The sequence below is a fragment of the Rhipicephalus sanguineus genome, chromosome 2, assembly GCF_013339695.2.
Source record: "Rhipicephalus sanguineus isolate Rsan-2018 chromosome 2, BIME_Rsan_1.4, whole genome shotgun sequence".
In the NCBI taxonomy this organism is placed as follows: Eukaryota; Metazoa; Arthropoda; class Arachnida; order Ixodida; family Ixodidae; genus Rhipicephalus; species Rhipicephalus sanguineus.
Window position 1 is genome coordinate 196,264,799 of NC_051177.1, and position 144,179 is coordinate 196,408,977.

At 45.9% G+C, this 144,179-nt stretch overlaps 6 protein-coding genes across 8 annotated transcripts in view; 2 read left to right on the forward strand and 4 right to left on the reverse strand.

Moving 5' to 3' along the window:
* The window catches only part of LOC119383956 (KRR1 small subunit processome component homolog), a 368,573-nt gene extending 361,591 nt beyond the window's left edge, over positions 1–6,982 (reverse strand). The window contains exons 1-3 of one of the 2 annotated variants that reach the window (XM_049412725.1): positions 6,869–6,899; positions 4,028–4,209; positions 2,274–2,408 (exon numbers count right to left, since the gene is read on the reverse strand). In XM_049412725.1, the coding sequence (XP_049268682.1) occupies positions 2,274–2,408; positions 4,028–4,209; positions 6,869–6,884 (333 nt within the window). In that variant the 5' untranslated portion in view covers positions 6,885–6,899. Of the gene's footprint in view, positions 1–2,273; positions 2,409–4,027; positions 4,210–6,868 lie in introns of both variants that reach the window. The other variant, XM_037652234.2, reaches the window with a different exon arrangement.
* A 208-nt stretch (positions 6,983–7,190) lies between these two features.
* LOC119383957 (putative transferase CAF17 homolog, mitochondrial) lies at positions 7,191–10,547 on the forward strand. The gene has a single exon (XM_037652235.2). It carries the CDS (start codon positions 7,354–7,356, stop codon positions 8,446–8,448), a length of 1,095 nt encoding a protein of 364 aa, XP_037508163.1. The 5' UTR covers positions 7,191–7,353; the 3' UTR covers positions 8,449–10,547.
* A 4,794-nt stretch (positions 10,548–15,341) lies between these two features.
* On the reverse strand, positions 15,342–43,276 carry LOC119383958 (N(4)-(Beta-N-acetylglucosaminyl)-L-asparaginase). Its single transcript, XM_037652237.2, has 8 exons — positions 42,773–43,276; positions 41,295–41,451; positions 26,976–27,088; positions 26,162–26,274; positions 21,591–21,781; positions 19,486–19,593; positions 18,361–18,494; positions 15,342–15,782 (listed from the first exon to the last, which is right to left on the reverse strand). Exons 1-8 carry the CDS (start codon positions 42,933–42,935, stop codon positions 15,688–15,690), a joined length of 1,074 nt encoding a protein of 357 aa, XP_037508165.1. The 5' UTR covers positions 42,936–43,276; the 3' UTR covers positions 15,342–15,687.
* A 2,686-nt stretch (positions 43,277–45,962) lies between these two features.
* On the reverse strand, positions 45,963–54,880 carry LOC119383959 (succinate dehydrogenase assembly factor 2-A, mitochondrial-like). Its single transcript, XM_037652238.2, is given in 5 exon segments — positions 45,963–46,226; positions 46,228–46,298; positions 53,470–53,579; positions 54,039–54,175; positions 54,752–54,880. Coding segments are annotated over 5 exon segments (402 nt in total). The 5' UTR covers positions 54,797–54,880; the 3' UTR covers positions 45,963–46,187.
* Positions 54,881–55,284: 404 nt separating this feature from the next.
* On the forward strand, positions 55,285–112,560 carry LOC119383960 (ethanolamine kinase 1). Of its 2 annotated transcripts, XR_007415213.1 has the most exons (10): positions 55,285–55,419; positions 64,930–65,205; positions 67,891–68,156; positions 73,750–73,890; positions 83,669–83,811; positions 84,271–84,354; positions 85,790–85,950; positions 97,189–97,262; positions 101,770–110,731; positions 111,396–112,560. XR_007415213.1 is itself a non-coding variant. In XM_037652239.2 (9 exons), the coding sequence occupies exons 2-9, from the start codon at positions 64,987–64,989 to the stop codon at positions 101,843–101,845; spliced, it is 1,164 nt and encodes a 387-aa protein (XP_037508167.1). In that variant the 5' UTR covers positions 55,285–55,419; positions 64,930–64,986; the 3' UTR covers positions 101,846–112,560. The 2 variants fall into 2 exon arrangements, 1 of the variants encoding a protein (XP_037508167.1); XM_037652239.2 differs by having other exon boundaries at positions 101,770–112,560.
* A 14,681-nt stretch (positions 112,561–127,241) lies between these two features.
* The window catches only part of LOC119383961 (protein SPT2 homolog), a gene marked incomplete at its 5' end in the record, with an annotated part of 25,921 nt that continues 8,983 nt past the window's right edge, over positions 127,242–144,179 (reverse strand). Inside the window, 6 exon segments of the mRNA XM_037652241.2 lie at positions 127,242–128,743; positions 132,748–132,819; positions 134,144–134,282; positions 135,248–135,398; positions 137,080–137,460; positions 142,045–142,320. Coding sequence (XP_037508169.1) covers positions 128,629–128,743; positions 132,748–132,819; positions 134,144–134,282; positions 135,248–135,398; positions 137,080–137,460; positions 142,045–142,320 — 1,134 coding nt within the window.

Genomic DNA, 144,179 nt, shown 5'->3' on the forward strand with positions numbered 1-144,179 from the left:
GGAAACGCAAGCATATGCTGCCCACGGGCAGGGTTTCATGGTTTGGCTACTTTGCACCAAATTGGCTACACTTTCAGGCTGTGGGCAGGATAAATTTTTTCTTGGCTCCTTTTGAAATACCTGGCCTATCGCAAGAATTTTATAGAAATATGTGTAGCTGATATTATGCAGCAACTTTGGCAAATATTTAGGGCACCGAACAACCACAGCATTCCATATCTGTTGAAGCATGTTCATCATTATCACCAATCCAACATGGGCACATTCATTTCATCTAAAGAATCCAAAAGCTTTATGTGGGCAGCTCCAGCTGGAATGCAAACTGTGGCGCATACAAGTGGAAGGGATCAGTGTGCATAAACCAGTCGTAGAATTCTGGACAAAGGTACACAACTACAAAGGTTCGTACAGCTGAAACACCATCTTGCAGAGAAAGCAATAACGCTGCTTGCCCTGCCGAAATCAAATGCGGAGGCTAAGCGAGTTTCCTCAGTGACAACCTTCACAATTACTGACTTTAGACACAGAATGTTTAACATTCTCCCAATCTCATTTGTAAGGATAAAGTGCAGACAGCAACTGAGGAACGTCAACAGCTTCGACCTTGGCATCCCTCCTGAAATGATTGCCAAATGAACTCCAGAATTTAGACTTGAACTACAGCTGTAATTCCAATTGTGTGATCATTATTGTGTAAGGTAAATATTTTAGATGCGAAGTATCTTAAGGTCGAGCTCAATCCGGCGGTGGTGGTGGTGGTGGTGTGCGGCGTGACCACCCTTACTGCGCATGTGCATACCCTCTCCACACACCTCCTCTCCACTCACCCTCTCCCCTTTCCCTCTCCACTATCTCTCTCCCCTTCCCCTCTCCACATTCCCTCTCCCCTTCCCCTCTCCACATTCCCTCCCACTTTCCCTCTCCCCTCCACCTCTCCCATACCCCTCTCCCCTCCACCTTTCCACTCTTCCTCTGAAACGCGGGCTAGACATGCCGAAATTCTCTCCTGCGCAACGCCGCGATGAGCTCGAGCGCATGCGCGCCCCCTCCCCTTCTCTCTCCTCTCCTACGCTGCCCCCCTCTCGCCCGCCTGTTGACCGCGTTCCCCGCTCGCCCTGTGAGAATTAACGGCCAGGCTAGATGGAAGATACGACGCGCGTAGCGTCCCTCTTCGCGTTCCACGACGCGAGGTCGCTAGCATGCCCAACGAACGCCAACGGAACGCGGTCGTGCAAGTGCTCCGGCTTCGCATCGCCTCATGGTCCCCTTTAGCGGGAGATGGTGTAATTTTAGTTATATAACGTGTTATTTAATGTGCTGTTTGCTTCAGTTATTATATATGCATTTCACAATTAATTTTTTGTGTTCTTAAAGCTTTGGCTGAGATAGCACACTTACAGTAACTCACTAAAGCAAATCCAAGTTTCTCCTTAATTTTTTATCCTGTTTTGGCTACATTTCTGCCCCTGGCCAAGGTTGGCTACGTTTCTGACTACCTTTCGAGATTTTTTTTACTATCTATCACATTACTGACTTGGCAACCCTGCCTGCAGGTCACGTCTCACTAATGGAGGCGCATTTGGGAGAACGGGAAGAGGCCTGCAGGGACGATCCGCAATATTGCCTTCACAAAGCTCTTATCACACGCGGAAGAGTTGACAACACGTGACCAGTTGCAAAGAAAAAGAGTAAAAGGGCCGTTCCTCATGGTCCCCCGCCACCTTGCCTCCAGGTGGCACCACCGTAGGAACTGGGCACCACCCTCTGCACTATAGTGACTACACCAACTTCGACTTGGCTTATGACCTGCGGGGAAGCCATCCTACAGGACACGCGGGCGCCATGCAGTGCAAACGACTTATCAAGGGATGCCAGCATCCCCACAACTATAAAATGATGTAAAAAAGTGTGCAAAGTAGCGCAATATGATTGACATGCCAGTGAATGAGAACACATTCCCGGCTCAGTTTTGCCCTTGACAGTAGGAACTTGAGCCTGGGCTTGTGCGCTGTCAACTGTACCTACCAGATAACTCATTGTAAGCTGAAACATCATGTTTAGGCTGTAGCTCAGATAAAAAAGAACTAAAATGCATGAAAGTATCATTCCTCATGCCCACAAATGTAGCATCATGTAAGTGTGACACCCTTGTCACCTTTAACCATTCAGTCAGTGAGGTAAAACACGAAAGTTTTCTGTGAATAGGCTACATGTGCACATAAAGAGAGCACTCTCTACAATTGTGTTTGGCTGCCCATCTTACTTATTCTCACCTGCTCGTATGGTACACTGCGTGACAGGAGCTTAATCATGTCGCGTGCCTTGAGAATTATGTACGGGTCCCACATCTTGCGCGTTGTCGTCACCGTCATGCTGCCCTCGATAACGTCCAGCTCAGCGTTGACACCCTGAAACGTGACGAGATGAAAACTTGTTTTGAATAAAGAAATTAAAGAGAGCACTTGGGACAAATACCGCACTATACCAATTGTTGCTCACGTCACAATGCACTCAACAGCTTCAGTGTTCAGTTGCAATGTTAACCCTCACGGTAGCTTAGTAGGTAATGTTTTGCGCTGTAAGCTCGAGGGTGCGGGTTTCATTCCTGGCCATGGCGGCTGCATTGTAAAACAAGGAAACGAGCCCTCGAAAATTCCCTTCCTTCATTCATTCATTCATGGCAAAGGTCTCGTTCCGGCAGACTCGATGCCTTCAGGTAGTATGCAAGGGCTTATTGGTCAGTTGTCCGCTCGTTAAAGGTTCACGTGCTATGTGACATCATCTAGCAAAAGCAAAGAGTGTTCCACACTCACCATCATGGCTATGAGCGGCACCGACTAACACTCCCAGGATTCGCAGGCACATAAACATCCCACTAAGTGGACGACCGTTGCCGTAGCTCAATTGGTAAAAGCATCGGGCGCGTAATCCAAAGGTCGCAGGTTCGGTCCCTGCCGACGGCAAGTTGTCTTTTTGTCCACTTTACTTTCTTCACATCAATATCACAATTACTACAATACACTCAAAACAGTAGAATTAGCGTCCTCTATAACCTTCCTTGGCTGCATTATCTGCTGGTTTTCATTAAGACTGTGCCAAACAGATTAACGACCCCTCAAAAATTCCCTTCCTTCATTCTATTTCCTGTGTGTATATCAGGCGTCTGCAGCTCTTTATTTTAGATAGTTCTGATCAGTATAGAAAGACATACCATAAGGAAGACATACCATTTATGCTCTATTTTGAAAACAATAATAATATCTGGGGTTTTACGTGCCAAAGCCACGATTTGACTATGAGGCACATCATAGTGGAAAGCTCCAGAAATTTTGACCAGCTAGTGTTCTTTAACATGCACTGACATCACACAGTACACAGGCATCTAGCATTTAACCTCCATTGAAATGCAACCGCCGCGGCCGGGATTGAACCCACGACCTTCGGGTCAGCAGCCGAGCACCGTAACTACTACACCACTGCGGCAAGCGGTATCCTAAAAACAATCGTGCATTAACAGTGAAAACCAGACTTCATTCTACATATCAGAGCCAGCTTGTGCATCACGTAACCACTTCAGTAAGGCACGATTCCAGCTTTCCTTTTTCATTTTCAAGGAGGGTATGGGGGATCTGACACCGAGTTGGTCACTGACGACACTTGTATGAATGCTTACAATCAATGATATTATCACTACTGTCATTAAAAATTAATTCACATCCCAGCAAGCACTAAACGACACATTAATAGGGAAGATTAACTCCCCAAGTTTATCAAGTATCGTACATTGCATGGCACTGCGCTCACAAATTTCAAGAGAGGAGCTGGGACTTCCAAACATGCCCTCTGGATCTGCGCATGACTTCAGCATTGTCAGACTGCCTTGAAGTGATCAGTCAAAGTTGGCATAATAACCAGTATCAGCACAAAAGAAAACGTGGTGACCCAATAAAACATGCCGAGAAAGAGCACACATGGCAAGGTTTGTCTTCTGTTACTGGTGCTTTGTCCGTCATACTAGAATACCCACATGTTCGGAGAGCGTCTTCTTGACGAGAGGCCAGCACTCACGCAGGTACTTCTCACGGTACTTGGGAAACAGGGTGGCAAAAGCACTCTCGCACAGCACTCCATGCGGGTTGTCCTCCTTGGTGAACGCCGGCAGAGGCATGGACCAGGCACTATCGCCCGAAGGGCCAGCAGGCGTGTCATCTGGTTGCAGATAAGGTATGCACCACTTTAAGCGCTGCATTACAGACAAATCCATGGCCATAGCTGAGTAGCCATGGTGTTGCGTTTATGAGCACAAGAAACCTGTACAGGCTCTTTTGTAGCTTCACACGAAAAAACAGGTGGACAATCCCTTTCACAAACGTTCCTCGAAATTACGGGATCCCACATTATGGGCTTGCCATTATCAGTGTTCCCGGTGCTTCAAACTGTCTATAAAGTCACCCTCACGCTGCAACCTGCCAGACGCTTCGTTTGCCCAGATGGCACAGCAACTGCGGATAGCATTCAGAACCTTCTAGAATGTCATCAAACACTCCAATCAGATAGCTTTCACAGTGCAAATAGTGGAGTGCAATCTTGAATGCCTTCACTGTGATTAAGCAGGAATCTACCATTACGCATGCACAGATAGCCAATGCATTCGATCCTCGGATGAGATTTTTATAACCAACTGCGCTCACCACTACCATTGTAATGCGAGCGTTACCTGCCCTGTTAGGCACAAGTTCATCCAATAAAGAGTTGAATTCCCAATAGATGCCTTGACAATATTTCATGTTAAATTGTTTCACTTTACACCACAACTGTATCTCTTCAAGTGTGCAGCCCTGACTACAAAAATTGGGATAAAGGGCATGCAGTTGACAGCCAAGTGAGTTGTGGAAATGGACTGTGCTTTTTAGGTACACCTGTGTAATGTCACAGTACGAACATGTTTTGTACCCTTGTATGTTTTGGAACAAGGCGGTGCATGCCTTAAACTTGAGGCTGTGTGGAAGCAGGAGAATACTAACTTTTCATTGCTGCCATGATCTTCGAGCTCCTGTTCATATTAACACACACAATCATGCCTTTTTTCTTGTTCAGTTTCATCCCTGCTTGTCATGCATCACAGCTCCATGCCTCTAAAATCACAACGGCCATCGCTAGTCACGTTTTTACATATTTATATACAACAAACAACTTATTCAAAATCTTCTGAGTGCTTCATATCTTTTTGCACAAACTGAAATTTCAGAATAACTAAGTGGTGCGAACTTTCACAACATTGGAAGATCCAAAGTGCCAGGAAATGAAATCTTATGCATGCTGTGCATTCATTTTGCGCACTTTAACCAACCACAAAAAATTTTATGTCTAAAAATTACACTGCCTGTGGTAACCAGGGTGTGAAACGAAAAAATGTCACATCATGATGCCCGTTTTTTTTTTTCCTCCAAATATTTTGAGAGATTTCTTTCTTTTTTAGGAAGACCTTATTTTTTGGTAGTGCACCTTACAAGGCAAACAAGCAATCTCATTTGTGTAACTTCGTTTCTCAGCCACTGGACAAACTTTATAATTCCTTTCTTTACCCTGTGACAGGTGCGACCTCTCTGATGTGATGGAGGGCACTGTGATCACCACTAGTCAGCCTGACGCAGCATGTGCTTTTTGGTTGCTGTCACAACCCGTATGCACAAACAATGAATATCATGTCGTGTGCAACACATCATTATCTTCAAACAAGCATAGAGCTATATGCTGAGTATATGCTGAACACGTTCAAATAGCATCCCAAGAATGACTTTGTGTAGGCGCATTTTTGTACAACTCATCAAACATAATTTGCATCTTGTTTAAAGTAGGTCAAAAGTAATATAACAATGAACATTCTCACATCAACTATTTGATCATAAATACGGCCTGTGCGCTTACACTCACTTGCAATCAAATGGTGTACGACGTAATAAATTGGCGGTGCACCCTTTCTGTGGAAATGATCGGTAATGCTAATGCGGTTAGCAGTTTGCGGTTGGAGTTGAACGTCCCAAAGCAACTGAGACTCCAGAGAGACACCGTAGTGGAGGGCTGATCCGGGTAATTTCGACCACCTGGGTTCTTCAACTTGCACCGACATCGCACAGGTTCGCCAATTTGTGTTGTGATTGATTGGTGATCTGTTTCATATGTTTATGAAGATCAGATGCATGTATGTATACCCAGCCATACGAGTCGGTGTGAGCAGAAAGAGGTTGGATTAGGATAAGACACAGATACCGGAAAGCGCATCAGGTGCCTAAGAATGTTAATCAGATGAATAGAATGCCCCAACTTAAACTGCCGACCGTAGCAAAAATGAACTGCAAACGGTACGCGTAACACCTTGCAACGATGAAGCTGTCATGACAGATGCGGTGCTCGTTCGATCGCGATTGGCTAATTTGCAAAAGCTGTGAAAAGGAGCCAGTCAGGGTTGAGGAATCCTGACCAAGCTTGACCGAGATCTAAAGTGTACTATGTGACTAAAGTGTACTGTGTGATACCCGCATTACATTCGTGCCCATGTTTCTAACTGTTCGTGGTCGCTCCCCAATTACCACAGTGGGGCTGTTTCTTTCCGGACTTTCGCATTAACTTCGTATTAGACAGGCCTTTTCTCTATTAATCGCAAGCCTCTATATTCTACAGCATCAAGTGATACATATTCAGTTGTCCCAAAGCATGGCCAAACCAACTTATCGTTAGCCCGTCCTTTTTTCGCACCTTCTTCTCCTTGGCCCAGATCGTCTAGCCACGTGCAAAAACTGCGCAAATCTCTGGACACTAACTTCGCACCGCATAAAGCATCAAAGTTTGCGGCGAACAGTCAACTTACTAGGTTCGTCGGACATTTCGGCGCTTGCTAAAAAATGGCCTGAGAAAACGCAACAGCTGTAAACACACGGCACATGGACGCTGACATATTGTTTCCCATTGTTGCTCCCACGCGACCCTTTTTGTTTCTCTGCTAAACGCTTACAGGTGTTTCTTCTGTGTTCTCCAGCTATAAATGCATAAAAGTTATATATCCTTATATAAAAGTGTTTTTGTTCATATCAGTATAAATGAAGAAGAAGAATTAGTGTAGAACGTATAGAGTACTCAGTTTGTGAACAATCGAGTCAGCAATAGCAGAAACCGTAGCCAAGCACGACTGTCTGCTCGTCTGCTACATTTGCCGTGGTACATGGTCGTTCTGGTGTTCTGTGACATGATTCGCTTATTAATGGTCCGATAACGTCGGATCTGCACCTGGACGTTGTTTCAGAATGGTGTTGCCGTAGTCCCTCGCGTCAAGTGTTCTCTGCTTGCGTGGTTAAAATGCAGGGCTTCGTCGCGCTTGCTGCTGCAAGGTGCCCGCGTCCTCTGGCCCTCGTTGCGACTTTGGCGCGGCGTCACCTGTGCAGCAAGAGTGACCACCAGAGACTGATCGTGTGCGAGTCGCTGGCAAGCTCGCGCAAGCTAGTGCGACTTCGCGGTGCCGAGAGCCTATCCTTCTTGCAAGGCATGGTCACCAACGACACGCGGCATCTGAGTGCGGCTAGTGAAGAGGCGGCCGGCGGCAAACCCCGCCGTTGCATGTACGCGCTCATGCTAAACAGCCTCGGACGCGTGCTCTACGACCTGCTCGTTTATCGACCAGGTACCAGCGAGGACGAAGTGCTCGTCGAGTGCGACGCGGACGCCCGGCAGGGCTTGCTGCGACTGCTGAAGCTATACCGGTTGCGCAAAGCCATCGAGATCGAACCGTGCGACGACCTGGACGTCTGGGCCGTCTTCCGTCCTTTCTGCGGTGCCGTGGACGAGCCGCCGCCGCCCGCGGACGACCACTGGCCGGTCGTGACGAAAGGCCGCTGCGTCGTGCGCGACCCGAGGCTCAGCCTCCTGGGGCTTCGAGTGCTAGCGGACGCCGGAGAAGACGTGGCGAACGCCGACCCGACCCTGGTGCGCGCCGACGGCGAGGAACCGAGCTACCCGCTGCTTCGCATGCAGCTGGGCGTGGGCGAAGGGCTTCGCGAGCTCCCGCCGGCGGCCTGCTTTCCGCTGGAGTGCAACGCGGACTACTTGGGCGGCGTGAGCTTCCACAAGGGCTGCTACGTGGGCCAGGAGCTGACCGCGCGAACGCACCACACGGGCGTGGTGCGCAAGCGCCTCATGCCGGTCATCATGCTACGCGAAACGAGCGCGCCGCTGCCGCCCGACGCGGTGGTGCGGAACGCGGCCGGAGCAGCGCTGGGCAAGCTCCGTGCGCACCGCGGTACGCTGGGACTGGCGTTGCTGCGCGTCCAGGAGGCCCTAGCTGCCGACACGCTGCAAGTGGAGGGCGTGCCGCTGAGCGTCGCTAAGCCCGGATGGTGGCCGCGCCAGGTCGCGAGGCCGGCCGCTGCAGTCTCTGAGGGACAGGCGACCACGTAGGCCTACCCGATGTCCAAAGCTTCGCGGAAATCCTGTGGCCCACACTTAATACGATCTAACACGTTGCGTTTATGCTTGCACTTTGTGGAGTCTTGCAGTTCTTTCGTATCTCGAGGGCTCCCTTATATTAGCGAGTGACGAGAGGTCGCCCCATTGATCACAAGCACAAATAAGGAGCGACTCCAGTTAACACCACTTAGCACAGCCCGCCTGTCTACACTCCTGTATGCCTCACAATTGGTTGTCTGCTCATGCCGTTGTTGCCTCATAAGAGATAATAATAATTGATGGGGGGTTTTACGTCCAAAAACCATGATATCATTATAAGGGACGCGGTAGTGTAGGGCTCTGGAAATTTCAATATACGGCTCTGATTTCAACCATCTGGAGTTTTTTAACGTGCACCTAAATCTAAGGGTTTCGTGGGTAGCATGACATGAGGGCCAAAGGAGTGGGCTAGGGAAGATCCAGGCTGCGACAGGGCAAAAGGTAGCCAAAGAAAAAAAAATATGTTTAATTCATAACAAGGACAAAGTATGAAGCATGTGGATGAAGAAGCTCTCAACGCTAGATGCACCGGCCTTTTATAACCAGCGAGACGCTAGGAGAAGAATGCAGCTCCACAGTTCAGAGAGTGTCCAGTGTCTCTGATCTGAGAGGGATGCCAATAAGGGAGAGAGCACAGCACATGGGCTGCACATTCTGAACAACTCGGCGCTGGGGCACATTCTTCGGAAGCCACGCTCAGAGTCCAGCCTAGGGAAGCCTTTAGGGTCGCAGCACGTTCATAACAGCCTCCACTGAAATGTGGCTGCATCGGCCAAGATTCGATCCCGCAACCTTTGGGTCAGCAGTCAAGCACCATATTCACTAGACCAACACGATGGCTGCCTTGTAAGAGAGGCAGATGTTTTGTTCTTGGGCCTATGACTGGCTTTGTTTGTTTTGTTATCTCTTAGGTCTCATTACCGTTTGCAACTGCAGTTACACGTCTGAAAAGTTGAGTAGCAAGTGACTAACCAAAACAGTCTCTTTTTGGCAAACTTTTAGAGCTGTAGTTAGTTCAGTGAGCTGTTCTCAATTAGCTACAGTTTGTGTGAACACTGCAAACCACACATAGATGAGCAGTGTGGATGCTGAGGTATTGAATACGACCCAATATGTGCATGTACGGTACAGTGCACTATTAGAGGGAATATGGGAACGTGTGGTGGGTGCGCTGTGCAGATGATGCTAGGTGAAGAGGACATGCCAAATCATGCACATGCTCTCCAAGTGTGCAGGGTTTCGTTTCTGTCACTTCGATATATGGTGCCAGAAGGCAAGAGATGCAAGATTGTGTGGCTCTGCACGAAGGGGTATGCACAGCATATTATTTAGAAGCTGTCAGGCACGCCTCTGAAGGCTGCAAAGTGAGGCAACAGGTCACCAAGTGCATTAATAAACCCGTAGCGTTGATGGAGGCATTGTACCGCTCACTGCCCACATGCATGAGTGCAGTCAATGGCGACATAATGCGCACTTAGAAAACGGCCGGTCTGCTAGTCAAACGACATTTCTTGAAGTAAATGAAGCCACCCACGATACAAATGGTGAGTTGTTTCTTGCGACGTCATAACTTCAGACCAGAAGGCTTCTTTCACCAAGAGTAAAAGCAAATGTGGGGTGCAAATGTCAACACTTGTCCCGTGCTGAAAATCTGCTTAGAACGAATATTTTGTGCAAAGGTTTCAAGCAAGTGCGTTCATCAAGCAGTGATAGCACAATGAGTGGCAGCAGTGCTTTGTTGCAGGCAATGCGAAATGTCTCGGCATTTGATGCTTGCAGAGCATGCCTGTGATGGGGCATATTCTTCATTGCCTCGCATCTTTAGCACAGCACAGTTGCCATGTGCTACGATGTTCCCTCTAACAGTGGACTGCACTGTACATGCTTTACAAAGACTCACTGTCACAATGCATGGCTGTGCTGTCTTAAATGTTGGCTGTACTATAACATGCAAATAGCGATGTTAATATAGAACTCCGGCGCAACTGACGCAACTCGGTATATGCACAGAAACTTGCATGGCGCATATCCTGCTGTAACGATCATCCTATATATCAAGGGCGTAGCCAGTGGGGAGGGGGGGTTCCAACCTCCCCCCCCCCTCCGAAAATTTTCAGTTTTGCTTGCGTGTATATACACACGCACAAAAATGCACGCACGGGCATTCATAAAGTATTGCTGAACCCCCCCCCCCCCCCCAAAAAAAAAAAAAAAAATTCTGGCTACGCCCCTGCTATATATACATATAGTTTTTTTGTTTTTTACATAACTGCAATAGCTTTGTATCAGGCCATCAAAGTTGCTCACGACGACAATATCAAAGTGCATGCACACGTGGGTACCTGTCCAGTTTTGAAGTGCAGTTCACCTTCAGTACATGCGAAAGAAAAAAGAATGTTTGTCTTGGGGCTGTACACATTGCACATGACAGGAGCACTTTGAGAGTGCATTGCATGCCCAGTTCTAGTCTCGGTGAACAAAGTTCCTTGTTGTAATGTGTTTTCTAGCATTGCTTTCTCTTGCAACAAAGAATTTTCAAAGAATGCACGTCCCACTGAAAAACCAAAAGAAATTGGAAATACAAAGTCTGAACGTTCCACAATCAGGGCACTGCAATAAACATCCAGGAATAAAAGTCGTCATCAAACGTTTCGAAACCACTCTGTGCAATCTTGTCTTCCATTTTTTTTATAATGATGTTGACTTAAAATGACAGATATTTAAAGAATGCTTACAATTTATTTATTGACACCAATAATTATGTTTGAGCAAATGTTACTGTTTTGATGCTGAATAAAGTGGTAATTAGTATTTGATAATTTTGAAGCAAAACTGAGTATTAGTAAAGTACACGTAATAAGCGATAAAATATGTGATGTCTTAGAATTTGCGGTACCTGGTCCATAGGAGACCATATAACGTACTTTTAAAAAGAAGTAATCGGGGTGCAGGCAGTGTGCACACTAAACCTTGAAGTGTGGCTTCGCAGCAGTGCGGACCTACCCTGAATTGGCACTTTCACAGCATAGTGCCAGAACCTGCAGTGAAACTACCTTTTCAGGCAAAACGAGATCTAACGAAACCCAATTTTCCGAAGTTCCCAATCTAACAAAGAAATTACCATTCCTCAAGAGGTACTCATAAGGTGCAGTGTTGCCATAAACTCGAATTAACGAAGCTATTTGTAACGGCTCCATGCCCAGGCCACCCTCGGGCAGCCCTCATGAGCTTTCCACACACAAAGGTGTGCATTGGCAGCAAGTACAATGCCGCAGTAGATAGTGGGTGCCACTTATTCATAACTTTAGATTTCAAAGGACTGACAGATTCTTTTCTCGATATTACGAACTTGTTGATTTACAAAATAATTTGAACGTGGTCATCACTTTGTTAAATCAAGTTTCAAATGTACTTTGAGATTTTGCAAATTTTTGCATTCCTGTCAAGGTGAATTTGAATAGAGTAATGTTTGTTAAAATATTCGAAGCACTCTGATATCCGTGAAGGACTACTGATAATATCACTGTTATTTATACTGCTGTTTTATTCAAAATGAAAGTGTAGAGTTTCTGTCCAACTTCTTCAAAAGCACGTTGTACGTCCACACCCACACAGCAGCGGCAACAACTCATAGGATGAATGTAAAATTGATACTTTAGGCACCATTAGATAAACATTTAATGAATAACCTTTATGCACATTTCTGTTCGCAGTGCAGATCATTCACTACAACTACAGAGCAGATATGACAGTTAACAACAACCCTGCAGAATAAAGGACTCAAATACTTAATATGATGTTCAATGTCACTGAGTAACATATTTTTAAAGTATATTTAACCCAAACTTAATATTCTCTAACTTTTCAAGTTCTATAATACAAGTCTATTGCTTTCCTAACAAACCGAAGTGTGTCACTGGCTAATTAACTTTGCCAATTGTGGCTCAAACTATTGCGCTGAGACATGCTGAGGATGGGAAGAGGTCTTAAAACAAATGCTACGGTCCAAAATGTGTCATGAAGCGACAACTGTGCACTCGTACGATGTGAACATGCTGTGGCAAGAATTTTTACAAATAAGTGCTGTAATAAGAAAGTTACAGCGTATAGAACAACCCGCTTCAGCTGGTTTCAGTTTCCCGCTAGGCCTACCCACCCTACTCAGCAGCAAAAAGGGGTAGGCGTAGCCCACTGTTGTGACTACGCCCACTTCGCCAACGTAACACGACATCACGCAGCCAACGACCGAGCAAGGCTTCCTTCACGTGCCACTTGTGTCAGAATGACGCTAGGGTCACCCTAGTGGTGAAAGCGCGGTAAATCCGTGGCCAGAACCACATCATCACAGGGCCAAGGCACCATTTCGTAGTGCAGAGGAACAATCGACGAAGTTGGTGCTACGTAAAGTTGCTCACAGGCAGGATTACATCACTTTGCGGATGAGGAGGACTGGACAGGCGCTGGAGAGGGGTGCGGGAATTATTGTTCGAAATGGAACATCTTCGCAGTGCGCAGCGCTGTGATATCCGTAAGAACAGAACCTTGGGCGAGTTGGTAATCCATCGTGAGAGGCATTTTGCGCAAAAGAACCAGGGACAGGAAAAGAAGAAAAAACACGAGACAAGCACAATGGATTACCAACTCACCCAACGCTCTGTTCTCTGCGCTTGTCTCGTGTTTTTTCTTCCTTTCTTGTTCCTGGTTTTTTGCGCAAAATGCCCTTTACGATATTCATAAAATGTTATCGCAGTTGCTTTTGGCACAAGTTGGCGAGCTTGTTTGGGAGATGTAAAAAAAAAGTCGGAGCCTGTTTACTGGCCCTTTAATTATCACAGGTATAGTGCTGGAGTGTGAAGGCTACAAGGCACACCATGATCTCTGGGTGCATTTCTGACAGACAAAGCAGTGGATTCCTGTAACACTTAACAGTAGGGGTGTGCGAATATTCGAAATTTCGAATATTTTTCGAATAGTGTTTGCTATTCGATTCGATTCGCACTGAAATTTTACTATTCGAACTATTCGAACTTCCCAAAGACAAATGCAGTCAACGTCCGATTGAAAGTGACCCCTTCAGATTTTTAACATGCTTCACCTCATTACACTCTCGTATTGCGGCAAAGCTGCCTTTCAAGCTCCGTTACGGCCGAACTTGGGCAAAAGACAACGTCTGATTAAATGTGGTCCCTAGATTTTCAATATGCTTCACCTCCTCACACCCCCGTATTGCAGCAAAGCTGCCTTTCAAAGTCCGTTACGGTCGAACTTAGCCAAGAGACAGTCAACGTCCGTTTGGAAGTGGTCCCTAGATTTTCAATATGCTTCACCTCATTATATTCTCGTATTGCGGCAAAGCTGCCTTTCAAGCTCCGTTATGGTCGAACTTAGCCAAGAGACAAAGTTCGATTGGAAGTGGTCCCTAGACTTTCAATATGCTTCACCTCATCACACCCCCGTATTGCGGCAAAGCTGCCTTTCAAGCTCCGTTACGGTCGAACTTGGGCAAGAGACGGTCAACGTCCGATTGAAAGTGGTCCTTAGATTTTCAATATGCTTCACCTCATCACACCCCCATATTGCGGCAAAGCTGCCTTTCAAGCTCCGTTACGGTCGAACTTAGCCAAGAGACAGTCAACGTCCGTTTGGAAGTGATCCGTAGATTTTCAATATGCTTCACCTCATCACACCCCCGTAATGCAGCAAAGCTGCCTTTCAAGCTCCGCTACGGTCGCAAATGTATTAACTCAAGAAAACGCTGGTTCCAATATGGAGATGAAAGATGTGGCAGAGTTGGGGGCTCAATTAATGCTGTTTTGGACCTGAAATTTGGGCAGGAAGTCTGAAAAATCGAACGCCGAAGCTTTTTAGCATCCAAAATTTCAGATGTTCTTATATATCGACGTCTACGAGGCAGATTTGGAACTCCGGACTTGAAGGGAGCCCACCCTTGCCTGCCACATCAGTTGTGCTTCCACAGAACTTGAAAGAGGAGGAGAGGCTGAGGAAATGGCATATCTGTCTATCACGTGTAAAGTGTTGTCGGCAACACTTTGGTTGCACCAAATCATGTACATAAATACAATTCGGCCTCTACATTGCCTCACTCTTGATAAGAAAGACAACTATGAAATATGACCCCACCAGCGCTTCATCAACCTAGCGAAAAGAAACACTTTCATGTTGCGATCTCACAAGAACATACTTAGGGATTCTCTGCAACTTTTTCTGTAAGTTCACTTCGAATTACTCGAAAAATGTTTGAGAAATATTCGAAAATTATTCGAAATTATTCGATTCGATTCGCACTCAATCTTTATTATTCGAATTTGCTTCGCACCCAAAATTTTGCTATTCGCACAGCTCTACTTAACAGATTGACCATGAAGTGCAAATCATTTACTGAAGCATTCATTGTTCAAAGAGCACAGGTAATCCTAAGTGATTCAAGCCAAAGCAGCAATGTCTTCGTAAGTCCAAAACACTGTTGAATAGCCGAGGCAAAAAAACAACTTTAGTAGAAACCACAAATAATGGTTGTCAAAAACAGTATTATCTTCTTTTAAATCTGCTGAAATAGGGCAGTGATGTGCTATTTTGACATAATTCACAGAATTCACTGTATAGCATACTTTTCTAAAATCATCTAAACTATTTGAAGTTTTTTAACATGCATTTAAATATAAGTATGAAAGTGTTTTTACACTATGCCCCAATGGAATGCAGCCACCATGGCTTGCCACTGCAATGGGTCACAGAGAAATCATTCTCCGCCAAGAATGCTTTGCCAAGAGAAGGCCTGCAACATGTATGTACAGAAGAGGTTTGCGATGTGGGAGTACTATTTATATATAATACACACTTGTTCTTTTATTTAAGCAAACAGAGAACTGCTTGGCATTTATAAATCTTGTGAGTCTGCAGCAATGTCTCTGTGCACACAAACACACACACATCGAATGTTCATGACAAGTAATGTGTGAATCTTGCTGCATTGTCTTGAAAGCTGCTGGCCACATCAGCTTGTCAAGTCTGTTAGATGTGACTTAGTCGTGCGAGCAGGTTTGTCTGAATCGCCATACCACGTCGAAATAAGGTGTCCTCTTACTGCAGAAATGAGATGTCAGTGCTTTGAAGCTTTTGCTTGCGGTGGTTCAGTTGGGATGAAAATTTTCTTGCTGGTTCTGAACAAACTTAGTTGGTGCACTTGACATGTTCCACCACAGCAGTGCCGTATTCTGGCTTTGCCACTGAGTAAGGAAATGATGGGATGCCATGGCAAGCTGCACCTGCAATGAAAGAAAGCACAAACCCCATTCAGTGCACTGTGACCATTCCGCTTTGTGCCTCACATCTACCGTAAAAACTGGAATATAGGTCGAACCCCCCACTTCTAACTACTGAAAATAAAAAAAAAAAAGTACGTGGAATAGCCAAGGTATCAGAAGGCACGTGCCTTTACCGTGTAACAAACGCAATTTAAAATGGTGAACGGTGAAAATGCCATTTATTTACACGTAAGTTCCACATGGCAGAAAGCCAGAAGATGGGCTCAAGCATTATCTTCGTAAAGCATCACAACCGTCTTCACAGCATTAATTTGGATGCACTTTGAAGTCACCGGTAGCAAACACGACGCGAGCGCGGCTCCCGGCTAAACTGTGCAGCCTTCGTTTCCACCTCTAGATACGCTGTAGTTTGGCACCGAAACAGTTTTCTTCTGATCGCTGCGTGACGTCGTGTGATCCTTCAGCGTCCACCAGTAGCGAATGCTTCGGTGGTGACTTCGATCTGCCCGCTGATCATAGCCATACGTGCCGCTCTAACCAGAGCCACCGGCATCGCAGGAAGCAACAAAGAAATTGTATCCGGCGAGATTAGAAGAGCGAGAACACCCGTGCAAAGATAAACTTTCAGTTATTGTTTGTGACTCACTGCTCCCGCTCGCGTTCACGTGCGCAAACATCCCAACACACCTCTCAAGCACTTCAGACCAGATTTCTTCATGCCTTCGTGAACTCGATCTCTGTTTTCTTGAACGCTACGGTGAACTGTCGTCGGCCACCCGTCGAAAACAAGAACAAAAGCACCTCGGAGCCCAAAGAGATTCACAAGACAACAAAAACTCAAAATGAGATCGCCCACGGCACAAGGCTGGTTGTAAACATAGCAATGCTGATGATTGCGATGGTGATGGAGGCAGTTGACTTCAGTTGCCCATAGTGGCCAGACTTGCGAAGCTTTTCTGCCAATGACCGGTATATAAGACGGGGGTGGACTTTTTAGGGCTGTTTTTTTTTTTTAAATTCGACCTATATTCCGGTTTTTACGGTAAGCAGGAAATTGTTTGCACTAGTCAGCACCAAGTGGAATGTTAGATGGCAATAGCATCGTGTTCACTCTACCCTGCTCAGGCCACTGCACACACACAGCAGCTCAGTAGGAACACTGATGTGCTATCGTCATCGTAATCGACCTGACTACGTCCACTGCATGGCAAAGGCCTATCCAATTACCCTGGTCCTGTGCTTGCTGCAGCCACATTACCCCCGTGCACTTCTTGACCTCGTCTGCCCACTTACTGTCTGCCTCCTACTGGCACACTTCTCTTCTCGTGGAATCCAATCAGTCTCTCCTAATCACCAGCGGTTATCTTGACTTATCACTACATTCCCTGCCCATGCTTCTTGATTTAGGCTAAGATGTCTTCAACACACATTCGTTCCCCGACTCACTCTGCTCTGTTCTTGCTCCTTAACATTACACTTATCACACTGCCATCCATGACTCGCTCTGTCGTCCCCAATTTAAGTTTAGGCTTGAGGTATGCCTGCAAACAACACTCATTACTAACAGCACAAGGCAGAATGCTGTTTCCATTCCACCAAAGATATGAGTGTTCATGGAACATCCACTTGACTGTGTTGTCTGTGCAGCCAAATGCAATTTGCGTCTTACCACTATGCATACTGTTTGCAAACTGTTTTCTAGGAAACGTTAGAGAAAGGAAAGGTCAGGAGAGGCCAGCCCTGCTGCACTGTAGACAGTGTGGTGAAAGTGATGTCATTTTTTCAGAAAGAAGTACTCGGACTGTTGACCCAAACATACATGTTTTCCATAGCAGCTGGACCAGCGAAGCTATTGCAGCTCGCGGCTTCTGGAAAATAGTAAAATAGTTTTCACCCCAGGCTTTTCTCACCGCACGATTCGTTCATGGCACAAGCCACCTTTGCACAGCAGTGTGCAAGCTTGAAAATTGTATTTTGGGTTTGTGACCTGCAAGTGCGTCAGTGAGAAACACATGCAGGCTGTCACAGTGGTGGTCTTCACTGCCTTCTTCAACAAGCCATGGAAAGACGTGTCTGATCTGCTTTATTAAAACGTTTACAGAGATTTCAGAGATCTTGTCGCACGTCAGCAGCTAATCACAGTGAAAACTCTGAAGCTTGCATCCATCTGCTCCAGAAAGCTGATTAGAGAAGCAAAGGAAGACAACCGACTAAGACTGCAGCACTTGTGTCTCCAGAAAACGCGACCTCAGAGCCTCTCGCATGTTGTTTCTTTCCTCCATGGAGAAAACAAGTACTACCTGTCACTGTCCCATTTGCACAAAGCAACAGCCACTGCAATAAAAACTACACTACTTTACAGCTTCCATCTTGCCAATGCTCTTGAGCCAGTCTGCCGATAGTATGCACAGAAATAACCTCTAGAAAGTTCTTTCTAGCTCTATTGCTTGCTTGCCTCATCTGTCACGTAGGTGCTCTTTGCAGCCATGCTGAACTGCTTACTGTCCTCAGAGTAACAATCCACAAAGCTGTTTGTCACGTGGACACACATCTGTATAAACATGCTCAGGATACCAACCGTAAGTCCCATCGATGCTGACAGCCACCAGTGCACCAACAAACTTTGGATGGTGCCGCACTATGAGATGGAGGGCGGCCACACTCGCAGTCTGGGGGTCAATGCCACGCCTCATGCTCTCCACTGCATGAAAGCTGCAGGAGGACAGAATGCAACTCTCCTTCAGGTCTCCTTTGCATGGCACCAGCATCATGCAGGCACAATTCCGACACTAACTCACTATTCGGCACATTCTCCTAAATTTACCTTAAACAATTACTCCTTGTTGGTCTCGCCATTTCAAGGACGGTTTGTTCATCTGTACGTAGTCGGTACAATGCAGAATGTCCATAAAAAGAACCATATGGATTAATCACAAAATAAAAAAAAAGCAAAAGGGTTTTTGCTTTTTCCAATTTATACACCACACCCACAGTGCTGCTCCTTGTGTTTTTATGACACCTGACATACATTTCGTTAATGCCTTGCTAACCATGGCACCCTGAATATAGCATATGTAACACATATAATGGCACACATATTAAATTGCTTGTATTACACGATGATGACTATTTATTATTACGCTGCAGCAACTAACGCTGCATACTACTGTAACTGCTTTTAAGAAACATCTGCTACATAGAAAAATCAAACTAAAGTCCTGAGTAACAAATCGTTTAAAACAATGCCAAACAATAAAGCAAAGCAAGATTATTGTGTTGCATATCTGAGGAAGACAAAAGTTTCCAGGGCACAACATTTCTGAAAGAGCTAGCCTGGAAACATAGCCTCTAGTTAAATGTTTTAGAATTAGTTCATGGAAACTACGAGGTTATCCATTGAATTACAAGCGTCATGCGTTAACAGTGTGGAAATTCACATTTGCCACGAAGCCCAAATTCCACAAATTTTTGCTGGAAGGTGTGAAGTGAGAGTATGCACCTGTTGCCAAATGAAGAGGCTTGGCGCGCAACAAAGCTCTTACAGACACTGAAGCCACATCACTGAAGCAGCCCTCGTCTTATTCTTTTAGTCAAGCACAGATAGAGCTTGACAAGAGATATTTAACCAGTCTAGTTGCATTCAATGTTTGCCTCAAGTGGCCCTTACAAACAAGGAAATGACACAGAGGTGGCCACAGCTCACCTCGGCAAGTAGCGCATGAGGATATCACCATCGCCAGTGGCTGCAGCCCCGCCCACTTCCTGGTCAGCGTAGGCACCTGCACCAGGGATGGGCGAGTCTCCGATACGGCTGCAATGCACCAATCGGGACACTACAATGTTTCACATGGCACAGCCAGTGCACAGGTGGTTAAACTGAGGCTTCCTCCTACAAAGCAAAGCTGCATTTAAATTGGGAAAAAGACATACAGAATATATTTTGTTATCTAGCTGACTGAACTGCTCGTGCTTGTTTACATGCGCGCCATTTAAAAAACAAACAAAACTACAAATTTTGTATCAGCACCTATTTCAACAGCTGTAGTTGTTTTCTTTTAATTTTGTGAAATCGCAGACATGACATTGAGAGGCAAAAGTGGGATAGTTTCTACAATTTTAAAGCATACACACAAGCTTTATTATTGGTGATTTACACTCGGACACAGAGCACAAACAACAGAACACTCTAAACAGCAGTGGCCAAGAAGCAACACATAGTTTTTAGATCACAGTGGTTTTGCTGCTGCCAATGCAGCCTTTCCTCAGAAAACTTGTCTACAAGAACTTGCAAGGAGTAAGCATCCCCTCTCTCACCACCGGGATATTTACAAGTTTTCCACAAATTGAAGTTATTATTAAATATTGATGCAACATAAGTACAAGTTTAAGATAAATCCAAATTCATAAGCTTTACAAAAAAAGTTCGGCCGGCATGCTTTTGGCTTGCGCTGTGTCGGCTGACTTATGTCAAACAGGTTTTTGCAAGCAAGATGTCTAAAGCAGCCTGGCATGCTTCTGTGCTCCTCTAGTTTGAATTTACCAAGACAAAAATTCATACAGATTTCTGCGCTAAATGCGCAGAAATCAGTATGACTCCCATCAACATGCTTTTTTTATGATTGCCACATTGGCGGAAAGAAACCATATCTATGAAATGCATGCACAACTGCAAATCATCAGGCATCACAAAGGCCCATCTGCTTGAATTATGCAAAGGGGAGAGTGCTCGCCATGTATCTGGTCACTAGTTTTACCTGTGACACCGTATAACCTTGGTCTTCAATATTTGAGAAACGGAGAGAAACATAAAATGGCCAAACACTTGGTGACCATACCAAAAAGAAGAAGCAGAGGTACATAAGAGATTTCTTGTGCCAAAAATGAATGGCTTTTCTGAGTGGTTTTCGCTTCTCTAAATAAGAAGCTTGTCACTGTGATTTTTGTTCACTTGGCATACCGGATTTTAATGTTTTCTGGTGATACGAAATTCAGCTGATATGAATATTTTTTGCAACCCTGTGAGTTTCTAATAATAGTGATAACAACAATAATATCTGGGGTTTCGCGTGCCAAGACCACAATACAATTATGAGGCATGCTGTAGTGCAGGGCTCCGGAGATTTTAACGGCCTGGGATTTTTCAATATGTAATGACATTGCACAGTGCACGGGCCTCTCGCATTTCACGTCCATCGAAATTTGACCACTGTAGCTGGGATCAAATGCGCAACTTTCGGGTCAGCAGCCGAGCACCATAACCACTGTACCACCACAGCAGCACCCTTGGAGATTTGTATTACCAAGATTCTACCGTAGTTGATTCAGTCTAATGACTTACTGACAAATAACAAACCTGAAAACTGCACATTGTATGGGAAGAGATATACAGAAATATCAAGCACACACTATTAAGTGGCCTTTGGTGAAACATATTATAGTATACAGTGAAAACTAAATAAGCGAACACATACAAATCAGCCAACAAAGCCTTGTTATTCTTGTACAGCGGGTTTTGTGCACAGGCTGTTGTGACATTCAGATGTGCAAGTTGTTAATTTGAATTAATCATATTGCATACTGAAGCAGGCACGTAGGCAAGGGGGGGGGCCCGGGCCCCCCCCCCCCCGAAATTCGTCTAACCTTCTATATTTCCGGGCCACTTTTTCTTCTTTTTGCCATGGAAAGACTTTCTTTCGAACAATTAGGCCTCGGGCCCCCCCCCCCCCCCGAAAAAAATCCTGGCTACGTGCCTGTACTGAAGAACACTATTTCCGAGGCTGTTTTCCAAGGCAACAGTGAATAACTTGCCCAGGGATCTTGTGGTTCATGCCATTTGTGGAGGTGCCTGCTGCTAGCCTCTTGTTGGCATCGATGACCACCATGCCAATGGTGTCGTGGTTATGCTCACTGGCTGCAGATGGGCAGGCATCCCTGTCTACAGACAGCTGCTCTGCTGGCTGGTACGGACCACAACTCGTCCGTGGATCTGGAACCACATTCTGTAAAGCATACCAACCCAATCGCTAATTCTATTGCACTCAACTCTTTTATGTAACGAATGTGTGAGGCAATGCTGATATGTATTGTCTAATCTAAGCACACAGATGTGGCATACCTCTTCCAACAGTTCCTCCAACTTGCATTTTCCTGAATGACTACTACGTGTGGTACCAGTTTTCAGGAGTGTAGATAGGCGAGCTAGTTGATAGAGATTCATTGTAACTATTTCAAAGCGCAAACAAAGAACACAGCCTGCGCCTTTAAATAGTTGTAATGTACCTGTTTTCATTTGTGCCCCTAAACGACACTGAGCTTGAAAATTCGTCACACAGTGGTAGCTATACTCAACACTCAACATAGAGCCGCAAGAACTTTTTTTGCAGATGTGTTGTACAAGCAATGTTACAAGCGTCTAATGCCACGGCCACAATTTCCAAACCACAATTCGCTGTTCAATGAGGTACAGCAGCAGCTGTGTGATGCTCCTCGCCGCTTACTCTCCCAGACTCCACGTAAAGTGTGCAACCACATCAACCCACAAGAGAGGATCCTCCGTTGTGTCTACCACTCACCACCCTTCATGTGATGCCAATGAAACGAAACCTAGTGGAAGAGGTTGAGTGGTGCACAATGAGTGAGCATCCCTTTATTCTTAATGGTGAACACAACAGCTCTTTTCATGTTGGCATTATCGCCTCTCTTCAGCAGACCAACAGACAGCTGTTACGCTAGGAACGTCGCACACAGAACCCCGCTGGCATCAAGATGTATAAAGGAGGAGGAAATAACTTTACTGGGTGGTTTATTGGGACGCTGTCAGGCCCTTGGGTCCTGGCATCGTCCTCAGCCAGCTGGACTGCCCTGCATAGGCCTCGTGGGGCTAGGATGAGAACAACCGTCTCCCACTGCTCATTGCTGGCTGCTGCGCAACCTTGGTGCGGCATCTGGAGGCATGCTAACAGAATGTGTAATAGGTCCGCTCTGTCCTTACGTAGCCTACACCAATCAGTATGATGTCCTGGGTAGAAGTGGCTGTATGCCACTGGGTTGAGGAGGAAACTGCCCACTGCTTGTTGCCTGTTTAAAATGGGTGGCTGGAGGGATACTGAGCCCTTTCCGATCTGTAATGTGTTGCAATTTCTTTGTAACTAACCATGCAGTCTCTCCTTGACCCCAGTATAGACGGCTCCATGGTTTGACGTGCGAGTCCTCAAACCACGGTGTGAGCTGCCTCATTGCCAAGGAAAGTGGAAAAGCACCAAGAGGAGCACTGGACTGCCTCAAGAGCATAGTGTCAAGCGGCCCTCATGCATTAAAAAAAAGGCAGCAGGCGAAGATCGAAGCTTGAAGAGATGAAAAATTCATGAATGCAGCGTGTTGCTGGAGCCTTTTCTTTTCTAATGTTTCGACAAGCGTCTTCTTCAAGGCTGCAACTGCCTACCTTAGCGCATGTATGTGAATGTTTTGTACCCTCTCCTCCAACCCAAAGAAAAGAGAAGGGAACAGGGGTGGGGGAGAAGGATGGGCTGGCATGTCGATTTGGGTGACTCAAAAGCAAAGAGGAAACAGTAAAAAATAGAAATAAAGAAAGTGGAGGGGGTGGGGGGAGGATTCGCGACAAAAGTGCACAAGAAGAAATAGCTTTGCTGAATTACGGTTGTCATAAGTGAGTACCACCCGATAGTGACAATTTCACATTGATAACGATGGTTACAAATTCATAGAAGAAAGGCTTCCTTCTCACTGGTTTTTGTTGTGTGTATACTATATCGAATGGATTCAAGAGCTCCCTTTGAAACATTTATACCTACTGGCTGGTGTGTATTAAACTTGTAAATAAGATATGGTTCTGTTGCGCTTCATACACAACTTTTCTACCATAGCGGGTCCCCTAAATAAGCTCTTAGTCGCTGGTGCTTCATTCGCATGGTCGAACGACTGCGAGTATGCATTTGAAACCCTCAAAGGACGCCTGACTTCCGGACCAGTGCTTCGCCACTTTGACGAGAGAGCGCCCACTATTCTCCACACCGATGCAAGCGCACAAGGCATCGGTGCAGTGCTTCTGCAGCGTGATGCCGCCTCTAAAGAGCAGGTTGTGGCATACGCTAGCCGGACCCTGTCAACAGCTGAGAGGAACTACACGATCACGGAGCAGGAGTGCTTGGCTATCGTCTGGTCGATACAGAAATTTCGCCCGTACCTCTACGGTTGGCACTTCACCATCGTCACCGACCATCATGCACTGTGTTGGCTGTCATCAATGAAGAATATGTCAGGACGTCTAGGGCGCTGGATATTACGCTTGCAAGAGTACAATTTTACTATCACGTACAAGTCTGGCAAATGTCATCACGATGCCGACGCGCTGTCCCGATGCCCACTTTCGTTCTCTCTTGACAAGGCGTCCTCCGCATCTCCCTCGACTGGCTCCGACGTCCTGCCTGCCTCACACCATCTCTCAATCACCTTGCTGGATCAGATGAAACTTTCTTCGCGCTCCGATTTCCGTTCACTTCAGTGGGCAGACTCCTACTGTCGAACTTTCATTGATCACCTTCGCGGCATCACTAAACCACCCAACAGCCGCTTGCGACGCCAGCTTCGACAATTTCGCCTGCAAGATGGGGTGCTTCATCGCCATATTTATCATTCCACGGGTAACAGGTGGGTGCCAGTCCTGCCCCGCTGCCTTTGTCTTCAAGTTTTGGAAGCATTTCACGATGACATTGCTGCCGGCCACCTAGGATTCCACAAGACCTACGACCGCATCAAGACCCGCTGTTTCTGGCCTGGCTTATCCACAACGGTAGCCAAATACGTGGGCTCGTGCACGTCGTGTCAGCACCGTAAGCGGTCCACATCCCCTACCGCCGGTTTCCTTTAGCCTCTTCCCTGTCCGACCACACCTTTCGAATTTGTCGGAATTGACTTGTATGGTCCCTTGCCGTTGACGCCGTCCAGTCACCGTTGGATCGTCACTGCAATCGACCACTTAACAAGATACGCCGAGACTGCGCCTCTTCGTTCTGGTACCGCTACAGAAATCGCTGCCTTTTTCTTGCAGTCCATCGTATTGCGCCACGGAGCTCCTCGCGTTCTTTTGAGTGACCGTGGCAAAGCCTTCATTTCTGAGGTTCTCAACGAAATTCTGCGGGCGAGTAATACGAAGCATAAAACCACGTCTACATACCACCCGCAGTCAAATGGCCTTACTGAGCGCTTCCACCGAACGCTCTCTGACATGATTTCTATGTACTTACGTCCTGACCACAAAAACTGGGACAACATTTTGCCATTCGTCACTTTCGCCTACAATACTGCGATACAACGATCTACTGGCTACAGTCCTTTCTTCCTCGTGTATGGACGATCTGCCTCCTCCGTCTTCGACGCAGCATTCTTTTTGCCCCTGCTCCGTGCAATGCGTCCCTACCAGAAGAGTCTGCAGCTCGAGTCGCGCACTGCTGTGAAATTGCTCGTCGAAACACGGAAGCTACTCGGGAGGAACGAAAACATCGCTGCGATAGTAAACGACGCGACGTGGCCTTCCATCCCGGAGATGAAGTCTTGCTATGGACCCCGGTTCGGACGTCTGGGCTTTGCGAGAAATTTCTTCACCGGTACATTGGCCCCTACACCGTTCTACAACAAACTTCTCTAGTGAACTATCTTGTCACCCCGCTTCAGGCCGTCACTGACCATCGTCGTCGTACCACAGAAATTGTTCATGTCTCTCACATGAAGCCTTTCACTGCTCGTTCTAACGATCTTTGAGTTGCGGCCAGGCTGGCCGCTTCGAAGAGGGGGGGGAAGTTAGTGTAAGCACATTTAACGTACTTCATCGTTCTCACTTGTACATAGCCATCATCATCGCTATTCTTCTTCTTGGTGTTGTGTGCCGAGGCAGACACTGCGGATTAAACGGTTCTGCTGGAGTCACCTGGTCCGGTCGTTCTGCGTCTTTCACTGTATATTTTATGTCTCTCGGGGACTGAAAGTATCATTGAAGTATGTAAAGTTTGCAATCATTGAAGTTGTGACCTGCCACATTATAACAGTGTGCCACTGCTTTCGGTAATTTCTTCTCCGTGTCCGCGCAATGCCTGCTTAATCTAACATGAACAGGCTGTCCTGTTTCACGAGTGTACTGTTTGTGAAAATATGAACATTCGATCATGCAGATAACGTTTGAACTAGTGCTCTGGGAAAACTAGGTGATATATGATGGACGTAATCACTTCTGGTGCTTTTAACTACAACATCACACGCTAGCTCTCTGCATCACAGGCAGGCAAATTGCAATTTTGGCAAGAGCCATGACCTCCAGACAATCTGCTCACAATCTCATGGCATCTAAGGAACTTGTAGCCACTGACCTGGCGGTAGTTTGGCTGACAGTTGTTGGCCTTCCATTCAGTCCACATCTGCTTGGAGTGGTTTGTCGCGAGCGACTCTTCCTGGAAGCCCATCTCAACCGCAAACTGGGTGGCTGCACTGGCACAGTTTGGGAAGATAGTGTACTCACGCTGCTCTGCCACTCTGGCAGCAGCAAAGACAACAAGCAGTTCAAGAATACAAAGCAGGAAATGGACTAAAAATTTAAGAAAATGGCAAACACGAATATCGAGTATAAGACAAAACGTCTTGTGTTTGCAATCATGGAATGCAAAGAAGAAAACACTTTAGAAACACAAAAAACTGCATCTTTCTCAATTTTGTATCTCACATTCGTGTAAAATAATTTTTTGGGTTATAGGTGCCAAAACCATGATATCATAATGAGGCACACTCTAGTGGAGGGCTCCAGATAAGTTCAACTACCTGGGGTTTTTTTAGCTTGCACTGACATTGCACAGAACACGGGCTTTCAACATTTAGCCTCCATCAAAGTACGACCACCACTGCCAGGAGCGAAATTGCATCTTCCGTGTCAGCCGCCGATCACTGGGCCACTGCGGTGGCTTTTCATGTTCACATAAGCACGTTCTTAATCACCAGGTCGCCAGATAGCAAGAACAGAAGGGCAAGTAGAACCCTGGCTTCATTAAGCAAATTAATAGTCGAGTCAGTAGCAACCAGTTGGCACTAGAGAAATGACAAGAGCTCATCAGTGAACGAAGAAATTGTGGCCACCACGGTGTTGCAGATCGCAATGAGCACATCTCCTCGCCAAACAAAGAAAAGCCGTACCTTTCTCGCCAACGAGGAACGTATGAGTCGAGCGCTCCATGACTGCTCGTGCCACGGAGATGGCATGCTTCACCCGGCGCAAGTCACCCACAGCCCCCATCGAGTAGCTGGGGCTGCAAAGTGCAAGCCAGGACATGAAGGACAGTATCTGGGAGCAGGCACAGCAGACAAGAGTCATCAGAATGGCTCGAAGCTTTTATTTTACCTGGTGCACTCATTACCAGAATGCATACAATGTACAGGGTGTGATCAAACAGTTTAGAAAATGAGCATCTGTGCAACAAAGTACGGTACCTCCAGCACAAATGTCTAGCGAATCTCTCTTTCAAGGCAACACAGTAAGCTCTCTTCAGTGCCTTGGCAGAACGGGAAAGTGTGGCAGATGACTGCTTATCAGACACCGCGTAGCACATGGACCTCAACCTTTTGTGTTTAGCATTGCAAGCCATTCAGACTACCATGTCTCGACTAATATACTAATAATAAAAATGATATTGTAGCGGGGTCGCAGCTATGACTGTGGTGAGGTGTGCGAAGAAGAGGCAGACGACGTGTCGGTGTTCTGAAAATACGCAACCGCCATCTTGATTGCTGGACTACTCCATACTGTAAATAAGTTAAATATTGTTGTAATCGCGTCAAACGTGGCTGTGACTATTATCTGCCCTCTGCTGTTCAGTGCGCAGAGCCTGCGCGCGCATCCTTTGTTGGCGCTGTTATCCTGTTAAAAGCGCGGCGACCAAGCTGTGTCGTGTCATATGTGTTCATTCTAAAAAGAGACAGGGCGTGCAAACACGGACACAAGAAAGAGATCAGGACACCACAAACGCCGACTAACAACTGAAGAGACGCACAACGGCTGAAAAGAAAGAAGGCACGAAAACTTATCTGCGCATGCCCATGCAACCAGCGAACCTATCAATCCGGCACGCGTGGCGGTCTACGTGGAAGATAACTGTTAAGGCATTTGATTTCATCTTTATGCAAGTTAATCGACGGTTGGCTCACGCATGCGCTACCACTATTCTCAATATGCCATGCTTCAATCATCAGGCGCGTTTCTTCATTTCTATGCCGGTACAACACTGCGCATTCATCGAATTTTGGCGTGCACTTACAATCTCGACAATGTAATGATAGATTAGAAGGTGAGCCTCCTGTTAGCGATCTCTTATGTTCCAACAATCTCTGGTTAATGCATCGGCCCGTCTGCCCTACGTAGAAGCGGCCGCAGCTGAAATGGACCTTATACACCACACTCGTACGGCAATCAGTGAATTTGTTGGTGTGTTTTACGAAACAATTATCGGTCCGCTTCTTGTCTTTTACTCGCTCATTCTTCCTCTGCACAGCGGCACAAATCTTACCTAGCTTATTGGCAGCCGTGAAAACAACATTAACGCCGTATCTACTTCCTACTTTCTTTAGCCTGTGAGATATGCAATGAATGTACGGAATACATTGTCGAGATTGTAAGTGCACGCCAAAATTCGATGAATGCGCAGTGTTGTACCGGCATAGAAATGAAGAAACGCGCCTGATGATTGAAGCATGGCATATTGAGAATAGTGGTAGCGCATGCGTGAGCCAACCGTCGATTAACTTGCATAAAGATGAAATCAAATGCCTTAACAGTTATCTTCCACGTAGACCGCCACGCGTGCCGGATTGATAGGTTCGCTGGTTGCATGGGCATGCGCAGATAAGTTTTCGTGCCTTCTTTCTTTTCAGCCGTTGTGCGTCACTTCAGTTGTTAGTCGGCGTTTGTGGTGTCCTGATCTCTTTCTTGTGTCCGTGTTTGCACGCCCTGTCTCTTTTTAGAATGAATACGTACCAACTAGCTCAGCTCTCTGTTATTCTAAGCTTCATTTCTAGTACTCTGAGCCCTTTTCCGTGTTCTCCTACTTATCTGAACAATCCTGCCTCTTTGGCTTCTTTAATTGCTATTTGCTTGGTCCGTGCTAGAACTTTTTCATGGTTTTCTAAAAATAGAGTTTGCCCAGTTGAAGTTCAGCTTTTGTGCGGCTTTCTGCAACCATCTACCGGACATGCCAGGAGGATATGTGCCATATTGACCGCGGAATCATGGCGTCAAGTGAGATTTTACCAGGAATGCCTCAAGGTCCGTTGCTCGACTTCGCGTGACGATCGCCGCCAGAAGCAGATGTACGCCGACTGGATGAGGGTAGCTAACCAGCATGCGGAATTCATATGGAGGGTAAAACTTCGAGAACTTCAACCATGTAAGAGGAAGATTATTTCTACTGTTTCACCGCAAAATAACTTGCTAGTCCTTGGAGGAGCTGCCTTAGATGATAGTCACTGCAAAACCCTAGCCTTAGGTCCTAAATACTGTTTTAAGCCGAACCTGAAACCAATAGACGTTTTAACTTTGCCGCGTACAATCACTAGACTTGTTCCTGAAGAAGAGCGTTCCCACTGCATTTCAGACTGCATTGCTAGCATCAAGGGTTCTAATATGCATCTCAAGTGTTCTGATCCTATCCGGCCTTTGGTTAATTACTTTGTCGAGAAGAAACTCAGGCCAGTAATTTCAGATAAGGAAGGGTATTTTGTAATTATGCCGGACAGTTTGTTCTCAGAAAAAGCATTAACAGCCATAGAAAAGAATTTTAGGACGGTGAAACTTAAGCCATCGGTAGTTAGGCAACGTGCTGTCGACCTTTTGTTAAGACATAATCTTGAGAGAATAGCTTGTAATGTCAAGAAGGCTAAATCACTTACTTTAGAATTGTTTTTTTCAGCCAAAACACATAAGAACGAGATTCCGTTTCGAGCAATCGTTTCAGAGCAAGGCACCTGGCAAGCCGCTGTATCTAGTTATTTGCAGAACTGCTTAACCTCTTTGAGTTTTTCAGACCCTTTTCGTATGCGTAATTCTCAGGCGCTAGTTCAGTTCCTCTCAGAGGAGAACCCCGGCTGTTGTAAAGCTTTTAGTATGGATATTGAAGACCTATATTATTCTTTGCCGCATAAGGACTTGTTAAAATGTGTTAATGAATGTATTAACGAACAAGGCGACCAGACGGTTTTCACCGATAAATGTGGTGTTTCTACCGGGGCATTTCTAGAAATCCTTTCCATATATTTAAAGTCGACGCTGGTAGGTTGGAAGGAAGGCGTTTATGTGCAGAAATCAGGGATATGTATTGGTTCTAAGGTTGCTCCGGTTCTTAGTGATTTATACCTTAGCAAGATTGACAATCTTTTGGAAGGCGCCTTAGGTAATTCGGTTATTAAGGTTTTTCGTTATGTGGACGACTACTTGATTTTTTGTAGTGATGAGGACTTTGAAAAGGTGGTAACTTCCGTGAGCGAAAAATTTGAATTAAATGGAGGAGGGCTGAGCTTTACTAAAGAGGTGCCTCAGAATAATGGAATACAATTTCTAGACATTTCCTTAACGTTCCAGAAGAACCACGTGTGCTGGCAGTATTCTCCTAGATCTTCCAAACCGCTGTTAAATTTTTCGTCGAAGCACTCGAAGGTTGTAAAAAACGGCATCGCCATGTCTTGCCTTAAGTCAGCCCTCACCAAGTCGTGTGAGCACAAAATGAGTGATAGCTTTAGCGCACAGGTTACGCGTCTTTTAGATGTAGGGTATCCTCGTGATGCAGTGGCCACGGTCGCTGAGCGTTTAAAGAAGTCTATTGTGTTAAGTCCGAGCATGGTTGCAGAAAGCGATAGGAAGAAACGTGTCGTAGGTATTCCGTACATTCATTGCATATCTCACAGGCTAAAGAAAGTAGGAAGTAGATACGGCGTTAATGTTGTTTTCACGGCTGCCAATAAGCTAGGTAAGATTTGTGCCGCTGTGCAGAGGAAGAATGAGCGAGTAAAAGACAAGAAGCGGACCGATAATTGTTTCCTAAAACACACCAACAAATTCACTGATTGCCGTACGAGTGTGGTGTATAAGGTCCATTTCAGCTGCGGCCGCTTCTACGTAGGACAGACGGGCCGATGCATTAACCAGAGATTGTTGGAACATAAGAGATCGCTAACAGGAGGCTCACCTTCTAATCTATCATTACATTGTCGAGATTGTAAGTGCACGCCAAAATTCGATGAATGCGCAGTGTTGTACCGGCATAGAAATGAAGAAACGCGCCTGATGATTGAAGCATGGCATATTGAGAATAGTGGTAGCGCATGCGTGAGCCAACCGTCGATTAACTTGCATAAAGATGAAATCAAATGCCTTAACAGTTATCTTCCACGTAGACCGCCACGCGTGCCGGATTGATAGGTTCGCTGGTTGCATGGGCATGCGCAGATAAGTTTTCGTGCCTTCTTTCTTTTCAGCCGTTGTGCGTCTCTTCAGTTGTTAGTCGGCGTTTGTGGTGTCCTGATCTCTTTCTTGTGTCCGTGTTTGCACGCCCTGTCTCTTTTTAGAATGAATACGTACCAACTAGCTCAGCTCTCTGTTATTCTAAGTGTCATATGTGTTTCTGCCATGAGCTGCAATAAACGGCTTTCGCATATCGGCGTCTTCATTGCAACATTGGCGACGAGGATGGGATGAAGCGGCACTGAAGCTATGGCCACCACTTACGGCAAGCTGCCGGAGTTCTGCCCGGACTCGGGAAACATCGACGTCTACCTAGAAAGGTTCGAACTATTTGCGAAAGCAAATGGAATAGACGACGGAAAGAAGCTTGAAGTCTTCCTGACCATAATAGGAGAGAAGGCCTACGTGACACTGCGTAGCTTACTGCTGCCGAAAACGCCCACCGAAGTAAAGTACGAAGACGCCAAGAAGGTGCTGCAACAGCACTACGCCCTGAAGCGGTCTGTGGTCACCGAGCGATACCACTTCTACCGGCGGAACCAGGAGTCAAATGAAACCATCGCACAGTTTCTTGTGGAATTGAAGAGGCTCGCAGCGACATGTTCTTTCGGAAATTTCCTCCAAGAAGCGCTACGGGACCGCCTAATTGCCGGACTACGGAGCGACACCATCCGATGCCGTCTTCTCGCCTTGCCCGACGACGAGGTCACCTGGGAACGGGTGTGCAAGGTATCCACCGCCATGGAGGCTGCACAGAAGGACACCCAGGACATGCTGTGCGACAGCGCCGGGGCCAGCAACGCTCAACTGTACTGGCAAGGAAGCCAAGGGAAGCCTAACGCAACAAGCAAGGTACTGGAAAAAAACTATACGCAAAAAACTGCAGTAGAGTGTCATAGGTGCGGTGGTCAGCACGCTCCTACAAGGTGTCCATTTTTAAAAAGTGCTTGTTTTAAGTGTTCTAAACGTGGTCATGTCGCAAAAATGTGCAAAACGCGAGTTGTTCATGCTGTAGAAGTACCGGCAACAGAGCAGGATTTGCAGGATTTGCTGACTCTATGTCAAACAAACAGAGCAGGCAGTCCGCCTCCCATAGTAGTAAAAGTAATCATAAACGGTCACGAAGTACCGATGGAATTGGACACGGGGGCTGCCGTTACAATCATGTCTGAGAAAGACTTCGCAGAGAACTTCCCTGACCTATCGTACAACTGTGAGGACGTAAAACTCGGAGTGTACAACGGCACCGCAATCAATGTAAGGGGCGTTGCCCAAGTCGATGTGAAGTGCGGGAAGCAAAGCCACCGCCTACCACTTGTCATTGCCAAGTATGAAGAAGGGGTGCGCATGCCGGTGCTCCTCGGTCGTGACTGGCTCGCAAAGATAAAAGTGAACTTGCCTGATGCCTTGCAGAAACTGCATGAGGTTGCGCTTAAAGTACAAGCAGTCGCGCCTCTAAAAACTCAAGGAGCTGTAGAATCATTAAAACAACAGCACGCTGATGTTTTTCAAGCAGGCTATGGTGCTATAAAAGGATACAAGGGTAGCATTCGCACGAAAGAGAATGCAGTTCCAGTTTTCTGTAAGGCGAGGCCTGTACCGTATGCCTTGCGAGAACAAGTGGAAAAAGAACTGGCGGAACTAGAGAAGGCTGAAGTAATTTACCGGGTGCGGCACAGCACCTGGGCAACGCCACTAGTAATTGTGCCCAAGAAAAATGGACCAGAAATAAGGATATGTGGTGACTATAGAGTCAGTGTGAACAAGTGCATCGAGGTAGATCACTATCCCTTGCCACTTCCTGAGGATATCTTTGCATCCCTGGTGGGAGGAACTGTATTCACTGTGTTAGACTTGGCAAAAGCTTATTTACAGCTGGAGTTGGACAAGCATGCCGAAGAACTTCTAACGGTTAACACGCACATGGGTCTCTTTAGATACCGGCGGTTGCCGTACGGCGTTGCGAGTGCGCCTGCTATGTTTCAGGCAGTCATGGATCAGGTTTTGCAGGGCATACCTGGCACAGCCTGTTACTTAGACGACGTGCTGATTGCTGGGAAAGACCTACCAGAGTGCTACAAACGAACGAAGGAAGTGCTAAATGCTCTGAGCAAGCACGGGATCCGAGTAAATGTGGCGAAATGCGTTTTCTTTCAAGAAAGGGTACAATACCTAGGGCACGAAATAGACCAACACGGTCTGCATCCCACGGCGAATAAAGTAAAAGCAATCCTTGAAGCACCGAAACCGAGCAATGTGACCCAGTTGAGGGCATTTTTGGGCCTAGTGAACTTCTATGCAAAATTTTTGCCCAATTTGGCCGGACAACTAGAACCGCTTCACCAGCTTCTACGCAAGGGAAGCATATGGCAGTGGTCGCGTCAGTGCGATGACTGTTTCAGGCGATGTAAGCAGTTGCTAACTAAAGAAACAGTCTTGGAGCTGTATGACGTAAAAAAGGAAATCCAGCTGACATGTGATGCATCTGCTTACGGGCTGGGCGCGGTGTTATCGCACGTAGTGAATGGCGTTGAGCGTCCGGTCGCATTCGCTTCCAGATCAATGTCACAGGCGGAAAGAAACTATGCCCACATTGAGAAAGAGGCACTCGCCATCATTTTCGGCGTAAAGAAATTTCATAAGTATCTTTATGGCCGCAGCTTCGTTATTATCACTGACCATCAACCACTCACGATAATTTTTGAAGCTAGACATCACAGCAGTGCTGTGGCAGCGGCGCGAGTCCACCGCTGGGCCATTTTTCTGTCGAACTACCGTTTCCGCATTGTGCACAAAGCAGGGGCAAAGATTAGCAATGCTGACGGCTTGTCGCGTCTACCATTGTCTGAAAACACGGATGATGTAGATAAGATTTTTTACTTTTCTCCTGCCAGAGAATTGCCCTTAACTGCAAAGGACATCGCACATGAAACATCTAAGGACTCTGTCTTGAGTGCTGTGCGTGAAATGACATGGCATGGCTGGCCGCGGTCGGTAGATGCGCAGTATCAACCGTTCTTTGTAAGACGGTTTGAACTTTCGGTAGATGATGCCTGCTTAATTTGGGAGAACCGAGTGGTTATACCCCGCGCTCTTCAACAGGAAGTACTGTTGCTGTTACATGAACAACACATGGGAATCAGTAAAATGAAGGCCCTGGCGAGGTCAATGGTATGGTGGCCCGGAATCGACAGCAGCCTCGAACAAACTGTAAAACAATGTCACATCTGCCAGAGTGTAAGGCCAGTGGGCCAGCCAGCGCCACTGACCCCATGGAGGTGGTGCACTAACAGTTGGGAGCGAGTGCACCTCGACTTTGCAGAAAAAGAAAACAAGATGTTTCTGGTCGCAGTCGATTCACACTCCAAGAGGGTAGATGTCAAAATAATGAATTCAACAACGGCGCAAAAGACCATTGAAACAGTAAGGTCATTGTTTGCAAGCTATGGGTTGCCTCAGGAGATATACGGACAACGGGCCACAGTTTCGAGCGAAAGAGTTTGATGATTTCTTGCAGGCAAACGGGGTCAAACATACTTTGACTCCGCCTTATCATCCTCAATCTAACGGCGCAGCAGAACGAGCCGTGCAGACTGTTAAGCAGTCATTGCTAAAGCAACTGCTAGAGGATGAACGGAGCCACAGTTCCAGATCCTTGCAACACAGAGTTGACAACTTCCTTTTCGCGTACAGAACTACGCCGCACACATTCACTGGTAAAACACCAGCAGAGTTATTTTTAAAGAGAAAGCTGCGGACAAGACTTTCTCTGCTCAAACCAGACATGGAAGGTACGATCAATTCGAAGTCCGAGAGAGAAGTGCGCAGTGCAAATAAACGTAGGGGAAAGCCTAGAGCATTTTCTGTGGGCGATCGTGTGCTCGTGCGTACTGTTCGTGGTGAACTTGTAAAGTGGCGACCTGGAAACATTGTGAGCGTGAAATCTCCGGTAACGTACCTGGTGAATGTTGATAAACAAACGCGCTTTGTGCATGCCGATCACCTACGTTGCACTTCTTTGAAACATGACGAGTATGTGGAAGACTGTGGTGATGAAATGTCTTTGCCGCATGCCAGTGATATTTTGGAAAAGGGAAATTGCTCAGCACAACCGCCAGTGTCGTCACCACAACCGCCGCACACCCCTCCTGTACTTAGACGTAGCACACGGGTGACACGGCCACCAGATCGACTGATGTACCATTGAATGTGATTTTGTTTGTGGGGGAGTGTTGTAATCGCGTCACACGTGGCTGTGACTATTATCTGCCCTCTGCTGTTCAGTGCGCAGAGCCTGCGCGCGCATCCTTTGTTGGCGCTGTTATCCTGTTAAAAGCGCGGCGACCAAGCTGTGTCGTGTCATATGTGTTTCTGCCATGAGCTGCAATAAACGGCTTTCGCATATCGGCGTCTTCATTGCAACAAATATATTCGTAACATTTTGGTGGTGGTGCTGGGTACTACGCAAGACGGAACTCCGCAGCGGACGTGTCCTGGACAGCCTCAATATGTCAACAGAAAGCAACTCTGCTGCTGCCGCTTCGACCGCGACTCCGGTACAACCGGTACAGCCGGTCGTATTGACTCAACCGCGCGATCCCGGTAACTTCTGCGGCACCGACCACATTGACGTCGATGACTGGATTGCGAAGTACGAGCGGTTTGCAGCGGTCTACAGGTGGGACCCTACAATGATGCTCGCCAACGTTGACTTCTATCTCTGCGGAACAGCAGGCGCGTGGTTTCAGGCTCATGAAGCTGACTTAACAAGTTGGGATGCCTGTAAACAGAAGCTTCGCAACCTATTTGGTAGAGCCGTCGGACGCCAGTGGGCCGCTTCTAAAGAACTCTCCTGTCGGGCACAAACTTCCACCGAATCATACGTCTCCTATATCCTTGACGTCCTGGCCCTTTGCCGTCGTGTCGACACCAACATGTCAGAGGCTGACAAAGTAAGCCATTTGCTCAAGGGAATTGCGGATGACGCTTTTAATTTACTTGTGTCTAAAGACTGCTCAACCGTGGACGACATCATCAAAGAGTGCCGCCGGTTCGAAGAGCTGAAGAGTCGCCGCATTGCCCAGCATTTCATGCGACTTCCGAACACGGCCGCTACATCATCCTGCGAGGACCTTCAGCCGCCATGCGGTCAACCGCCTACCAACGAGAGCGTAGTTTGCATCGTGCGCCGAGAAATCGAGGCGGCGTCGCCATCATCTTTGCTGACGCGACCATCTGATGATCTTCGACCAACGGTCTCGTTGATCCAGCAGGTTGTGAGGGAGGAGCTTGCAAATGTCGGACTGCAGCCGGTATGTTCGTTGACGGAACCTCGTGTCAGTTCCATAACGCCTCCTCGTGCACCGGAAATGTTTCGCCGCTATCGTGACCCTGCCCAGTGGAGAACGCAGGACGACAAGCCGATCTGCTTTCGTTGCCACGGTGTAGGACATATTTCCCGCTACTGTCGTTCTCGCACCTTTTCATCTCGCTCGTTTGCTGGCTATCGACGTGGCGACAACCACCGGCCCCTGCAGTTTCCCGCTCGTGACGGTGCACCATACGATGAGGCTCTTACGACATCGGTCCGACGCTCCAGCCGTTCGCCGTCCCCACACGATCGTCGCTCCCGGTCACCTCAGCCCCGTCGCCATTCGTCGCCTCGCCCTACTGGACGCCCATACTCGGAAAACTGAGCAATGCAGCTCCCGGAGGTGATGCTGCATTCGACCCCCGACCTGAAAACCCTCTGCTGACCCTCACTACGGACCAGAACCTGCTTGCTGTGGAAGTGGATGGCCTGCCTGTTACTGCCCTCATTGATACCGGCGCACATATTTCTATTATGAGCTCTTATCTCCGTGCACGATTAAATAAGGTCCTTACGCCGCCCGAGTCCCTATTTGTACGTGTCGCTAGTGGGGGAACTCCGGCTGTACTCGGAATGTGCACGGCACGTGTGAGGTTCTCCGACCGCCAGACGTCCGTTCTGTTTCATGTTCTCGCTCATTGTCCTCATGATGTCATCCTCGGACTCGATTTCTTGTCTGACCACTCAGCTGTCATTGACTGCTCGGCCGGTGTTGTACAACTTGACATGCCTGCGTCCGCCGACGTGTCGGAGGTGGTTCAGACGAAACTTTCGTGTGCTGAGGCTATTCGTCTGCCACCACAAGCCCTAACTTGCGTCGCTGTTGAACCCTATCCCAATGTACTGGATGGTGATTACGTGGTTTCTCCTTCTCCCAGTGTTCTACTGGCCCGCAACGTCTCATCTCCGTACACAGTTGTAACTATTACAGCGAACAAGACGTGCCTTCCTCTTCTGAACTTCGGACTGAGCCCTCAAGTCCTACCACAAGGGATTGCTCTCGCTACTCTGTCACCGTCGTACGAGTGCCAGATCTCATCGGTGTCACCCGAACTGCCCGCTGTCGTTTCTCCAAACCCGCATAGAGTCGACGCAGTCACCTCTTCTACACTGCACAACAACATAACCAAGATGATTGCCTCAGACCTTTTGCCATCTCAAGTTAAAGACCTCAGTGACCTCCTTATGACCTACTCTGACATATTTGACTTTGACGGTAGGCCCGTAGGTCAAACCTCGCAAGTCAAGCACCGCATAGATACCGGTGATGCAGCTCCAATTCACAGGCGTCCTTACCGAGTTTCACCATCAGAGTGCCAAGTAATTCAACAGGAGGTCGACAAGATGCTCACAAAAGGCATTATTGAGCCTTCTTCGAGTCCGTGGGCTTCCCCTGTAGTCTTAGTTAAAAAGAAAGACAACACCTGGCGTTTCTGCGTGGATTATCGGCATTTAAACAAGATCACCAAAAAGGATGTCTACCCGCTTCCTCGTATCGATGACGCCTTGGACTGCCTTCATGGTGCTACCTATTTTTCTTCGATAGACCTACGCTCTGGTTACTGGCAAATCGCCGTAGACGACCTCAACCGTGAGAAGACCGCCTTTGTAACGCCTGACGGTCTCTACCAATTCAGAGTCATGCCGTTCGGTTTGTGCAATGCGCCGGCCACGTTCGAGCGGATGATGGACACGCTTTTGCACAGCTTTAAATGGTCTATCTGCCTTTGTTACCTGGACGACGTCATTGTGTTTGCTCCCACCTTTGAGTCTCACCTCGACCGACTGTCGTCTATTCTTTCAGTCTTTCGTGCGGCTGGGCTACAACTTAATTCATCGAAGTGCCACTTTGGCCATCGCCAAGTTGCTATTCTAGGGCATCTCGTCGACTCATCCGGCATCTGACCCGATCCCGACAAAGTACGCGCTGTCCTCGATTTTCCCGTGCCAACTTGTGCCAAAGACGTTCGAAGTTTTGTGGGCCTATGCTCATATTTCCGACGATTCGTCAGAAACTTCGCAGATATTGCCCACCCCCTCACTGACCTTCTCAAGAAAGATGTGCCATTTTCGTGGGGTCCTGACCAAGCCAGTGCTTTTTCCCGCCTCATTACGCTGCTCACCACACCGCCGATCCTCGCCCACTTCGACGCGTCCGCTCCAACCGAGGTCCGCACCGACGCTAGTGGTTACGGCATTGGCGCTGTGTTAGCCCAGCGTCAATCCGGTCATGATAGAGTTCTTGCGTATGTCAGCCGGCTCCTTTCTCCTGCCGAACGCAATTACTCTATTACTGAGCGCGAGTGCCTGGCGCTTGTATGGGCAGTTGGTAAATTCCGCCCCTATTTATATGGTCGCCCTTTCACCGTTACTACAGACCACCACGCTCTATGCTGGCTTTCAGCACTCAAAGATCCAACAGGGCGCCTAGCTCGTTGGGCTCTGTGCCTCCAGGAATTCACGTACACAGTGGTCTACAAGTCCGGCCGTCTACACCAAGATGCCGACTGCCTTTCTCGGTACCCCGTCGACGATCCAGACCTCGTAACGGATGACACGTCCATCTGTATTTCCTCGCTCTCCGCTTTCGGCAACATCGATGACGAGCAACAGCGTGACGCGTCCCTACGAGATCTAATCACCCGCCTGAATACTGACTCGACGGACAGTTCGCTTCGCATGTTCGTCGTCATCGACGGCATTTTATACCGCCGGAACATGCGCCCAGTGGGACAGGAACTACTAGTTGTAGTACCCACTCATCTCCGCTCGACCGTACTTCAGCAACTACATGATGTACCAACAGCCGGCCATCTTGGTGTTGCCAGAACGTACGACCGTGTCCGCCGACGCTTTTTCTGGCCCGGCCTCTACCGTTCCGTACATCGTTATGTCGCTTCTTGCGAGTCGTGCCAACGCCGGAAAAAGCCAGCTGTGCACCCCGCCGGGCTCCTTCAACCTATCGACGTACCTGCTGAGCCTTTTTTTCGTGTCGGCCTCGACCTTTTGGGACCTTTCCCACTTTCTCACAACGGTAACAGATGGGTCGCCGTTGCTACGGATTATTCGACCCGTATTGCCATTACGAGACCTCTCCCGAGCAGCTGCGCTACAGACGTCGCCGAGCTTTTGATCCAAGACGTCATCTTACATCACGGCGCTCCTCGTCAACTTATCACGGACCGAGGTCGTTACTTTTTATCCAAGGTAATCGAGGACCTACTTCGCTCTTGTGCAACCAAGCACAAGCTTACGACGGCCTATCATCCCCAAACGAACGGACTCACAGAACGTTTGAATCGCACGCTCACTGACATGCTCGCCATGTATGTCTCGAGTGATCATCGCGACTGGGACATTGCGCTACCCTTTGTCACTTTTGCTTACAACAGCTCGCGCCACGACACTGCTGGATATTCTCCCTTTTACCTTTTGTATGGAAGAGAACCGACCTTGCCGTTCGACACGCTCGTACCCACCCCTGCCCACCTGTCCACCGAATATGCTCGCCACGCTATTAGCACAGCCGAAAAGGCCCGTCAGATCGCCCATCGACGCCTTTCGGACTCGCAACTCCGCCAGAAACATACATACGACAGTTGCCACCGGAACGTTCGCTTCAATCCGGGTGACCTCGTTCTCCTGTGGTCTCCATCTCGGCATGTTGGCCTCGCCGAAAAACTTCTGCCCAAGTACTCCGGCCCTTACCGTGTGCTACGCCAGGTGACTGAGGTTACCTATGACATCGCCCCTCTGGACCATATGGCGCCCTCTACGTCTTCCAATGTCGTCCACGTCGCTCGCCTGAAGCCGTACCTTTCGCCCACCACCTGCTGACAGGCGCTGAGTCGGCGCTTTCGCCGCCGGAGGTCGATGTAGCGGGGTCGCAGCTATGACTGTGGTGAGGTGTGCGAAGAAGAGGCAGACGACGTGTCGGTGTTCTGAAAATACGCAACCGCCATCTTGATTGCTGGACTACTCCATACTGTAAATAAGTTAAATATATTCGTAACAATATTATTGCTATTATGAACTCAGAAAGTTCAACATGTTGTGGATCTGAAATGTAGCAGGGTAATTATGCACTGCAGGAAGACACATTGCTTCCTTGAGTTCTGAAAGTACATGTAGAGCCCAAAAAGTGTATTTCAACAGTGGCTGTAAAAGTAGAGATTTGTACCACGTATGCATTTTTTTTTGTCACTTTGCAAGCAATGCTTTATGTACTCTTTCAGATGAGGTCAACCTTTGGCTGGGGAGACAATAGAACCTGTTGAGGCATCCACTCGATAAGATTATTACTGGACCTAAGGGGTGACATGTGATGGCTCAGGACATGGCTATCACCAGTAATGCAATTCAGACTTGTAGACAAATAGTGTACATTTCTTTACCTGGCATATATACTGCTATCAACCTGAGGTAATGGAACTGGGACCCATCTACGCAATGCGGACATATAAGCAATTAAACGACAGTGCACGTGTAACTTCTAAGCTAACAGAATGTAGTGTGTGCATGCCGCCATCGTAACCTATCAGCGTCGTTTAAGCACTATGGGGACAGTATCGGTGTTCGAACGAACCAGCCCAAATCCCTTTGCCCCTGGTAATCCAGAGGGCAAGTCTACACCGACCCATCAATGATGAGCGCATCCAAGGTTGTCTCGCCGTCTTCATCCGGGCTGCCACCATAGCCCACTGTGCCATCGCACTGGTCCCTCTCGCACTGCGAGCAGCCCTGCTCCACGGCATCCAGCGCTGTCCCGTTCTCTACGGTCAGCACTTCCCACGCTGCATGCAAAAATAAATAAATGAAAATTGTTGTTACAGTCTATTACTGATTACGAGATTATTACTATTATGAGCTAGTCATATGCATAGGTCGGCAAACTCACTCATGAGTCAACTCACTCGGACTCACTCCGACTCAGATCGGGCCACGAGTCTGACTCTCAGTGAGTCCGGGTGAGTAATATTTTGGTGAGTATCAGCCCAAGTGTGTCGGGCTGAGAAAATTTTAATGAGTCTGAGTCCGAGTGAGTCCAGTTGAGGAAAATATTGGTGAGTCCGAGTCCGAGTGAGCTCTAAACGCAAAATATATTTCTTAAGCGAGTCTGAGTGAGCTCCACTTGTTGTTGCCGACCTATGGTCCTATCGACTCATGTTCAGCATTACTGCCAGCCTTATATAGGTTTAAGATTATCCTCAAGTCTACCCACATATATCGCAGCGCACTAGCATTCATACGCCATCTCAATATTTATTCATCAGAGGTGTGAGTTGGGGGAGAGGGGGGTTGCCATGACCTCACCCGCAAACTCTTCTACGGGAAGTTCATGATATAAATATCTCGTGTGAGTCGTGTATTTCATAAAAATGTCCTTACTAGATACCGCTGATAACTAGTATAACACGGTACAAGATCAAATGGAACACCGTAGAGCACCGATTATGGGAGATATTGGCGTTAAAAAGCATTGACACCGTGATCGCAACAGCAAATTTTACCCTAACGGACTCATGAGTCGACTCACTCAGATTCAGGTCAAGCCGTCTGAGTCTGAGTGAGTCCGGCTGAGTAATGTGCTATTTAGATTGAGTCCGAGTGAGTCCAGCTGAGGAAAATTTTGGTGAGTCTGAGCACGAGAGAGCCCCCAGAGCAAAACATATTTCTTGAGTGAGTCCGAGTGAGCTACAATTTTTTTGCCGACCTATGGTCATATGTGATGTACCCACCCCTTACGTAATACCGCTTCAATAGGGTCTTTAAGGAATAAAAATGAAATGAAATGAAATGCCTCGCTCCGCAGAGACGCGCTTTTTCGTGAACCATAACATCGATCGCAGTCGAATTACACCCTATATATTGCATATGTGAAATTACTACATGCGTACGTTGCAACCAGCATACAATAATTGCATTTTCACCAACTTTCGGCGTTTCAGCATGCTGGTAGTTCATTCATTGTTGGTGCACATGCACAAATTTATAATCTGTAGAAATGTGTATGCATTGTCGCGCGGCGCTCATGTACGTGTACCTCCGTTCGTAAGTAATCGCACAGCTTTGTTGACACGAATTCAACACACAAGGAGCACATCATCCGCATACCTCGCAGTGTAGCGTTGGAGAATCCCCAGGTATTCACGACAAGAGGGAACGCACTACAGTAACGTTCCGACAGGTGAATTGCGAACAGCAGAGGGCAATTCATCAAAAGGAGCGCCGTTGCTACAAGGCACTGTTGTTGCACGCGGTCGGTCCCCATGGCCATGTCTTTGGTGGCGATCGATTACCCCTACGCACCATGTAACAAACCTACACGTCTTGATGGTGTATGCCCGTCACTACAGTTTACACACCGTACGTGGCGCCACGTTCTACATTCTTATCGCAGGCAGCACGTGAGCTGGATGATATAACCACTCAACACAGCAGCTGATACGCGTGATAGGCATTGAAAACCTTCCGACAGAGCAACAAGCTTCCGATTGCTCATGGACTGGAAGGAAAACTAGACGCCTAGAAGGACGCGGCCAATGAGTGGAAAGCGAAACCATCCTAATTACTGCCGATACCGCGTAACCAGAGGAGATACCGCACACACGCCGCATTCATCCGAACCGGCATTGCCGGCATAACGACATAAACACGCACACAACGATGTCGACATCACAAAAACCGCTTACGTCTTCGAAAAACGAAACCGAAACCAGTATTTCAAAACGCTTGAGAGGGCGGCTGGGGCGCAACTGGAAATCTATTTTTGGAAGGGTGTGGGGCAGCCTGGCTATCTTCTCATGTATGTTCGAGCGTTTGTTTGTACGTGTGCGTATTTATAATTTCAAAAATGGGGCGGGAAAGAGTTGGTTTAAGCACCTGAGTCACCCCTCTGGAACTTGTCCCTTTTATGCTGCAAAATAGTTGTGCGAATAGCAAAATTTTGGGTGCGAAGCGAATTCGAATAATAGAGATTGAGTGCGAATCGAATCGAATATTTCTCAAACATTTTTCGAATAATTCGAAGTGAAATTACGTAAAAAGTTGCAGAGAATCCCTAAGTATGTTCTTGTGAGATGGCAACATCAAATTTAAGTGTTTCTTTTCGCGAGGTTGATGGAGCGCTGGTGGGGTCATATTTCATAGTTGTCTTTCTTATCAAGAATGAGGCAATGTAGAGGCCGAATTGTATTTATGTACATGATTTGGTGCAACCAAAGTGTTGCCGACAACACTTTACACGTGATAGGCAAAGACGCCATTTCCTCAGCCTCTCTTCTCTCATCTTCTGTAGAAGCCCAACTGATGTGGCGGACAAGGGTGTACTCCCTTCAAGTCCGGAGTTCCAAATCTGCTTCTTAGATGTCAATACATAAGAACATCTGAAATTTTGGAAGCTAAAAAGCTTCGGCTTGCGATTTTTCGGACTTCCTGCCCAAATTTCAAGTCCGAAACAGCATTAATTGAGCCCCCACCTCTGCCACATCTTTCATCTCCATGTTGGAACTAGCGTTTTCTTGAGTTAATACATTTGCGACTCTAGCGGTGTTTGAAAGGTAGCTTTGCCGCAATACCAGGGTGTGATGAGGTGAAGCATATTGAAAATCTGAAGGGGTCCCTTTCAACCGGACGTTGACTGCATTTATGTTTGGGAAGTTCGAATAGTTGGAATAGTAAAATTTCAGTGTGAATCGAATCGAATAGCAAACACTATTCAAAAAATATTCGAAATTTCGAATATTGGCACACCCCTATATTTACATTATCATTCAAAATCTTTCCTTCTGCAATTAAGACCTCGTGTTGCTTCAGTGAACCTCATAAGATGGCTCTTCACCTTCAAAAGCTTTACAAGCTTTCATGTGTGCACACTGGGAAGCAAATTGTAGCAAAACAGCAGAGCATATGCGATCACATTAATCCGTCAAATGTGCGACTGATTACATTTACAAACTACTGCCTAGGGGATGTAATCAGGCAATTACTAAAGTGTAGCAAATTTCATTCGCATTTCCTCCCAACATTCAAAATTGTAGCACAAATAATGCCAAGAGAATGCAAAGGCACAGACCTTCCGCTGCATTCTCAGCAGCCTTATTTTCTTCACGTAAATGTTCCATAAGGTTCTTTTCACTTTAGGTTTCATTTCTTGTAATTTCAGTGTCAGTGAAACTATAGCACGAACACTGTAAACCATCTCAGTGCTGGATGTTAGGGCAGAGTTGTAATGTACTAACACCATGTGCACAAGGTTGTGGTTTCTTAATTATCATTAATGCTCATGTCTCTGCCTTCTGTGATTTTCAGCACCACAAGTAACAGGGGCTCAAAGAAAGTGAGAAGTAGGAAAAAAACCTTCCATACCTGACCTCCCAACATATCCATGTCCGGTGGCGTAGCCAGGGGGTGCACACCGGGCCTGTGCCCCCCCCCCCCTACAATTTTTTTTCTTTTTTTGCCATGGCACACAGCGCACAAAATGACACTCGACTGCATCGGCCTGCCCAGACCTCACTTCAGATCAAGGTGGTGCCCCACCCCCCCACCCCCCGGAAAAAAATTTCTGCCTACGCCCCTGCCATGTTCAATATGACCATTGCCAGTTCATATCATCAGCCATCTGGTGGAGCATTCAGATGACAAAACAAGTCCCAATGCACACGGATTTATGGCTATACATTTGCATCCACGAGGCTATTGTACGGCACGACTGCAGGTGCTCTGCTGTCCAGTTCCCAGCAAATTCAAGTGCTCGAAGCTGCATCACCTGTCACCCTTTGCGTCATCAATAAAGTAACCGATTACATGTAACTGGTTACTGAAGAAATTGAATTACACAAGCCATTATCATGTACAGTGCTCACGGTTTGAAACACAGCAATTTGGGGCTCAGTAATGCACGTACTTTCGCTTCCACCATCTTCATTTCATGCCGGCCTGATGCCAACTCGATCACTTGCATCAGAGCCAACTTTACCTCTCACGACCAGATTCGAATTGCGGCTTGACATGCTTATCACGAGCAATTGCACATACCAGTTGTTATGTTACTAAAAGTTTTGGTGTCGAGTTTCAATCCGTAAGCACCTATAAAAATTATGAAATCATAAAGCATAAAACTGCTAAATAGTGTGACTGATTACAAGTAATTCATTATGCACTAATCTGCCCGCACTAAATGGGACATCCGACTGCCATTCTAGGAAAGACATTTACAGTAGTATTTAGCTTATTCAGTGATGCTGCAAATGCACAAAAATATGTTCATTTGCATGCATAAGGAAACAGAATGGCAAAAGAGATGTGCCAGGAAAATTTAATCTGCGGTTCTACAGAATGTGGGATTCACACTGTTTCACCTAGTTGTTGTCAGTCAGGTGAAGCACTGTTGTTTAGGACAAAGGCCGAAAGTCAAAGTGAAGCAACGTAGACTAGACAAGCTAAGTGCACCGGGCCCTTTTTTTAAAGCCTCAACTGTTGGACAACCTCAAAGCACACTGGGATGTTGTAGTCACTTCTTATTTGGCTACGAGATGTCAGGCTGCTTGAATCGCTGCTCACGCTCAGTCATTGCGCACGTGCTGTCGCAGCAGTGACATGACTTCGTTCTCAAATTCTGTCGGAGTATCCTTGGCTCCTACAGAAAAAAAAAAAAGAGAGCAAAGCATTGTGAAGAACTACAATGTCCAGACGGTGCAAAAGACGACGTATGATGATGAAATGGACACCACATGAGCACTGTGGCTTTCAATGACAGAAAGTTGACAGACTAGTCGGCAGGAATTCATAGTAGAAAAAGTTAGACATGCAAACAGAGGCACAAGGCAAGAGAACAGAACAACACAAACAACGATTGACTAGCAACTTAAAGGCCATACTGTGGTGAAAAAGGACGCAGGCAACAAACTTATCCACGCATGCTGAAGAATGGCAGGGCCACCCGTGAAATGGGGCACATTTAAATGAAAGATAACGGCTTTAGCAAAATGTCACCTTTATGCGAGGCAACCGAAAGCTCGGTCATGCATGCAGTTCTGCTAATGTCAACAATTAAGTGAGTGTGAAAGTTCACAAACAGTCTAATCGTTCATTTCACAGCTGCAATTGTACATGCACACCAAAATTTGATGAATGAAATATTTTATTTTTTATAAAATGTTTGTACAAAAAAGTTCAACAGGTGTTACACGTTTGTAACACAAGAAGGCGAAAGCTGGGCTGCACATTAATAATGCTTCAAGTTAAGACTTGTGCAAGACATAGGGGAGCTAATCTAAATAGATGCTTTGCTGGGCGAGATGGATCATGGACTTAAAATCAAAGCAGAGCACTAATAATGACGGGACAAGAGAGACAGGAAGATGGGACGAGCAGTCACTACCAACTGGTTTATTACGAAAAAGTGAGGAAAATATACACTCAGTACGCCACAAGCACGCCTGCGCACACATCAAAAAGCGAATCCAATCAAAAGATCTGCTACAGATTACGGCGAAGCAGCTCAAGCTCAATCCCCCGCAAACAGAGTGCGTTTAGAGCTGCTTTACCGTAATCTAGCAGATCTTTCCACTGGGTAACTAAGGCATTACTATGAACACTGACAACAGTGCCACCGTGATGACTAGAGCTTGTAAGCTGCCGCGACAAAAAAAAAACGCCAGGCCTGCGCTGAAACCGCAGCACAGTCACAGCGAAAGCTGGAAGAGCGGCGTTTCTAGAGCTCGTTAAGCTCTCTTGGGGCTACAATACAAGTACACTAGAAAGGTACCCACTACGTCATAAATCACAATTTTTGTGAAGTTGGGAAGCACCTACTAAGCCATTATTCGTCATTCTGCGGAGAAGCGAAGCACCAGCTACACGTCTGTAAGGCATTATGTGCACTTTGTTGACGCGACGACTGATGATGATGAAGACTTATGGCTCAGCCCTTTGTAATGGGTTGGAATCTTTAAACGGCCCACCAGTTATGTAATTTGCATTGGGTGACGCCCGGTCGCTATTTTCCTCTCCCGTCATGCTGTATAACATATGTTGCCATGGGAGAGAGACCAGGAGGGGGGACGAAGAACTTTACTGAGACCCCGAGGAAATGGATCATGCGCTTACGGGCTTCCTTGGCAACCAATACTAGTGCACTTGCGAGGAACCCACTACGCTATAAATCATTGTAATTTTACTGAGACCCCGAGGAAGTGGATCATGCGCTTATGGGCTTCCTTGGCAACCAATACAAGTGCACTTGCGAGGAACCCACTACGCTATAAATCATTGTAATTTTTGAGAAGTAGGGCAGCAGGCACTGTGCAATTTTTCGTCATTCTACGGAGAGCGTTGGTACCTGCTAAACCCATGTAAGGCATTATGCGCACTTTGTTGATGCTGTGCCTGATGACGATGAAGAATTATGGCAGAGTCCTTTGTAATGGGTTGGAAGCATTCAACAACCTACTCGTTGCGCAATTCGCATTGTGCGACGCCTTGTTACAGAATTCTCGTTGTGCGACGCTTGGCGCTTATTTTACTCTTCTACCACGCTATATTGCATATGCTAATGTGGTTCCTTCCCGACATGAAGCCTGTATAGGACCTTTTGCAAAGCAGTTTAAAGCACCGGCATGGCTCAGAGGTTGAATACTGGGCTCCCACGCAGAGGGCCCAGGTTCGAACCTTGTTCCATCCTGGAATTTTTTTCTTATTTCGTTTTTTTTCTTATTTCGAGCGATACTGGTTACGGACACCGGCGGCGGCGGCAGACAACTACGGCGCCAAAAACGGCCGATGAAATGATCTCATAACAGCTTTCGCTGTAAAACGCGGCCAGCTCCACTTCGTGAACAGTGGAGCTGATGCCCCCTTCATTAGGATCACCCTCCCTCATATTTGTGTGCCTCTCATTGGCTCACCCTTTCCACCAAGCCTCGCCCTCACCCACATTGGAGCAGCACAGCCATTCCTCTCCTACCGAGTCCCACTCTCGCCACGGCGCAAGACCCCACGACCAGCGCTACGCCAACAGACAGGAATGCCTCGACTAAGAACAGCTTCAGTGTTTAACGCTCAGGCTATCTTAATGCACAATTTTACTAGAAAGTGAGCTACAAAGGATGAATTTTTTTTCAAAAGTGGAACTTGCTTGGTGCTCCACAAAAACAATGCCAATTACATTAATTTGAGAGAAAGCGCTTGAAGCGTGCGATAAATCCCTGTAACCGAAATAAAGAATTGGACGAAATTTCGTCTGGTCAGGATGTAATGGCATTGTAGAAAAGAAAAGACAGGACGCTGACGAAGAAGGTGTCACCTTGACATCTTCTTAATCAGTGTCCTGTCTTTTCTTTCTAAAAATCCCTGTAACTCCACTCGTACTTGACGGATTCTAAAAATTTTTGTGCCATATAATTCATGCCGTTGCCTAGCTTTCTGGTTAGCTCACTTATTATTTATTACAGGGACTAGAGTGATGTTGAGCTTGGGTTACATTAAGAGACCAGAAAGCTTTTCTTTTCTATCTGTTCCAAAGCTTTCCAAAGAAGCTAAGTTACTTTAAAGGGGCCCTGCAACACTTTTCTGAGTTATAAAGGAATAGTCTCACTATTAGCGCATGACGCTTTATGAATTACACGCTGCAAAATTTTTAGAATCCGTCAAGTACAAGTGGAGTTACAGGGATTTATCGCACGCTTCAAGCACTTTCTCTCTCCTTTCTTCTGTCTTTTTTGTCTTCATTTATTTATTTATTTATTTCCTATGCTTGTCTCACTCTCTCTATTTCTCGCCTGCTTCCTCTTTCTTTCCATATTTTTTTTCTCTCTTTCTCATTGCTTCTGTGCTATGCTTTACTCTCTCCTGTCCTCCTCATCCTCACACCTTTCATCCTCGCCATCTCTTCCCTTTTCTACCCCCTTGCTATATGATACTATGTTATGTTCTGTCAGCGTGCCTGGATAGCCGAGTGGTTAATACGCTCGCCTTCTGATCGTGGGTACACATGTCCAAACCCCGCCACCTCATGAGGAATTTTCTTCGCCAACGTTTTTTTCTTTATATCCTTCTTTCTGTCTCTCTGTTTATTTCTCTTTTTTCCCTCGTCCTCCTCACCCTCACATCTCTCCTTTGCTTTGTGCTTCGCCGGAAAAATCGGCGCACGTGCTCTGGGAGCGAAGCAGAAAATGAAGAAGAGGACGAAGAGGAAGAGAGCACGTGTCAGTTCATAATGATGATGATTTTGGGTCACGACAATTTACACCGAGCTAGAACAGCTTGGCTGTTAAAAATGTTACTTTCATAAACCACTTCTAGCGGCTCGCCCTGCAGATGATGCGCTGCAGTGTAGGATAGCAGAGCAACACGAATGATGAGATAAACTGCTCACAGTGTGTCAGTGAATCGAAACGGTGCATCAAAAATAAAACATTGAAGAACACGACGGCGCCTAGTCTAATCATTCGCACCATATCCTAACGGTGTGAGGCCGCACCTCATGGTGAAGTAGTGCACTTTTGAAAGGGACAAGAAAGACACGACACTCGCAACTAAATTTATTTCACAAGATACTTCACATATATATACTACATGCGCCCACGCACCCCCGAGCGACACAGAAATGAATTAACAGTGAATGCATTCAATATCAAAGCACAAATTTTGTGCACACTCAAGCGATAGCACAAGGCTTGTGTAGCTTAGAGACTTTAAAAAATGAAAGAAATAAACAGTTAAGGGTAACAGCAAGATAAGATATACTGGTATAGAAGCTTACATGCGTTTCAAACGGAAGTGGAAATAGGTAACATGAAGGACAGTGTGACAGATGCCAACACTACAGCTTCAATTTAATATTTAAGACTACAGTCCTTTCAGAAAAGTGACTTCCCGATGACACAATGAAACCGATGATTGACTAATGCAGTCGTCTTTCCTTTGTTAATGTGAAATGCTTGTACTATTTCCCCGGTTAATTGGTTCCCATGATGGAAAACCACGGTGGTGTCTTCGAATATTGGCCAGCATCCACAGTGAGAACAGTGTCGCTTTACATGGAAATAATTGTTTGCCCCTAATGACCTCTTATGCTCCAACAGCCTGGTGTTCAGACAACGACCCGTCTGGCCGATGTATACTTTTCCACACGATAAGGGCAAACAATATACAACGGATAATTTACAGTTAACAAACTGTGTTGTATGATTTATCCTTCAACATTGGCATTAGCTTTTGCTGCTGTGGAAACTTTACAGTCTAATCCTGCACATATTTTACCAAGCTTGTTGGGTGCCGAAAAAACTACTTCTAGACAATACCTGTTGCCTACGCTTTTTAAGTTATGTGCAATCTTGGGTGTATGATATTGACACTATCTTTCTTTCTGTTGTTTTTTCATTATGAAAGTTACCGCGTACGTAACTAATTAGCTTGTAGGCTGATCTACACAGCATGTGTTTTCCGTATCCCGCATTTTTTAGCTTGATAATTTGTTGGCCAAAGCTTTCGTTGATCTTCTCTGGGCATGTCTTGGTCAGGGCTGCTCTCGGACATGAAAATGATATGCCACTCTTTACGACCTTAGAATGTGCCGAACTAAAGCTAAGTAATGGTTTTTCCGTTCGTTGATTGTATGACCACCAGACATGTCCAGCTGTGGCAGCTATTTCAACACCCAAAAACTGCAGTTTGTCATTATTTGGTAGTTCAACAGTGAAATCCAGCCCCCTGACTATTGTTCCTTGAAGAAAGCCAGCAAAAGAACGGGACACGAGAAAGAGGCAGACGCAAACACCGCAGCAGTGTTTGCGTCTGCCTCTTTCTCGTGTCCCGTTCTTTTGCTGGCTTTTTTCAACTACTGGCCCAGATCCCAACTCTTTGACTATTGTTCCTAAAGACTTTCAAAACTTCTGCTGCTCTTTTTTTTCTCAAACCACCCGGTTCAACAAATGCCAAAAAATCATCAACAAAACGAAACACCTTGATTGCAAGTCCTTTAAGGTTCAAATCTATTGCCTTGTCCATTCTAGCTAAAAAAAATTGTGCTCAAAACTTCCCAGCCTATACACCACAGCACGCCTGTCTCGCACCCAGGCTGCTGGCGAGCCGAGCGGATACTCTCGCACCAAGATGCCGGGCTGACCGGGGCTGCCAAGGCGCGCGCGGGCTGCACCAAGTAAACAGGGCAAGCTGCAGTTCTGAGGCTTTAAAGTGCCAAAAGGTACCCGTTCACGCCGCTTCAGCGTATAAGAGCGCGTCTGGGCACTACTGCGTCGTCTTTGGATGCCAAAACAAGCAGCGCAACAAGAGGATATTAGCGTTGTCTGCGACGATTACGACGCGCCACGGAAATAGTGCCAGTGCGGTGTTTTCAGCTTCGCCGCGAGTGGATAACCGTGATTCAAGCAAAAAAAAAAAAAAAAAAAACTAGGAGCCGAGTGAAAATGCGCGAGTAAGTACACTAACAGCGTGTATTCTGCAGTGTGATGCCCACATATTTTATTTTGCGAACCTAATTTGCGTGACACGCAGCTGGGTTGAAGGCAGGCGCGGGCTTTGTGTGAGCGTGCGCTTCATACCTTTGAGCGTTTCCTTTGACGAAAATCTAGTGCAAGGTAGTGCTTTTAAGCACAAGCAATCAGCATGCTTTGCCACTTTCAACGTAGTATTAAGCTTTAGGGCTTTTGATGACATTCACGCCTTCGAGATTTTGTCTTCAAAAGGCAATAAATGGCACGGTGCTCCTCAACAGCTGGCCAGAATTTCGTGCTTTCATTTCAGTGTTTGATGTCCCCAAATTTATTTGTACACGAGGCATCCAGCTGCACATAATACATATATTGGCACATAAGTAAACAGTACTCGCGCCAGTGTCCTTTACGTCGCAGGCGTAGCTAACCGGCTTAACTAAGAGTAGCACAGTTTCGCTTGTAAAGCACCATTGTTACAAGAATAAAATAGCGCAGGTCGCTTCCAAAAGGGATCGCTGAACGGTAATTCAGGTTATACTCTCTGATAGCACGCTTTTGTGAGCAAGACGCATTTTTGTAAGAGCGCCCGTGAAACAAAAATTACGTTCCGCGAAACTACCCGTAAAGCGTACTCTAATTATTACGCGATGCATGCTGAAATGGTGAGCTTTCACAAAACTTTGTGCACAACTTGTAATATGGGGCAACAAAACATCGTTTCACTCTTTCGCGAGCTGCACTGTAATTACGATTCACGCGTACTACAGCGAGAACGTTTTTTTTACAAATGTAACAGCGTACGTATCTGACGAGGTTGCTTCCGCAGCCCACTCAGCACGTACTGTATACATTGTGGACTTGCATGAGGAAGATGTTCTTGATGTTCCAATAAAATAAGCGAAAATTTCCAGGCTAGAAAAGACGCGAAACACGCTCTCCCACGGGCTGAGTTTCGGAAGTTTCACGTTTGCTCTTTGTAGCATCTGCTGGCGTGGCAGCCCGCGCATGCTGTTTCGTCGCGTGTGCGATAGATGGCGCGACGCGCGATGCAAATATGGCGATGCACATGGAAATCGCTGTGTTCTGGTTTGCCGAAATGCCGGATTTCTGTCGGCACGTACCATTGTTCCACATCACAAATGTCGACCTAGGGTAAAAGGTTAACAATTCAAGAAAAGCATAAACCGACACACCGCACTTATTCACAAACTCTAACTCATCGTTTTCTTCTGTTATACAGTGTCGCGTCTTTCTTGTCCCCTTTGTCCTCGTCAAAAGTGCGCTACTTCACCATACAATATAATGATCTGCAGTCACCAACTAGCCCAGCTCTGAACCTTACTGAGGCCTCACCTGTTGCCCAGTAGTAGATGTCCCAGTCGTTTGAAGGCAGATTGATGAGCCTGTCATACTGCTGAAGCTGCTCGGCGCTGAACGAGGCCAGGTGCTTGGCTGCAAATGTGCTAGAAGAGATGAAAGACATTCAAGCCACACTTAAGTATTCGATACTCAAAGCAACACATGTGATGCGAGATGCATTTAGACGTGAATTCTGTTAGGTGATTAAGAGACTTAGCTTGTATCTCCTGCAGTTTCAAGCAATCTTCCGAATCTCCTTTCCTCAGTTTGAAAAAAAGAGCTGTTGACACTTGGCTGATTATGAAAGATCATGCCGACTTATACTTTGGCTAAGCAAGCCTTAGCATGCACTGGCTTAACATATTCCTAAACATACACATGGGCCAAGCACAGCTTATGTGGCTTGAAAATGATGGTTTCTCTCTTCTTTAGGGGCAGCATAGACCAGAAAGAGTTGCGCATGACAATGCAGATGGACGACGATGGATAAATTCCCCGACGGTCACTGCATGAAATTTTTCATGGCATGGGGTGTATGAAAGCAATGAGCGTAATATACAGACCTGAGGATCAGGTCATTCTCGAGCATGCCACGCTTGCGACTCTGGTAGAGCAATCGTGCCCGTTGAGTCTCGATGTCTTCGTTCGCCCTCCGGATGCACCCGTCCGAGTGTGTGCTCATCGGTTGCCATAGGCGCCGCTGCAGATGCACACGTACTCATCTCAGTTAAAGCAATACTAGGCACGTGCTGCTTCTCCTGCCAGGCACCTAGCTACAGTGCGACGCTTTTCATTCCTCGAAACAACTTGCCCAAGAGTCATCCGTCATACACTCATCGATATACATTTGCAATAATTCGATATAAGACGTAATTCGATGTAATGTACCCAAGTTTGTTACAACCGGATACGTCATCCGCACGCATAACAACAAAACTTTGAGGTACGAACGAATGCCCCTAGCTCCCCCGAGTTCCGTCTACAAGCTGCGTTTTTTGGGACATTACACAATACAGAATGGGAGAAATCAGTGATCAAACAATGAGACCCGCTCATATGTAGGAAAGTACGGTAAAATAATGTGCAGCACTCGTTATTAAAATACTAAGCAGGGATTTCGTAGATTGCACCGCCTCGCGCATGGAGATCTGGGCAGCACGATCGCGGAGAAGCGATAGGCGCTAGAAAATTGCAACAAAGCGAGTGTTCTCAGTGGCTGATCAGACGTACGAAGTCGAAATGAGGCGACAAATGGAACAAGCAGTGGAAAACGTACGATTGTCGAGGGCCGCAAGCGAAAGTAAACAGTACGCAGTAACATGTTGCCGCTTGCAGGACCGTGCGCACGACGGCAGACGACAGGAAGTCGGCCAGAGCTCGCTCGAGTAGTCGCTTTCGAACGCCGGATGTGGCGTTCGAAAGCGAGGTAATGCGCGTTTTTGCAAAATCTCGAAGCGGCTCGTGTTATAAGACTAATGGATATATGTTACTACAAATGTTATTAATGTATTGGATAAATAAGACCAACTGGGCGTACGTATAAGTCGAAGTAAATAGTAAAGCAGTGCCGCAGCGTGCCTAAACTTAAAGGTACGCAAACGTATTGTCCGCAATCGAACAAAGGTGCCGCCAGTGGCGAGCTTCCGTTGCTCTCGTCACTCTCGTTTCGCCGCTCTTTACAGTTTCTCGGTTTCGCTGGTTTCGCACGCATGTGTTGGGCAATTTCGCGGCGCTTTTGCAGCTTGTGATGACGACTGGGGAGCGGACTCGCTGCGCGCTCATGTGTCACGCCGACGGAAGCCGACAGCAGCTGCGGCTAGTTTGAAGAGACGACATCGTCGCCTCGGACAGTTCGCACGGCGGCCGTGCGAGTCGGTAGAGCCACGGCGCGAGTCTGACTGGCCCCTGTGCGATCTCAAGCCCGGCGCTGGAAAAAGAGCCTAGGTAAAAGCGTGCGGTTCTTGGCCCGTTTCACGTGGAGTCCACGAATCGGGCTCCTCCGGAGTGGCCCTCAAATCGCGGCTCGCTCGTCGATATGGTGGTCATTCATTTGTCGTTGCGGCGCTGTGTCGGTCACCGACGCGTGTTCACCGTACGCGGTGCGCTCCTGGCTAATTTGTCGATTCGTCCTATTAGCGTGCGAATCGATCTGTGGCTCGGCCTTGCGTGGAAAGATACGAAACGCTGCTCGGTTAGCCCGCGTGGACATTTCCAGTGCTTGCCTTTATTTATTTTTATCATTCGAGTCGAGTGTGTTTTGCTTCCGTAACCGCGCCGGTCGCGCCCATTCATTCAAGCTTCGGCGCGTAAGTGTGCGCGGTCTACTCATTCATTTAGCGTAGTGTGCCAGAATATCTGTACATTCAGTGCCAGGTTGATATCGGTCTTGTGTGCGTCGCGAAGAACTGAAAATTAGAGACACGAGACACATCGCACACGAAACTTTATCATCATAAGGTCTAAAAAGCGTGCTGCCTGTAAGACTTTGTAGAGAAAGAGCGTAATTGAAAATGTAAGCCGACGTGTATCAAGGCTTGCTGCTTCAGAAGCTAGCTGCGATTTAAATAACAGGGGGAAATGTTTTTTCCCGTTTTCAATTTATATTATGGTGTAGAACGTTACGTACCCGCCACATCTTTGTTTGAATAACTGTGTTTTTCGTTAATGTTGTACGCTTAAAAAGCCTGTTTTTGCCAAATAAGACATTGTTTGACATTTTAATAGCTCTGTCACAGTCGGATATTTCCCGCAGTAAATTAGTGTGCATGTGCAGGCATATGTATTCCTTAAATATTTGCTTGATGTATAGTTAAATGCAGCCTTAATGAAGACTGCGGCACGTGTCATGCATCAAATTATCTCAAACAGCTGATATTGCTGAACATAAATATTGCACCAGGATTTTGCATTTAAGGCTGTTTTGTTCAGCTGCGTTGAAAGCTGGCTTTAGATTTCTTTTTGTGCCCATGGTGGCTCCTTTTTATCAGCACTTGCGTGCTTGCACTGCAGGTTCTGTAGAATGTACGTCAACCAACTCACCCACATCACCATTCTCATTTAGTGCAACGGCCGTATTCATTATTCCTTTTGATGGTAACAGCCTGCAGTGTTTCCAGTGTGTTTCACAGTCTCGGTACCAAGCACTCACTCTCACCGTCGTTTACCAAACGTTTACCAAGTGTAAACAAATAAGAAAGCAAGTTAGTTTCATGAAATCGTGGCTGAGCATGAATGCCAGCTGAATGATCGTGTTACTCCAGCCGCCTGATGTTGCCTGTGCGTGATTGTCCGAACATATTGCTCTAAAAAAGACAGAGTAAACTCTTTAGCATCATCTCTTTTTTAGCACTTATTGATCTAACTTTGTACCTATTGCTTCTGTGGTACATGTTTCATATGACAGCACCTGCTTTTATCAGCTGTGAAAAATTTATTGTTTTGATATCTTTCTTGAAAAAAAAGTGTTACTGCCATTTCTTGTGCAGCATTCAATGCCACGTTGCCGTGAAACTGAAATGCATTCCATATTGTTTGTCAGAGGCATTCCTTTTTCACCTGTGTGATGCAAGTGCGCCTGCGATGTCTGCACAGAATTTATCTCTTGTTGTTTCTGGCATTCCTTCTTTCATTGTGGTGTTAACACTGTGGCGGACCTTTTGCGGCGAGGCACTTTTCACCACTTGCGCGTTTGTTCCGTGCTTTGCTGCTGCCCTCGCATGCCTGTCTAAAACCATGCAATCTAACCTAGATTCCGTTTACCTTGCTCATATGCAACTGCATTTATCATGCATGGATTCGTGTGCTGTCTGGGAAGACGGAAAGCATGCAACGAGATAAGAGTACAGAGTCAGATAACAGCATCGCCTGACATCAGCACTTGTGTCACATAAGGGCATTGGGAGCTTCAGGAGGAGGTGAAGATTACAAATCTGGCTGCGTGCAAACAATTCCTTATCTGTACTCTTGGGCCATGTCTTTTTATCTTTGTCTAGCACACTTGTTTTTGAAGCTGTCTGTTTGTCCGTGGCCATCATTTCCATCTTTCCACCCTCTCCATTTGAATTGCACCCTGGCACAAGTGGACTACCCTTGTTTTTTCTATAACAGAGTGCGCACCTTACAGTGTCGTGTAATGCTGACAAGTGTGTAGATAACATGACATTTGCACTGACGGTGTAGCAACCTCGTTTGTTCATGGTGCACGGTGAAATTTGCTAGTTCCTGGCAGTATTGGCAGAATATTGCCTTTGAACATAAACTTAGGATCTTTTGCCAATTGTTTGTTCATGCATTATCATTGGCCCATAAGTCGAGCATAATAAACATGTGCCATTCAACAAAAGCATGGGAAAGCCATGAAAGGTCATTTTAGTTATGGCTGTGCATTAAAATACCTTTGGGAATTCCGGGATAGTAAACATGGGGCATAGCTGGTTCACTTGTCTGGATCAGCTATTTCGTTTTGAGGATTCTTGCAGCGCCCTTTATTGCAACATTCCCTATATCCTACAGTAGCTTTCTTTTCACTTGCCATGGGACAGCTCAAGTGTCTACTGGAGAGTGAACTAGAAGGGGAACTCAGGGGCCTTGGTTTTTTTACTCACTACCATATAATGTGAAGAGCTAATGAGGTGCATGTGTCTCGTTATATGTTTCCCTCATATACTTTTGTGCTGTTGTTTAGATAAGATTCAGCTGCACAGAGATTGGCCTTTTGAAGGTCAACACCTGTTCATCGTCTGCCGTAAACTTTTGTCACTTCTCTGTACATTACTTTGCCTCCTATAACCACCGTTTCTTTTAACCTTCAGATTTCTAGTCACCTCTGTGACATCCTTTCAATCCTGGGAGTGTGATAGACAACCTGTGCAGGTTTTGCGTGTGATGGGTTTCTGTCTCGACAATTTTTGCACTTGCCTTCAGATGAGTAAAGATTTTGACACTTTTGCTCACTAGAATGGTCGTCTAGTTCTCCGCATGCATGTAACTCAACATCATTGCTTTTGAGGCAGATTTGTCTCACTCGTTGGGGAGGTATTAATTGCAAACCTACACTGGCAGCAAAAGTGCTTTTCACAGTTTTTACAAACGCACACTGACAGGTAGTTTTAACACTGAACACTGCACACTTAGTCTCTTACATCTGCACGACATTGAATAGGTTTCACGGAAGGCACATGATTAGCAAAGAGGTAGGATGCAAAACGTATTTGCTGTGGATGTCATGAGTACTGTGATATAAACTGCATAAGCCAACTCCTTAACATAGGCATTGAAGATTAGAATGCTCTGTTAGGCTAGCGTGTCAATATGGTTTATGTGGTCAACGAATTGAATGTTCATGGTCAAGGAAATGGGCTTACATGTTATAGACAGCATCAGGAGGCCCAAAGTTAGAAACTGTCCGAACTGAACTCATTCAGCATGTTGCATCCAAAAGCTGGCAAGGATTGAATATGCATGGTAACAGGTTCTTTTAGCTTATGCCTCAACCAACCACTGCTACATGAACACGTGAGATATTTTTGTTGATCCTGAGGTACTTACATGTACTCGGTGCACAACTCCTATCATAACCTTGGCAAGTGCCTAGTGATATCTGCCTGCAGGTAAAATGACAGTCGGGCAAGTTTGGCATAGTGCACGTTGAGTGGAACACTTGGACAAACTTGTTCACAGTTTAGGCACTGAATGCTCAACTGAAAACATACCTTCTGTGAAGAGGTATGATTTTTTTTGTATATTATGGCAACACTACCATTCTACCTACCATGTCTCAATGTCTATAGCATTTCACTGCTAATCATGTGGCCACTGATTCAATGCCCGATTGCACTCTGAAACAAATGCCGGAGTGCTTGAAGTCTTGAACTTAACTGCAGTTAGAAGAGCCAAAGGCCCTTCTAACTGCTTTGGGGTGTTTAAAGAATCGATATTCGCCTCTGTTAGAGAGTATCAGTTCCAAGTTTGAGTTTTGCATTTTTTTTTGTCTACGACGACACAAAGATCGAGCGATGCGCTGGGTCATGCTTATGAGTCGGCTGTCATTCAAGACTGTGATAATGATTGGAGGCTCCAGCGTGAAAAGTGTTTACTATAAGCACCTTGACATTATGGTCTTCTTGCCATGTACTTTTTGAGTGCATGTTTCCTTGTTGAATATATCAACCAAAGGTTGAAGTGACCATCATTCTATCAGCGTTTTTCTTTGATATTATTTTTGCTCTTTCATCAGGATGCGATACATTTTTGTTCTCAGCTGTTAAGGTCATTTCTCAGACTGAAATGTGGATCTAGGATGCTTACACATTGCTTTGCCGAACTCGGTCGTGGGTAAGCATTTGCTTTGCTTTTTAAAATAAAGCAAATGCAATAAATGTAATGCAATAAATGTTCCTACAGTCAAGGCCCTAAGGTTTTCCTGTACATAAAACAAACGCTTCTTTTATTTCGGGTGTCTACAAACCACTAAAATATATAGAAGAAGCTTTTGTACCGAAGACAAAAGCTGGACATCTTGCAGACAACTGATGCATCATTATGTTGACTGTTGTATCTTGCAAGTGACTATCAAAAAAGCATCTGGTGTACAGCGAGTCTGAGAAGCCGTGAAATAATGCGATATTGAATCACATTCAAAATTAATCTAATTAAGGATATATTACAGTAGCTCTCATGAACGTTTATTGCACAGAATGTTTATTGGTTCGGCTTCTCAACCATCGTAAGAGTTCATGTTTAAAGAACTTGTCAAACTTGGATACAAAGCTTCCCATTACTGCAAATTTCATGGAGCACAGATTAGGCTTCGGGCACAAAGGACCAGTCATTAAACCGTGTATTTTATTAACTGCCCCTTAACCAGGATCCTAACAACTCTGTCCATAAAGCGCAACAACTACCACTTCACCACACAACGAAAGTCCTGGTTGTATTGAAAGCACAAACATTATGTGAATAGTTCTTTTGTATAGTAAACAGAATGCAAAGAAAATGTACACAGATTGTGCTTCCAGTGCTGTAACTAAGGGATCGGATAAAGCCAGATTCACTTTCAAGTATGAAGTGAATTCTGGAGAAATGTGAGGTGGCCTAAGGTCACGGGACTAAAGAAACTTAGAGCTATCTGCAGACAAACAAAGAGCAGTAACTTCATTTCATCCTTTGTTGTATTCTAAACTCACGCATACAGTTCTGCTTAAATCACTTTCTTTGAACATGGTACAATTGCTCCAGCTTATAGACTTAAATATTATAACGGCTCGATAAAATTGTTATGCTGCTGCAGAAGGTATGCTGAATTGGCTTCGGTCAATAGCACCACTGTTTTCTCCATTAGTAATTGATTTTTTTCAGTACCAAATGTGAATAGGAGTTTGGAGGAAACACTCTATTGACAGAAGATGATTTACCACTTCTTGTTCGTGTCCCCTCAAAATTATTGCTGCAGAAGGGTGTTTCCTTTTTCTTGATTCTGTAAAGTCCTGGTGCTGAAGCACTTCTGAAAATGTTTACACAGACTTGTGAAGTGAAAAAAAGTTTTCCTTAAACACATGGTCATTGCTCGAGACATTGCATGATGCGTGTTAAGTTTAAAACCTACGTTTTATAAAACACCTACGTTGTACTTTGCCGCATTATGGCATCCTTTATCGTTGACAGCCTTGTACAAATTGTGCTCGGTTGTTTCTGCCAGTGCGTACGACATCGGGCATTGACGCAAATGGCCTCCAAGCCAGCTGCCCTTCACATATGTTCTGGGGGCTGGGTAATTGCCCGAGCCAAGGCCGCTCGAGCCATTGGGGGCGGGGCCACTGCACGCATGTGGATGGCCACTCCGGGACAAGTCTGCCATGTGTGACAGCCGTTTCCCATTACGCAGCTTGTGACAGCTCTGCACCTGGTCGGTCATTTGAAGCTTGGCCCTGTTCCGTAGAAACTTCTGCAACGTGCTATGACTAATATTGTATATTGTCATTACGAATTATTTTTCTGTGCAGCCTTACAAGATTCACAATGTTTCTATATCTGCCACTCTGGTCGAAACGTTTTCTTTAATTATTAATGGTCAAGAGAATCGACAACTGGGCTAGTTGGTTGAAATGCATGGTTTGACTGATCTAAGCGCATGCAGATGTCCCTTTTTCGTCTTCGTCTGCGTGCGCTTAGATCGGTCAAACCATGCATTATTAATGTCACCTCATTGCAAAGTTCTAATTAATGGCTTCTTTTTCATCTCGTTGTTTAGTTTAACTTGAATATGGGCAGGTAGAAGCCGTTTTGGTGCTGTAAAGTTGTATTAAGCTACAATGAGTTGGTGCGTGCAAATGGTGGTTTCATATCTTCTTTCTTTCTTTTTCGTGATATCATTTATTTGTCAGTTATGCCCAAATATGTATTTTTTAAAAATTGTTGGCCCTCTTGGCTGGTGAAGGCCCATAATCATTATGTGTATAGTCGCAGCTACAAGAGATAAATGCTAATCTAGTGTTTAATAGAATATCTCTTTGAAAGCAATTATGCAAAATAGGTCGATATACTATAAAGGAAACTGATTGCACAGAACTTAAAAGGGAGCCCCTCAAGATGTAGTGATCAGATATACATACGTATACAGATTTATATTTTCCAGTAGGTTGCCATATGTCCAAGTGTAAGTAGAACAAACTTTGCAACAACCAGCCCTAAAGTCAACTGATGAAAAAAAAACAAAAAAACATCTAGCTTTAGGTAATTAGAGCTTTTAAATTGAAAACACTAATCGTTTTTTGCCGTTCTTGCCTCAAGAGACATATAACTTCATATTTTGATACCAGGGAGCTCCATCAGCCATTGATCACATGTTAAAGGACCCCTGACAGCAAACTTTTTGTTCGTGACTTTTTTACTGTAATTTGTAGCTTTGTGTCTGGTAATCCCTAAGTTAAATCGTAAATGCTCTAGTGTATCGTATAACTAATTCTAGCGTAGTTAATGGTGACCACTTTAGCGTCACTTCAAAACGCCCGCCTAAAAACCGCAAGAAACTAGCGCTCCATGCGGGGGAGCGTCAAAGACCACGTGCACTCAAGCTGTGGTGACGTTGAAAGCGCGGTTTTCAAATCGGGGCCCCGCGCGCGGTAGAGATTGAAAGTATCTGGGTGCCTCGGTATGGGTTAAACCTGTTGTCTCCTCACGAAAACTACCTCGAGAGCAGCCCGACAACAAAGCGAGAGGGGTGCGGAACAATAGGCCTCGCCGGGTGCCAGTCGTCGTATTGTGCATGTGCGCCCCGCAAACCTTCTGTGACGTCCACAATACTAGCTTTACTCGTGGAACGTCACACGGGGCCTCTATCTACGTCATACCAGGATGTCGCAAGGTGCAGCCAACTCAAGTGAGCACTCACGCTTACTTTAAAACCAAATTAAGATATCTTAAAGGCAACGTTCGTCACTAATAATCGGTCAGATGTGCCCCCGTATACGGGAAAGTCAAACAACACAAACATCTCGAGGTTTCAATTTTGGTGTCAGGGGTCCTTTAAAGGTAAACTGCAAAGTTTAAGATTATATTTGCTATAATTTCTGTACTTCTTTCAATTCACTGTAATAAACAAGCCTGGACACATGGAGGGATCCTCAACCAACGTTGCAATCTAATAACACGCCTATCTACTTTATGGTATTTATATCTTGTGTAGCACCACTTTCAAAATGAATTTGAATGCTTCTTATGTCAAGTTTTGCATGTTAGGAGCATATTGCTAGGTACCTAGCTTTTTTTTTTCTTTTTTTTAAGACGTTCTGCAAATGACTACTGTGTCAAAGCATGAGAGATCTTGGTCATATAAAAGGCAAAGATAATAAAGTACAGCCCAATCTTATATATGTTTAGTGTTCATTTATTGCTCATTAACCGTGTACATGTGTTTGTTGTCTCCCTATTTGCAGTAGACTACAATTTTATGAGGGATTTACCTTAAAAACAGGTACTTTGGTATTGTCAGCATAAATGACAGCTCTTGATGATATCAGAGTTACTGGAAAGTCACTGACATATACTAGGAAAATTGTGGGGCCCAATACTGGTCCTTGGAGGAACACCTGTAACAACAGTGGTATACCAAGAAAAAAATGATGTATGCATTGATTTTGAACATTCGAGTAGTACCCTAAAAAGAGGTTCATGCCAGTTTCACTAAAAATGTACTGGTTTTAAGGTTTCCTTAGCTGTATAGAGTGAATGACTATCAGAAGTAGTTGTATACAGACATACAGAAGAATGGGTCATCTTCACTGTAAGGACAAATAATTTTCGGTACTCTTTCAATCAAAACTTGACTTAAAATTATTCAAATCATTAGATATAACTGAGATCTGAAAGTAGAGATGTGTTGCAGAAGTGTAAGGGATGTTCTTGGAAAAATAATTCACAGTGAAATGGTGTGCCATACATTTTATCTCTTTAAGCATAACTAGCAGTTCTATGGTTTTCATGGGTACGTTGGTTCCAAATTGTATCGGTGCTGTTGAGGGGAGGGTTTTCAGCCATATTTTACGTGCACATAAAGTTTATTATACTATTCACAAGACCTAAATTGCAACAGTAATCACATTTGTGACAGCCATGTTCATTCGAAGGCATTTGTTCCTCTTTTATGGCTTTCGTTTTTTCTACCTGTGTCTAATGGATGAAGGGGTTTGGGAAAAGGCCAAATGTTGCCTCGGGGCAGACGTCCAGAGGGAGTGAAATCTTCACAGCGAAAATGATGCCCTTGGCAGCTCGTCTGATACATCCAGTCTTGTCTGCAGTCTGTGTTGAAAGTGACTGCCACTGAAGCGTGGCTTTTGCAATCTATCCATGTTTCATGTTGTCAGCTGGCTGTCAGAGGAAATGCGTCGTCTCTCTACGTTAGCCTCATCACTGATAGCAGAGAGAGTGTTGAAAGACTGCTGGCGCTGCTAAGATACAGCTGGGATCGGCTTTCTGCCTCACTGACAGACACACCGATAACGTCTTTCAGCTAAAGTGTGCACTCAAAGTGTGGTCGGTCATCAACACATTACCGCAATGTCAACTCGAATGTACTGAAATGATGCATTGTCCAATGGGGCAGTATTGTTAACAAACTTTGACATTATCTCTAAAGCTACAACATGTTATTAGAAAAACTGAAAGAGGGGCTCACATGACTTTTGATGGGGCTTTCACTTCTGAAATTGCAGGGCATGGAAGTGCAAGACCAATTGGCCTTTCTGCGCTAATTGGCTAATTTTTGCTATTTCACTACTAAGACCAACTTTTCTTTAACATCGATGTGTTTGGGAAGCTATGTTTGGGGCACAGAGTGCAGACCCAGTGTAAGCTTTTAAGTAGAGCTTGTGCACACATTTTAGGCTGCCGTAAAACACCGTAGGGTCACAGAAAATCATGTTGTTGTGTGGCTTCATGCCGTTTTCTCCTTTGTTTCAGGTGCCATGCTTCTGGCTGTTTGGGTGATTCAGTGACAGTCTTGACTCGGTGTTGCCAATGGCCACAATGGCCATGAACCATGCCGAGCCAAGCACAGAGCCGGCTTCCACCACAGCACCAGCCTCGACATGTGCGCAGAACGGTGCCGGCAAGCCCCCACTGGACGTGGTGGACGTCTTTGTGGACGGTTCCACCGAGGCATCGCTGCGAAAAGGCGCGCTTCAGGTGCTCCAGCATGTGCGTCCCTGCTGGGACCTCTCTTTGGTTCAATTCAAGGTGAGCAGTCCTCGAGCCTTGTGTCTGTTCAAGCAGCTCTTGTGCTTGCGTGAACACTGTTGATCAGTTGCAGAGTTTTTTATGCGTGAGCATTTCTATGCCGACTCAATGAGAAAACAGTCCATCCGTCCGCCATCTGTCTGTCACATAAGACGATAAAGAAATGAATGAATAAAAGAAAAGAGGTTTTCAATCCAGTGCTTGGGTTTGAACTCAGGCCGTCGCTCTCCCAAGTGTCTTAAACACTAAGCTACACATCCATGCTTGTAAAATATGAACATATGTGACCTATGCATCTTGTCCTGCATATGTGACATATGCAGGACAAGATGTGAAGCCGACAGGGAGGACTGTCAGGAAAATTCAGACTTTGCAAAATTTAATGCCAAACACACATTTCAGTGGTCGTGGGATGCGCATGCCATGGGACAGCGTCTCATGGCACGTGCACGAGCGCTAGAGGAAAGATGAAATGCTGACAGGTGTCAGAGAGAAGATGAAAGACACTGTGCCAATGCTGCCCGAAAACAGTGTTTCAGGGACGGCCGCTGCTTACAATAAAATGCACCACTTATGCATCACTTAGGCAACTCTCAAAGGAGAGACTGTGTCGATTCTTTTCTTAATGATTGCATCTAAATTTGTCAGGTTAAATGTAACAGAGTGGAGAAACCTAGGGGCCAAAATCATTCATATCCTGTTTGATTTCTTTCATAGCTCTCACTGTGCACAGCGTTCAGCTTTTGCATATAGAATGTTCCCAATGATTGTGGTTATAAAAGATAGTAAGCGAAAGTGAGTTCAAGATTTGTGGTCGGGTCTTTGGGAGTGCTGACCTGCGTACACATGCAGTTTTTCGTGAGATTGCCCAGAGGCTCGTGCGCACCACAGCCTGCAGCTCACTTCGTGCACAGTTCTTTCAAAAGCCTTTTTCTAATTACTCAGAAAGTGCCTTTATGCTGAACAGATGCAACACCTCTTCAGGGAGCTCTTTTGTGGCCCCTTCAAGTAATTCCAGACAGTCAGAATTGTAATCCAGAACTTTCCAACGTGGCGCCCATCATAGCCCATGCATTGCTGTGGCTGATTAGACCAATCTGTTTAAGGTTCACGGAATCCACCTCATCACCAGTTGAATACAAATGTTTACGCATTAGATGTAAAACATGAAATCAAATCAGTCCTTTCTTCTGGTGAGCTGTATAGCTAGTCCAAACAAGTGGGACTTTTGTAGCAGTCACGCATCTTTTATAAACCTGGGTTCATTAAATCATGGAATATTGTGCAGTGTATTGAAATGGCCCTTCTACCACTTCTCGGGTGATCGAACATGAAACGTTGCTTAAAAAAGCTTGCATTATGTTCATTGTGTGCATTGCTATGGTGAAAATTAGAATTCTTTCAAAGCGAGGCAAAAACCAAACTTAGGCTTTATTTGATGGAAGGTGTGAAGCACACCTACGTTTATTTCATTTTTAAAAAATAGTTTTTGATCAAAATGAGTTGAGCCCAGTTTGAACACCCATACAATGAATTAGTTTTGAATAAAAAAAAAAAACCATTCAAGTGCTTTACCTGTGGAAACCGAAGTGAGCCGGATCACTTTAACCAGCTGATGGGCTCTGTGAACATCTTGCGAGGAAAACAACCAACTTAGCCTCCTACAGTCCATGCCACATGTGACCCAGTTACCTTGTTATCGTGTCTTGTTGTGTCAAGGAAGTACATCTACAATTAACACAGATGGAAATGGAGGCTTGGGGACCGTTTTATTTCAGGAAGCAGCAGTGATGTACTAAACTGTGCCGCAGACAAAGAACACGCGACTTTGCAAATACGCACTCAGGTCAAGATAAGTCTAAAGTATGCTCGTCACTGCCAAATCAATAGCCGGGTCATCTTCTAGAGGCCTTTAGTAGAGTATTTGACCATGAAAACACTGCCAACTGTCCAGATGAGTGTGCCTGTTGCCAGAAAGAAGCATGTGCTGTGTGCATTTAGTTGTCATTCTTGCTACATGCAGTCTCTACTCTTTTCGTGCAACGGAGGATGGGAACGAAGAAAGGACACACTTGTTAGTTTTGTCACACAGCATTGGAACATTGTTCCTTCCTGCACTGCCATTTTCAGACATTAGACAGCTTTAGTTTGGCGTCCGCAGCAGCTCTGCGGACGCAGGCTGCCTGCCATTTCCAATGCTACGGACGCCTGACTAAAACTGTCTGTTTTCCATGTAGTCAAGGTCGACCCAAATAGTATGTTCAAATCGGAATGAGCTACTTACGGTTTTACAAATGGCATAAGTGTCTACTTTAAATGTGAACAGCATTTCTCTTCTCATTGTAGATAGAAATCCTGTAGAGCCCAGTCTCACATTTACTTCTGAGTAAGGGTGGTAGTAGATTAGCCATACTTCAACCGCTTAAAATGCTTTGGTAACGTTAGCACACCGACGAAAAATTGTTGCAGCGCACTTGCCCGTATTGTCAGTAGCAAGATATTACGTTGTTATCAATTCCACTTAGAGTGGATGTTGCTCTTTTAGAATAACGGTCCTCAAATTGGGGCAAAGAAACTTTCATCATATTTATGCAAATTCTGCGAGTCAAACACATCAGGGAGAGCTTCTTGTTCTGTAGCAGACCAGTGACCGGAACGAAATCTGTTTCTTGTTCACTTCTGCAGACGTTTACGGATGGCATCACGAACCAACTGGTTGGCTGCTGGCAAGGTGCAGAGGAGCTGGGTGAGGAAGCTCTGCTGTTGCGCATCTACGGCCAGAAGACGGAACTCTTCATCGACAGGTCGGCCGAGGTTCTCAACATGCGCCTGCTGCATGCGCACGGCCTTGCGGCACCACTGCATTGTGCCTTCCGCAATGGCCTCTGCTATGGGTTCAACCCTGGCCGTGTGGGCGACACGCAGCTGGTCAGGGACCCTCACATATCAAGGTGATCATCATAATACTGTCTTTGGCATCGGCATTGCGAAGGCAACCTACGACGACTTCTCTTCCTTACCAGCCGACACTTCCTTGTGTTTTCAGATGTCCTGAAGTTCAACTCTTAATATAGTACCGACCTTATGCGTTACGCATGACCTACCCAATCCTGTTTCTTCCTCTTCACGTTAACTCTTATATCGGCTATATGTGTTTGCTCTCTAATCTGTATTGCTGTCTTATAATACTACAGTAAAACCTCGTTAATTCGAAGGCCTCGGGACCGAGAAAAATATCCCAATTAAGCGGGATTCCCAATTATCCGAAACAACGCGAAATCAAAGAAATCAGCCAGAAAACGTGATGTACGGAAGTCACACCTTTATTGTGGCAAGTCAGCCTACTTGGAGAAAAATTCCTCCATGCGTGACTGACGCGTTCGGTAGTTCCCAGCACTGAAAGTCATATTTTCCAGCCTGTCAATGAGGCACAGCATCTCAGCCTCACCGCCGTTGCACTCGACGAAGCTGCGCACAACACTCAAGGCATCGATGACATCCGCCAAAGGGGGTGCTCGGGAGGGCTCGCCATCGCTGTCAACATTAGAGGCCGAATCGGTCGATCTCGCAGCTATCTCGCTGTCGATGTCGGCGTAACACGTCTGCACTGTGCACTCGACATTTGCGTACTCGGAGAATTGGAGTGCACTCCTCGTCCGTGTGCAAAGCCTCATATCGAGCGCAGAGAGTCTCCCCTTCTTCATCAAACGGGCAAGTGACAGCGGTGACAGCAAACTCAGCGGAGGTTGCCTCTTCTTTCACAAAACCGGCGTGCTCAAAACACCGTCGAATAACGGTGGCCTCCACCTGCCTCCATGCGTGAACAATGAGGCAAATACCACCGAGGAGGTCAATGTTATACTCCTTTCCGTTGTCATAGCAAAGGAGCATTCGCTTCAACAGATTGTAGCGATATATTTTCCTGGTATGGTGTATGACGCCCTGGTCCATCGGCTGCGATAGCGACGTCGTGTTCGGGGGTAGAAAGACCAGCCTGATTGCCTGCAGGTTCTGAATGTCGCCGTGAGCTGGGCAATTATCGACGACGAACAAAACGCTGCGCCCTGCGGCCGCAAACTTGCGGTCAAGGTGCCGCACGTATTCTTCAAAGAGTGCAGCCGTCATCCAAGCTTTCTTGTTGTTTTTATAGATCAGGTCATCCTTGGATGGTAGTCGTGCATTTTTGAAACAACGAGGCTTTTCTGTCTTCCCAATAACAAGCAGTGGCAGCTTGTGCTCACCGCACATGCTTGCACCAAACAAAACAGTGATTCTATCTTTGTTCTGTTTCCGCCCCTTAATGTCTGCCTCCTTCAAAGCGAACGTCTTCGTAGGCAACATTTTGTAGAACAGAGCAGCTTCATCAAGGTTGTAAACATCTGCTGCTTCGTACTTGGCGAGTAGTGGAGCCAAGGTGTGCTGCTTCCAGCCGTCGACAACAGACTGATCCGCGCTGCCACTCTCGCCACAAACAGTCACGAATGTCAGGTTGTTGCGCTCCTTAAATCGGCAAAACCATCCATTGCTGCATTTAAACTCAGAATGTCCAAGTTGCAGCGCCAGCTGGTTGGCCTTCTCACGCAATATGGTCCCATTCACAGGAAGGTGTGCTGCATTGGCTTTCTGCAGCCAGTCGATCAGAGCTGCTTCAACGTCGGCGTACGTAGGCGGGCGTACTCGTGTACGCTTTGACGAGTGCGTCTTGCTGTAAGCATCGAGAATTTTCTCCTTATTCTTGATGATGTTGCACAGCGTTGACAGAGTCACGTGGTGCTTTTCGGCGAGAGCCGTTTTTGACGCCGTCGACTTGCTGGCCTCTTTTCGTGCAGGGACAAGCTCTTGTACTTCGGCATCTTCCTTCCAAGCACACCTCAATCAACTACCGTATTTACTCGAATCTAACGCGCGCCTTTTTTCCGGGAAAACGAGTCCAAAAATCGCATGCGCGTTAGAATCGAGTACCGAAAAAAAAAAAGAAACTTGGTTATCGTATTGCCATCGACATTTCAAAATGGCCGCCTCCTACGCGCCTTGGCCACCATGCTTGGCCATTTCTGCCATTTTTTCAGTTCGTACGTGTGCTGAGGAGATTGTCATCCCGTTCTGCGTTCGCATCGACGGCATGGAAGTGCCGACTCCAAATACTCGACTAGTGTACCACGATACTGCATTTAAAAGAATAGTTATTACATGTGCAGAGAGACGGACGGAAATCGGGCCGCATCGCGGTCGTTCGGAGTTCCCGAAACGTGCGTGCGAGACTGGCGCAAACAGAAGCAGAAGATTTTTTACAGCAAAGCTTCACGAAAAAGTTTCTGTGGACAAAAGCAGGGCCAATTTCCCGAAATCGAAGAGTGTTGACAGCGACAAGGAATTGTCCGACAGCGACGAGGACTGATCCATTACGCGACTCATATCGCCGCCGTAGTGATGACAGTTTTAGTGGCAAGGCCCGCTTTTTGACTTTGTGTTTGACTTTTTTGAAACTTCAGTTCTTTAAAACCCAAATACTTGTTCTTCTGAATGTGCGAAGTTTGACTCCTACGGACTTTTTTTTTGTTCTTTTCTCTCACGAAAAATGGGTGCGCGTTACAATCGATGTATTACTTTTTTTTTTTTTTTGTCGCGGAAAACGGGTGCGCGTTACAATCGAGGGCGCGGTAAAATCGAGTAAATACGGTAATTCACAGGGAAGACACTCAAGCGCAGACAGGAGACAAATGGAGCAGTCGCACCGAATCGCACAATGCTCGCCAGCCGACATCCAAATGGCTCAAAGACTCCACAAAACATTCACTTCGCTAGAGTGGCTAACATCGCTGTTGAGATGATGATGATCATGATCACAACCACACGCATCGCCGCCTGGCAATTGCTAAAACATGGCGTCTACGACGTATTTCCGGTAAAAAAAAACATGGCCTTCGAGATCCGTACATCAAAAAAAAAAAATGCATGTTTTAGTTACAGCCTCCGAGATTCGCAACACCCTTTGCATATCTTGGAAGTCGCGGCCAAGTGTGCCAATTAACCGGGAAGTCGCAGACTGGCTGCACCAATTATCCGGTTAAATTTACATGTAAAAATTTGGGACCGCGCAAATAATACAAATTATCCGGGATTCCCAATTAACCGAGTACAAATTACCGAGGTTTTACTGTATGTCTGCCATCAATTTCATTTGATCATGCAGTGCCCAATTCTTACATTAGCTTAGTTCAGCTAGCCAACTTGTCTGTGAGCTAACTTTCTCTAACAGTTGTAGTTTCCTAAATAAACCTGGATGTGTATATTGTGGAACATGTAGTGAATAAGTAGAGAGTGGTTATTGGTGATTATAGTCGGATACAAATTTAGAACTCCGGAGAGGCCCCGCCAAGACAACCGAAGCACGGCAGCCAATCGCCTCCGCGACTAAGGAAATAGTCCCGCTCATGCACTCGGCACTGTTCTCCAAAGGCGGGGTCAGCTGTCATCCAGCTCATGATGTCGGTCTGAAGTGCGCGCCTATTGGTGCAGGCTTGTGTGCATCCACCTTTGAGGAAGAAACGCTGCGGACTTCTAGAGTTGTATCCGGCTATAGACATCTGCATGTCTTGCATAAGAATGTGGGAGCTGTGTTGGAGACAAAAATATTCTGTCATTACATGTATGTGCACTTTAGAGATACTGTCTTTACTACGTGTCATAGAGTTTATGTATGTGCTCCTGCTTTCTTAATGAGAGAACTGTATATGTGGTAGTTAATATAGTTCCAGCAGTCAAAGATTCATTCTGAGAGTACATATTTGTACTTATTTTTCCATTTATGTTTCAGCCACTTATGATACTAGAAGCCTGTGCTTTTAACAACTGCGTGCATCGTGTGAAAATGAAATGTGGGTATGCACATGAAATGCATTAATTAAAGGGGCACTGACAAAAAGATTTTGGCCTCGCCTTTTTTTTGCTGCAATGCTTTTTTTCCTGGGGGCCTGTTAGTCATAACACGACACATCGTTTGCTGCAGCGCGCGACAGATAATTAATTACAGGCTCCTCATTACCGACCACTCTCAGTTTCGGTTTTAGAGAGCTCCAAAAACGACAAGCTGTCGGGTGCAACTACTATCACCACCTAGCGTGTGCAACGCTCAACCACATCAGCATACAGAACTGTGACGCACTTCCGCACGGTATGCATCAAGAAGTCTTGGTCAAACAGGAAACAGGACAGCAGTGTCGCCAAACACAAAACTCTCAACGCATGTGCCGCGGCCACGGACTCTCGAGCAGCCGCCGCGTAGTAGTCTGCTGGAGCAAACGTGGCAAAAAGAAAAATGGCGGCTACGACGTCATCATAACTTGTTGTATTGACTGCAGCGTGGTGACGTGAGGGAAGTAGGCGGGTCATCATGGGTCACTTTTGAGGGGGCGGTGATCAATCACGCACGCAAACTTCAAAATTCATATAAAATACCTTCCAAGCTATGTTCGCTGTTGATATTTGGCAGATGATATACGCATGTTCACGGGAATTGATCCCGCAGGCTATCTCGGGCGTGAAATTTTGTGTCAATACCCCTTTAAGGCTTACCACTTCTGCACATGGCAGCCCATATGCCCAGTGTCCTACATGTAGGACAGCTTGGTTGCACTTACCTGACTGTAAATAAAAATTTTTGCATATATTGTTGAGGATCCAAGAGCCCTGTTTGTTCAAAAAATATTTGTTTTCTCAACTTTTACAGTTTGGGCAAATATGGGTTAAAATAATGAGATAAATATTCTTCAAAAGGGGTATCGCTGGAGCTGGCGTTTCAACAAGTGGTCTTTTAGATGTGAAGCATCTTATAGCAGAGTTCAATCCGGTGGTGGTGGTGGTGGTGGTGTGCGGCGTGACCACCCTTACTGCGCATGCGCAGACCCTTTCCACTTCCCCTCTCCACTTTCCCTTTCCCGTCTCCCTTTCCCCTCCTTCTCCCATCCTCCTCTCCCCTTTCCCCCCTCACCACTCCCCCTCTGAAACGCGGGCCCTACATGCCGAAACACTGCTTCGCATTGCCTCATGGTCCCCTTTAGCGGGAGATGGTGTGATTTTCTTCAAGTCTGCCTTGAAGAAGACAAGACCACTTGTGGAAACGTTTTGGAAGCGGGGCTACACATCCACCTTTAAAGATGTGACTACACCTGAACCATATGAACGCCTCTTGTATCTTTAAAGAGCACTGCACCTACTAGGAAAGACTACTGAAACAGCAACAGGAATGTCAGTGATACCAGAGGGTGCCTCGGGGCAACAGCAAAAAATTGATGAAGTAACAAAAATGCCCTAGTGCTCGAAATCAGAAGCCCTCGGTAACATCACTGGGAATGCCATCCTTAGGGCATTTGCTGTTCCTGCTTTTTTTTTTTAAATGTAACTTTAACAAAACAAGTCAAAGCCAAAAAGCTTACTTTCTAATATGATGGGACGACTTAGCATTGTATAATTGCTTCTTGAAAGTGTCTTGTGTCCTTCGGCATGAACCTTGACCTGAGCAGCGCAATTTGTGTATCATTCCAGGCTGATAGCACAGACGCTAGCTCGCATGCACTCTGTGAAGTTACGCAAGGGGGGACAAGTGGCACCCTCTTTGTTCCCCACTCTGCACAAGTACCTCCACCTGGTGCCTACACATTTTGATGACATTGAGAAGAACCTCAGGTAGGCTGTGCATCTCCACTGAATTCATCCCACTAAGACAGCAGTTTCTCTTACCTCTGTAAGCCTGATATTCCAGTTAAATTTGTTATAGTGTTTTGAGTGAGCCACAGTCATCACAAAGAATCTAAACTATTCACAAAAACGTGTTCAACACACATCATTCGAAGAAACTGCCATATAAGTTGCATCAGTAATGCAGTACTTCACTGAGACTAGCTTCAGATAATGCTAGTCAAGACATTGCACACTCATTCCAAGGGTACCAAATTTATTCCCTCTGGGACTTGCATGTTACTGCACGTTACTATTATTTCGTTCTTTTTATTTCTCTTCGTTCTTTTGTTTTGATCATGTTTGGTTCCGACACATTTTCTGTTCTTTTGCTCTTTTCCTGTGAACGGCACTAATTATGTGGGCCGCCCTGCTGTCTGCCTGTCCTGATGGATTTAGCGAGAGGCGAGTATTGGTTGGAGGAGGCATGGAAGCCAGCTGGCTTTTGTGTTGAATCCTGATGCTGTGATTGGCAGCGGCACTTCTGATTGCATCTCTGGCTTCCGTCCTTTCAGCCTGGCTGGCTTGCTTTCTAGCTCACTCATCGCTCACATCCTCTTCATTTTAAGCCTCATTGCTTTCTACAGAACAGCTGTTTAAGCCTCTGCTTCCAACATGTTATGCAGCTCATTTCACAGAACGTTCTTCATGTGCACCAGTGCTCTTACTAGTCTCGTTCACCAATCCGCTTTGTCTGTTGGTATGACATAACTGATGGTGCCTGGGCAGTTCCTGTTAACAGCATTTAAAGTGTGCATATTGCTACATGTAGGCTGCCGGAATCCATATTGTCGACGCGCGTGTGCGCCCGACGAAGAGGACGAAGGTCGTTAGCTGCTCGAGCTCGGAGCCGGATTGCTCAGCGCTGCAGCCGTTCTTGAAAATATATCTTGTGAATAGCGACTTGTAAAAGCGACTGTCACTCACGTAACATATTTGGTGGAGGTGGAACGTTCCCCGTCCTCATCACGCAGCTCCGCAGTGGCCGCGTCATCCAGCCTCTCGCCATGGCTTCCAATGACAACCCGTCCCCATCTCCATCTGCGGCTCCTACGACAACCTTTGTTGCGGTCCCCACCCCCCGCGATCCTGGGACATTCTCTGCGCAACCTGGCCTCGACGTCGACTACTGGCTTCGCCTGTATGAACGGGTCAGTCAAACTCACCGGTGGGACCCTACCATGATGCTCGCTAATGTTCTCTTCTACTTGGACGGAACCCCGCGCATCTGGTACGAAACACATGAGACCGAGCTCACCAGCTGGGACACGTTCAAGGAGAAGCTACGTGACATCTTTGGGAACCCGACCGGTCGCCACGCAGCTGCACGACAAGAGCTCGCTACCCGTGTCCAGTCACCTACTGAGTCGTATGTCTCATACATACAAGAAGTACTTGCTCTTTGCCGGAAAGTGGACGAGGCAATGCCCGAAGCTGACAAAGTGGGTCACGTTTTGAAAGGCATCGCGGACGACGCTTTCCATTTGCTGGTCTACACCAACGTCTCGACTATCGACCGCATCATTCAAGAATGCCGCCGTTTCGAAACGGCCAAAAGCCGTCGTGTGCACCCTCAATTTTCTCGGTTGCCAAACACGGCTGCCACGTCCACCTGCTCCGATTCCGCCGCTACACCGCCCTTTGAGCAGAGTGTAACGCGTATCGTTCGACGGGAACTTGAAGCGGCAAGTCCAGCGCCGTTCCAGCCCTCTCCATTCGACCATGCCACTATACAACCAACCCCCGCGGTCTCCGTATTCAGGCGGTCGTACGACAAGAATTCGCCAACCTCGGGTTCCCTGTCGCCTGCCCCGTCTCTCGCCCCTCGTCCCGACCATGCCCATGAATGCACCTCGAAGTGACCCATTCGTTCCTCCACGATCTCGCAACCCAGCGGAATGGCGTACTCCCGACGATAGACCCATCTGCTTCCGGTGCCACCGCGTTGGTCATGTATCCCGCTACTGCCGCGCCACTTGGACGCCGCCATATAGGACCCCAATTTTTCTCGCCTTCCCGCCCATATGAAGATCTTCGCCGGTATTCGCCCAGCCGTACGACCCTACTGGTGACACACCTAACAGCCGCCCTCCTGCTCGTTCACCGTCCCCTCAACGCCGTCGTTCCCCGTCGCCCCAACCCCGCCGCCACCCCTCGCCGCCCAACTTTGCATCGTACCCGACGGAAAACTAGATCGTGCAGCTCCTGGAGGTAGTGCTGCATCATCTCCTTCTGAACCAAATCCTCCGTTGACGCTTCCTACGAACAAGAACCTCATCGATGTGCATGTGGACGGTATTTCTTTGACGGCTCTAGTCGATACTGGAGCTCACGTGTCCATAATCAGTGCTCGTCTTTGTCGCCGACTGAAAAAAGTCCTCACACCTGCTACTACAAAAGCTGTACGCGTCGCCGATGGCGGAACTGTTCCTGTCACTGGAATGTGTACAGCTCGCATAAGCATAGCCGACCGTTACGTTCCTGTCCTCTTCACGGTGCTCCATAATTGTCCTCATGACCTCATCCTAGGGATGGACTTCCTGTCGACCCACTCTGCCCTGATAGACTGTTCCGCTGGTACTCTTTGCTTGGACCTTCCTCTTCAGCCAGATATTCACCCCGACCTCCCACACAGCCTCTGCACCTCAGATTTCATCCGCCTACCGCCTAAAGCCCTAACATTCGCCGAATTCACAACGACTTCATCCGTGTTGGATGGGCACTACGTCGTCACGCCGATTACTGATGTACTTCTGGCACGTGACATCACTGTGCCTCACTGCGTCATAACTATAGCCGCTAACCGGGTACATCTCCCCGTCATAAATTTCGGCTTCACGAAGCAAGTCCTCCCTCAAGGCATCTTAATCGCCACGTTGCGGTCCTTAGCCGATGACCACGTCACCTCTTTTGCAGCAGACGTATGCTCCAATATTCCTTGTCGCCCACCCGATACCACAAGCCTCGACATGGCATTACGCCCCATGATTGCCCCAGACCTCCCCCCAGCGCAATCAGCCGCCCTCATCCGCCTTTTGGCTTCTTACCGCGAGATCTTTGACCTTGACAATCGACCACTCGGCCAAACTTCTCTTGTGCAGCACCGTATCAACACAGGTGATGCTGTTCCCATTCACCGTCGACCGTATCGGGTGTCCGTATCGGAGCGCCAGATTATTCAAGAAGAAGTAAACAAGATGTTAGCTAAAGGCATTATTGAGCCCTCATCGAGCCCTTGGGCGTCACCCGTCGTCCTGGTTAAAAAGAAAGACAACACGTGGCGTTTCTGCATCGATTACCGGCATCTAAATCGAATTACGAAAAAGGACGTGTATCCTTTGCCCCGCATTGATGACGCTCTCGATTGTCTCCATGGCGCACGCTACTTTTCATCCATAGACCTTCGCTCCGGTTATTGGCAGATTGCCGTGGACGAGAAAGACCAAGAAAAGACCGCCTTCGTCACTCCCGATGGCCTGTACCAATTCAAGGTTATGCCCTTCGGTCTATGCAACGCCCCAGCCACGTTCGAGCGCATGATGGACTCTCTGCTACAAGGGTTCAAATGGTCAACATGCCTTTGTTACCTAGACGACGTCCTCGTATTTTCACCTACATTTGAGACCCACCTTGAGCGTCTGTCGGCTATTCTCGACGTCTTCCGCAATGCTGGCCTCCAGTTGAACTCGTCGAAGTGTCACTTCGGCCGCCAACAGATTACAGTGTTGGGCCACCTCGTTGATGCTTCTGGTGTGCGGCCGGACCCTGAGAAAATTCGTGCCGTCACCAGTTTCCCAGTACCCAAATCCGCCAAAGATGTTCGGAGTTTTGTGGGACTCTGTTCCTATTTCCGGCGGTTCGTGAAGGACTTTGCAGCAATCGCTCGACCACTTACTGATCTTCTAAAGAAAGACGTCCCATTTTCGTGGGGGTCCACTCAAGCTGCCGCCTTCTCTCACCTCATCACAATTTTGACGACGCCACCTATATTGGCCCACTTTGACCCATCCGCCCCGACTGAGGTCCGAACTGATGCCAGTGGTCACGGGATCGGAGCCGTCCTCGCCCAACGTCAGCAGGGACACGACCGCGTTATCGCCTACGCTAGTCGCCTCCTTACACCTGCGGAGCGCAACTATTCGATCACCGAAAGAGAATGCCTTGCTCTTGTCTGGGCGGTCTCCAAGTTCCGTCCATATTTATATGGCACTCACTTCTCCGTAGTCACCGACCACCACGCGCTCTGCTGGCTTTCATCATTAAGGGATCCCACAGGTCGACTTGGTCGCTGGGCTCTGCGACTGCAAGAGTACACTTTTGCAGTGACGTACAAGTCTGGACGCCTGCATCAGGACGCCGACTGCCTATCTCGCTATCCGGTTGGCGAGTCGCGCACCGTCCCTGACACCGACGCTTGCGTGTGCACCGTTTCCCAACTGACCCACATAGCCGACGAGCAACGCCGTGATGCATCCTTACGGGCTATCATCGAGTGCCTCGAAGCCTCACCTTCGGACCGATCTCATCGCTCGTTCGTACTCAAGAATGGTACGCTATACCGCCACAACTTTCATCCAGACGGACCATCCCTGCTGCTTGTTGTACCCAAACACCTCCGCTCCGCTGTACTCCACGAACTTCACGACGTTCCAACTGCCGGTCACCTTGGTGTGTCCCGCACATACGACCGAATCCGCCGTCGCTTCTATTGGCCAGGTCTCGCACGCTCCGTCAGACGATACGTCGCGGCGTGTGAGAAATGTCAACGCCGCAAAACACCATCGACGCTTCCGGCTGGGTGCCTTCAACCCCTCGACATTTCGTCCGAACCCTTCTTTCGCGTCGGCTTGGACCTACTCGGCCCTTTTCCCCTGTCTTCTGCTGGCAACAGGTGGATAGCTGTGGCCACAGACTACGCCACACGCTACGCCATCACACGAGCTCTTCCAACAAGCTGCGCCACAGATGTCGCCGATTTTCTTCTGCGCGACGTGATCTTGCAACACGGTGCTCCACGCCAGCTGCTCACGGACCGTGGCCGCACATTTCTATCGAGAGTCATAGCGGACATCCTGCGTTCATGTGAAACGCGGCATAAGCTCACTACGTCGTACCATCCGCAAACGAATGGCCTCACGGAGCGTCTGAACCGAACCCTAACCGACATGCTTTCAAAGTATGTTTCCTCAGACCACTCCGACTGGGACCTTGCTCTACCGTACGTGACATTTGCCTACAATTCCTCGCGCCATGACACGGCTGGTTACTCCCCATTTTTCCTGCTGTTCGGCCGCGAACCCACATTGCCCCTTGATACAGTCATTCCGTTGCCAGCAGCTCCGACCACTGAATACGCCCTGGACGCTATCAGCCGGGCCGCTCATGCACGCGAAGCCGCTCGTACTCGCCTTCTGACCTCCCAAGAGAACCAACGCCGTCGGTATGATCAACGACACCGCGACGTACACTTTTCGCCCGGTTCTTTGGTTCTGCTGTGGTCTCCGACCCGGCACGTTGGCTTGTCCGACAAACTGCTCTCTCGGTACACAGGGCCATACCGAGTGCTTCGTGCGGTGACTCCCGTCACCTATGAAATCGCTCCTGCTGACTCGTCGTCTTCATCCACCCCGCATGCCAGCGACATCGTACACGTCGCACGCCTGAAGCAGTACCACTCGCCCAATGACGTTGACGCCTAGATGCGCCGAGACGGCGCCTTTGCGCCGGGGGTTATGCTACATGTAGGCTGCCGGAATCCATATTGTCGACGCGCGTGTGCGCCCGACGAAGAGGACGAAGGTCGTTAGCTGCTCGAGCTCGGAGCCGGATTGCTCAGCGCTGCAGCCGTTCTTGAAAATATATCTTGTGAATAGCGACTTGTAAAAGCGACTGTCACTCACGCAACAATATTAATGATGGTCCCACAGTTTGTACTTACTAATGCTTCCTTTGCATTGAAGTGAGTATGCATGGCTTGCCTATACAGTAGAATCCCGCTGTTACGTTCCTCACTGCTGCGTTTTCCCGGCTGTTATGTCATTTTCCGCCGGTCCCGGCATAGCTCCCATAGGATACAATGTATTGGGAACCCCGATGTTACGTCGTAACTGTCGGAGCGTTCCGTATGATACGTTGCGAAGTGCGCTCGTAGCCGACCGAGTCACTACCGAAGAGAGCGGCCATGGTGCATTTTCACGCAGCTTGGCCTGGTTTGACCGTAATATTGGCCGCATGAGAGGTGCAAGCAACAGGATCTTTCAATTGATGCAAACAAAAGCATGGCCTTCGAGATTCGTATTGCAAAGATGGCGTCTATGACGTAATTGCTCGCGAAAGCAAGGCCTTCGAGATTGGCATTTACTATTGGCAAAAGCATAGCCTTTGAGATTTGTATTGCACAAACATGGCGTCTATGACGTATTTGCTCGCGAAAGCAAGGCCTTCGAGATTGGCATTCTCTTCTGCCATCGCGTTGGCGTAGACTCATCATCATCGTTATTTGTCGGAGGACGGGAGGAGTTCGAGCTGGTTGGAGCTCGCATGGTCGTGCGCGCGGTTCGCAGTCGGACTCGCCGCGCTGGTCGTGATTGCGTGTACTTAGTTCTTTCATGCCTACAGCTGTTGGTGTTAAAAAAAATCACATACGTTGATTACATCTCTGTGGATGAGGCCGTCCCCAGCTCCGCGTTTCTATCCATCGACTAGATCGCGGCTGAGCGCGCCAATTTTCGTGCTGCTCGTAAGCATTGAAATAAAATTCTCTACCACTAAATATTTTGTCGCTTTTCCTGTTTTTCGGCTCTTACGTTTCCCGTCTCTTACGTTTATTTCCTACGGTCCCTTCAAAAACGTATCAGCGGGGTTCTACTGTATTTATTATATAATTGGTTGATGCATGTATATATTTGATGTTATTCTGTTCCTGTGCACTTGCAGGTGCTTAATACTACATTTGTTTTTATTCCTGCAAATAGACCCGTTTTGAGGCTGCTGTACATAAGTGTACATAAATATGTGGCAAAATTCAGAGGTGCTCTTGCAGTTGCTTCACTTGCAGGTGGGCTCTTTCTGCAAGGCTTATTTGCTGCAGCATAAGTGTTACAAGTGCCTAAGGAATGTATTGACTTGTGAATCTGTGTTTCTGTTGCATTTCACTGTAGAGCTTGATGCACACTCATCTTTGTAGATTTTGCATTGGCTGGCCTTTGTCGCTTTATCTTGTCATCTTGTTGTCACAGAGGATCCCCTATTCTCGTCATACTACCATGTTTACTCAGTTTCCAGATCTTTGCTACCTGAAGTCGTCCCTCGCGTTACAGTCAAATCCCAAAATTCAAGTTGTCTAAAAAGTGCAATGATGCATACAATTCTTTTATTTTTGTTTTATTCTTTTCTTCTTGGACGCAATGAAAAGTCACTCCTCGCGTTACAATTGCGGTCGCGTTACAGTCGAATAAATGCAGTAGTGTCGATGTGATGAGGTGCTGCGAACTCTGATGAGCACTCACACTTACTTTAAAACCAAGTGAAAACATCTTAAAGGCAACGCTTCCTACTAATAATTGGTCAGAAGTGCCCTCGTATGCAGGACAATCAAACAACACAAGCAGCTCGAGTTTCCATTTCTGGTATCAGGGCTCCTATAAATTTTTTTTTACAGCTGATAACGATGGGTTTCTGCGGTCTGTATTAGATGAAGATTGTGGCTTGAAATCATGAGAAATCATTGTTATCATTCGTTACTTGATACGCTTTCCATGCAGAATAAATGCCGGAGGGTCATAAACAATGATAGCATAGCCACACAACAGGAAAGGGATAATTGACAGCCACCCGTTTGTAGCATGATGCCAAAAGGAAATCCACAGAGATTTCTCAGAAAAGAAAGCTTCTTAGGTTAAGAAGCACATTATGTAGAAATGATTTCTTGATCAAATCGCGTGAAGGCAGGCAAAAGTCAAGTTAAAGGGGTCACGACCCACTCCTCGGGCTTTGTCAGAAAACACATCTTGCAGAAAGCAGACTATGAACAGCTCAGCCAAACCTTGTAGTGGTGCTCGGCAAGGAGAGTTTAGGAGTGGATTGTGAAGTTGCCATTTTCTCAGGCACCCTCTTTTCATACAGAGGACTGTGCTCACTCTCTTTGCTGTTTGCCCACGAACAACAGATGGCATGCTGTTGGCTAATAGCCGACGTAAATCGAGAGCAGTGTTTGGATCAGATTCGCTTCTCGCCACGAGGTGCCATCACGTGCTGGTGCCGTAGTCTGTAGTCTGCTAACATTACACAGTAGCCACCCTGGTGCGCAGAGGAATCATTATGGGAGAGTGCGATTGCGTTTCATTACATGCGCTCAAGGTCATGATGCACTGGTGTAACTTCTGTCCCCCGTGCCCTCCCTCCCTGCGTAGCTTCTAGCGAGCTCTTTGGGACGAGAGATGAGAGATAGCACTCAAAGTGTGCAACAAATCCTGGCAACCTTACTAGTTCTTGATAGATTCGAAAAATTTTTGCAGCACCACTGCTGAGAAAAAAACTTCAAGCTTCAACAAGAGTGTGTAATTGTGAAAGAGAAATGCGCTACAGCACTGTAAAAATGAGGAACTGTCTCTTCCTTATGTTTGTCATCATGACAGCGACTTGTTTAGAGTGTGCAATATGTTATAATATAGTGAAACTCTACTATGTCGAACTTGGGTAAATCGAATTATCCCTTATATCGAACTATTTTCAAACACCACATTCACGACGCTTTAACATCAATGCATAAGGAAAGCTAAGCTACATCGAACAAAAAAAGCCTGAATACTTCATTCATTGAACATTGGGCAGTGCAAAATGCCCCCAGAAGGTTGCTTTCCCGCAAAAAAATTTGGTTTATTCACGCGAGAAGGGATTTTCCCACATGCATTTGGGAAAGCAAGTGGTGTGATTGGAGGGTGCCGTGCGGAGTTAGTAGAAACTACCGCTTGCCATCACGTGCATTCTCCCATGATTCCACGTCATTGCACCCGTTGTGTGCAGTCGCCCCTTACAAATCAAGCGGCAACCTTTATTGCTGTCCAGCTAGGCTCTTGATGACCAGCTCACGCTGTTTCAGAGGGCAGAGAGGATGGCAAGAGCCAGCGGAGCCCTAGCTCTGACCATTAAGGATGCCCCTTTCGGGGGCCACCCTTAAGGCCTCTGCTTCTTAAGTACTCATGATCTAAGCAAATGCTATCACAGACTTTTTCCGCGCCAATATATGCCTGCAGTGCACGTATTTAAGAAATAAGAAACACTCTCTTATGAGATGTGCTGTTTACTTTGATGCCATATTTTCTTGGGTATAACACACCCCAGCATATAACCTTATCGTCTAACTACAAACCGCGGAAAAATAAAACTAAACAAAAAAGATCCTCGCATGTTGCCATGAAGCCACCTTCTTTGCATTATCGTGAAGCATTGCCGTGAAGCCAACTTGTGCACCTAAAATGCTGTAAATTTTTTAAAAGATTTATATCAAATTATACGATGTATCAAAGTAATTCCTGTTTTCTTTGCGAGTTCCACATATGCGGGTTTGATTGTAAAAACAAATTGCATTGCACTTGAAAATGAAAAGAAAGAAATGCTTATTCCGCTAATGAGAATTCACTGGCCACTAAGCCTGGCCACTGACATGTGTCCTGACAGTGGCCTGGCCACTGACATGTGACACCTAAACTGACATGTGTCCCCACAGGTTTGTGTCGTGCATCCCAAGCAAAGCAGAGCTGGAACTGGAAGTGTCGCTCCTTGAAGAGCACCTGTCGGGCTTGGGTTCACCTGTCGTGTTCTGCCACAATGACCTGCTCGTCAAGAACATCATCTACCAGGAGAAACAAGGTAATAATGCTCGTGGGTCGTCCGAGTTGGTTTTCCTGGTGGTCTTGTTTTCCACGCTTCCTTGGTGCTCCTGTTGCTGCGTTAAATAGCTGCAAGTGTATTATTGTTCTTGTTTCCTTTTTATTTATCGCGAAATACCAAAGGACACAAAACAAAGCACAACATCAGGGTAAGGTCTCATTTGACCCATGAGCAGCGTATTTCTAGTGACGTCACCAGGTGTACCAGTTGATGTCACAACAAGCATTGGGAGAAGAGGTACCGAAAAGGCCTGTAGAGGACCACGGGTTTGTTATTTGATTTTGTGGCATTCTCAGAGCGTGTGGTGCTGTCGCGATTGGCATAGGTGACTGTGGCGTCATTGTGAACTCAATTTGCATGTTTACTTGAAATGCGTAAAAAAATGTCAGGGGTGGTTTAGGAGCCCGTCAACAGTTGTATTTCTATATAATATTACAGACAGAGTGATCTTCATTGACTTTGAATATGCTGACAACAACTACCAGGCACTGGACATCGGGAACCACTTTTGTGAGTTTGGAGGTAGGTTGGAACTTGCATATCATTGTTATTAATTATGTGTAACTACAGTCACATCTTGGAAATGGGCTCTTGTGCTTTCTTATGAGGAAAATGAAGGAAAGAAAGAACACATTAGCAGCCAGGACTGACGAAAAGGTTTTACCGAACTCAGCTGTGTAAATAAGCACTTCATGATAAACTTAGAAAAGGATGTAAGTCCTTGTCTTAGTTGCGCTTTGGTTCATCAGGCATCGCCAACTTGCCGAAATTTTGTTGCAACAGCAATTATATGGACACTCTCACCAGGTTTTTGCCGTCAATCTTGCCGTCGCCATCATGTTCCGTATGAAGTCCGAATTGATAACATTCCCCTGCGCATCGTATGTTCTACCCGCGGGTAAAAGCGCGCGAGCGGGGGCGATGAACGCGGCTGAAGCAGAGATCAAGCGAACTGGCCCATCTCCGTCGCTCGGAGGACGCATGCGATAACATCCCCCGTGTGTTAGACCTGCTGTTGAATGCTTAAGCAGAGAGGAAACGCCCCACCCGTCTTTAACAGGCATGAAGGGACAAAAGGGGGGGAAGGGGGAGTTCGCTCGAGCAGCAGCTATGAACTTTCATGCTAAGGACGCGGTCGCGATCACTGGCGCGCACTATCTCAGCAGGCATCAGTGGTTGCCTCATATACCCGTCTACGTGCTGCGCTCTCAATGCAAAGAGACTGCGAAAAGAGCATCTCTCCCTGGAGCGGCTGTATTCTCTTACACCAGCGTTTTGTAGAGTTATGCAATATTGGATCCAAAAGAGGTAGCTGCCAGTGTTACTTCATATAATATTACAATTTGTTGCTATCGCATTCATTGCTTTGCTTTTGCGGTGAAACTGTGATTTTTTTTATGTTGCTGACACTCCAGTGCAATCCATTTGGTAATTGTGCCTGTTCTTTTAACCTGTCAGTTATCCAGTTCATGTTAGTGTAATGGCATGGATAATGACAACCAAGACCAGAGCAATAATAATTATGTGATAATGTGCTGCACAAATAAAAATTTTAAGCTAAGGAAACCATCTTTTGTTAATTATGAGGACACTCAGTTTGCTAAATGTAATACTTTGAAGTGACACAGTATGCCCTCCCCTTCCCCCTTATAAATGTAACGTTTAATAATTTTGTGAAATATACACTCTGGTATATTGCTAATAAGTTCTGCAGAATCCCACGAGATGTAAAAATTTAGAAAGGGACAGTTGCCATTCACCCATTAGTAGCACAAAGCTAACCCATCCAGCTTGGTCCCAGGTTCGAACCCCAGACCAGCATGAATTTTTCATCAACGAGCAAGCTTTTCTTTCCAAGAAATCTGTATGTGTTTCCTTGTAAGTTGGTCGATGACATTTTTCCATTTGTTTTTATCACTGTTTGCTTGCACTGGTTTCATTGCACCATGCATTTCAGGTGTGGAGCGTTTCGACAGCTCCCTCTACCCGGACCGTGAGTTCCAGCTTCGTTGGTTGCAGCACTACCTGGACGAGTGGCACAGGCTTGCAGGCCGCGGTGAGAGTGCCTCCCCCCGTGACGTGGAAGTCCTCTACGTCCAAGTGAACAAGTTTGCCCTGGTGAGATATTGCGAATGATATAGTGGTGCTGGTTTGTTTGCACTCTGTATTTAGTAGGCTTGTGCGAATAGTAAATTTTAGATTCGAAGCGAATAGTGATTTGGTCGGATCATTTCGAATCGAATTCAAATAGTATATATCACATATTATAAAGAAAAATGAGTATATTTGTCATGACCCAACTAACCTGCACAATATTTTTTTTAAATTGAAACAAGGCATGTGCAAATATCATTCTTATTGGTTCAAAGGAAGTGGAAGCAACCTTGAATAGTAGCAGGATTTGACTTTCGGTAGAGTGCAAGTGATAACCTGTGAAATATGTTACGTTTTAAAATATACTATACTTATAGTATATAAGCTGGTATAACAAGCTTTTAAACTTAAAAAATGATTAATCGATGTAAGAGTAACATGTTCATTTAGCTTTGAAGTGGGGCTCTGCAGCAGTGCTGATTTTTCTTGGATGTTTTCACAGCATAGTACTCCTAGGCTGCAGTGAAACCACCTTTACAGGGGGCCTACATGCAATCTAATACTATACGTCTATTCGTTCATTTTGAATACTTCGAAATTTCCAATAATTTAAATTCGTGTCAAAGTGATTTCGAATACAGTAATATTCGTTCAAATATTCGAAGTGCTCGAATATTCACACAAGCCTAGTATTTAGCAGTCATCTGCAATATACATGAAAAAAAAAATCGAATAGAGATGCAATATTATTTCTCTCACAATAGTGACACGAAAAGGTCTACACCTTTTAATGGTGTATTGCTTTTATGTTTGAATGGATAATTGTATTGGTTTAGTTAGATCACCTATTGCCACATATACTTGTCTAATGGCTGCAGGTTTTGTTTCCCGAGATTTGTGGTGAAAATTGGGGTTGTGACCATCACGAGAAGAAAAAGACAGAAGTTTTTTTGCTTTATTCTAAATATTTTCAGTGGCACTCGCTTTCATTAACCCTTTCACTGTCACTGACGTATCAGTATGTTTTCGTGCTCCCCCACGCAATGCCAGTGACATACCTGTACAGTGAAACCTCGTTAATACGTACCTGCCGGGAACACGGCATAACTACGCACTAAACGGTAGTACGCATTAAACACCAAGTACAAATTTGCATCTCCTAGCGTACGCCATCGCCGCCAGCAAATAAATAGAGTACCACAGCAAATATTGCCTAAAGTACCCACCGCAAAGCCTTTCCTTTCTTTTTGCCAAAGTGGAGAAAAGATCCTGGCACACTCGCACGACCGCCCGATAGCGCGTAGTGGCGACGCCGAAGAGCGCATTTCGAAACTATTGCAGGGTCCGGGATACGCGGTCAACGCAGTGACCGACATAGCGACAGAACGGACAGTGTCTGCTTTCCGCGGTATATGTGCGTGCGTCTAACCGCGATCTGCTACTAAACGAAAACTGACACAGTTCCAGTGAAACGCGGTACGGCCGCGTGGAGCCAATCGTCTCCCGGCTAGTTGCGTGCAGCGCGTCGCCTACTCGGCTCACGCCGTCACTACCGGGCCGCTTGCTGTGCCGCACGCGCGCATTTATCGTGGGAATGTTGTTCGTACCCACTTCGCTCCAGATCGTGCACAGATGCGGCGAGTAGCCTGTTCGGTTAACGCAGCGATGACGAGCTTCATGCAAGCGATCGATGCGCACTCCGCGTTGGGTGGTCGCCTAATAAAAGCGTGCAGTATGGTTACAACCGCGCTACGCTTGCTGTATTGTACACGTGCGTTTAGTGTGCTAGCGAGGTTTCTCGGCGCCCGCGACCCGCAATGCTAACTACGCAACAGCGATCTGCTTTCGCTTTACAAAGCGGTGCGCGCCTGATGACGGCTTAGCAGCGTTTGCTGTCGGGCTAGTTGGTACATAGCTGAAGTTCTTCGTCCCTGCCCGAGCATTTGTGCCATTAATTCAACTTCAGCCTTGAAGACGACCGCGCACAACGAAGCGGCTGCGATCGGCGGCCCAGCGCGTTCAGGTTGTCGCCTAATAAAAGTGTGCAGTAGGCTTAAAAAGTAGCGCTGTGCCGCATGCGTGCCCGAGCAGATAGCTGAAGATACTTATTGTGATAAGTCATGTCAGCGCGTTCATCGGTGGCCGCCACCTCGCCTTCATTCTTTCCCGATGCTTCCCGCAAAGGCGTCACCGCAATCGCGCGGAAGTCGGAATCGGGGATCGACTGATCTGCGCACTTCTCAAAAAGGCGGAAGACCTTTGGCGGCACATTCTGGCGTCGGGAAGTTGAGCGGCACAGTAAAGTTTTATGACACAAAAAGTTATCGTGGTTCGCAGGGTACGCACTATATACCGGTAGGCATAGGGCGAACCACTACGGCTTAAGCGGTCAGCGAATGCATTGGGCTCTATGGGACTCGGTCGGGGATTCGTCGCAACTACGTTTTAACCGTTAGTACGTTGAAAGCGGGTACGTATTAACGAGGTTTGACTGTATGTCCTTCATTGTGCGTTCAAAAATTTGCGTCAAAGCGCAAAGCTGGTGTGTCTCTACTGGTCGTGCCATCTGTTTAATCTTTCTAGAAGCCTGTATTTTCGCCCAGTGCTGTGTTGATATTTATATTGAAGAGTACAGAGCAATTACACCCACCTTTCTTGCTGGGAGGTATGGTTGCTCCGCGTGCGCTGCTCTTTCAGGCTGTGCGATTACAGGTACAAGGGTTCTTCTGCTATCTGCCGCAGGTTTCACCTGCACCCTGTCAACATCAGATACATCATCAGATACTGATGTTGACACGGTGGTGCCATTATCCTGGAAGTGTGGATGGCAAACCGAAAATATGCGGAAGAAAGGCAATTTCTCAGCCATATCATTTACTTTCGACGCATCACATTCCCGACCGTCCACGAGCGCAACTTCATCAACTGTACACACAAGAACTTGATTATTTAAAGCTTCCCGTCTATTCCCAAAACCAAGCCAACACTGGAGGTGCGTCACGTAGTGATGCAGCACTATCGGTAAATTGACTATGGATATTGCAATCGGTAGTACCATGGTTAATATTACTAGCGATATTACTGCCACGCTTGTTTATTGCTTTGTTTTGATGTATTCGGGTTTCACCCACAAAGACTGTTAGCAACCTTTGACGCAGACCGCGCCGTAATGTTTGAGAAGCTTCACAATTGTTTAAGAACATTCTGTTAAGATTACGCGCCGGACACGAATAGTCAAGTTTATTCGAGAGCTTACACGAGCATCAGCGATAACGCTAGAAGGTTCGATGACTGATGTATAAAAGATGACGTTTTCCACCAATCATCAGATTACTCGACGGTCGACGACTGTTCTCGCCATTATCAGTGCGCAGCCTGTATCGCTTCCATTTTGAGTTTTGATTTTCTGGGCACAAGATCGCCCAAATAAAGAGCTCCGTATTTCTCAGTCTTGCTGCAGCATTCTTCACCGTCACAACCACGTGACAATACTATCGATAGTGGTGTGAATAATGACGCTGTTGCGGGCCGGTCATATTGCCAAAATATTTGCTATAGCCTACCATCAGCTTCACTTAAATTATGAGCAATTCTTGGCGAAAGAAATAAATTATTTCCGCAGTGAAAATGGCAGCATATGTCCATCAATAAGTCAATAAATTCACATCCAAAAGCAACCAGTTACACCTTAAAATTAACAAACTTAGTTCATGATATTTTTTAAAATTTTGAATCATAAAATGCAATATAAGTTTGAAGCCGCGCAGTTCCACTACATGTAACGCCTTGCTTTCCGCTACAGCTGAATAGTTTGACTTTATGATCATGTGTCAGCAAAGCACTCGGGTGAAGAACACAAGCATGTCAACTTTCTTGCCCTCCAGCCTGCTCATCCGGCTCCCCTATGTACCATGCGCGCGGGGAACCAAGTTTATTCTGCAATGAGTTCGTGCTGTTGATTTTATACTATCGATAGTACCATTGAATTTTTTACTATCGATAGTGCTATCGATAGTATTTTTTACCATCGATAGTTTGATAGTGACTCAGCTATTGATAGTATTGATAGTACCATCGATAGTTCTGCATCACTAGCGTCATGGCCAGAAACACCTGACAGTGAAAGAGTTACATTACAGTTCTTGCTCGTACTTGGGGAAAAAAAAAAGGCTTGTCTCCTTCACACATATGCACGAATGTTATTCCTCGTCTTGTCCTCCTCTTCGTCCTCCAAACCTGTCATGTCCTTGGACTCTCCTCTATTCCGGATGAGGTCATTTTCTGTTCCATCAAGCTTGTTGGACATTTCCTGTGACCTTCAACATTATGTCCACTGTCCTAAACAAACGGCACTCCACACTTACAGAATCCTGTGGCACATATCCACGAAGGATGCTGCCAAAACATTGTAGGCACAGAAAAATTCCCTGCTACATAGCTCTAGTGACACGCTTCATGTCGTATTCACCATACCAGTGCCACAACAGTAGCCCTGTGTGACTACTACAGTCGAGGATTGCTCATCAATGTCACATATCTCAGCAAACATTCAGCTAAACACGGGGTAATATGACTCCAGTACTAAGGAACCAAAGTGGGCATTGACATTGCTTGATCCAATTGATCATGCACCATCTGTGTTGTTCAGAGTGCTGGCAAGTACTATCGCTCTCAGTATGAGCTACATCGCGCGAGCGCGTGGCCGAGCGCTCCGCAAGGTTGTACAGTGGCGCCGATTATGGCATATTTTCGAGTTATTGGGAGAGAGTTTCGCTGTCCCTGCGAGCGCGCATCGCCTCCACTTGCTTTCACGCTCGCCCTCGTTTCGCCCAGCGGTGATATCAGCTTCGAAAATGATAACTTCGAGGGTGAAAGCAAGCAAGTGGGGTCGATGCGCGCTCGCGCGAGCAGCCAAACTCTCTCCCGATAACTCGAAGATATGCCATGATCGGCGCCACTGTACAACTTTGCAGAGCGCTCGGCCACGCGCTCGCGTGATGTAGCTCATACTGAGCGCGATAGTACATGTAGAGTTTCATAGCACTGTCTGTGCAGTCATTCACACTCGCCAGTTGGTGTGATTCAGCATAACGGAATGATGTTAGTATTTGAACACCTCCTTTGCTATTGTTGCTTCGATTCAAGACAGCTAAATTAATACTATATTTAGATGCTCTGCATGCAAGGTGTATGCAGCATCACTCTGTTGAATTGCTTTTCCAAGTAATACAATAATGCATTTGGGGAATGGCATCTCGGTGCACTTCCAGCTCCATCGTTTTGTTGCCCACATCAGTGCAGCAGGAACCAAATAGGCAACAAATAGCTCCCGTTTGTTGAACCATATTGCTAACAATACGAATAGCTCCCGCTTAAGTATTGGACCCTGTTGGGTTTAAACTTTGTGCTATAGGTGACAAATACATGCTTTTTTTTTTCTGGATAATCAAGGAAAGACTTGGCCGCAAGGTTATGTTTTATTGGGATAAATCTGCTACCTTTCAAGCAGTGAGCGGCACGGCTTTGTGTCCAGTAGGTGTGTGCACTGTGTCAGTCTGTGTTGCTGGCAAGGCGTTCAAGGCAGAATTCGCAGTGCTCGCTCATTCCACGCATGACATTATCCTTGGAATTGACTTCTTGCAAGAGTGCCGTGCGACTGTGGACTGCGGGGCAGGCGAGGTTCTGTTGTCTGCCCTCGCCCAGCAGCCTCAGTGTAGCAGAGACAACAACCTCGTTGTAGTTAAAGACGCTATTCTACCGGCATGGTCTACGGCCAGCGTACTCGTTGCTGCTTCGAATGCCGACTCGAGTTTCAGTTCTCCTGACATTGTTATTGAGCCGTTGCCTTTACCTTGCGTGAAGAAAAACGTCTTTCTGCCGCGCTGCTTTGCGTCTCTTACCGAGGGAAAAGCTAAATTATGGATAGTGAACTGCTCGTCTGAGTCTGTTGTACTACCAGAGGGAATGCGTCTTGCCATGTTTGAAAGGCAGTGCAGTATCTGCATAGGAGCTCTCAGCAGTGCGGCAAATTCAGACTATGCTGATGTCTCCGGCACGGAAAAATAATTTTCTAAAATGGTTAGCAAGTCTATTCCCTCGCATAAGCGCAAAGTGTTGGTTACACTGCTGGCCAGGCACGCTAAAGTATTTGATTTTGCACAGAAGTCGCATAGACCTGAGGCGCCCAGCACACGCACTCGTCACAAGATCGACACCGGATCTGCGCACCCCCTCCGACAGAAGCCTTATCGAGTTTCTGCGTCAGAGCGCAAGGTAATTTCACAGCAAGTCAGCGAGATGCTAACCTCCGGCGTAATCCAAGAATCGTCAAGTCCCTGGGCCGCACCTGTTATCTTGGTCAAGAAAAAAGATGGGTCCTGGAGGTTCTGCGTTGACTACCGACGTCTCAACTCTATAACCAAGAAGGACGTGTACCCGCTTCCACGCATTGATGATGTCATCGACTGCCTGCATTCAGCGTCCTATTTTTCATCGGTGGACTTGCGATCCGGGTATTGGCAGATTCCCATGGATCCGGATGACAAAGAAAAGACGGCTTTTGTTACACCCGACGGTCTGTTTGAATTTAATGTTATGCCATTCGGCTTGTGTAATGCCCCCGCCACATTTGAAAGATATATGGACACCGTTTTGCGGGGCCTCAAATGGGAAATCTGCCTGTGTTACCTGGATGATGTGGTGATTTTTGGCCGAACATTTGAAGAACATAATCATCGGCTTGACCTCGTTCTAACCTGTCTGGAGGAAGCTGTGCTTACACTGAACTCAAAAAAATGTCGCTTTGGAGAACGTGAAACCTTGGTTCTGGGACACCTGGTGGATAAAAATGGCGTGAGACCGGACCCACAGAAAGTCGCCGCTGTCAGCAACTTCAAGCAGCCGCAGTCCCTCAGGGAGCTGCAAAGCTTCCTGGGCCTGTGTTCTTACTTTCGCCGCTTTGTCCCGAATTTCGCTGATAGCACAACCACTGACTGACTTGCTGCAAAAGGACGTCCCTTTCCACTGGACACCGGATTGCGAAGCAGCCTTTAAGCAGCTTCGGTTCATACTGACTTCAGGACCGGTACTACGCCATTTCGATCCTTCTGCTGAAACGGAAATTCACACAGATGCCAGTGGAATCGGCCTTGGTGCGGTGCTTGTTCAACGCCATGACAATGCTGAACACGTGGTAGCTTATGCGAGTCGTTCGTTGAGCAAGGCAGAGCGAAATTACACAGTCACAGAACAGGAGTGCCTCGCCGTCGTTTTCGCCGTGCACAAGTTTCGCCCATACATCTACGGCCGTCGCTTCTCGGTAATCACCGACCATCATTCTCTATGCTGGTTGGTAGGCCTCCGAGACCCATCTGGACGATTGGCGCGATGGGCTTTGCGCTTACAGGAGTTCGACTTCACTGTACACTACAAGAGCGGTAACCGGCACGCAGATGCCGACTGCCTATCGCGCCTTCCTCTACCGACGACTGAGTGCGACGCTGACAACTTCTGTATATCGACGCTATTACCTCCGAGTTCCCTGACCTCGCGACTTTCCGGACAGCCCAACACGAGGACCGCTCCCTAGATGCTCTGTTCGCCTCCGCGAATGAACACGCAAACCCAAGCTGTTTCGTGGTTCATGAAGGCGTCCTTTACAAGAAGAATTATTCCGGACAAGGCGCCCGTCTGCTTCTAGTTGTTCCACGCACTTTACGGGCTCACGTCTTTCAGTCCTTACACGACGACGCAACCTGCGGCCACATGGGCTTCGCCAGAACGCTTCAACGAATCCAGCAAAGGTTCTATTGGCCCAAGATGCGACACGACACGGAAAAATACGTTGCTGGATGCGAACAATGCCAGCGACACAAGCGTCCCACGGCTACACCGCCAGGACTTCTCCATCCTGTGCCACCTCCTAACTCTCCCTTCGAGACATTTGGTGTTGATATTCTCGGTCCGTTTCCACGATCGAGCAGTAACAATCGATGGAATTGTCGTCTGTGTTGACCACCTGACGCGCTACGCAGAAACTGCTGCAATACCTGCTGCAACGGCCATGCACGTGTCGCAGTTTATGCTTCGCTTTATAATTCTCCGCCACGGTCCTCCACGCGTTGTCATTAGCGACCGCGGACGACAGTTCGTTGCCGACGTCGATGAAGAGATCCTGCGTCTGTCTGCCTGCCATTTCCGCCATGCCACACCATATCACCCGCAGACCAATGGCCTCGTAGAGCGCACAAACCGGACTCTCACGAACATGCTGTCTATTTATGTCGATTCCAAGCACAAAAACTGGGACGAAGTGCTACCTTACATCACATACGCGTACAATACCGCGAAGCATGAGACTACAGGTTACTCTCCATTTTACCTGTTGTACGCTCGTTCCCCACGATGTTGTCTCGACACTATACTACCTTTTAGAGCACTGCACGGGCCGATTTTTCCGGCCCGGCCCGGCCCGAAAATGCCATGCTGCGGCCCGCCCGAGCCCGGCCCGGTGTTCTTAAATGTGGCCCGTACCCAGCCCGGGCCCGAAAGGTTTGGGCCCGGCCCGGCCCGGCCCGGCCCGTTTCAGCTAGTTATGCCTTGAGCATAAAGGAGGCACTGTCCAACCTTTGGTTATTATGAAGATACCTGCCGCACAAAATATATTTCTTTCAGTGTCACGAACTTCTTTCAGTGTCACGACTTTCACTGGTACTGTGTATACTTTCGGTGAATTCCGCGCGTAACACTCTTGCGCAATGATTGCAGGGCAATATAAAATATAATTGGAGTCATAGCTGGCTCTTTCATGTACGCACGCAGTGCTAACCACGCCATCTCATTTTTGCATTTCAAAGAACTACAAGATATAATACCTGCATAAAGTGGAGAAAAAAGGCATGGCAGACATTTTTAGGTTGAGTCTACATCAACTGCATACGAGCTAGGGCTGTTGAGGAAAAAAAGCAAGTCTCCTGCAAACTTCATCTATTGCGCAATGCAATGAAAGAAAAAAAAAACGTGCTCTAGCTGCTTCTGGGAGGATTACATCAGGCTGGGCAGCGTTACATAAATTAAAGCTGTCGTGTTGACTCCTCGGCAGGCATCTGCACCCAATTTACACTACGTTTTCGTTCTCAAAACAACAAGGTTCTTTGTCCCACCCTTCTTCACCGAGTCACCGCCACCGCAGTGCCATAGATCTGTCAAAGCAAGGCACACCCGTTAACGAGCGAGCCACCGTCCTCGTGTCAGACGTGTGTACAGTAACGGTGTGTTGAATAAAGGGTGCTTTAAATAAAACTAATCAGTCTGCGTGTTGGTTACTCCCAGACTCCCGGATCGCTTCTCTAGCCTGATCACTCCAGTTGTGAGCCACACTCGAGGAAACGAGTGTCTCTATGGTCTGGCGCCTCACCACTAGTAATGGCAAAATCAACAACGGCGTTCGCCGTGTGATAAGAGTCGCTCCGCATCTTGCACTCAAAATGCACAAAAAACAGCTCCTGAGATATTAATGACTCACAAGTCGTGTTGGCCAGCCTACGGGCATGCGAGCGTATCTGCATACTCGAAATGTTTCCCTAGATACGAACGCACACATCTTATATACACTAATCTAGGCAGGCTATCGTTGCTTTCCTTACACGGTACCCAAGAAAATCTTTCACTCACTATAATGGCGGAAACTTATATTAGGCGTTTCTTGAAATCTAGTGTAGCATACAGATGGAGCAAAATTGTAGACGTCTTGTACTGTGCAATTTCTGTGCACGCCAATGCACTCCAGGTTGTTTAAATTACCCGGAGCCCTCAACGACGGCGTCTCATATAGCCTGGGTCCCTTCCGGAAGTTAAACCCCACAAAACAACAAAAACAAAGCCACACAACACACACGCAATTATACATATACGTATGTGACCCGGGCCCAATACGGGCCTGGCTCAGGCCCGAGCCCGAAGATCATGGGCCCGAGCCCGGCCCGGGCCCGATCCAACAACCCTTTACCCGGCCCGGCCCGCGGGCTGGGCCCGGGCTTTCGGGCGGGCCCGGGCCCGTGCAGTGCTCTACTACCTTTCACGCTAGACGTGGAAACCTCGGTAGCCGAGACGCTCTGCCGTGCAGAAGAAGCCCGTCGCATCGCACGCCTTCGAACTTTGGCATCCCAACAGTGTTCTAAGAAACGTTACGACGCCTGCCATCGCTCCGTATCTTATACTAAGGGCGATCTTGTGTGGTTATGGACACCAGTCCGCAAACGTGGTTTGTGCCAGAAGTTCTTGGCCCACTATTCAAGTCCATTCGTCATTCTTGACCGCCTCAGCGACGTCACGTACGTAATCTCAAGCGTCACAAGCAATGGTCGCCGCTCTAGCAAAACACAGCTGGCACACGTTGCGCGCCTTAAACCGTGCTACCATCAACCATCTGAGTGACTCGCCCAGAGGGCATCGTCTGCGAACCGGGAAGTGAAATGCGCGAGCGAAGATTCGACGAAGAGAAGAACGAGGCTGGACTGGCTCGCGAGCGACGCCGTTGACTCTTGGCCGAGCTACACCTCTGCATTTTCCCATCTTGTAAATAAACGCTTTCCATCGTCACAATATCTTGCATAAACATAATGTTATAATAGATCACTAATCCACTGTACAGAACAAGAAAGTTTTCAAGAGGCAGTCTACACGAAAGGCACAATGCTGCATGGTACTCCCTCCTGTCTTCTCTTTTTTATTGCAACAATACTCAAAAAGATGCAAATAAGAAAAAGCAGGGGTTGTAAAGGCAGCAGGCGATGGTAACCCTGCCGCACTCTTTGTAGGTTTACAGCCACAAGCCTTCTGCTGTCTCAGCACATTCGTATATTAGTTTTCACCGACTGCTTTTGGTAAAAATTGACCTCCCCCCCCCCTTCAAAAAAGGAAGTCTGCGTATCCTTTTTTTTTTTTCAGCCAGAAATATTGTTTGAAAAGTATTTTTTTTTTTTCAATTCTGGTATTGCTTCTCGTGTTTCTTTCACATTCGCTACATTTACATTTCCTATGAATTTGTATTGTGCACTGTGTAAGCCTTTCCCCCTATCCCCTCCCCAGAGTTTGGAGTGCCTTGTTGGTGTTGGCGCAATTGTGTGTGGCAAGTGAAGTCACACTTCTGAAGTTTCGATTTTTGTTTTTGTTTTTTTTTACTACTCACCTTGCACTACACAGTTTCAGTTGTTTCATGTGATAACTTTTGTTTGAGCACGAGTGTTGTGTGTCTCCTTGCAGGCCTCGTGCATGCTCTGGTGTCTGTGGGCGCTCATTCAGGCTGCTCATTCCACCATCAAGTTTGACTTCATCCAGTGAGTTCTGTTGTGCTGTACTTTCTCTGTGCCCATGCCTGTAAAATCACGCCGATCGGTGCAGTATCAGACTCGGTTACAACGATTACAAAAGAATGAAAGTAGTCCTCATCAGCAATAGGCGCTTGCAGGGGAGCCATTGGCATAGGAACAAATTGTTTTTATTAATCCGAAATATGAAACAGCATAAATGGCATGGCATGATGCCTTGGCGTCATGCCTGTTGGCCCGGTCACAGTTTGCTTCTCTGTGAACTGTGAGTCGCGATATAGCAGCATACTAGAGTAGTACACTGTATCCGTGATTCCTCGCTCTTTTTGTTAACACGACAGTTGCCATGAAACAGAAGACCCTGTTGCTCTCTGCAAACCTGGGATTATCTACACAGTTGAGTGTGGAGAACAGAAGTCTGACATTGCAGCATCCCAAGAAGCATGCTGGACACGATATTGAACAACACGGAGGACAAGGGGCTTCCAGTGCCCACAGAGTGCACACAGCTGCATTTGAAAATGTTGAGGTGCTGCTTGCATCAATACCGCGTTTTCTTATGTATATAACCAACCCATTTATGCACCCTAACTACAAACCACAGAAGATTAAAGAAAAAACAAAAAGAAAACAGTTCCCACATATTTCAGGGCACAAGCAAACTTGAGTACCAAAGTTTTCAACTAAAATAAGGAAAATTCATTAAAAGTATTATATCAGATTATATTATATATATCGAACTAATTTACTTTTTTTTGCAAGTTCGATATTGAGTACAATTAATGTAGGCAACAATCTTAAACCTAAAAAGAGCTCAGCCCTGCTCAAAGAGGCACACGATCCTAGGTACATTCACAACTGTCAGAGTGTCGCTTTATTTCTAATAACTGCCCTCACTGGCAAATACCTACATGATAGAGTTTGTGCCTTTAGAACAGGGATCTCAAACTCACCTCAACTAGTGGGCTGCAGTCACGAAATTGTGTCCCGTAGGGGCCAGGGCAGTGTAGAAGGTTAGAGCAAGAAGGGAGGGTCTGAACTAAATGTCAGCTAACATTGCCGTCTCTCATAAATGGGTCATTTCAGCAGAGGATTCGACGTCAGCTTTCCAGAAACACATCGATACTGATCTACAGGATGGCGGAAATCTGGACGCCCATTTTGAAATCTAGTTTTCGTCCCACAGTCACGTTTTAAGACACGGTGACCACATGGGGTGCCTCATGAAAAATATGTTTGAGACCAGTCACATCTGTCTAGCTCGTGAACGTACTTATTAAGAAAATTTAGAAATATAGGTCGAAGACAGTGAGCCTCTTCGATTATTCGCTCGGGCTGCCAGACGGCAGCCAGCGGGCTGCCCGACAGCCTGCCAGACGTTCGTTTTTCTCGGACAGCTCTCGGGCAGCGCCGAAGCTCCGCCCACCTGCCCGACGGCTGCCGTAAACGCGTTCGTTTTTCCCTCTCCGGCAGCCAGCGGGCTGCCCGCGGACTCGCTCTCCTGCCGGAACGATTTTGCGCTGGCAGCACGCTGGCAGCGAGCAGACGACGCGCTCTTCTGCGTGCTTTTTTTTTTTGTCGTCGCGTCGTCTGCTCGCGAGTTCTTTGAGCAGAAGTTCGCCGCTCCGTTTGACGAGTCTTTTTCGGTTCGCTGCTTTCACGGTGGTTGAACGTGCATTTCATTTGTAGCCTGCGTCTGTCCTAACGCCACGAAATATTATTTTAAGCGAGGTGCAGACAGAAGTGCGCCCTCTCTAGAAGAACGGATGCGTTGGGCTGCACGGTGGTAATCTCGTGTATGTGATCAAAGGTAAGACGTTTCAGTGTCATGCGAGTAATCTTCGTGTTGTTTACGTTTAATTCGTGTCCTCGCGCAGCGCCGAAGTTTCTTTCGGTTTTAGTAGCTCCCCTGCGATTCTGATGGTCGCGATATGCGAATGTGATAGCCGTCAAGGGCCCCGATGACGTCTGGAAGGCCGGCTTCTACCCCTTGGCGTTGATACAGCACACAAAATGCACGCTTGCTTCGTGCGATGTCGTTGCTGTCCGGCCACTTGATCTCTCTCGCACTGATAGCATTTAGGAAGTCAAGAACACGCTGAATTTTGCCGTGCACGCTCGACCCACTCACGTCGAATTTGTCCGCAACTACATACATTGTAGTTTACGTGCCGATCGAGATAGCTTAGCCTGATCAGCACGGTCTTCTCAGCTGACAGCTTCGTTCTTCCGACTCTAGCCCTGCGGATAAAATGCGGACCTCTCAAATTCTTTTACAAGAGCCGCAGCTGTGCTTCTGGACAGTCGAAACATTTTTCTGAACTCCAGGTCCACATACGCTGGCACAACCATCTCGATGTATAACGGAACACGGTGCCGATCCTACCTCATTTGCCGGGCCAACAACAGGCTGATGGTGCGATGCTCCACGTCACCGCTTTCCTCTTCAATCGCATCATAAGCGTGTAGCAGTTCTGCGATTGCTTGTAGCAGCACAACGAACTCGTCTGCCGAAGCCGCTGTGTCTACAGGGCGAAGATGTAGCAGACGACACAGAGCTCGCTGCGCTAGCGTGACGATGATGATGATGCTGTGGCGGCAGCCCTCGGGCTGCCCGACGCTTGCCCGAAAATTTTGACCATCGTCACAGTGACGCATAATGACGTCATTTCCTGTCAGAAAGGAGTCCTCGGGCTGCCGTCTGGCTGCCCGAACAGGGAAAATCGAAGAGGCCCAGTCAGATGCGGGCCGCGTGTTTGAGACCCCTGCTTTAGAAGATGCTTAATTATTTGAAAAAAAAAAAAATTTCATAGCAGTCACGTAAGCCATCCAGGCCTGCTTTGCTATTTCACATGTACCGAAACACAGTGCAAACACAAATTACACACTGAAAACTAGAGCTGTGCGAATAGCAAAATTTTGGGTGCGAAGCGAATTCGAATATTGAAGTGTGAGTGCGAATCGAATCGAATATTTTTTGAATATTTCTCGAATATTTCTAGAATATTTTTCGAATACTTCGAAGCGAAATTGCAGAAAAAAATAGTTAGAGAGGATTCCTCTTATGAGATAGCAACATGAAAGTGTTTCTTTTCGCTAGGTTATGAAGCACTGGCGGGGTGGTGTTTCATAGTTGTCTTATCAAGAATGAGGCAATGTAGAGGCTGAATTGTATTAATGTACATGATTTGGTGCAACCAAAGTGTTGCCGACAACACTTTACACGTGATAGGCAAACATGCCATTTCCTCAGCCTTTCCTGCTCTTTCAACTAAAGTGGAAGCCCAACTGATGTGGCGGACAAGGGTGTGCTCCCTTCAAGTCCAGAGTTCCAAATCTGCCTCGTAGACGTCGATATATAAGAACATCTGAAATTTTGGATGCTAAAAAGCTTCGGCTTCCGATTTTTCGGACTTCATGCCTAAATTTCAGGTCCAAAACAGCATTAATTGAGCCCCCACCTCTGCCACATTTTTCGTCTCCATGTTGGAACCAGCGTTTTCTTGAGTTAATACATTTGCAACCGTAGCAGAGCGTGAAAGGCAGCTTTGCCGCAATACCGGGGTGTGATGAGGTGAAGCATATTGAAAATCTAGGGACCATCAATCGGGCGTTGACTGTGTCTTGGCAAAGTTCGACCGTAACGGCGCTTGAAAGGCAGCTTTGCCGCAATACCGGGGTGTGATGAGGTGAAGCATATTGAAAATCTAGGGACCATTTCCAATTGGACGTTGACTGTGTCTTGGCAAAATTCGACCATAACGGAGCTTGAAAGGCAGCTTTGCCGCAATACGAGAGTGTGATGAGGTGAATCATATTGAAAATCTGAAGGGGTAACTTTGAATCGGACGTTGACTGTATTTGTTTTTGGGAAGTTCGAATAGTTCGAATAGTAAAATTCCAGTGCGAATCGAATTGAATAGCGAACACTATTCGAAAAATATTCGAAATTTCGAATATTCGCACACCCCTACTGAAAACCACAAATGAAGCTTTTACAACTTAAAAGCTTGGCTTGTATTGATTTACCTTGTGTTTTCACTACTTTCGATTTAAAAGCACCACTGGTGACACAACCAGACAAAAAGACCCTCTGACTGTAAGGTCACCGCCCTGTTGCAATGCTGGGAGGCCTGCCAGCTCCCAAAACACTTGCTAGACTATAGAATTCAGTTTTAATTGGCCAACCTATGCCAGCCATAGCTGTGTGCTGTGTTTTTACACGTTCAGCTGTGTTTGTGTAGTGTTGTCCATGCAGCTGACCCGAAGGATCACTGTGTTAAGTTTGTAAATGGCAGCAATTACAAGTTTTATTGTGCAGGCGCTCTCATAATCGCTGCTTTTTTTTAGTGCAGCTTTTCCTCCAGAGCTTGTATTAACTCTACGGTAAAGGTGTCCTTTTCTCCCGCTCTTTATTTTCGTCCCTTATAGTTTTTTGGAGAGATTAAAATTTACGCGTTAACATGTTTAGGATGAGTGTAAACAGATGCTGCATTAGTCTGCTTCACTTGCCTAGATTTGCCTTGGAGCGGCTGGACATGTACAAGAGGCACAAGGCCGAGTTCATAGACATGAAACTGCCGCCTTCCTAGGAGTGGTCGTCCGGGTTCAAAGTGCACACCCCCACCGACGGAATTCCCCCACGACGCGACCTACCTCGGCCGATGTGAAGAACGGTCTTGACTTTGCGAACCGGCCGGTTTGCGAGATATTTTGTAGCCAGGCACGGTGCACCACTGCCTGTCTGAGCTGCCCGCCCTTGTCACGCACAACGTGTGTTTGTTCGCCACGATGGAGGCTTCGCGTGTTTTCGTTGGTCTCCAATGATGGGCAAAGAGTGTACCAGATATTTTTGCTACACCCCATTTGTATTTAAGTTTTGTTGCGCATGTTTGTCTTTTTTTAGACTGGCTTTTCCAGTGCCTTACGCGAGCTACGTGTCGCGTCTTTCTACCGGCTGAGAGTACTTGTTTTATGAGGGAGTTGTGTAGTGAAGTCTAGTGACAGTGGCAGATCAGAAGAGGTGAGGAGCTGTTTGGCATGCAGCTCTTCAGCCAAGTTTACACACTTTCGTGTGTGTTGCAGCTTTGCAAGTTTGTTGGTCAATACCTTGTTTTTGTCTTCTTTGCTCTTGAACTGTTTTGGCCAACTCACTGTCAGATTTGCAGAGAAAAAAAAATTCCGGAGTCTCCTGCTGGGGGTTTCTCAATCGCTTCTGATTGGTGCAGCTGGGTAACATGCTAGTCAGAAGTTATAGTTAAAAGTGTTATCAAAATATTGCAAAGCATGACATGTGCCTACTACTAAAGGAAAAAACAAAAGAAAGTACGTGTTCTTTGGGGCCTAACACCTAAGAAATGTGTCTCCACCACCTCACGTCTGAATTAGTGGGTGATTTGGTGGCTTCATATGAGGACTGCTTTGTTGCCAACGCAAAACACTCGTTAAATTAGCCCTCAAAATTTGTAGCTGCTTATCCTGGAGGTCATGACGTCCGTGAAGTATATGCAGCTATTCGAATGAAGTTGAGGAAAAATTTGTCTTGAATTTGAGATTGCAAGGTCACGTGGTTTTCACACCCAGTTGACTTCAAAAGGCAGCTTGGCAACAGTGACCAGCTCGCTCACTGGGCAGACGGGCAGTTAAGAGGTATGCAGAGCTCTATGACCACGCGCTGAGCTTTTGAGGAATAAGCCATGTACAGAGACAATGATATTGATTGATGTAATGTGAAAGTTCCTTTTGTGAGTGTTCCTTCATCTGAGTTAAGTTTCAGCGACCAAAGTCTCGAAACTGTACGTTGCATCATCGACTTGCATCAAAATGTCGGCGGCTGTCTTTCTGTTTTTCTTCCAAAAGTGACATAAATACAGCTGCATATCTCAGAAAAGCTGTATATGGCATCTCTCCGTGTATAAGGTCGGCATGGAAAAATATTGTGAAAGTAATTTCTTAAAGGCGTCACGAACCACCTCTCGGGCTTGGTGAGAAAGCACATCCTGTGGAAAGCAGGTGCTGCTCTCAATAGCTCGGCCAAATCTTCCGGTCAGTGCGTGGAAAGGAGCATTTATAAGCGAATCGCAAAGTCGCAACTTTCTCAAGCCTGCTCTATTCATACAGAGGTCTGCCCTCACTCTCTTTTTAGCTACCAGCGCCTGTTGTATGTCGTCATGCAGCAGATTGCTCCCATTGGCTGGGGGCTGGCATAAACCGAGAGCGCCGTTGGGATCGGATGCGCTTCTTGCCACGAGGTGGCACCACGTGCCGGTGCTGTGCTCCATAGTCTGCTAGCATTACAGTAGTGAGCCACACTCGCTCACAGGAATTGCAACAGAAGAGAGCAGTCACATTTCATCATGCATGCTCAAGGTCGTGATGTGTGCCGACGTAACTTCTTTTCCTCGTGCCATCCCTCCCTGTGTAGCTTCCAGCACACTCCTTAGGGACGAGAGAAGAGAGAAAGCGCTCAAAGCGTGCGACAAATCTCTGTAACTCCGCTCGTTCTTGACGGATTCCAGAAATTTTTTCGCACACTATTCCTGGAGCAGTAAACTTCAAGGTCATTCGATGATTACTTGGAAAGGTGGTTCGTGACTCCTTTAAGTGGCAAATTGAATGTGGGCCCCTCTCATACAAATGTTGAGCCTGGATACTACTGTCAGCAAATTGCCTACTGCTTTCTGTTTTTTGTGGGGCTGAAAGATGAGGTTTGAGAAGCAGCAGATTCTTGTGGAATTCTGTGCGAAACTCTCACTCTGCATTATAAGATGCATGAAGTTGAAGTGGGCTCTTAGCAAAAGACTTGATCGAGAAAATGCAGTAGGTGCTAATATATAGGAAGCCCATATTTAATTGGAAAGTGAAATGCATTAGCGGAGACCTTCAAGGTGTCTAAGATTCATTGGGTGTGAACTTTTTGTATGAGTCATGCACGAAACCCAGCTGGAGCTAGTAAAACTTTTAGTACAGCGTTGAAAGATGGCCACCACTCAGCGCTGAAAAATTCCTCTCAATTTACTCGACTAATATGTGTCTGAAAGGGAACAAGTTTTGTAACTCCTGGGTTATTGCACGCAGCTTAAATGTGGAAGCTTGCAAGCTTTCTCAACAGACCTTGTATATATATATAAATTGAAAAGAAAATTTAAAAAAAAATAAAGTGTTCTCTTACACCTACGGAACAGAAACGACACCAAGCTGCATTAAATTCAGGGACAAAAAGAAAAGCCTGCCTTTTATGTATCACCTAAGAAGCATTTTCAGCATCCATCTCATGCACATGCTCTCTCTGCATTTGCAGCTTGCCTGCAACGTGTTACTGACAGCATTTCACTTCCTCTCAGGGACCACTGTGATTGGTTGTGCAGTGATAGGCAGACGTGCAAGGCCAACCTGCGGATGGCAAGACCTTCCTTTGTGCTTTATTTTCTTGTTTGTTCGATGCGTTCACAGGGTGGTTGAATGAAGGGTACTGCATGGCTACACTGCGTCAGTGCACATCACCGTGGCACTTTGTCGCTTGATCAAGCACTGCCACCCAAAGAAGTCAGTTAGAGATAAGTTTCATGCATTAATCCAATTGTCCTTTATTGCACACTATCTTCTGCTTCTAAATCCACAGTATGCACAATATGCACAAACCTAACACGTCCAAAGTCAAGACAACATAGACAAGCGCTTTTTTCACTTTGGATGTATTAGCTTTGATAGTTCAGGGTTATGACAGGCCATAAACGAAAAATGAAAACTAAAAAAAAAAAAGGAAGTCACATTTTGAGGAGGGCTATACTTTTGTGGACTTCTGCACAACCTCTACGAGTTGCTTGTCACCCTTGCAGCCTGTGTGGCATTCTTACACAAGTAAAAACCACAACTGAAAATTTGATCTCTGCATGCTATACAGAAACACAGCTCTTGTTGCATCTTGCCACTACTGCCAGTAAATGAGCTCGTGGTGGCGACAGCGCTTATTTTACTGGTTTTCTTTTTGTTTGTTTTTTTGCTCTTTGATGTTATGCTTTTGTTTTATGGGAGCTGTTGAGCTTGGCTTATGAGTGGCTGGCAAGATTTTTATCTGGAGCAATGTTTTTCACTGTAACCTTGTAAAAGCGAGCCTTGCATTTGCAGCCACCATGGTTTCCTGATGAATTATTTAAGGACAAAAGATGAGCTGAGTTGATCAAGTGCATGTTTGCAAAAAGACAGATGACACGTCACCTCATCCATTGCTGCTGTGTTTTTCACATTGGCATGAAAACATTTTTGGGCTTTGGGGGGGATCCTCTACACTTCTAGAGGGCGCACGTGTTTTTTTTTTTTGCTTGTTTCTATATCACATGAGATATCGCGAGGAGCTGGTGAAGAGCAACGTTGAGAGCAAAGACTTATTGTTTTGTTGTTAGCCGTCTATTTCGAAATGGCATCCTTTCTGGTACGAGCTTCTCACGTGTAGGAAGAAGCAAACAAAATGGTGGTGATTCGCAGAGTTCAGTTCCTTCGACTACGAGTGGCTTTGAAATGGCCTCGGGTGACAGTGGCGAGGTCGCTTGTGCGCAGTGAAGCCAACTCCCATTACAATGTAAATTTCTTTTTCTTCTTGTAAGCTTCATCAATCTGACAGAAATTGTTCACATAATATTGCTTGATGTTACCACCAGAATCATTTTTCACACAAAACAAGAACTGGCTTTCTTGCAACTTCTTACACTTTTTTTTTTCCGTTTTCAAAAGGTTTAATATCTTGTTGTGACTGCTGTTTCTGTGTTTGGCCTCCTTTTTAGATATCAGTTGTTGTTCCTGTTGCATTGAATCACTTTTATTGTTATACTGTTCCTTCTATGGAATTTGTTATGGAAGTATCCTTCCTTAATGCGTCTTCTTTTCATTGCCACTAGTGAGCGTAACAGGCTAATGGCTTTGTGGTTGTAACTGTGAGTTTGGGGACTGAAGCATGAATGTGCTGCGTGTGCCACATTGAAAGAAAAGAGCGGGAATCTAGGGTAAGTGCTCAACAATATAGTTTTTTAGTTGTTAACTGTTTGGGTTTTTGTTTTGTGTTGTGTTGAAATGATATCCCATTCACTGATGGTTTTGATTTCGTGCTTTTTTAACTGGATGCATGTAAAAAGGCTGGGATCAGATGTGTGTGCTGTATACATTCCTCTACATTGAATACTTGAGTGTGCAGCATTTGTTGCAGCTGTATTTCGCAGCCAGTGCTGAATTGACTTTGATCGGTACTTGAGAAAAATTTACAGTAAAAATAATCTTGTTCTGTGAAGTTTCTAGAGTACCAGTGCATTTTCTTCTATATAATATAGTGTAGAGGGTACAAAAGTACGAAAAATGTTTCAGTATTTATATAGGGAGTTTGGATCCTACCATCTTTACACAAAGATTGAGGGCTGTATTGTTGATCAACCATAATTGGAAGGATGGGCAGAATCTTGTTGATAAGCTCAGAATTTTTATAACACAACAAAACGCATTTGGTGCAGTAGGTGCATGATGTGTGAGTAAGGAATTTTCAGTGTTCCGCCGCTGTTAACATGCAAATGTGCACCAAAAGCATTTAAGCAGTGCTTTTCATTGCTTTGAAGCAGTGACCAACCACAGAAGCTGAATCTGGCATGGAGCTGACAGTGTTTTGGTGATCTGGAGCACTTCAATTTTGTAGCATGGTGATGGACATTGCATCACGCAAAAGCTAAGGCAGCATTACCGAGAATGGTTGATCGATAATGCAACAATTACAGTAATCAGCCCAACCACTGGGCATCCTGAAAGCTCAAAGAGTGTGCGTATAGCCAAGTGAGATTTTTTTTGTTACCCGTACCTAACCTCTGGCCACGTGTACTCAGATGAGTGAAGAGCGCTGTGGAAGGGGTTCACATTTTTTGTCTTTTTGTAACAAGGACAGGCTGTGATCCTAGTTGTAGTATGGGTCTTTGTTTTATACGAGATTACGAGCATCAAGATGTATTAAAATGTAACCATATCGCGCTGCTTGTTTCATCAAATGTGAGCACAGCGTATTGCCCAACATATTGTTCTGTCTTGTCAGCATGCTTTGAACAAAGCGCATTTTTTTTAGCGAACGATGTACAAGGGTGCATGGAGGAAACATGGCAGCTGTAGAACCTATTGCAGAAGCTAGAACAGCATCATTGTGGTCCGTGCACTCGCTGCACAGAACAAAGCTCGCACCGTACGTACTTGAGGCAGCGGCTTCCTGATCGCCTAAGTTTCTTTCTTATCAGGGCATCTGCTTTGGATATTGCAGGACAGGATTAGATCAGTACAGTAGTCTACTCCACATACATAGTGAGGCAGATGTTTGGTAACACCTGAGAAACGGTGCAAAAGTCGTGGTCCGCATCTTAGAATTTCATTCTGTGTGCTGCTTGAAATGGGAACTCTCCAAGCTTTCTAGGTTTTCACGTATGCCTAAATGCCATGTCATACATTTCTCATTAAGTTCAACAGCTGCAGTGGCTTCTTAACATAAACACGGCCATACTTAAAGGCCACATTTAAAAGAGACGCCTCAGTAGTAGTCAAGAGGTCATGTCGACTTATGTCTAACACAAAATTCAAGAGACTATTTCACCTATCATCATCGTTATTAGGTGTCATATGCACCTTTCCCTTGTGAAGCAAATGAAGTGTAGTACTAGTTATGTTGCACTGAACTAATATTTCCCCTAAATGTTGTTGACCCCCTACATGCAACAAACCAAAGTGACCGCACTGTCAAGTATTAACTTTGTAATGGAATGGAAAATTCTTTGAGAGGACATGTTTGGATTGTAAGGGAGCACCCACTTTAAAAACATACTTCTTAAAATTCCTGAGTAGATTTTTATGAAACATTCACAGCCTTGCACTTTTATGTGCTGATTTCAAACAGTCAACTTTTCTTTCTAATACAAAATGTAGTTTTTTATATCTCTTTGCGACACGGTGTTCTCACTTGAAGACTCGACTCACTTTTGCCATTTCTGCGCAATATCGGCAAGGAAGATAGCGCAAACACTGTGCTAATGGTAAATTAAGCATTCTTGTTCCCTAAAGTTCCTATCACTTCTGGTTGAAGTATTTTACTACACTTATGATCGCTTTGGTGAAAACAGTACCGTATTTAATAAGACGTTGGACGTGGAGCGTTTCAGTAGGAATTTCAAAATACTTTTTTTATCTTTTTAGGAATGCTCGCTGCCAGCAGATAACAGTGGCATGTAATTTGAATGGGTCATTGAAATCTGTTTATGAAGATATGTAGCAAGGCTGACTGTATGATAGCTAGACAATTTACTTTATTACAATTAATTGCTGCAAAATACATATTTGCGCAGCGCTAAATGAACAAGGACAGATGAAAGGACACAACACCAGCGCTGACTTCAACTAAATTTTATTAGCAAAAACACTAGAGATATATACACATGATAACATCAGCACAAACGCACAACCTATTGCGTTCGCAGCCACATAAGCAATCTCCTTTCTGGTAAGGGCAACAGAAGGCATGCTTACACAGAGGTTGCCCAGCTGTTGCATTGGATTAGCTTCTAGGATTTCATGTGTTTAGTTGAAGTCAGCGCCGATGTTGTGCCCTTTCATCTGTCCTCGTTAATTTCACACCATGCAAATATGTCTATTCCAAATCACCAACTAGACCACGCTACTGTTCTATCTGTAAAATACACTGTAATTTGTTCTAACAGTTCGGCTTGCGTTCAATTTGTTCTCCAGCACTTAGGCATCAAATTATGTAAATTTCACGCATTTATAAACAGTCAATTGTAACGTGTTGCAAAGAAACGTGTATCAACCATTTCATGTTTTGTGTTTAGAGCAAGACTTTACTTTTTCTGCTAAGATTTCAAATTCTATTAACCAGTCAACATGATACAATAATGCAGAATGAAAACTGTGTGCAGTAAAACAATAAATAGATGTGCTAAGCCTATTTAAATGAAAGTAAGTGTATGTTGAACATTTTGAAGCATAATTCCAGTTCAACATATGATTACTTTGTTCAAATGGGCTTAGGGCATCTTGTTTCGTTTCACTGCATACAGTTTTCTTTCTAGATTGTTGTGGTATGTTGACTTGCTTTGTAACTCTCACAGTTTAGAAAAAAAAGTTGCTCCTAACAAGATGTATGAAATGTCTGGTATTTTAAAAACTACATGTTATACTAGAAAAATGACTGCATACTTGAAATCGGCATTTAAAATATATATAAGCTGCAAAATTTAAAGAAAAATCTGCACAAAAATAACAAATGTTTCTGAATCAAGTTTGAAGTATTGTTTCACATGTTGTGACTTTGCAATGAATTTTTTTACTCTAAACATTTTTGTGGATGCAAACACGCTTCCATTTTACATGCACAAACTGCAGCAGCTGCAATTTTTACATTTGTGGGCACCGAGTAGAATACTAAGTTATTTTTGTTAGAGGCCCATTTAATCAGCTTAGATAAAAACAATGTCAAAGAAAACCTCGCCTTTTGACGAACATAGGTTGTGCTTACAACGGGGACATGCCTGATAATTCGCGTTGCAATGAATTTGTCATCCCACTGCATGCGTGAACTTGCGGAGGAGTTCAGCACTTTCTTGCTGATGATGCATTTGCTGCATGTGTGAACTTGCAAGTGCAAAATTATATTTTTTTGCGAACAGGATGACACCTTGTGGAAAAGGCCATGCCTGTGTAGAAGCTGCACTCGTAACCTCGTGATGCGAAAGACACCTTTGTGCAACGAAATCGACAAACCCAGCTGCCACTTTAAGCCTTAACCATAATCTTACATTCGTGTACTCTGTACTAGCCAACACTGTCAGTATCAGCCCACATGCATCTGAACAGTAGTTTTAGTTTGTGTATGAACATAATAACTTAACCTTGACAGGAAAACACATTGACGAAAATATTATTTGACTTTAAGGGTCTTATTGGAAAGAAACGTATAGCTAATACATTACGTAATTTTATATAGTATTATTTTTGTATTGATAGAACTCAGCTTCTCTCTTCCCAATTTAACAGAAATGGCACACAATCGTAAGCTTCAGCATGGAAAATGGGCAGATGATGGTGTTTCAGAGCCTCCGTTTGAATGTGTAGCTGCTATAATGTGATATGCTGCCCTAATGTGGTTTCGGGCCAGTTGTTGAAAGCTGTAATGTGAATTGCCACTTCAAGGCGGTAAGTTGCATTTATTGCAGCTGGAGCACATTTGTTATGTGCAAGGATGCCGTGACAACACCTCGCGCATTTGAGGAAAAAAAAAAACCAAAGAGTGCTCCAGTCATCACATATTGACTCCTTTTGCTAGTCACAAGTATTGAAAAGCATAATGCGAAACTCTGTGGCATTTCTTGGCCAGTGAGGCGACACTTCCGCCAACTGACAGCTCGCCTCTTCCAAGCAGCCTTGTTGGCCGCAAAAGTCTTCTTCCATTTCTTGTAGAAGCTAAAGGGGTACTGACACAAAATTTCGCGGCCGAGATAGCCTGCTGGATTGATTCCTGTGTACGTGCGTGTACTATCTGCAAAATATAGACAGCGAATAAAGCTTGGAAGGTATTTTATGTGAATTTCGAAGTTCGCGAGCGCGATCCAGCATTATAGGCCGCACCTAGTGCATTGACACCCTCGGAGGTGACCCGAGGTGAGCCCCCTACTTCCCCTACTTAACCGTTGCAGCCGGTACAAGTTATGATGACGTAGCCGCCATTTCTGTTTTGACGCACTTCCCGACGAATCGCTCCTCACCAGCGGGTCAAACCTGAAGTGATTCGCCACGTCGAAAATTTCTTCCATCCCCGCCGCCAGAAAATCATCGCCATCAGACGACGATGAGCCCGACGACGACAGACCGCGGGAAATGCGTCAGTGTTCTGTGTGCTCACGTGACCGAGTGTTTCACTCGCTAGGTGGTGATAGTTGCACCCGGCGGCTCATCGTTTTTGGAGCTCTGTCAAACCGAAACTGAGGCTGTGTCGGTAATGAGGAGCTTGTAATTAATTATCTGTCGCGCGCTGCAGTAAACGATGTGCCGCGTTATGGCTAACAGGCCCCCAGCAACACATTGCAGCAAAAAAACGCGGGGCGAAAATTTCTGTGTCAGGACTCCTTTAAAACACTAGAGGCTGATTTGGGAGAAGCAGGGCATTTCAACACAGAATTTGTACTTGCTGCTCACAATGTAACTGTTTTAGCCACGGGCAAGAGAACAGGATATTGTTCTCCTTCAGTTATTCGTGTCTCTCATACTGCTTCATAAAAGTGAACCACATGACTCTTGTTTGTAAATATGAATACCCAATTCGTGAGGCACTTCCTATGTAATATCGCTTTCACAATTGCACAGTGTACGTATAATCGGAAGACACGCAATTGTGGCGCATAACCACAGTGCTTCGGCAAATTATGTTTGTTTTGGAAAAGCTTTGCAGTCCTTCGTTATTGTGTGTCTTTTAAATTTGTCAAAGCAGATAAAGTGAATGTACCAACCATGGGAAAATTCTGCTTGTTCTGGTTGAAATCCCAGCTGAAGCATCTTTGCCAATATAACCACGGGCTGCAGAAATCCGTGCAAACTTGAAGCAAAGTTTTGTTACAGTTGAACATTGATAAGAAATTCTTGTATTAAAAGTGTAGTAGAGTGGCGTCAGAAGTGAGAGGCAGTTTTTTTGGAACACTGCCTTGAGAGTGCTGTGTGCGTCAAGTTGTTTGTGAAGCTCCTGCAGACGTGCATAATTGTGAAAGTGAAGCTGTTACAGCGTGCGCTTCTGTTATTGAGGAACTTGCATCAGCTATGTTCATCACCCCACACAACCCTGACGACACAACCCTAGCAGTGCTGCACTATTTTGTGTAGCAACACCTGCCATTTAATGTATGCCTTTTGTCCCACAGTGTCACCATGGAATTTGGCTGATATAGTTGATTTTGCTGAGCTCGCACTGTGCCAGTTTGGTAAATGAGGTTCATTATTTTTTGCAGTGAATAACTTTCGCGATTGCTTCAGTATCGTGCAGCAGCAATTAAGGGCAAGAACGTGCAGTGTCATTTGTAGGGGAGTAAGCTTAAACTGGCAGTCAGAAATGCTTTTTTTTTCTTGTTGAACGGTTGATTCTGTGGGTTGAAAACCACCACTTTCGGAATGCCAGAAATGTGGAAAACACAGAAAGGAGGCTTGTTTAGTGAGTGTTTATTTTGCACAATTGCAAAACGCACTTGAACCTCAATAGCAGACCAAAATAACTCTTTTACATTCCATATTGGCTATATAGGCAATTAGACTGATAGCGGTGAAAAACGTACTAGATTTACTTCTTTAGGTCTGTTTTCTTTATGTACCATTGAGGTTTGATCGTGGACGTATGCACGCATATCAGCAGATAAAAAATAACAAGCATAAAAGATGACAAAATGCACACACACAAAAAAGGCTAGAGGCAGTCACGTTGTCGAGACATTCTGAAGTTTGTGTATGTATACACATCTTATGAATGGGTCAGATTAGTAGCATTTGCTAATTGTGTGCTGTCCACATTATTTTTGCATATCTTATTCCGTATCTTTGTTGTTTGAAAAGCTATGCATTTAAGTCACACATTTTATTGTGACCAAAAAAGGATTTACTGCATGCTGCTTTGGTTCTACTTAAATGGCGCAGTCAGGATGGAATTTACGTTTATGTCATTCAGTAATGTGCTAGGTAAAGACAGTGGTCCGAGTTGTCTAGATTAACGAAAAACCATTTTTTGATGCACCCTTCGTCTCCAGAGAAGGAAAGCCACTGATGTGACTGGCTTTGCTGCCTATTAAATGTTTTGGAGAAATGAAGCAAGCAAAGTTAGCCGTTGCTTTGTCGTTCCATACATATTTACAGAGTGCAGTGGTAAACAACATTGCAGCGAGAAGCGCAGAATCCTCCTGTAAAATTGCATGATTCACTGTTCAGCTATGTAGCCCTTCTACGAGGGTGGTCTGAAAAGTTCTCGGCCTGATGTAGAAAAAAAGCATTTTGGACCTTCAAAATTATTTTTATTTTTCAACATAGTCTCCTCTCAACTCTACACGCTTGGTCCATCGATATTCCAGAGCCAGGATTCCGTCCTTAAAATGACTTTGTGGAAGTCCTGAAAAGTACTCATCCATAGCAGCATATCGCTCTTTATTTGATGAAAAACGTTGCCCACCAAGAGAGATTTTGAGTTTTGGGAACAGGTGGTGGTCCGACGGGGCCAAGTCAGGAGAATAGGGTGGGTGCTCCAACAATTCGTACTTCAAATCGTGAAATTCAGCCATTGCAAGATGTCCTTTGTGCACTGGTGCATTGTCCTGATGAAAGATGATTTTCTTTTTCTGCAAACCTGGTCTTTGCTCACGAATTTTCCGATTCAAATGAGTCAAAAGGTCAGAATAATACTCCCCAGTTATTGTTTTAGCCTTTTCAAGATAATCCACAAGCATAATGCCTTTAGCGTCCCAAAAAACAGAGGCCATCACCTTTCCTGCGGAGGGAACTGACTTGGCTTTCTTTGGTGCAGAGGACCCGGCTTCAGTCCACTGCTTTGATTGTTGTTTCGATTCCTGTGTGTATGGTGAATCCAAGTTTCATCCATTGTTATAAATCTGCGCAAAAAGTCCGCTGAATTTTTGTTATACAGCTCCAAAGCACGCTGTGACATTGTCATGCGGTTGCGTTTTTGCTCAGGAGTAAGGATGCGCGGCACCCATCGTGCACAGAGCTTGTTCATGTGTAGTTCGTTATGCAAAATGTGACATACACGTTCCACTGAGATGCCAACAGCCTCGGCAATTTCACGTAACTTCACTCCCCTGTCTTCCAAAACCATATCGTTCACACGGTCAATCAATTCAGGAGTGGTTGCACTTTTTGGGCGCCCATCGCGCGGGTCATCTTCAATGCTCTCCCTCCCCCGCTTAAACTCAGCAGCCCATTTCTTGACTGTGGAGTATGAAGGTGAATCTTGCTTGTAAACTTTAACAAACCTTTGGTGAATTTCATTCGGAGATAAACCTTCTTTTACAAAGAACTTTATCACCGCACGGTAATCAAGCTTCTCCATGCCTTCCGGTGCTTCACACTACACCCACTGTGATCGACTGTCAAAGCCAAACTGCTAATCGGCACTAGATGGCGTTTCATCTGAGACTTGCAGAGACTTGTATGAGCGTGCACATGAGTGCTACAAGTTCTCGCTCGCGTGATTGTTATTGAGGCCGAGAACTTTTCAGACCACCCTCGTAATTGTCAATCCTGCAATGACCTCCTTATTTTGGAAATACTAACAAAAGTTTATTAAGGTTTTGAAACATTGTGGCCCATGTATCATAAACACTTCAAGACATACATATGAGTGTTGGTATCATAGCGACATGACGATTATAGTGCCAGCATAAACTGTGCATGTTCAGTGTTTGTTGCAAAGTTGATCTATAACTTACGAAACAGACACTGGATATCACAATGGAGTTGTCATAATTCCATAAGGTTAAAAAATGCACATCCCGGTATACTGTGTTAAGTTTGCGAGAGTTGAGAACAGAATGCTGTTTTTTCCTCGGGTGTTGGCTTTGATGTGGTAGTACCAGGAGGCTATGGCTAGCCAGAATAATTTGTGTGCAGGGCTTGTCTTCGGGGTTGTGTGAATTATGAACGTGGCTCATCACTGTTTGCTGCTTGTTGGCATTGGTGCATTTATGGAAACTAAGAGCCCATTGAGTGTGTTTTGGTCTCCCTCGGATTGCTCTGCAAAGGAGCGTTTAAGGGATGGCTGGCCTGAAAGCAAGAACGTCTATATACACATGTACACGAAGACATACGCACTGCAGTGTAAATGTACATACGGCATGTAAATACGTTTCTGGTTGAAAAAGCTCGAGTGTGTTTCTTGTTTTTTTGCTGTCCTGAGCATTGCTGTCATCCCTTCTTTGAAGATTTGTTGGGCCTCTGTGCTTTTGCCTGACCATTTGCCAGATAGTGTTTTTCTGCCCAAGTGAACTTTGTGCATGTGTGTTGAGCAACGCATAGTGTATGTCACAGCACCAGGTTGTAGCCCAAATGGCATTCAGAGCAGGCACGGAGGTCCACAAAGACACTGTTCTTTTATGCCTGGTGGTTTATTTTGACCACTTTGCCCACAGGAAAAGCCAAAATGCAGAACTTGGTTTCATCTCCTCATGTACTGCTCGGGTTCCCAATTAAATGCGATGGGCACTACATCATGACAAAAAAAAATAATTCACGAGGCACTGGCACTGCCAAATGTCTTAACCCTTTGAGGGTAGAATTTTTTTTAAAAAAAACTTTCCCAAGTGGTCAAATTACTTTATTGTGGATTTTGAATGCACAAAATGTGTAAAGTCAGGGATGAAATTGTAAAAAAAAAATCAGGAACAGTATTTTGGTGTCAGGTCGGGGGTAGAACTGGTTGAATGCCGTTCATTGTCCGAGGATGAGCTGTCCTCTCCTGAACAAAAACTGTCTTCCGATTCAGACCCAGTGAATGGAGCAAAATCAGTCGGAAGGGTCATCGCTATCGGTGTCAAGAGAATGGGCAGCGCTTTTGGCCATATCACCACTTTGTCGTGCATCTGAAGAACTTGAAGGAAACGCGGTAAACAAGGAGAGCAAGAATACCTCGTGAGCGTCGGTGATAAACAAGCTAAGAGTAGCACCAATAAAAATGGAAATCAACCTCTGCCACCCCTGCAAGGAAGTGCAGATAAAAATAAAAATCGAGTTTTGCGCACCTTCATAGCGATCAAGTGGCGAAATCAAAAATCGCGAAAGGGTGTTGCCGCAGACCACGCTGAAGCTAGAATTCAGCTCTTTTTATATCTGAAAGAAGGTAGCACAATCAAATTTCAAACGCTTCTTGTAAGTCCTAGGAGGTGGCACCACCACCCAGTGAGCCTGCATCGTCATTATGACGCGAAAATTTCAAATGGAGGGTTGAAACCATTCCCGTATGGCTAAGACCTTGCGGGACGGAAAACCACCACCGTACTTAGACGACAAAAACCCTCAAAGGGTTAATGTTCTTTTTCTTTCTTTTTTTCTGCCCCAAATGCATTCAGCATGTATGAAAAGTGAAGCTGCCTTTACACCTGTGGCTGAGGTGCAAGTTCCAGTGTTCTATGAACCCACTCTCGCAAGAATGAGATACATGTATTGGGTGGAGACCATAGGTCGGCAAACTCACTCATGAGTCGACTCACTCAGACTCACTCAGACTCAGATCGAGCTGTGAGGCTGAGTCTGAGTGAGTCCGGGTGAGTAATAATTTCGTGAGTTTGAGTCCGAGTGAGTCCGGCTGAAAAAATTTTCAGTGAGTCTGAGTCCGAGTGAGTCCGGTTGAGCAAAATTTTCGTGAGTCTGAGTCCGAGTGAGCTCCAAGGGCAAAATATATTTCATGAGTGAGTGTGAGTGAGCTCCACACCTTTCTGCCGACCACTCGTTCTATCTGCACCTCTTCAGCAATATTATCAGCCTTATGTCAGCTCACGTTTATAGTCCCGTTGACTCACGCATACTTCAAAGCCCTAGAGTTCATACGCCAGCTCAATATTTATTGATCAGAGGCGTGAGTTACAGAGGTGGGGGGTGCCATGACCTGCCCCCGAAAACTCTTTCACAGGAAGTTCTTGATAAAAATATTTCGTCTGAGCAATCCCTTTAAATAAAAATTTCCTTACTGTATTGCAACCACGGATAACTCATATTTGAAGGTACGACATCAAAAAGCGCCAAGTAGAGCACCAATTATGCGAGATATTGGAGTGAAAAAGCATTGACATCATAGTCAATAAAACCAATTATACGCTAACAGACTCATGAGTCGACTCACTCAGACTCACTCAGACTCAGACAAAGCCGTGAGTCTGAGTCTGAGTGAGTCCGAGTGAGTAATAATTTCGTGAGTTTGAGTCCGAGTGAGTCCGGCTGAAAAAATTTTCAGTGAGTCTGAGTCCGAGTGAGTCCGGTTGAGGAAAAATTTCGCGAGTCTGAGTCCGAGTGAGCTCTAAGGGCAAAATATATTTCATGAGTGAGTCTGAGTGAGCTCCACATTTTTTGCCGACCTATGGTGGAGACCATACAAAATGTCTCGGCTGTGTGGCCCCATCGTTGAGCAGTGCCTCAGGAACTCTTCAACTCTGCAGAAAGAGAATTTGTCCAGGTCAGGATATTTTGGAGTAGTGTTGGGGTCTGTTTGGAGCTGGCATCGCCTGTAAGTGAAGTGCCAGGAGTGAGTTTTGCAGTCTGTTCTTGCACTTCTTCCTCACTGTACTTGCCACAAGTTCCACAGACTGATTGCAAATATTTTCCTGGATGTTCTTTTGAACCTGCTGTGACTGATGACTGAGAGGAACAGAGCTTGCGGTCTGCGCGTGCGACTGTCGGGCTTTTCGTGGCAGCGAACTGTTTTTGTGATTACCTCTCTTTCCTCTTTACCAAAGCCTGCAGGCCGCCTGTTGTGTACACGGGTTCTTTTTGAAAGCATTAAATGCATTCAAGCAAACACTAAATGCCTCTGTGCCCGTATTGTTTCGCTAGCACCATGGTACTATCTGCATTCTATACATTGTTGCCTCAATGTGGTGGTATGTTAATAATATCATTGCTGCTTACCGCAGTGGCTTACTCATTGTGATGCTGTACTTTTAAATATTCAGAGCAGCAAACTGCTTACGAGTTGTTTTCAGCACACTGTAATAGAAAGTTGTAGCCAGGAGTAGGTAGGAATGTGAATCAAAATATATGTGATAGCACGGTGATTGAACAACGAATGTGAAAAACGAATATTTTCAACAAGGAAAGCAAAGGAATGTTGCTGTTGGCAGAAGATGCTGATGTACACTGCACCACTGCTGCAGAGAAAATAATACTTACTCTGTTGGACGTCCTTGTATAGGAGAAAGGTGTGTATTTAAATCTTGGACGTGGTGTTGATCCTTGTCTGCAGACATGTGGATGGAGGAGTGGGGCTTATAAGGAAAAGCAGCTATTCATTCATATCACATTCTGGAGCCATGCCTTGCCACTAAAGGCTTTGATAGTCTCCAGGACAATACCTCTCTCATCCAGCATTTGCTTGGGGCGACTGTTGAGTTGGTCACAAAGACAGTAGAGAAAATTCAGATTGATTAACTTCTAAAGTGTGATTGATTAGCCATGCTTGTTAATACAAAGACATACAAATATAATCGGTGCAAAAACGGGACTCATGTTGACACGCAACAAGTGCTAACTTCCAACGAAAGCTTATAGTGCACGACAAAAGTTGTAGCCAGATAAAGGTAAGGCAGACACAAAAGAATAAAAGACTTCTCAGGAAGTGTAAATGACTGGAGAGTCCAAGTGCATGAAGATCGGTGGTGGTGCGTTAATCTTGCGGAAATACAATTTCCTTGTCTAGTAATTGAATAGATGGCAAGCTGCCGCATGAAGGGCCGTGCTTGGCCAATTATAAAAGCATCAATAGTCTTGTGCACGCACCAATCATATCAAATTCTTAATGATGGTGACTTCACTGTCTTTTCAGTTGGCCCTCGCATGACGTGCAATGCAAGGCCAGGTTTCTGCCATAATAAACTACTGTTTTACGCCGTTGGCATGTTATCGGTAACAGTCAGAGGCAACGCCCTGTCTGTCCCATGTAGGAAGTAATCAATTATTTATAACTGCAGGTATGTGATGCAGTTTACTTTCAGTATATGCGATTATTTGTAGAGAGAATAGTGAACGATTTCTAGCTGACTCTGAAGTTTAATAGCAAATTTCATGCCACGTGCTGCGCTATGTTTGGTTCACATGTTTGTGGGAGTCTGGACAACCAATCGCAGCATTTGCTGACCGTGTTCAAAAAGTGTTGCAGGGCCCCTTTAATAGTAACGCTGCTGCTCCTGCATTGTTTTCACACACAGGTGCAGTGCAGTGAACTTTCCACATGTCACTAACGTGCCTCAAACTATGATCATGGGTCAAATAAAATCAAATAATAATGATCATAGCAACTTACACAACTGTGGCATTCGTTATCAATGGGTGACATTGTACAAAAAGAAACAGTTGTCAAAATACATGAGCAGTACTCAGAGAATGAAACGTGGCACTAAAATTTTAAGCATATCAACTTGTTTATGCACAATTGCTCGAGTTAGACGTATCGTGTTGCTACGAATATGGCCACTTAAGGCACTGTTGTAGGTATACTAGCCAATATTGCATTGATACGACGCTAACCAAAGATGATGGAAACCAATGTATGTGCGTTAACTTAGCCCTAAATTGACACATTTCATTCCGTGAGCACTGTACAACTCTCTGCAATACTTAATTTCCAGCAGACACTGGCATCATGACGATGACATACCTTTGCCTTGGAGGCCATGGGAAGAAAGGTGCTTGCTTTGAGCAACCCTTATTTTGCAACAGTTTAGGTCTTCGTGTACCTTTTCCTGTAGCGACATTTTAGTATTTCCTAAGTAAATGTACCAGTAAGGGATGGGATTCAAGGTGTTTGCGGAGCACTAAGCTCTAAATGGCAACATGAATGGAATTCGCAAGATAACAATGAACTTCATCTCATGAAACTTGCCCTTGCTGAATGGAAGGCGTCAGGAACGGTTCGTTGTTCTGTGTCGACTTCGGCACATGCACGTCACAAATAACTACTTAATGACGAATGACGAACAATCGTCATGCAATAAATGCCGTGAATCATTAAGAGTAATGCCCACTTTAATTACGTGCCTGCATATCGAAAGACAAGAACACTTTGCCGTATTTTATAAATTGCACATAGCACTTCACCCTGTGTCAATGTTAGGAGATGACACACTGGTACCTCTGACTGACGTGATCGGCTTTTTAGAACAAACACATTTTCAAAATCAGTTTTCAGTACGGCAGTGTATGCTGCATTTACTAGTGAAATTTTATCACGCTGTGGCTGGCACAGCACAGCCTTATTCGCTCTTGCACCACGAAACCCAACTTAACTAACCTTTCCTGTATCACTGCAGGACTAGTAGACATACGGGCCAACAAGCTTTTCACATCTGGCGAGTAACTGAAGCAATATGCAGTGAAGTGGCCTACAGTAAATTGCTCTAAGAGAAGTGGCGGTTGAAGATGTGCAACATCATCATGCACATGGGCCACGAGGGCAAAATATTTCATGAAATGTTCCGGAGAGCTTTCACAGTTAGGGGCCGACACCAAATTACGTTATTTTCTGCAGTAGCAGTTGGACGTACGGCTCTTCGACTGGCATGTGCAGCGCTCCCGGATTGAAACTCAACAACTTGAGGCTTAAGTAACGCACGTACTTTCGTGTGCGCCGTCTTCAATATATGTCTTATCGGCATAATGTCAACTCGAACGCTTGCATCAGAGCCAAAATTACCACTAGTGACCATATTTAAAGTGGTATATGATGCAGTTATCTCGAGCAATTGCACATACCAGTCATTACACTAAAAGTTTTAATGTCGTGTTTAATCCATGAAGCTCAGCTCAGCTCAGTTCAGCTGCACACTTTTGCTGCACGATTTTTTCTCCGTTACAATCAGCTAGTACATGTTCGATCACGGGTGGCAGCACTACATGACGTCAGTATTGGCAAGGTCACTTCGGTGATACCAGTGAGGTGTTTTTGCTCCATGTTGAGCCCTGTTGGCATAGGCAGCACAGTAGGGTGCAACATATGCATCCCATGTGCAACAAGAGAAGGCTTACGTCTCAAATCATTGCAATTCTGTTGAAGATGAGTGGCAGTTCTGGTCCAAAGTTAGGAACACGGGAATATTGCAGCAGGCATCGTAGTGAAACTATGTGTAGTTCCAACATACGTACATAAAAAATGCATAAGTAACAGAGTGCCACCTTATTTGACACAACGGTAATGAAAACTAGCAGATAATGAGGCCAGCACTGCTCGCTGTCATGAAGGTAATCCGAAGGTTGCAGGTTTGGTCCCTGGTGGCGGCAACAATTATGTTGTATCTTCGTCCCAGGCCCATAGCCAGGGGGGGGGGCTAGCCCCCTCCCCCCCCCCCCCCCCGAATTGTTGGTGAAGTGGTTGTTTTTACCGAAAATAAATAATAAAACAGGTGTTTTTCTCAAATAGTCAAGGTTTTCAGTAAGTAGGCCCCCCCTCCTCCCCCCCCCCCCTTGAAAAAAATTCCTGGATACAGCTTGCTTCGTCCACATTACTTTCTTCACATCTATACAGTCAAACCCACTTATAACGATCCCACATATAACGATCTATCGGTTATAACGGCCATATTTGGGTGCACTTACGATTTTCCTATGCTAACCATTGAAGCTGCGTCCAGATATAGCGAACATTTTTCAAAGTCTCCTACTTTTACAACGAACACTTCACACACGATCGCGGTAAAAATACGGCGCATACGAAGCGAAAAAAAGTTAAAACATGCCTTCTAAAGCGTGACAGGGGCGCGCGCTCGCGCGTGCTTCGCTCCAGTTTACTCGCGGCTGAGATACCCAGATCGGCGAGCACCGCACGCAGATTTCGGACGCTGCGAGCGACGTCGCTCACTTTCCAGGCGTTTCTTCAGTGGTAGAATGGCAGTGAGGAAAAAAAAATAGTAGGCAGCATGAAGCCTTGCGGTCAGCTTTCGCACAGTAACCTTTCCTGACGCCGTTCTCTGCAGCTACGGCCGCCTACGATGAACCAGACAATGCCTTGGAACGCAAGAAGGCATAACCGCGATAACTTTCCATCGCAAAAAGGTTCACTGCGTCCCTAAACTCGTCGACGCCACAATGTGCCGCGAAAAGTCGTCCGTCTTTTCGGTAACGGCAGAGACCGGTCGATCGGTGATTACAACTTCCGCGCGATTGCGGCGATGCCTTCGCGGATAAGCATCAGACAAGAGCGAAGGCGAGGTGGCGGCCGTCGATGAACGTGTCATTATGCCTTATAGCCGACCACCTTATCACAGTCATCTGTAGATATATCTGCTCGGCTGCGCGTGTGGCGTACGCCGTACACTGCGGATTGACGGCGGTACGAGCGCGCCATGCTTAGCCATGCTGCCGTTCGCAAGTTCGCCGCCACCGCGTCGTGCGAGACCGCTTTAAAGTGCGCGTCGCTTTGTAGAAACGAAAGTAGCTCGCTGTTGTTCAGCGGCGCGGGCACCGAGAAACGTCGATGCACTGACAGCGAGCGTATACTGCGTGTTTGACTAGTAGCTGACAACTGAAGTGCGCCGCGCATCGACGCGTGCAGGGCCGCGAGAGCATCGCGGAGACGTAGAGTGCGCATTGCTTGCAAAATGCGTTTTCGCCGCGTTGAACGAAGAGGCTGCAGTCGCCGCACCCGTGCACGGTCCGGAGTGAAGCAAGCACGAAGAACGTACAAACGCGCGCATACGGCATACAGCAAGCGGCCCGGCAGTGACTCCGCGAGCCGAGTAGGGGACGCGCTGCACGCAACTAGCCAGGGATGATCGGCTCCACGTGGCAGTACCGCGCTTCGGTGAAACAGTGTCAGCTCATTGCAAAGGCGGTTAATTCACTCGTGAGCACGCAGCGGGCGTCGCTTCACGACGCGAAAAGGCTTAGCTTGTCACCGAAGGGGTTGTTAGCACTTTAATAAAAGTGCACAAAGAAAAAAAAAAACGGCTTGGCCGCTAAGCGCACGTTTTTAAGGCCGAGTCCATATACAACGAACTACTGATATAACGACCACTTTTCGCGACACTTTCGAGTTCGTTATAAACGGGTTCGGCTGTATCACAATTACTACAATACACTTAAAACACCGCAATTAACGTCCCCTATACCTTCCTTGGCCGCATTATCTGCTGGTCTTCATTACCATTGTGTCAAACAAAGAAGCGAGCCCTCAAAAATCTCTTCCTTCAGAGTCCCTCCTTAGGAATTTTCAGACTGCAAATGGGCAGTTTGACTGTCGGGTAACCTTTTATTATTGTTTAAATTGAACCTGACGACTAAAAGAACTGAATTAAAAATATTTGTCAGAACTGGAATGGACCGCCATTACTGCATGTGACATCTAAGTGCATGAGGCTGTAAATGCATTTCTTTTAACCCCTGGATTTGCATTGCTGCATCATTAGACTTTTTAGAACATGGGGTGAATTCAAGCACTACATAAGAGGATGGGGCTTAAAATGGCAGAATGACAGAATTAAGCACAGATGAGCATGTTTAGGAAGCATACGTAATCTCATATAGCATTAAAAGAAACAAAACACTGAACACTTTGGATCCCAGTTTTGCTTGGCTGCTGCAGGGCCAGTTGGTATTTCAATTGCCAGGTACACTTCTGCATGAACATATACATGAATATTTTGTAAGCACCAAATGCAAGCTCCAGCACACAAGCCTACATTATTCCTGTATGCTGACCAATAAATTAGTGCCAGTAAGCACTAATGTAACATGCTATATGTTAGAAATTGCTACGTAATAGCTTTGCGTAGAATGTCTGATTAATTTCCTTTGATTTAACCATTGAGTAAGGTGCTAGTGGGCAAATGCCCACAACCCTGCAGCAAGATAGGTATGTGCTGAGGTGACGGAATAGTTTGCAGAGCCACTGCTGCAGTTCTTGGATGAAGCACAGTTAGAAGCTTTTATATGACTTCCATTTATTCTTCATATGCTTTGCAGCAGATCCTCCCAAACAATAACAAGCTATAAATAATCCTCAAATGTAGCTAGATTTTTTTTTTTGCTGTTTTTTGCCCTGTATCATAATTTTTCGTTAACTGCACTGTACATTTTTTTTTTTCAATTTTCCTGTACTTATTTATGTATTTTTCTCATATATTTACTTTGTGCTTGTCCCCTTTATTCAATGCCCTATTGGGCCTTGTAAGGTTTCATGAATATAGACATGTGTCGTGCTTTGCTGTGCATATATTTGTCGTCAACATTTGTCGCTTGACATGCATCATGGCTTCTTGCCCAATCCTCTGTAGTGGATGAGACACAAAAATGAGGAACAAAATTGGCCGCGTATCTGCGTGCTCCGCTGCAAATGCCGTGTAAAGACGATAGAGGAGGCGCTGCGTCTACGCTGCGTGAGATATGGACGCCATCTGGCAATACATCGGGAAACATGAGCTTGTGCAGAGGGTTTCCTTCCTCTGTGGCAGAGGGAAGGAAACCCTTCCGTCGGCCACGGAGGAAGCGTGCATAGCCTGGCATTTTCAGCGCAGCCGCAGCCGCAGCTTAAGAAACTAGGGTCTTTAGAATTATGTATCTATGTATTTTCTATTAAAGGAACACACCACCTAATACTTACCTAGTGATGTTGCGCCTCATATATGCGTAATATTTACTTTTTGATCGACAACGTTCACAAGTATGAACAGCCGTACCAGTTCAAGATGGGTGGGCGGTAAGCAAGTGGTTCAACTTTGGCCGCGTGGCTGAATCGGGTGACAGACAGACAGACCAAAGTTTCTGCATTTAAGTTCTCCAAGAAAAACTATCGTCTTTAATAACTTGACGTAGCTTTTGTAGAGTGCTTGTACTGCTCACAGCTGATATGGTGTTTGGTGTAATTTGTGAGTGGTGCAAGTAATGTATAAAGGTTGAGCAAGGCAGGTTTTTACCTTTGCAGCGCATAAACATAAGCATTCCCCGTGATTACACTTTGCAAAGGATGAAAGCAAACATAATTGTCACTTCAGTGTTTGACTGTACATATTTAACTAAATGCTTCACCAAAGCTTCATTTCACAGATTCGGGCATGAGCTCCATATCCACATGTTCTTTGTGTCTCAGAACAATAACATCAGCGACTTGCATTGCCTCTCTTCACAAGTGCTCAATGACCAATTTCACTACTATTTTTTTGCAGCGCAGTGGTGGCTTGATTCAAGCATTATACGGTGCATTGGTGTGGATGGTGCTGGTGCAGCGCAATATACAGCTGAGCCACGTTGTGTGCCGCCTCATTTGCTCAGCAAAATGACATATCCCATGGGACAGCTTTCTTGGGTGTGGTGTGAGGTTCCTGTGCCCATTTTGTGTGTGCTCTTGAAAGATGACCACAGCACTGCGCAGTGAAGACAGTGCAAGCAAGCAAGCAAGCATGGTTGGCTGGTTTGTGGAGTTTATCGTCCCAAAGTGACTTGGGCTATGAGAGACACCGTAGTGGAAGGCTCCGGATAATTTCGGCCACCTGGATTTCTTTAATGTGCACGGGCCTCTAGCATTTTGTCTCCATTGAAATCAGACTGCCACGGCTGGGACTGAACCTGCGTCTTTTGGGTAAGCAGCCAAGCACTATAACCATTGAGCCATTGCAGCGGTGCGAGTGAGCAAAGAGAACCAAGCCAACGCGAGCTGTTCTGCTGCACTGAAGTATGGCACATGCTGTGTTGCTATGCATTTCTCAAGAAGACTTGTCTGGCTATTAACTACTGCTGGTGCACAGGATTGCTGAGGAAAATCGGGGTAAGTAGTAGCTAGAATGCAGCCATGGTGCAGAGAATACCTTAGCTCAATACAGTGTGCATCAATGTGGCTGTGCGTGCAACAGGGCCAGCGTGTCAACCACCCAACTTGTAGTGGATCAACAGAGGCCAGACGTGGTGGGTGCAAAGTGAAATTTTCCTACTTTCCTGCCCAAATGTCTTCGTGCCATTTCTGGGTCCTGCATGCCAAGTGCCATAACTGAGCAAGTGCTCAGTTTCTGCGAAAATATTTCACACTTGTACGTATCACAACTCTTGAAATTTGATGGAATACGCCTGCTGGGGAGGGTAAGCTCTTGTCAAATGTGACCACTTCCATTTGGGCGAGCAAACAACGAAAGGTGAATGAGAATGACATTCTGTGTGCTGTCTTGGGAGCTCTCTCGGAAAACACCGACCATCCAGAATCGTCTGGTTTTTAACCTTTGAGTGAAAGCCTCATGTAACAATGCTGCCAAGCTATGCCTCCTCGAATGACCACTGTAAGGCTAAACTCAGGTCCAACTGCATCATGCATGGCAGACAACACAGCCAACAGTGCATGCAACCATGCATGATGGCTTCTTTCCATCACAAAATACCAAAACAAGGTGCACAGGTAGGTAATTGATAACAGTTATGTGTTTTTGTTACATTGTTTCATATAGTCATCCCCTATACTGACCAAACTGAAAGACATTTCGTGCCAGAACAACCTAGCAGGCAAAGGAGGCAGCTTCTAATAACACACATTGGGGTTTTTCAGTTGTTTCATCACACTGGTCTCATCAAACGAATGTCAAGAGAAGTGTGTGGACTCCAGTGCTGATTTAAGTATATAAATGCTGGCTTCGTGCGCTAGCGAAGACAGATACAGAACGTGCACTTAATTTGTGGCTAGAAATGTCCCCCTTTGAAATGATGCCCATGAGAGAACCAGTTGCAGCACCACCTGGCCAGCAGTGTTTCCCAGTTTAAAACATTAACAATCTCAGTGGGCTTTTTTTAGGAACTCAATATGTGAATAAATGTTACAAGTGTCGCTAACAATATGATAGGTCTGGTACAGAGGTTCTGAGCATTACAGAAGGAAGGGTTGCGTCACAGTTCACCACAACTGCCACACTGCACCAGCACCACTGCATAAAGTGGCACCCAAATCTCAACCTAAGAGGCGACTCTCCAGAGTAATGGAAACTGATCGCGCCTGCGATTCTTATGTTTACTGCCAGCACCAAAAGCAACTGCGGGAGCCAGCAACAAATCATAGTTGCCATATTTTGGACATTACGTATTCTAATGACAATAAACTGTGTCGAAGCCCAGCTTTAATAATGTTGCAGAAAACACGCACTCAAGACTGAGTACGGGCCTTGTGTGGCAGGCTTCTACAGCACTTCGCACATTGTACTGGAGGTACAGATGCCAACTTCTGCCTTGCCATACAGGTAGATACATCAAAATACTTTGTCAAAAATATTTTATTAATTTTTTTTTTCTGAAACCCACAGGGCATTCAATATGACACCCTGAGGGTTGATTGCAGCCTCCTATCAACACTCACACAAACACAGACTTTACAGATTGCAAAGCCCAGCTTTCTCATCACACTATGTATAGTACACGTTACAGCAGCGCCCAACATCCATGAGGCCCGAGACATCAGCCTCCTCAACAATTTGCGTTGCCACAGCGCACAATGTTGACAATGAAGGATGTCACAAAAGGACAGCAGACATTGGTACACTAAATAAAGCCTACTTCAACTTTGTTGCCAATGTACAAGTATACAAACCCCCCTCAACCCCAAAGCTGTAATGCACAATAGTGTAGCAAGTGCAGATAGCACAGAAGACAGGCAACATGCAGTGCAAGAAACTTCACAGAGAAGAGACAAAGCTTTTATGCCGCTGCCACATATACATCCCGAAACGAATAATGCATGGTAACCACAATCAGGTGTAATGTACAGCTGGCTATTCAAGAATTTAATTCCAAGAACGTCAATCATGCACAGAGGCAGCAATATCTGTCTACAGCCAAACAGCGATGGGCACCATCTGAAACTCACACTGGTGCCAGAGCCAATCAATGAGCAGTGACAGAACACTTGAACAGCCTATAACCACAGTAAAAGAACAGCCAATGGCAGCGGGCAGCAAGAACACCAGAGCTCAGTTTGCAGATTAGAGGTTGTTATTTGGGCCTGCTGAAATAAAAATTGCACAGTACAGAGCTCCTGTACTGTGCAAGCCAGCAATTTCGGGTTCGCTCCCAGAACATGCCTTGACGGTTAGTGGTCTCACTCGTAGAAAGTGGAACTCCGGAGATGCGTGCGAGCATTGTGATTGCATAACAGGCACTATGCCAATAACGGCTTTCAGACATGAGGGCCAACTCGGCAACATGCGGACAAACACGCTATGCCCCTGGACAGTTGCATCAGTCCGTGAGGCTGAAATTAAACAAGTCAACTTCAGTACAGAATTCCAGGTTTCACCCAGAAACACATCTTTTTCAAATGCAAGCCCACTTTCGCTGCAGTGGGAGATTGTAGTGACTGCTGCTCCAGCTGGCATCAACAGCACCATTCTTAAGTGAAGCTTTCTGGGAAAGATTTCGCTTGAACCTCCCAACAGGATGCCAAGAAGCGGACTCGGCTGCAAGCGACTGCATTAAGCGCAGCGTGAATGCGACAGCATCGAATAGCGGTCAATACAGTAGCACAGAGACAGCCCCAAAGGGGCCTTCCACTGCACGGGCAAGCACAACGTGAGCACTTATGAGGGATGGTCACAGTCCCTTGGTTCTAGTCTAGCCACGGAGTCCAGCGTGTCACCAGTGTGGGGCTCTTCTACAGCTTGCGGTGCATCTTGCGCATCATCTGCAGCTTGCGCATCTGCTTCTGCCGCAGTTCCTCCTCCTCGCGCCTCATGTCCTCGAGGTCCTCCTTGAGTCCGATTCTCGCGCTGCAAAGATGGTGGACGTCAATGAGCAACAAAAATGTTGGGCATGGCAAACATTACCGATGTAAACAGATGATGGCAAGCGTCACAACCTAACCTACTGTAAATTACAAAGCTCGAAAAATGCTAAAAACAAAGATGGAAAGACTAAAGCTGTTAATTCGACATTATCCAAATTTGCTAACAATGTACTTAATAACGCCAAACTACCAAGTGTTTATTGACAGCAGAGGCTGCAAACCATGTTTGGCACTCGTCTGTCTCTTTTCCTTCTCCTTTTTTCACGCCTCAAGCATTGCGCCAGAAATAACATGCTTACCAAACTTAGGCACTAAGTCGCCAAGGAACAAGTTATTCTAGACCAAAAGTATTCACAAAAGCCTATTGTCAGAGCCAAGATGATGACAATAGTTCCTGCAGATCTTACATAGCATGCGACAATGATGCACAGCTTTCAGTCTTCAATAACAAAAAATGATCCTAAAGATAAGTTGATTGACATGCTAAGCTAGTGGAACAAGTCTTGTCACATGTGTCACGTGACCACTGCAGGAATTAATGAAATAGTTCATCTAGGCACGCATCACCATTTCATTTGCAATTGTTAGGGTATCATTTCATAATAGCAGAAATCAAATGTGCAATGAACCATACTATGATTCATACAAAGATAAACTGCTCTACAGTACAACAGTGACAGTGAACATTAGTGGTAATATTCTGCAAAGGTGAAAGTAGCTGGCTTCATATCCTTGTTATTGCCAGGATACCATGTTTTTCTTGTCAAATTGGTTGTACACTGGCAGGGGTGTAGCCAGAAATTCTTTTAGAGGGGGAGTGAGCTTCGACCAACCTTAATGTATGTTTGTGCATGCATTTGTATGTGTGCGTGTATGTATACACATGCAAAATTAAAACATTTCGGAAAAAGGGGGGGGGGGGTTGCTACAGCTCTAGTGTGTGCTAGCTTTCCTCTTTGTTCAGGAGCGCTGATGTATAATTACTGTTAGTTTTTCTACTTTAAACACATGGAAAGTGGGTGTGTACTTGAGTTATAATTCTACTGTTACCATTATCAAAGCATTGCTAAATAAGTCAGCAGTCTGTTACATAGTTTTTTTTTTCTACCTCTGGTATTAATTGCACAAGCTGAAAAATTTTATCACGCCAAGAAATGAAGTCAAATGTCCTTCGGACATGAGTATCAATTGCTGATCATTTTAAGGTCATCAAGTATACTTAGATGTCTTGTTTTACAGCAACATTGGCATACTACTTCTGGCATCCTTCCTGCATTTTGCGCAACCCATACACATCAGTCTCCACTAGAAATGCAGTCTCGGAAGTGGTCAGCGGTTTCTCCAACTTAGCCAAGGTGCCCAGTAAATTGCACATTTCAGTGTTCCTGACTTTTGCAGGTTCTCTATGACCATTTCAGCTAAAATCCCCTGACGAATGTGACAGTTGTCATTTTGTAGAAATGGGCCACGAAGCAGATAAAAGTACACAGAACACGGGACGTAATTATTGCATTTGCCCCCCTCCCTGAAGTGCACTTGTATGACGATGTGGTGTTTCTTCCTGAATAATAGAAGCCTCACAATGCGCTTCAGTGGGCTTCTTTTCTAGCCAAGCTGCCACTCCCCATTTTTTCTCTTCCAATTCCGATGTTTCCCTTCTCTCCTTCTTGCTTGTTTTTGGCTGCTCTTTGCAGACGCTCTAGACACTGTCAACTGTCTTCGCCATCCAGTCGGTAACATGTAATTTAGTTATGCCACCTGCCACCAGGACAGCATCAAGCATTGCTCTCAGTGCTATAAGCAATGCTTCCTACCAATTCTCATGAAGGCACTCCTTGCTGACAGAAGAGCCTCTCTCTACCACATCAGACAACCGCATGAGACGAGAAATATTTGTATCAGCCGAAATTTGTATCACTGACAGGATGCAGAAAACCAGTGTGCCAACAAATTAACAAGAATCACAGGGGCAAACTCATTTAGAGAAGCAAGAACCACCCAGGAAAAAACCGTTTATGTACAGCCAAAAAAAAAAAATCGCCGACGTCCTGGTTCTTCTTTTTGGTCAGGTCACCAACAACACCTCGCTCAAATCCACAATGATGCAAGTTCGTTTCGTCGCTGACTTGGTCCGCTCCCATAGCATGCCAAGTGCGCACGGCGCTTAACCCATATATGCCCAAACTCAGAAAAAATGACAAAACAAATATTTTCTTTCACAAAAAGTGTACTTCTACCCTCAAAAGAAAGCACAAGTTTTTTTATTTACTGCCAGGTAAACGCAACACTGTTTTTCAAGCCGTCCTATACATATAGGACACTGGGCATTGGGGGTGCTATGCGTGGGTGTGGTAACCCTTGATACATTTCACGTGCACACCGACATTGCCCTTCTTCCTCTCCATGATGCCTTTCATACAAAGCAGGCGTTTGCCCGGAGAAAGCAGTCGGCACATGGCAGCATGAAAAGCAAGCAATGTCTAGGCTTGCACACGTTGAGAATGAGACCTGTTTGATATGCTGTAGGTGGCGCTAGTCATCAGCTAAAGAAATAACGATGTTAAAGTGCATCAAAGAAGCGTCCTATACGTAGGACATTGGGCATGTATGGGTTAAGCTGCCAATGGTGGCCGCTCATCATTGCTTTTTTCAATGTTGTTGCCTTCATCACCGCGGATATCTGTGCTCTCAGACATGGCTTCACTGACAATGTTCTTGACTTCGCATGCACCAGAAGTGCACAATTTGCAAGAATGTTGTCCACAGTAAGAAAACCATGTGCAGCGTACCCCGCATCAAGCCGGTTCCAATGATCAATTTCCGAATTTTACAGCTCTGAGGGCAACTCTGCAGGACTCCTGAACAAGCTGCACTTCACAAAGCAGTTGGCTACTGTAACAGGCGTGACCCGGTCGTAAAGTATGAAGTGGATGACATCCCACAGACCCATCCACAAATTGCCATCCTTGTGATCAATTTCTGCGATGAGGCAGCACCCAAGGACGGCTTTAAAGTGATGTTTTGCATTTCTGATCACACCAGTGTGATCGTGTTGGAAGGCGAAAATTACAGCTGGACATTCAGAAGTGTCACTCATTGCCGTTGATAGTAACACATGCCGCAGTGACTTCCCTAAACCAAATTAGCGGAACTTCTAACTTGACACTGTAAGTACAGTATTGTGGCCTGTTTTCACCTCCTTCACAATGACGCTGAGGGAAAGCACATTCTTAATTATCTGGTCATGTTGCCCAGCAATATGCATGTTGACATTACGAGGCTGCTGCAGCAATATCCAGAAATGTTCACCTCAAATGACACAAGCACCTAGTAACATTGTCATACACCATATCTCGCACTATGCAAGAACTGAAGGAACACACGAGTATTATAAACAGACACTGAAAATTCACACATGCACAGTCACAGTCATCGTTGCGGTGTATGTTGACAGTACACTGCCAGATTGGATTTACTGCGGCTTGTCACGGCTCTGTTCAACCAATGTTGGCTTGACATCACACAAACTTGCCGAGCAGCCACCAGTATCCACTAACGATTGTACTAAAATAAGGGACGCTCAAAACACAAAGGATTCTGGTTTGATCACATTATTGGGGCTCTTGATGTGCTACGAAAGATAGTCTCCGAGAATCTATACCAAAAAAGAATGAAAGTGTGCGGAGTGCGAGTCATAAGGATGGGTGGGTCAAAAAAGAGTAGTTTTTCCCGCTTTGTCTTGCTTGATTCATGACTTTTCACGGTGTTGCCAGACACTTTAACAGATTCTGTCCTCACTTCCAAGCAGTGATAAGAGTTTCACTAGTACTCATCAATATTTGATACTATCTATCAACTATCGGTGGCCTGTATCTTCCAGAGAGTCAATAGCCCTTGTCACAGGCTTAACTCACTCATTTAACCTCCGAGGTTTCTTAACCACCTGGCCTGCTTTTTCTAGCTGCATGCTTCCCACAATGCACTCACCTTCGTACTTCCTCCTTCATCTGTTGTGCGTAGCTTGACTCCATGGCTTCGTCATCGTCATCATCTTCAAACCTGCAAAACAACCATGACAGCATGTATATTTAACAGTGCCTGAAGTCAATCCAAGAATGAGAACAAGCAGAAAGCCTGGGATCCACTTAAAGTACCGCATCTAATCACACAATGGACACACTTTATCATCCATCAAAGAACTGGTCTGAAACTGCATTTACCATACAGGGTTACATTAAAGTACAGACCAGTCATAATGTTAAGTCGCAAATATCTGCAAGGAAATAGCACTTTTCAAAGGCAGCACACATGAAAAACGCGTAGACAAAGCAGATGCACATACCTGAGAATCGAACCATATATCAAGGACGCTTGCAACCACTTAAATTTTTTGACGATGACAGGTCAATGTGCAAGGAGCCACCGTCAAAATTAACACAGGAATAGCATTAGTGTTGCATGTACTATTCATGCCCTCACTTTCATTGTAGGTGTAATACCACATATTAATTTAGTTTAATTCTACTTGAAGAACTTGATGCTTTGTCATGCACTTGAAATTGCAGCACAAATGGAAAAGTTGTTCCCTTTCCATTCTTTCTTTCCTCCCCCTCCACCTTAAATTATGAGCACTGCTACATAGTGGTGTTTACATTTGCTTCGATTACATTGGATTGCATTGTTGGTTATGAGATACATGCTTAGAGAGGGCCTTCAGGCTAATTCTGATCACCTGTAATTTCTTAATTAACATCCACCTGAATTAGAATTTCGAGCTAACTAAATTAAATCTCATTGCTACAAACTTCAACAATTTCTTCTAAATAATGCAAACTTGAAGAAATCGTAAATGAAAAGCCAGTCATATTTTCATGTAAAAATATTTCAGAAGACCAATTACAGTACTTCCAAGAAAATGAAAGAAAAATTAATGCTTTCTCTGGGTTTAACACCACCTCAAAATAATTTTTATTCTGAAATACTGTACACATTTGCAACTTGCAAAATCATGACATCACCATCGGCAGCTGTGATTACTAATTCACAGCAGCCCCATCGAACAGGAACTATAGAAATCCGCACCATCGCCACTGTTGGCATCGGAGGCATAACCCTCGTGTGGCAGATAGGGTCCTCATTACATGAGTGAATAGTATTGTGGCTGTATCCATGACCAGACACTATTGGCAGGTCTTGCACACTATGCCACAATTGCAACATCGATCCTTGATCCAATTTTCTTTTCTCAGAAGTTTCTCATGAATAATACTACAAAGGTGCGAGTACCACCTTTTTCCAACAACACCGGTTTGGCACTGGTTTTGTTTGATTGAACCAAATCAATGCATGACTTTGGGTTAAAGAAGAAAGACAGCACGCTCACATGTTCTTGTCGTAGCCAAAGATCTCACGGATGTGCTTGGAGTAGTCGATATCTTGCGGTGTGTCATCAATGAAGTCGTCCATTTCGTCCTCCTCGTCTTCGTACTCGTCGTCCTCTTCCTCGGACTCTATGTATTGGACTGCACAACACAGCAGGCACTTCGTTAGCAGAGGCATGCTATGGCACACATACATGGTGAACGACCCCCACCCTATAATGAAGAAACTGAGCCCAACACATTACTGCATTTGCACTATGGGTGTGTGAAAAGGGATTTTTGAGACCGAATTGATGGGACCAGAATTACATCAAATATCTGCATGCTTTTTGAATAGTTCTTGAACATTTATTAGCTGTTCTTACAATTACTGTAAAAGGATATTCACAGACTATTATATTAAGAATTTTAGCATTAAAAGCACCAACGGATCACCAAGTACACTCAAACCTCATAACAAAGTTACATCTTACACGAGAATAAGTTCATTATATCTGAAAATTCGTGATAAACGTATATTCCTAACACTATCTATTGCAAGACTATGCTTCAATTACTTTGTTATAACCGATATTTCATTATATCCATGTTCGTTATAGCGAGGTTTGAGTGTACAAATAGATATATTCTTGGTGTACGCAAAAGTCCTCAGAGGGTGCAAGTAATTGTAGCGCCAAAGCAGGGTGTCTACCAACTCGACATTTCTAAATTCCCCGAGTTATCCATGTTTTCCCCGAGTCCATTTGCTAGATTCCCTGAGTGAAAAAGAACTTTGTTTTGTGTCAAAGCAGGCTGACACCGTGTCACACAATGGTGTCACTTTCTCGTATGCGTGTTAGGAAATAAGAATGACTTAATCCCATTGAACAGTACAGAGTACAGTTACGCCTCAATATAACAAAGTTGGTAAAATCGGAAATTTAGTTTGAGATACTTTGAGTTAATGGGCAAAGAATACAAGACACCCATGGGAAATAGTTCGGTGGTTTGGTGAAAATGGTTTGGCTGAGCCAATTTCTCGAGATTTGGGAGTTCAGGTTAGCAAGGTACTATTCAAGAGATGCTGCCAACAAGCTTATGCCAAGGCAGCGGGCAAAAGCACTGACCTCCCTGCAGCCTCCGGTAGAGATCCTCGTACTGCTCCTCCAGCTTCTTGGGCTTGGGTGCAGGCTGCGTCGACTCCTTGCGCTTCTCCTCCAGCTGCCGCTTGATGCGCAGCGCCTGCTCCTTGCGCCTGGCCAGCTCCTCCTCACTCAGCTTCAGGAAACACAAGGAAAAACACACATTGTACACAATCTAAGCAATGCTGAAAACTTCCTCATTACGCATCGTTACCTTGCAAGAAATGCAAATACATATGTACTCCCATCATCACCATTCACAAAACTGCAGTAATGGTGAAGGCGGAGATGAAAATCCTGTGAAGGGCCACTTAACAATAGATAGTGGAGCACGGGATGATATAAAACTGTGTTACCTCTCAAGTGGTGTGAATATTTGTCTATTAACCATGTACCAAGCTTGTACGACACTGTTGAACCTCGATATTACACGATTATTGATAAAATTAAATTCAAGATGCAACAAACTTTTTGTTATTTTTTTTTCTTTTTTACTTCTGTTGAAACGCACATGTCTTCTCCTGTGAATTACCTAAATAGCTTTTGTGCCACTGTTTTGACAAAGTTCTGGTGAGGAAAAAAAAAGAAAATGCAATACTTCTCAAATCTTGCTTTCTTTAGAAGAGCTAAACAATTGTCTACCTATCTAAAAACTTTGAGAAGAACCTTATCTAAGTTTCAAAGCTAGTTCCTTGTTAACATGAGTGGAAAAAAAAAACTTCCGAAGTTCTGGTTCGATGCAGGAGACATACGTGCTAGAAGCATAGTTCACTAGACGACATAGGGATAAGTTTATCATTTACACTATTGTTCTGCTTCAAAACCACTCGATGCTTCACATGCTTGCTTGAAACCATTAATGGACAGCGTCTTCGATAAAAGCATCACTTTGTGGCAGTTACTGCATCGTGTGGTATTTGTAATCGTGTGGTGGTGCCATTTACAGTTGAACCCTATTAAAGAGACACTGATGTAAGAGAAAAATGGGTACAAGAGACACTAGTGTGCCCAAATTGAAATTAGAGTTCTTGCTTATGAAAGTATATTCTTGCTAGAAATTATTCTTGCTTATGAAAGTATAAGGCTAACGAGTGCTTTCAGCCGCGCTTCTGAATCTGAATGATGAAATATTTCTGGAATGGCTCACCACAGCAGCCAGTGCTTGCCGATGCCACGTTTCTTTCTACTACGATTCCATCAAAGCACGTGGCAATGATGAGAAATCAATACACTGCCGATGGGAAATGATTCTTTTATCATTTCAATTTGCATTCACTTAGTCGTTGGATCAGCACCCACTCCAAAATTGGTACCTCCCAAGTGGTACCTTTTTAGCAGAACAAATACGGAAAAGTTGCAGCAGATGCAACATGCCCCGTTGATGTCTATACAAACGATGCTCCTTCATGTCACCGTGTTTCACCCAACACCCGTACGCACACGACGTGTCTCTTGCTCAGCCTCTTCCACCCACATTCCATAAAGGGGTATGCACACAATGTCAAGGATCGTTTACAGCCAAACTTGACTCAGGTCCTTCCTTAGCTTGGCTACAACCGAAACACAGTCAAGTGCAGAGTGGGAGAAGAAAACCTTAAGAGACCCGCGATAGATACCGGAAGTGAACAAAAGACGAGAGTTGTGCACCCACAAGTCACTTGGCTGAATGGAAGTAAGGTATGACCTGCCATCCCCATGGATAGTGAGGCTAGACCGGCCACTGTGTGACCTATTTGGCAAGATAGCAAGCAGCCATGTTCACGAAAACTTGGAGAGGTGCCCGAAGAAAGCTTCACAAAAGAAACTGCGGTGCTCACCCGTGAGTTAGTTGCTGGCTTCTCGTCCCCTTTCCGGCGCACTTCCTCTCGAGCACGGCTCGGAACGGCCGACTTGTGTGTGGACGTGGACGTGCGACTCTCGTCCCTGCTGTGCGATGATGACTTGTGGCTGTGGGAGGAGGCGGAGCCCGAGGAACTGCGTTTGACATCTGCCGAGCCGGAAGACGACGACGACTTCTTGGGCAACTGCGACGACGACGCCGACGAAGAGGAGGAGCCCTTGGGCAGCGGGGCCTTGGGCTTGTGCGAGTATGCGTAGAAGGTGTCCCCGTCCTCCTCCTCGTCTTCGACTCTCGACTTGGACGATGAGACGGGCTTCTTGGAGATGGAAGAGCGGGCATCCGGTGCTCGGCTGCCATTCTGCAAAGTAACGACGACGGGCAACGGCTCTTGTCACTTTGTGTCGTTGGATATCTCTGCAAAATTGTCAAGCTCTGATTTCTAGACACTTCAAACTCCCCACAAGTTTGGTTTCCTTCTTAAAAAGGCAATCATTGGTCAATTTACAATGAAACCATTTTACTTCGAGCACTGCGAACATGTGACACACTATGGTGGTAATTTGAGCAATTCCCTTCAGTGACAGGATAACTTCTGGGAGTTTTCACGCAGCTCAGCACCAGAAGCATCATCCACTTTTGTCCACAAACATGCACGTGCCCACAGCTAAGCCACAGAAAATATCATGAAAGAGATCACATCCCAGAAAGTGATTGTTCGTGAACACCACTCGAGGGTTAGCATACTTCAGTGGTGAGGGGCAATGCCTGAAGCTTCGGTTGCATTTTGGCTTTTAAAAGGACACTAATGGAAACACTAAATCAGTTGAAGCTGACAAGACATTCCTTCAAAACCACATTTTTGTTAATGTTGTGGTAATTGGTGGATTATTAGAAGACAAAAACAGAGGTCAGTGTTCCATTTCTTTCACTTGGCACCAGAGCCCTGGCACGGGGATGACAGCATAGCACTATGCATCTCAAAGTGCTTTTCTTCACATTTTCGACTTTGCGGCTCACTACATGTTCTTGAGACTTTCCGTTTCAGTCTCAGGTTGTTTCAAAACACAGTAGCATTCCTCAGATACAGTTTTCATGGAGCCCACCATAACGGGAAAAAATGCACTCGTATCCAGAAACATGTACCGTATTTACTCGATTGTAACGCGAGGGGTGACCTTTCATGGCGTCTAGGAAGAAAAATAGCTATTTCGGTATTAGACTAAACGTGAGGGTCGACTTTAAGGGGGGAGGTGGCATTGAAAAAAAACTTTTTTGTTTGTTGACCTAGAGCAATGAAATTTGGCATGCATACTAATAAGTGTCTCGTATAGGGAAATATGCAGTTTCATCATGATACCTTGAGTAGTTCTCAAGTTACATCATGCTACATGGTCCAATTATATGGTCTGCTCGTGGAAAGCCTAGCGCTGTAACAAAACATGCCAGGAAGCTGCAAATGGTGTTGATCTTTACTCAAAAGAAGACTACAAGGTATGACACTCAGAATTGTTTAGTAAATTCTCTTCTTTTTTTTAGAGATCATCATGGCTGCTGACACACATTGTCAGAAACAGTGTCACGGACAAATCATGATCTAGAAAAAAAACTGGGCCATAAACAAGAAATTGAAGAATGTCATACCCACAAGCAGTGTTCAGGGATTCAGGAAAAAGAAACAGAATCAAAATCGGTCCAGCCATTCCCGTGCTACTCTTTCCACGAGCAATGCACAATGTCCAAAACACACTTGTGAGAAAAAGCCTATCAAAGTTTTCGAAGTTGTTTGCATTTGTTAGAACGCACCAGCACTGTAGTCCTTGGTGTCCTTGTGTAGAGGCAACCTTTTGCGTCTCTGCCCTTTCACTTCATGCATGTGCGATGACTTCCTTGCTCGCTGAGCGTCTTTTTAGCAGCCCTGTGGAGGGTAAGGGCCCCAGGTTGCATACCCATTGCAGCACAAATCTTGGCGTAAGCTTGAAAGTTGCCTGCATTGTACCTCGCAACTGCCTCATGGACTGCTACTTCCACAGTGAAGTGGGAGGCATGCTGCTGCTTAGAAATTAGTGACCAAATCACCGAGTGAAGGCTTTCAGCGGCATTTTGTGTCTTGTTGCCACTGCAACGAGCCTGCAGTTGAGGGTCAGACAGGCGTTGGTACACTGGCCGCAATGCTTCAACAACTTTGTTGGGCAGGTTATACGTGTGTGGAGGTTGTGGCTTCCCCTCTGCCTCTGCTGCACGGTGCCTGCACCAGCTGCGGGCACCGGAAGGGCAGAGCTCGTGATGAGGTTCTGCATCTGTCGATGAAACATTATGAAAGGTGGCCATCACTGCTTTCTTCATGTCTTTGATGTCCGTGTTGCTTCACAGTGCTAGGCCATAATAGCTGGTGAGCCTTTTGATCAAGTCCTGCGTCAGGCCAATGTTGTCACGGATAGCCATGCCATAACAACCAGTCAGTCTTTTAATCAGGTCTTGAGTCAGGCTGCCCCATCCTCCTAGTCGATCCTTCTTGCTTCTTGACACGTGTTGGAGAGCTGTACCCATCCTCTCTTTGACATGATTTATACAGTCTTCTTTAGCCAGTCGAATAAATCTGTACGTTCTTTCTTCAGAAAGAGTGAGGAAAGTATCACTGTCTCCATTACAAACAATGGATGCGTACCGGAAATCATTCTTTCCAGTGGCCTTCTAAATAAAATTAAGGTGGGGGACGTGGCATTCAGTGCCAAATTTCTTATTCCTTGGTAGGTTTTGATGAAAATTGGCACAGTTATTGCAAACATTTCTGGGATCAAATATCTGAGCAGTTTATTCAATAACGCGAGTTGATCAGATATAAATTCAACTCCCTGCTTCACACACGCCACGCTCATTTGCAAACCTCGCCTGTGATGCGTTTCATCATCCACTCGGTCGCGGAAACGGTAATTTGCGAGGCATTCGTTATTTTAGAAGATTCATCAGAGCTAGCGGCGATACCAAGCACGAATCCAAGCGTGCCTAAATTGCGTCACCAGCGCTTTCTTTCAAGCCGATGTACTCGGCCGCGGGGTCCGGGAAGTCGGCGCACGATATGCTGGCTGGCGGCATTCGGCGACAATACGCAGTGCTCAGCCGCGGCGACGAAAAATCGGCGCGCATAACGTGCTTGGTCTCGCATTTTGCGGCGCCGACGCGCGAAATTGCTAGCCGCTGTTCCGAGCGGTCAATGCGCGACGAGCTTGGCCGGGAGGTCCGCTGCCGATTCGTAAAATGCCCATCCGCACTTTCGAGGAGCCAGCGGACGATGCGATTTGTTGCTTGTGCGAAGCACAGTGCGGCTTGTCCGCTAGCGCGATGTCCTTGCCCGCAAAGTTCGGATTCGTCTCGTAAACCAGCGCCGTGAGCGGAGTTAGGCCTAGCCACGACTCCGAGCAGTAAGCTCGGTCGCGGTGTGCGTGGCCGCTGTGCCCGATGTTTCAAAGCAAGTCATGTTCGATCGCGAGTACAAAGAGTAGTCCCGCGAAGTTATTCGTCACGGAGTACGAAGTGCTGACAAGCTGAACTACCCGAGACGCGCATCTGCGATGTTCGCGACGAGCGCGGCACGCTATCGTCTATCGTACACTGATGACTGCGCTTCCGCTTGCAGCTGTCAAACTACAGGGTAATCATATTCTAAATTATCGGCGACCCGTGCATACAGAACGAGTGAACGCGTCACTAAGTAGCGCGATTTTCGACAGTCGTAACATCAGGTAACATCGCGACGCGTAAGCAGCAGACGGCTGTCCTCTCGGAGCGAGCATCGGACCAATGACGAGGCGTGCTGGAGCAACATGGCGGACGCGGCCAATCGGAGGCCTCGAAACGACCTTCAGAGATATGCTTTTTGTGCGCTTGTTTTTAAAGCGAGGAGCCAGCTGAGGCGGGGAATTTGAAAACGAAGAAATGCTCTTTACGGCGAGCTCAAAATGGCGGCGCCCGGTTGTACCGTTGCGGAGCAAGAATTTTTTGAAAAGCACTGTTTTTTTGCGATCTCCACAATAATTTCCGACACCTCAGCCCGCGCAACTAATTTTTTAAAGCACTTCTAGGTGGTTTTCGGTGAAGATATTTTGGAATCAGATAGAAAAAGGGCTACAGAAACTGAAAATGTGATTTTCAAAAAATCGATTTTTTTTGCCGTTTTGCGCGATACGAAAGCCGCGTCCCCCCTTAAGTAGCAAAAATCAGGAAAAAAAAAACTCGTGTTACATTCGAGTGGATACGGTAATATAGATATTCTGTGAAGTATGAAAGCAAGGACACTATGCATGAATCAGTCTCAAAATAATTTACAGTCTCTTGACAGATAATTAGGATCCAATCGAGGTTTTTGTCAGGGTTCTAACAAACGGAAATCTGAAATACCAGACTTTGCTGAAAATGAGTAAACTATTCCACAGGTAAAGAAAAAAGATGAATCATAGTCTGAGGCGATAACATTCAAAGGTACGTTCAACAGATCTCACGTGAATAGCACCAGATCCACTGACATGCATTTACAACTGACAGAATCCTCTGCACAGTACCAAGTCTACTGTCTTATTATCAAAGTACCATTATTACTACTGCCTGTTCTTGTCCAGTGCTATGAAACTGAAAGTATCTTTCAGAGTAAACATCCTATAATACAGCCCAATTCTGCCAACATGTTTCTGCACAAACACACGTTTGCCTGCGATGTGGGCCAGTCAATACTGCAACCATTGTATGGCGCTGCTGCACATGGACAGTCATGACCTCGCAACTTTGCATTTGATCATACCTCCATTCGTGCCCTATAATTTGAAAACGATTATTGCAGGAGGATGTTTTTCTGAGAGACACCATTAGAATTGCTGTTTTAAGCAGCAATTTTCAGCTTGGCCTAGTTCTTACTGCACAGCACAAAGCACATTGAGGGTAGCAGCCGAACCTTTAGTGCGTCTCTAGATGATGATGACGATGACGATGGCTTCTTGGAAAGAGATGAAGACGACGGTCGATTGTGCGAAGATGTCTCGGACGAGGCTTTTGGCCTGCGATCATCTGCCATGCTGCTCCCGGATGGCTTCTTGACCGAAGGAGGTGCCCCATCGCGCTCTCTCCTCTCACCCCCACTGGAACTGAGGCGTGGCGCAGGCTGGCTGGGGGGTTTCCGTGGCGGTGCAGCCATCTTCTCTGGCGGTCGCTTGGCAGCAGACGCCCTCGCCTGAGAGGACGTTGGCATAAATTCTCATTGAATGTAGCAAGCACATTTCCTGAAGTTATAAGACAAAGCATGTACAGTAACTGAGTGTGGTATAGGTTTTGGTGTGTTGGTAGCATCCCACGACTGCACGCTTTTGACCCGCTTCCAATGTTTTGTTACTCAGATATTTCTAGACAGAAGTGCAAGTTCGACATTTCTTACAGCTGTAGCAGCACAGATATATTGCCCGAAGAGTCTTGTTAATTTTTAAGCTTCAGGTTACATAAGTTTAAAGGTAGCCACAATTGCAGGAGTGTTTCGCATCAACCTCCCGTGCATCACTGCAATGTTGTGAAGTCCACCCTTAAAGGGAACCTGCAATGCTTTTTCAGCATGGTCAGAAAGCACTGAAGATCGGTAGTCGAGGCGCATAAGGAGGGATGAGCCAAATATTATAGCGTGGCACACGGCCTGGAATTTACAATTAATTTTCGAAGTCGGCTAGACATCGCTCATTTTTCTCTCGACAAATGATACCATAATCGAAAATGACCGCGTCATAAACACAAAGCCCACGGCCACCGCAGGATGCCACAACGTGACCGCGCTGCACACTATAGTGCTAGAATTACACACAGTACAGTCAAACCTTGTTAATATGTACCCACTTTAAATGTACTAACGGTTAAAATGTAGTTGCGATGAATCCCCAACTGAGTCTCATAGTCTAATGCATTCGCTGACCGCTTAAGCCATAGTGCTTCGTCCTATGTGTACCGGTTAGTGCATAACGCGGTGACTTTTCATGCTATAGAAGTTTACTGTGCTGCTGAACTTGCCGATACCACAATGTGCTGCAAAAGGTTTTCCGCCTTTTCGAGAAGTGCGAAGATCGGTCGATAGATTATTCAGACTTCTGCGCGAGTGCAGCAATGCCTTCGCGGGTAAGCATTGGGAAAGAACAAAGTCGAGGGGGCGGCCACTGACAATGCCAGTATGGTTTATCGCGACAACCTTATCACAATAAGCATCTTCAGCTATCCGCGCAGGCGCGCGTCTGGCGTAGCGCTGCTTTAAGCCTACTGCACGCTTTTAATAGGCAGCAACCTAAATGTGCTGGGCCACCGATCGCTGCCGCCTCGGTGTGCAAGACTGTGTTCAAGCGCACACCGCTTTGTACAAATGAAAGCAGCTCGATGTTGCGGGTCCCTGGCGCCGAGAGATCTTCCTGCCTTGACGTTATCAAACTAAACGCATGCATACAGCACAACAAGAGTAGTGCTGTTGTAACTATACTGCATGATTTTATTAGGCGGAAACCCAAACGTGCCTCTGTCCACTGCCAGGACCGCTAGAGCATCGTGAAGTGCGCATCACTTGCAGGAAGCTTGTAAATGCCACATCAACCAAACAAGCTGCTCACCGCATCCATGCACAGTCTTTAGTAGAGTGGGTAGAAACTACACTTTTACGGAAAATGCGCGCGTATGGTGCAGCAAGCGGCCCGGCAGTGGCGGCGTGAGCAGAGTAGGCGACGCGCTGCACGCAACTAGCCAGAGGTGACGATCGGCTCCACGTGGCCGTACCACGTTTCAGTGAAACTGTGTCAATTTTTGCTTAGTAGCAGATCAAGGTACAGATGCATACACATGCATCGCACGGAGCCGATACTGTCCGTCCTATCGCTATGTCAGGGGCTGCGTATCCCAGATCTTGTAATAGTTTAGAAATGCTCCTTGGCATCGCCACTGCGCGCTATTGGACGGTCGTGCAAGAGTGCCAGAATCTTTTCTGCACCTTGGCAAAAAGAAAGAAAAGGCTCTGTGGTGGGTACTTCAGGCAATATTTGCTGCGGCACTGTATTTATTTCTTTGTTGGCG

Excerpts from the sequence above, each read along its gene's own strand:
- LOC119383957 (XM_037652235.2), top strand. The coding sequence starts at position 7,354 with ATGCAGGGCTTCGTCGCGCTTGCTGCTGCAAGGTGCCCGCGTCCTCTG.
- LOC119383960 (XM_037652239.2), top strand. The coding sequence starts at position 64,987 with ATGGCCACAATGGCCATGAACCATGCCGAGCCAAGCACAGAGCCGGCT. Across the intron at positions 84,355-85,789 it reads CCACTTTTGTGAGTTTGGAG|GTGTGGAGCGTTTCGACAGC; the intron begins GTAGGTTGGAAC and ends CATGCATTTCAG. Across the intron at positions 97,263-101,769 it reads ATCAAGTTTGACTTCATCCA|ATTTGCCTTGGAGCGGCTGG; the intron begins GTGAGTTCTGTT and ends TCACTTGCCTAG.
- LOC119383958 (XM_037652237.2), bottom strand. The coding sequence starts at position 42,935 with ATGGCCATGGGGACCGACCGCGTGCAACAACAGTGCCTTGTAGCAACG. Across the intron at positions 41,452-42,772 it reads CTCCAACGCTACACTGCGAG|CGTGGGAAGTGCTGACCGTA; the intron begins GTATGCGGATGA and ends TTTTGCATGCAG. Across the intron at positions 26,275-26,975 it reads GTTCCTCGTTGGCGAGAAAG|CCACCCAGTTTGCGGTTGAG; the intron begins GTACGGCTTTTC and ends GTGCCAGTGCAG.